Source organism: Equus asinus, chromosome 2 (genome assembly GCF_041296235.1).
Source record: "Equus asinus isolate D_3611 breed Donkey chromosome 2, EquAss-T2T_v2, whole genome shotgun sequence".
NCBI lineage: Eukaryota > Metazoa > Chordata > Mammalia > Perissodactyla > Equidae > Equus > Equus asinus.
Window position 1 is genome coordinate 36898314 of NC_091791.1, and position 113282 is coordinate 37011595.

Consider the following 113282-nt stretch of genomic DNA (forward strand, 5'->3'; position numbering starts at 1 on the left):
TGGTTACCAGGGTCTCGGGGAGGAGGGTTTGGGTGAGGGGGTGAGTGCTAATGGGATTTCTTTGGGGGATGATTAGAATGTTATAGAATTAGATAGTGGTGATGGTTGTGCAACCTTGTGAATATACTAGAAACCACCAAGTTGTACACTTCAAAATGGCAAATTTTATGGTATGTGAATTATATTGCAAGAAAAAGTTTCAGTGTTATTTTTGGTATTTGAAACAGAAGTAGTCTCACTATCTTCTCTCTGCAGTGATTAATTTTTAAATACAAAAAGTGCTTCTGGCAAAAGAATAACTCTAGACGCAGCCCTTATACACTTCACAAAAATTAACTTGAAATGGATCACAGACATAAATGTAAAACGCAAAACTATAAAACTCCTAGAAGATAACATAGGAGAAAATCTGGGTGATTTTGGATTTGGCAATTACTTTTTAGATACAACACCAAAGGCATGATCCATGAAAGAAATAATTGATAAGGTTTACTTCATTAAAATTAAAATTTTTTGCTCTGTGAAAGACACTGTCAAGAGAATGAAAAGATAAGCTATAGACTGGGAGAAAATATTTACAGAAGACATATCTGATAAAGGACTATTATCCAAAATATACAAAGAACATTTAAAACCACAGAAGCAGAGCGTGCTAACTTAACCACTCAGCCACAGGGCCAGCCCCAGGTTTAATGTTTTTATAGGTGTGCTCTGCTTCAGCAGCCCGGGGTTTTGCCAGTTCAGATCCTGGGCGTGGATATGGCACTGCTCATTAAGCCATGCTGAAGCGGCATCCCATGTGCCACAACTAGAAGGACCCACAACTAAAAATATACAACTATGTACCAGGGGGCTTTGGGGAGAAAAAGGAAAAATAAAATCTTTAAAAAAGAGAGATACCACTAAACATCTATTAGAATGGCCAAAATCTGGAACACTGACAACAACAAATGCTGACAAGGATGTGGAGCAACAGAAACTCTCATTCACTGCTGGTGGGAATGCAAAATGAAACAATTTGGAAGAGTTTGCTGGTTTCTTAAAAAACCAAACATATTGGGGTCAGCCCAGTGGCACAGCAGTTAAGTGCTCACGTTCCACTTTGGTGGCCCAGGGTTCACTGGTTTGGATCCCAGGTGTGGACATGGCACTGCTTGGCAAGCCATGCTGTGGCAGGCGTCCCACATATAAAGTGGAGGAAGATGGGTGCGGATGTGAGCTCAGGGCCAGTCTTCCTCAGCAAAAAGCAGAGGATTGGCAGCAGATGTTAGCTCAGGGCTAATCTTCCTCAAAAAAAGAAAAAAATCAAAACCCAAACATACTCCTAACATGCGATCCAGCTATCATGCTCCTTGGTGTATGCCCAAAGAAGTTGAAAACTTATGTCCACACAAAAACCTGCACATGGATGTTTACAGCAGCTTTATTCATAATTGCCAAAACTTGAAAGCTTCCAAGATGTCCTTCAGCAGGTGAATGGGTAAATAAACTGTGGTACATCCAGAGAATTGAATATTATTCAGCACTAAAAAGAAATGAGCTATCAAGCCATGAAAAGACATGGAGAAAACTTAAATGCATATTACTAAATGAAAACAGCCAATCTGACAAGGCTACATACTGTATGATTTCAACAATATGACGTTCTGGAAAAGGCGAAACTGTGGAGACAGCAAAAAGATCAGTGGTTGCCAGGGTTTAGAAGGGAAGGAGGGATGAATAGGCACACGGAGGGTTTTTAGGGCAGTGAATCGTATTTAATAGTATAATATATATATTATGCTATTATAGTATATAGTATATAATAGTATAATAATACTGTTATAATATAATATAATGGTGGATACATGTCATTATTCATTTGTCCAAGCCCATAGAATGTAAACAAGAGTGAACCCAAATGTAGACTATGGACGTTAGGTAGTAGCGATGTATCAATGTAGGTTCATCAACTGTAATAAATTTACCTCTCTTGTGGGGGTTGCTGATAATTGGGAAGGCTATGCATGTGTGGGGACAGGGAGTACCTGGGATATCTCTGTACCTTCCACTCAATTTTACTGTGAACCTAAAACTGCTCTTAAAAAAATAAAGTATTTAGGGCCACCCTGTGGCCTAGAGGTTAAATTCATCGCTCTCTACTTCAGTGACCCAGGTTCAGTTCCCAGATGAAGACTTACACCACTCTATTAGTGGCCATGCTGTGCTAGCAGCCCACATACTAAAACATAGAGGAAGATTGGCATGGATGTTAGCTCAGGGCAAATCTGCCTCAACAAAGAAAAGAAACATATTTAAAACTTTGAAAAAAAAATATGATTCTGGTTATTTCACATGGCTTTATTTCTACCTTGACAAACAAAAAAGCATTTTTTTTAAGATTTTATTTTTTTCCTTTTCTCCCCAAAGCCCCCCAGTACATAGCTGTATACTCTCCGTTGTGGGTCCCTCCAGTTGTGGCATGTGGGATGCTGCCCCAGGGTGGCCCGATGAGCAGTGCCATGTCCCTGCCCAGGACCCAAACCAACGAAACAGTGGGCCGCCTGCAGCCGAGCGCGCAAACCCAACCACTCGGCAACAGGGCCAGCCCCACAAAAAAGTATTTTTAATAGGCATCCTACTATCCTAGTGCAGAATTATATTGCATTGAAAGATAAATTCATGTTTTGTTCTCCCCCTATTTCCTTCCAGGCAGGTTGCTAGGCATTTTTGGAGAATAATTGAAGGATGACAAGTATTTGCTACTATCTTGGACTTCCTATTTAAAACCTTCCTAAGTTATTAGTAATCTGGAGAATTTAGTGTTTTATATAATCCACTAGCTCACCAACATTTGATTTTCCACAGTAATTAGTTTATACTCATGACTATTATTATGATTTTTATGTCCTTAAAACTTACCCTAATAACTATTATAGCAGATACGATTTTTCTACCACAATTTTGGGTGGTGTAAGAAATATCACATTACTTCATTTTATTTAAATTACATTAAATGTGACCCCAAGTTCCCCTTCCACCTGGAAACTTCAATCTTGATTATTATTGCAGATCCCGCCACACTCACAGTATGGGATACATAAAGGTCCATGGCTTTCACACAGAAAAACATGTGGGGAGAGCCCTCTAGGTTCTGATTCATGTGGGTTACTTTCGAGATGCCTATTGTGCAACTGCAAGTAGTAGCCCCTAAAGACTAGGAACTCTGCTTCTTTTGTGCCATCATTATGGGCATGTTTGCCCGGGAAGTTTGAAGACTCTGTTTTCTATGTTCTGGTGCTGCCAAGAAGTCCAAAGCCATTCTGATTCCTGATCATTGGTATGTGGCCTCTTTTTTCTCTCTCTGGAACCTTAAGCAATCTGCTCCTTCCCTTGTGTGTGCCGAAATTCTGCAATGACGTTCCTTAGCATGCGTCTATTTTCATCCACTGAGCTGAGCATTTGGTGAATCCTTTCAGTATGGAAACTCATTTCCTTCAGTTCTGGGAAACATTTTTGAATTATTCATTGAACATTTCTACTCGTTTTTTCTGTTCTTTCTTTCTGGAACTCTGATATGTGGATAATAGATTTCCACCATCGAGTGATTACTATTAATATTTTGATGTACTTTCCAGTTGTCTATATGTATATTTTTAATTATTGAAATCATAATTAAATATGTAGTTTTACATCCTGAACTTTTATTTAACATAACTTAAGCATTCTCCCAAGCCCTAAAAGTTTATATAAACATTTTTATTTGTTTGATCTTTTAAGGCTCTTGAGCAACCTCTAAGCACTTCTTTAGTAAATAGAGGAGTACTTGACTTTAGCTATCTTTTTCCATAGTTGCTAGAATCATGTTAGGTTCTATTGTTACACGTCTGCGGGTATGAACGCCAAAGAGAACAAATAGCAAGTATGTCTGCATTGTGCTTATAAAGTGAGTGAAAAACACAGTTCATGAAGTGGTCATAAACCTATACAGAAGAATCGCAAAGTAAGCATTGAGTTTCCCCAAATCCAAATTTTGGTTATCGTTTTTAGTGTTTCAATAGTAGAATCTCAGTAGCAAAGAATAGTTGGGAGAGAAAGGGAAAGAAGAGGTTTCCGGTTCTTTGGCAATCTGTCAAATCCCGGAACATGCCAGACTCTCCCTGCCCCAAACCTTTGTGATCGATGCTTCCACTGTCTGGAGTCTTTCCCTCACCTGTTCTTATAAATGGCTCCCTCTTACCTTTCAAGTCAAAACTTAAATGTCACTTCCTCAAAGAGACCTTCCCCAACCACTCCATCTGAAGCAGCCCCCAAACCCTCCCATGAAATTCATTTATTTAGAAGACGTTGAAATTTTACTCTCCAGGTTTTTCTTTCCTTGTCATATCTCCTGACCCTTTCCTAAAGACCGAAGGCATCCAGGAGAATTGGGGTCCTTCTAGCAGGAAAGCAACAAGAAAAAACAATATTCAGTGTTTGTAACTTTTAAACTAGGCTCTTAAGGGAAGAGAAGAGCCCTAAGGAAGACAGTGACAGGAGAAGCAGATGACTGGCCCTCCACGACGTTCAAACTCTGGTTGAGAAACTCCTGGCTGGGACATTGGATGGAGAGAAAGGATGTAGGAGGAAGAATCTGATGGAGGTCAGGGGCTATAAAAAGAAAGAAAGAAAGAAAAAAGATAGAGGGAGGGAAATCCCAGTAGGAGATCTGGTGGAGAGTTACTTCCTGAGAAGGGCCACAATAGCTGGCTCTCCATTGATGGCTGCCTATGAGCCCAAGCACTTAACCCTATGCTCTGAGCTTTTGCTCAGCTTCCACCTAAATGGTACCATCTGCACATTCCCGTTGTCAACAGCCCAGGACATCCATCAGCTCCCTTAAGACAGATGGTGAGATCTTTGCCACCTCCCCAACCCAGGGGGCAGTATTGATGATGGAGGAAAAGTCCCAGAACTGTTACTTGGGTGAAGCTGGACAGCAGGAAAATCTATCCTGGTTACCCTAATATTACTTAATCACATGTAATTACTTTATTTAAGTATTTTTTTTAAAGATTTTATTTATTTCCTTTTTCTCCCCAAAGCCCTTCAGTATATCATTGTATATTCTTAGTTGTGGGTCCTTCTAGTTGTGGCATGTGGGATGCCGCCTCAGCATGGCTTGATGAGCGGTGCCACGTCCGTGCCCAGGATCTGAACCGGCGAAACCCTGGGCTGTGGCAGCAGAGCACGTGAACTTAACCACTCAGCCACAGGGCTAGCCCTTATTTAAGTATTAATTTACTTGTTTCCCTCTCTCACTATAGTGTAAACCCCATAAGAATAGAAACCTGGTTGCTCTTTTTTCTCTGGTGTATCCTCAACATCTAAAGCAAGGCCTGGGCTCATATTTGTTGAATGGATAAATCAACAGTAGTCTTAACTGGGAAAAATATGAATTATAGATTTTTACATTAATATTTCAAGTACTGTCCATAAAGTGACTCAAATTTACCTTTAAGGACTAGCAAGTATGAGTCATTTAGGAAAACTCCTCACAAATTTATAATTAATAAATTACTTATCTATAAACATTTTTAAAAATTCATGTAGCTTTTAGGTATTTTATTACCATAGCACTATACTTAAAACCAATATACATTATAAAACTTTTTATCATGGAAAATTTCAAACATGTGCAAAAGCAAAGAGAATAGTATAATAAATCTCCCAGGCACCCATAATCCAGTTTCAATAATTATCAGTTCATGGCGAATATTGTTTTATCTATACTTCACCCTCTTGCCTCATCTTCCACTAAATTATTCTGAAACAAATCCCAGGCATCATATTATTTCAGTATATATCTCAAAGGACTAAAAAAAAAAAAAAAGCCACAACCACTAACATACCCCCAAAATAACATAATTACTTAATATTATCAAATATCTAGTCAGTGTTCTTACTTTTCTGATTGTCTCATAAGTGTTTCTTTTTCACATGCGTCCGTTCAAACCATGATTCAAACAACCAAACATCATTTGGATAATATATCTCTATCCTTTTTTTTTAATTCTTCTCCCCAAAGCCCCCCAGTACATAGTTGCAGATTCTCGCTGTGAGTGCCTCTGGTTGTGCTGTGTGGGACACTGCCTCAGTGTGGCCCAATGAGCAGTGCCATGTCCACACCCAGGATCCGAACCGGCGAAACCCTGGGCCACCAAAGTGGAGTGCGCAAACTCAACCACTCGGCCATGGGGCCGGCCCCGCTGTCTTTTATTATTTTGCATTTTTGAAGGTTATCTTTATTTGAAGATTTTCTTGAAGTATTGCAAACAAAAAGAAAAATAAGTATATAGTTTAATTCATTTTCAAAAACTGAACACACCCAAGTAAAACACACCCCACAAGCCCCCTTTATTCTTTCAGTCACTGCCACCCCCAGAGTAACCACTAACCAGACCTCTAATACTATAGATTAGTTTTGCCTGGTTTACTTTATATAAATGGACTCATCCAGTATATCCTCTTTTGGGTCTGGTTTCTTTCACCATGTTTGTGAGATTCATACATATTGTAGAGTATAATTTTTGTGGATTTTTCATTGCCACCTATTTCTCCAGCTTACTTTTCCTGTGCATTTTAGTGTTGATGGGCATTTGGATTGTTTTTGGTTTGGGACTATTAATTAATTGTGCTGCTGTGAACATTCTAGTACATGTATTTTCGTGGGTGTATGTTCACATTTCTGTTGGGCATATACTAGAAGTGGAATTTCTGGGTCATTGCATGTGCATATGTGCAGCTTTAATAGATACTACCAGTTTTCCATGGCTTGTTTGCTCTCATGCCATTATCATATTATCTCAATTACTATAGCTTAATAGTAGTTCTTAACATTTGGTGGTTTAAGTATTCCAGACTCTTCTTCAAGATTGGCTTGGGTCTTCCTGGACCTTTGCATTTTCATATAAAATGTTATAAACAGCTTGTCAAAGCTCATCAATTCTAAGACCCCTTTAATCCATAGGTTTCTCCTTCCTCTCCTTTATATTTTGCAACATATTTATCAAAGAAATAGGGTCATTTGTGCTGCAGTGTTCCAAATATTCTAAGTTTTGCTGATTGTATCCTTATGGTGTGATTCAACATGTTTGTCCCCTGTATTTCCTATAAATGGTAGGTACATCCAGAGGCTTAATCAGATTCAGCAAAACATGCATTCAGCAAAACATGCATTCAGCAAACAAGCATTAACTAAGCACTGTGCTTCCTGCCAGGCGAGATACAAGTATGACTAAGACGTCGTTCCTAATCTACTGCTTCTTTCAAGTATGGAAGGTTAAGGTTCAAATAAGTGCCTTTAGAGAGTGGCAAACTACTCTGGCAGCTCAGATCAGAGTGGCTACTTCCAATGGGGTATGTGAGGAATGGAAATGAAGGAAAGTTTTGTAAAGGCAATGCCCTCTCAACAGGGCTTGAAAGTCGCTAGGGCACTGGCAAGTTAGTATTATTCTAAGCATAAATTAGCTGTGACAGCTGTGTGGACTGGAGTTGGTGGAGGGCAGGGGTAGAGGCTAGAAAGCTGGGGTAGTGGGTTGAGTGGTGATCCTAAAACAGATATGTCTATATCCTAATCCCAGAAGCCTGTGTTACATTATTTGGAAACATGTCTTTGTAGATATAATTAAGTTAAGGATGAGATGAGATCATCTTGGATTACCTGGTTGTGCCCAAAATCCAATGACAAATGTCATTATAAAAGACAAAAGAAGAAAAGACAAAGGAGAAGGCAATGTGAAGATGGAGGCAGAGACTGGAGTGATGTGGCCACAGGCCAAGGAAGCTGGCGTCTAGCAAAAGCTGGAAGAGGCAAAGAACGGATTCTCCCCTAAGATCCTCTATAGGTAGTGCAGCCCTATTAACATCTTGATTTTGGGCTTCTGGCCTCCAGACTACAGGAGAATAAACTTCTGTTGTTTTAAGCCACTAAATTTGTGGTAATTTGTTATGGCAGCCGCAGGAAACTAATACAGGTGGGTTGGGGCTAGAATGTAATATGGCGGAATTTCACTTTACACTGCAGGAGACTCTGGTACCTCAGCTTTCATCCATTCCAGGTTTGCCTTTAGCTGAAACTGCATTGTAAAAAAGATCCCCGGTACCTCCTTGATGAAGGATCCACTTGATTAAGGGATTCTCCTCCTGAATTCCCATTTGAAGCAACAATAGGATTCAGAGCACTGTTTTCGGCTGCACTCTTCAGGCTGCCACATCAGAAACCTAAGAGCACTTAAGCTAGGGAGTCACTATCCCTAACTACACTCTAAGACCCCCAGTAAAATAATGCAAAGTCAGATCCATAACAATGAGGTTGTTCTTGGATGCAAAACACCATAAAGCCATAAATGAAAAAAGTCTTGGCTTACAAATGACTGAAGTACACTGACAATAGTAGTAGTACTACATACATGAGTGGTTTTCTTTCTTTTTTTTTAAAAAAAATATAGTAGTAGTAGTATAGAGTAGTAGTTGCTACTCTGGATTTGAACGTGCACGGAAGCCTAGTCTCGCTGTGGCCGCCTGTCCCATCTCCACCTTGCTCTTTGAAGGGTTGCTAGCTTCCCCAGGATGGAAACTGCCCCCGCCCCCGAGGCCGGCCTGCCTCTGATGGACCCCAGACGTCTGATCTCTCCCCCGCCCCCAGCCCCGCGTCCACGTCCCCACCACGCTCTAGAGGGAGCCCGCGGGCCGCGCGCCCGCCGCAGATCCGCTTACTGTGAGGGAGCCTCGTCTGCAGACCTTGTTTCGACACCTGCATGGCCAGGGGCGACAGCCAATGGGGGCACAAACATGGCCCCTGGTGCCCTCGCAGTATTCGTGAGTCCCCTGCCCGCCACATACACACAAACACACATCGCCGCCCTCACATGTGCGCCCGCTGTGACCCAGCCGGGACCCTCCCCGCCCGGGAAAGCCTGGTTGTTGGGCTCCCGCAGCTCCCCAGCCAGACTCCGTCCCCGCCTTGCTCAGGCCTGGGCCGCCAGCCGTCCCCGCCATATCCGGCTCCTGGCAAAACCCGGAGAGGCGGCCGCTCGGCGGCTCCCGGGAGGCGGCGCGGCGCGGCGGCCTGAGCATGCGCAGTGGGTAGGGCCGGCTCCCGGCGCAAGGAGGAAGCGTTCGCTGTGCTCCCGGCGGCTGCGCTGGGGTATGCGGTACCGGCTAGCGTGGCTGTTGCACCCGGCGCTGCCCAGCACCTTTCGCTCGGTCCTCGGCGCCCGCCTGCCGCCTCCAGAGCGCCTCTCTGGGTAAGTGGGGACGAGCGCCCGGGCCCTCGGGGCCCGCGGGTCACGGTGGTTTGGAGCTCGGGTTGCAAAGTGGTGATTCAGCACTTAGAGCCGCCGCCGCCGCTCCTGGAGCCGCCTGTCCCGCCGGCCTGGGGCCCGGACGGCCGCGCTGAGGCCGCCCCGGGGCCTGGAAGGGCGGCTCGCCCGGCGGGAGCCAGGGGCCTTGCCCGGAGAGGAGGACGTCCCTCGGGCCGGTGAGGGGGACGCAGGCTGTGACCCGGGGTCACGGGGCGTGTGTCACGAGTGCAGGGGGCGCGGGCGCGGACGGTGTCACCGCGGCCAGCTCCGGGCGCCGCGCCGCGCCGCGCTCGGGGGAGTCTGCCGGTGAGCGGCCGGGAAGCCGAGGCGGAGTGTCCCTTGCCATGGGGCAAAGGAATCCGAGTCCGGGGAGACCACTTCTCACCTTTCCTCTCCGCTCTGCTCTTTCCGGTGGGGACCCAGTTTCCACTACTATATGGAAATGCTTGCGTTGGGAACTGCAAAAGTTTGCCTGCCTCCGCCTTAGTGAGGAGATGAGTGTTGGGTTTCCTGTCGGGGGGAATTCGGGAGCCGGAAGATACCTTGGAATCCTTCACAGCTGCTCCCCTTGTTTTACACCTGAGACAACCGAGGCCCAGAGAGATCGTGTCATTTCCCCCCAGTTGCAGAGATTGTGGCAAAAAAAGCAGCATCGGGACGCAGGTTTTTTGCCATCCGATGGCGTGCTCTCTCCACTTCCCTGCTCTGTGTATACTGTCAATTTTCAGCCTCGTAGCGAACGATGAATACCCTTTACTGTGAATAGAAAGGAAGTGGCAAAGATGGGCAGTATTGTCTTGCCCTACTTAGATACGTCATTTGAACCCCTCTCGGGTTTTAAAAATATCTAGGACCTACTGAGTGCAGGGCACTGACCCTCTCTGTAAGGATGTGGTGTGCCTGCCAAGGAACTTTGACTTGGTTCGAGCGGATTGAGATGCCCTGAGAATAGAGCCAGCTGAAAAGGATGTGCTTGCCGAGGGTCAGAAGATAACGCAGTATGGGCAGTGTGTGCTTTAGGAGCACGCTTCGTGGCAGAGACAGAGGAAGGGGGTCTGGGCTGGCCTTTTGAAGGAAAGGCAGAAAGGGTGGAGGGTGGGAGGGAGTGGGTGTAATCCAGTTTAGGTGTGCAGGTTAGTCTCTCTGTCTTGGGGGGAAAGTGAGCAGATTAGTCTAGTTGGAGCTTTAGCGAATTTCCACGGGGGAATTAAGAGGAAACAAGTCCTGTGTTGTAAAAGTGGGATAATGCTAGCCTGGACTTTTTTTCGTTGGTCTTTTTCCAGTGAATAGTACGTAGGGAGCTCTTAAGAGTCTTTAGGTGGGGAGCGATCTAATGAAACTGGTGGTTGAAGAATTGAGTTTGGTGGCTGTGTGCACGATGTAAGGGAGCGTAGGGACTTGAGGCGGAGAAACTGGTTGGGACTTAGTCTTTACTGGCCGAACCAGGATGGTCGTAATGGTGCTAAGAAAACCTACTGCAAATGAAGAATTTGTGGAATTTGTTTACCCTTCTTTATTTCCCACTACAACATGCAAAAAGATCGCTGAGCTTAGAAGTGGTGGTGGTGAGTGTAGGCAGGGTACCTCCCTGGGCCTCCTTCAGGTCAGAACACTTTTCGTTCTTCAGTCTACAGAATTTGTGATTTTAAAGAAAGCATCAGTTTTAAATTCTATACAACTAAAAGGTTTGTCTGTTCTACTTAGGATTCGATTTTCTCTGTGGTTTTCTCTCACGGCTCTCCGCTTTGACTGAGGAAGTCTAGGCGTGGGTTGGACAAGCAGATCTTCAAGATAAGATTGTCCTCAGGGAATTTCAGGAGATTCAAAGCATAATGAATGAGCTCCACCATCTAGAAAGCTCTACACTAGAAATCAGTGGCCAAGGCTACTAAGGAAAATACAGGTCCAATCAGAGGGATCAAGGTGTCATTTTAGGAAGGAAAATACAGTCGGCCGCCTGCCATACCCGCGGGTTCCGCATCTGTGGATCCAATCCGTACTATGTTTACCATCCGCTGTTGCTTGACCCTGCGGATGCAGAAGCGCAGATACAGAGGGCAGCCGAATAAGGGACTTGGGCATCCGCGGATTTTGGTATTCTCGGCGCGGGGCCGGGGGAAGGGTCCTGGAACCAGCCCCCCGCGGACACCGAGGGATGACTGTACTACCATCTGAAGCTAAGACATATTCCAATCTTAAAGAAGGTAATCAACCCTACTGCACATAGTAGGAAGAATTTGTTAGAGATGGTCACATAGCTATTTACTGAAGAGCTGGGATCTAACCCCTGTCTGTCTGGCGCCAGAGCCTGAGCTCCTAACTTATGTTATCCTGCCTCTGCCAGTGTTTGGGCATTCATTTCCTGTTCTAACCTCTTGAGAAAGAGGTGGTCTTAAAGCATTTGTATGAGATCAGTTCATTTAAAAAGCAGCCTCATTGTCCTCTCTTCAGCCATATTGGATAATTTGGGGCTGTGTGGAGTAACATGAACTATCCGGAACGTAGAGGTAATAGCCCTGTCCCTGGCGGCCGCTTGAAACACCTGAGCGCCAGTCATCATCCTGTGCAGGCAGCTCTACTTTGCATTTCTCTATTTTACAGACTTGGGAAATAGTGGTATGCCAAGTGAGACTAACCATTAAGATTCAGGCTTTTAAACTGCTTTTAACCAGAAAAATGTCTTTAATAGTCTAAAAGGACACGATGCGCTTGAGTATCTTTAATTAGCATTAGCCCAGTCCACACACAGTACAAAGTGACATTCTGCCTGTCTGCCTTAAAGGTTAGGGTTGGGGATAGTCTCATCAGGGAGTGGTGTGAGGAGCAGAAGTTCAGTGTATGTTTTCACAAGAATTAGTTTCCTTTCTGTTTTTCTGCTGCTATTTTAGATCTCTTAAACAGGTACCCAGAGGACCAGCCTGCCTTTCAGCCAGGGTGACAAAGCTAAGCCACTCTCCTTCCACAGGTATCCTCTTCCTAGATCCTCTAGGTGTGTTGGGTTCTGGAGGCCAGGGCAGGGCATTCCTAATTGGCTTGTCTTCAGTCTGCCCTTCCTCCTTTCTATCCATTCAACCCTTATTTGAGTGTCTGTTCTGTAGCGATGCCTCACTGTGCTCAGCCCTGGGGGATGGGATGCAAAGACAGTCAGTGATGAGTTCAGTCCTCAGGGAGCCTTCAGTCAAAGAGTGAGTAGTCCCACTCCTTTGCCTCTTTTTACTAGTACCTCCTGTTGCTAAACATCTCCACTTTTGTGTTCTGTTGCTTCTTTCAATTTATTTTGAAAAGCATCTCAATATTTTTATCACAGTACTTTCTTCATATAAAAGTGTAACTTAGAAAATTCTTACAGAGTTAAAAACTATCAAAATTTTTATTTCTCCCCAAAAACTGAGTAGTTTCTCTTTGCCTATTAAAAGTATGTACTTTTAAGAAAAAAATAAAGTGGGACTCACAAGCTGCTCCCTGAGGGAAAGATATCACACTCTGCGTGACATATTTATCACAGGAATGAATGGTCTTCCTTCAAAGTTAGTTTTCTCTGTTGATTTTCCTAGTTTGGCATATGTTGGTGTTATCATTTTCTCAGTTTAGCTTGAAAATTGGAGTAATCTCTGAATCTCTGTCTTTTTCCCTGTCTATTCAGAAACCAAACTCTCTTGCATCTTTCCTCCAAAAGATTCTTGGAGTAAACTTCGTCTTCCATCACCATCCTAGTTCAGGTCATGATCATCTTCCGTGACTTCTCACATCTACAAGTTTTATAACTGAGTTTTCTAGTCTCCTGTCTCCCTATTAGTTGGTCCTCACATTAGATTAATCCGACTAATACTCTGTCACTTTCCCATGCCATTGTCTTTGCTTAGACACCACTAATGGTTCTGCACTATTTCAAGATCAAGTCCTAACTTCTTTACCCAGCATTTAGGCATCTTGTAGGCTGGCTCTAGCCCAGCTTTTCAACCTGACTTTCCTCTTCTGTAGTCAGACTCACGAGTTTACTGTCTCTTGTATATAATCTGTTCATTCTCAATTCTAGAGTATCCTTCCCTCTTTTCTTTATATGACTAAATCCATCCTTCTTTTTAGACATTATACAGGTCGCACAGTTTTCTTTTTCTGAACTTAGTGATTTAAAGACATTTGGAAACATCTCTTTGATATTTAACCATACACTGCCTCATATTGTTTTTTTACTCTTTTAATTATTTAGTATTGTACATGACAGAGTGTGTAGGACAAAGAAGAATAACAAAATGAACACCTGTGTACCCACCATCTGGTTTAGGAAAGAGAACAATTCTGGTAACTTTGAAGCCCTCTGCGCTTACCTTTCCAATTGCAACTTTCTCTTCCTCCACTGGAGAGATATGTTTTCCTATATTTGGATAGTAATTCCCTTGATTTTCTTTATAGCTTCATCAATCTGAATATATTCTTAAACAGTATATTATTTAGTGTTGTATGCTTTTGACCTTTATAGAAAATTTTCTTCTGAGTTATTTTTTTTAATTTAAAATTGTTTTTGAGATTCATTCACATAGATGCATGCATTTCCTGCCGAATGGCGGTCTTACATGAATATGCCTCTAATTATTTTTCTGGTCTGTTGTTGATGGAGATTTGGGTTGTTTCTTTCTTTCTTTTTTTTTTTTTTTTCCTATCACAAATAATCCATGTTGTTGACATGCCCCAGTACTAATCTTTGGACATCTTCTCTGCCTACTCTCACTCATTTAGGGTTCTCATCCAGTCACATTGCTTTAAATACTGTCTATATATGCTTTGTCCAATATGTAGCCACAAGCCACATGTGCTTATTTAAATGTAAATTAACTAAAGTTAAGAATTCAGTTCCTCAGTCACCTTAGCCACATTTCAAGTCACATGTGGCTACCATATGGGGCACTGTAGATATAGAACATACCCATCATCAGAGAAGTTTTATGAAACCGGCCTGATCTATGTTCTGACAATTCCCAAATATATATCTCTAGTCAGAACCTCTCCCTTGAATTTCACACTTAGGTAATAAACTTCCTACTCAACATTTTCCTTCAGATGTCTAATATATATCTTAAACTTATCATGTCCAAAACCCATCTCCAGATCTTCTCCCTAAAACCTGCTCCTCCCACAGTCCTCTCCCTCATCTCAGTTAATGACTTCTCTGTTCTTCGATTTGTTTAGGCTGAAAACTTGGAGTCATCCTTAACTCCTTTCTCGTTCTCATACCCCTCATCCAGAGAGCAAATACATCTAGATTCAGGCCACTTCTCACTTGCAGCCACCCTGGTTCTAATCATACCCTTTACCCAGATTACTATAATAGCTTCTTAACTAGTTTCCTTGCTTCTCCACTTGCCTCTCTACATATAGCATGTTCTTGTCACCACTAGCAGCATGATCTTTTTGAAATCGAAGTCATATGTATTTGCTAGGGAATGCTCAAAACCTTGCAATTGATCCCCATTTTGCTCAGATTTACAGACAAAGTCCTTGGAATGGCCAGGAAGGCTCTCTGGGATCTGGCCTCTCTCCAGCTCTCTGATCTTGTTTCCAAAATAGTCACTCTCTCCCCATTCCAGTCACACTGGTCTCCTTGCTTGACTCGCTCTTGCTCAGATTATTTGCACTGTGTTCCCTCTTCCCAGAATACTATTCTCCCAGTGAGATTAGGGAGAGCTTCACAAAGAATGTAGGATTTGAACAAATGTCTTTGAAGGAAATAGAAAATTTAGATGAAGAGAGAGAATATTTTAGATAGAAGGAATGGTATTGAGAAAGGCTCAGAAGTAGGAAAATTGACAATATAATCAATGGGCAGTGAGATTTTATCCTACAGGAAGTAGAGAGTCTCAGATACATTTGAGCAGTAGAGTGACATATGAAAGCTGTGTTTTTGGATCATTAATCTGGCTGTGTTTTGGAAGCACAGTTGAAATTCGGGCAGAGATTGACAAAGGATAAAGAAGTAGTGCAAATAAGGAAAAGAGTGTTTGCAGAAGTTATGTGTGAAAGAAGATTCAGCAGCTTTGATTGGGTGTGGGGGGAGATGGAGGAGTCAGAGGCCTAAGGTCTTGAGCCTGAGTCACTTTGAGATTGACGGGGAGATAAACCTAAACTAGGAGGGACCAGCAGGGTAGGGAAGGCTCTTGCGGGGAGATTCTGCTGCAGGCGGTGGGAAAAAGTCCAGCCAGCTGAGATGTCGCTCCTGCCTGGTGGGTGCCTGGTATTCTAAAGGCATGCTGAGAGAACAGGTTGGTCAGCTGCACCGGTGGGGCGTGGTGGTACACAGTGGTGCAGTCTTATAGGCACTTCAGAGCTAGCTGTTAACTGTCGGGAAGTTGGATGACTCGGGGCCCCTCAGGGCAGCAGACAAGACTGAGCAGTCCTTAAGTCTCCAGAAAGGGAACCAGAATGATGATCTAGTTTATAGACTGGTAGCTCAGGGAAGAGTTCACTTAGAAGATCAGGACCAGGTTGGTGAGTCCTGAATGAACTACTACTGGAGTTTCTTTTTTTTTAGAGCTTTACTGACTTTCTTTTTTTTAAAGATTTTATTTTTTTCCTTTTTCTCCCCAAAGCCCCCCGGGTACATAGTTGTATATTCTTCGTTGTGGGTCCTTCTAGTTGTGGCATGTGGGACGCTGCCTCAGCGTGGTTTAGATGAGCAGTGCCATGTCCGCGCCCAGGATTTGAACCAAAGAAACACTGGGCTGCCTGCAGCGGAGCGCGCGAACTTAACCACTCGGCCACAGGGTCAGCCCCTGGAGTTTCTTAAATTCTCTCTGCTTAAGGACAGGAAATGGGACCAGAGCCTAGAACAAGACTGAGCTGCGGTGGAGGCTAAGTAGACTGAGCTGTGAGGCTCTTCCTGCTGCTGCTAATGTCAACCATAAAAGGTTTAGTAGCTAATATTTATCAAATGCCTGTTATGCGTTTTGCATTGTATTAGGAGCTTTCCATATGTTGTCTTGTTTAATGGCCACAATAATTCTGTGAGAGTGGTACTGTGGTTATTTTCTTTTCAGTTAAGGAGATTGAGGCTCAAAGAGGTTAACTTGCTCAAGGATACACAGCTAGTAGATGACTTCGCCAAATATGAATTTAGGTGGGCTCACTCAAGAACCTCAGCGTTTGGCGGTTATATTATCTACCTCCTTAGAGGTAGCTTGGTATCTTTAGTGAGATGAGAAGTCAGAACAAGGAGATACTTTTGGAAGGGATAAACATGGTAGAAGTTGAGTTGGTGAAGCGGTTGCTGGATAGGCAAGGGGAGATTTGCAGGAGCCATTTGAAATATGGCTGGAACTTGATAAGAAGGTCTGAGCTGATTTCCTGCATGTGAGAGTTGAGTGTAGAGATGATGGCCAAAGACATTGGAGTGGATGGCTATATGGGAAGTATCTGCGTGGAGATTCAGAAGGCCCAAGTTAAACCCTGAGGGATGCTGGTATTTAGGGATAAGGAAGAAACTGAGTTGGAAAGGTTGGGGATTAAAGAGACTTAAGATGATATCAGAAGCAGAATGGTCAGAAGTGTCCAGCCAAGGAGGTTTTGAGGAGAGTGGGATCTTGGGAAAAGACCAAAGACCATTTCATTGGTAACTTGCAAATAGAGGGGAAAGGACAGAAGCCAAATTTCATGGGGCTCTACAGAGTGATTTTGAACAAATGAAGTATTGAATTTGGAGAAATTAGATAGCTGGGGAAGAGCAGGCTTGAGCAAAAGCACTGTAGGGAAATAGGAAGCTGGTACTGGTGGCTGAAAGGAAGAAGCTGGTGGAGGAAAACCATGCCTAAAGTGGATGCCTGGAGAAAGTGGATCTGAAGGTACAGGTGAAGAGGGTGGCTTTGGAAAAATAAAAATTTGTTCAAGATAGGTCTTCATTACAAGGGCAGTTACAAAGAATTAAAGTAAGTGACCTTTACTCTGGGCCTCAGTTTCCTCGTTTGAAGAAAAGATATTCTGGTTCTAAGTTTTGCCATTTTTATCCATGCTGTTAACACTAGCAGCTAAAAAAAAAGTCTAGATTTTTAGGAATGCTCCCAGGGTCCAGTAGAAAGTATGGGTTCCAGTTCAGTTAATATGGTGATCCTTGGCCCAACTTTACAGGCTACTTTATTTTAGGACATGAGAATTATATTTGGGGCCAGGAGCTCTGAAGGAGCAAGGGTACCCTGTAGTGGTGTCCCTGGCGCCTAGCACAGTGTTGGTACCATAGTGGGAGTTCAGTATTTGTTAGATGAATTTTTCCAGGGACGTGGGCTCCTGGAAGTAGGGAGCCCTAGTCATAAACAATTCAATTTTTGCTCACAATTTGCCGTTTCCATACTCTAAATGTCAGTGTAGCCAGTAGCTAGTATTTGTGTGTGTTTCCTATTATAAAGAAATTAGAAGTTGGAGTATAATTCCAAGATTTTTTGCAGTTCTGAGATATTCATAGGCACTAGGTTGGTTTGAAAAGAGATAGGACATGAGGGATAGGACACTGGTGGAAAAGAGCTCTACATACAAAAGCTCAATTCAACTGGATTCTAGTCTTGATTTTGCCATTGGCTTGGCTGTGTGGTTGTGGGTGCTGGGCCAGATCATCTTTAAAGTTCCTACTACCTCCATGAATCTGAGACCTTATGTTTTTGTGTGTGTATGTGTGTGAGGAAGATTGGCCCAAGGCTAACATCTGTTGCCAATCTTCCTCTTTTTGTTTGAAGAAGATTGTCGCTGAGCTAACATCTATGCCAATCTTCCTCTATTTTATGTGGGATGCTTCCAAAGCGTGGCTTGACGAGTGGTGCTAGATCCACTTCCGGATCCCAACCTACGAACCCTGAGCCGTATTAGCGGAGCGTGCGAACTTAACCACTACGCCAGCAGACTGCCCTGAGACCTTATGTTTTTAAAAACTCTACTCTCTGTTGGAACCTCAAAAGGAATTTTGCCTTGCTCTCTAGCTGTACTATGGCTCTGAGGATAGGCAGTTTCTTGTAATCAGTCATGATGTTAGTATAATTGAGTTTCTGGCAGTAGAGATTATATAATTGTTTTGTGAAGTGATATATAATAAAGAATATTCCTTTGACAGCTCACCTGATACATATCAATACTTAGAATCAGTTGGTGCTCTTACTAGTTTTTATTTTTTAAATAGCTCTAGTTTCCTTTGTGGTACATCAACAAAATCTCAGTCCAGATCAGTTTATGAGGAAGATAATACTGCTTATCATGGAACTTTTTGTCACAGAGAACCCAAGTTCTCTTGCAATAATAACTGGATAAAAAATAGCCAACAATTCAGTGACTGGCATAATGGGCCCTGCAATTCCTCATTTGTTTATTTTTCTCTCCACAAAAGAAAATGGCTTGTGGGGCAAACCTAATGCATATTTGACTTTCTTAATAAATGAGATTCTGAATTCAGTACTTGCACTGGTGATTGTTTTTTGAGAACACGTGAAATACCATATATACACTACAAATCAAACATCCTGTCCTTTAAGGAAAAACTTAAATACATCTATTTAATATATGGCTGATTTTTAAAATTAATTTTTGATGTTTATCAAAGTAGTACAGGCAGAGTTTTAAGAGTCAAATAACACTAAAAGATTTACAGCAAAAAACAGCAGTTCCCTGATCTTACCCCATCTCTCAGTTTCTGCTCCCCAGAGGCAACCACATTCAATTCTCTAAACTAGTATTTTATTTTGAAATTTATTTTAATATTTTCAAATAATAGGCTATACTGTTAATTCCTAAAATTAAGAAATCAAGAAATATCTGTTGATTTGTTTTTATGGTGGGTAAGGGTTTAACTCTTTCCTTATCCTTCCTTTTTGCCCCATTTTACCAAAATAGTTACATCATAGATTTTGGATACAGTAGTATTCAGTGTTTACATTATTATGACTTTATAAATATTGTTCACTGCCAGGCCGAATCGTGCAACCTCATTACATTCTTTTCTTTGTTTGTCTTTTTGTTTTTATCTTATTTTGTCGTTTTCTTAATTTTCTGTTCACTTATTTCTGGTTCTTCCCACTTGTTTCCACAGTCATTTAATACAATTTCCCACATGATCAAACCTGTTAAATACTCTATTGAGTCCCTATTTTTTCCTTAGAGACTTTCCTTCTGGACACTTTTCCCCCCAGCTGCAGTCTGGAGTAGTTTTCCTCCGGGCCTGCTGCAGAGTGGTTGCCCAGAATTTCCCTTCACTTCTCTCCTATAATGCATCCATTGCCTGGATCTCATCTTTTGGTCTATCTTGGTTTGCTCCTTCATTCAAGAGATACATGGTTTATTTGGAACATGTCTTCCAGTAGCTTCTTGAGAAAGAGCATGTGGGAGAGAACTTTTTAAAAGATCTTCTAGTGATTTCCTAAACACAGAAGTGTAGATCTAAGTTTTAGTGTGAATCAGCACATTTGTAGAATAAGTCTACAAAATTGGGAAGAGATGACCTGAATGGCTTCCACTCCTCTATCCTGCACTACAATTCTGGGATTCTAAATACTTGACAATTAAATGATTTTACAGATTATCTAGCAAATGGTTAAAGCAACAAACTTTCAAAGAGACCCTTTGGAGGACTTTGACAAAAAGAGAAAAGCAAAAGACTTGTCTTTTTTTCTTCTTTCCTTTTTTTTTTTTAAACTGGGGAAGATTGGTCTTGAGCCAACACCTGTTGCCAATCTTCCTCTTTTTGCTTGAGGAAGATGGTCCCTGAGCCGACATCCATGCCGGTTTTCCTCTACTCTGAATATGGGATGCCGCCACAACATGGCTTGACGAGCAGTGTGTAGGTCTGCGCCTGGGATCCAAACCTGTGAACCCCGGGCCACTGAAGTGGAGTGTGCAAACCCGACCACTACACCACCAGGCCAGCCACCTCCTTTATTTTTAATTGAACTTAAAGGTTTGCTCTTATGGAGCAGGTACATTTGAAATTTTGCTTTTCAAAGAAGAAAAAATGAAAACGAGTATTAGCTCTGTTTTTTCCTTTCTTTGGTTGGTGAAAGCTCCCACCTTCCCTTAGGCTACTCTGTGGTTTTTGTGTGCTCTGTTGATGGCCCGTACAAGTCACTGTGTACTAATCATTGGCCACCACTTGAAGAGGCGGGAGTATTGGGTACCATTTATTCTAGGGTAAAGTATCTCGAGCTCAGAGTCTGTTCTAGAAAGATATGAGTGAGCTTGACTCCTAGTTCTGAGTTTGTGCTGCAGACTGCCATCCAGTGACAAAATGTCTTATTCTTTCTATAATTCTGTTCCCTTGGGAGCCAGGATGGCGTAGTGGAAAAGTCACTTTGTCTGGTAGCCAGAAGACCTGAGTTAAAGCCCTTTTTGGCTCGGGTTTTGTTGTCTTGAACCAGTTACTTTGTGTCAGCCTGTTTTTACTAAGCCTCAGACTAAGTAGCTTCAAAATCCCTATTAGTCCTCATAAGTTTTGATTTCTGAACAACGTTGACGTCTACTGGTGTACAGTTCCTTTTCTTACTTTGTGCCAAAATGTTGCTACCCCCTCACTTTGTGTCGTTTTTGTTTCGGAGAGTTAGTCTGGCCAGCTATAAAGTAGGTGGCTGTGGACCAGTAGGCTGAGATGTGCCATGCAGATATGTTTTGCATTTTTAAAATGTGTATCAATACTTAAAAATCCTGAGAGTTCAATCTCTTTTGGGAAAATGGGGAGATCTGGTGACACTGGGCCCGCATTCCTACCTGGCAATTGGCCTGAGCTAAGTTTTACTTCCCTTTCGGATGGGTCATGCGTTCCTTCTCGATGCAGTTCCACCTCAGTCTGCATTGCTCATTTCCATTACCTTTTGGGCCTTGTAGGCATTTAAATTTGTGATCCTTGCTATAAAGTGATTGGAGCAAATCAGTCTTACTAGTTTTTAGTCATACTGGAGGTTTGGGTACTAGTAAAAATGAAACAAAATACACCTAAATTGCTCTGAAACTAAAGAAATGATTGTGTAGTCGGGACTACCCCCTGCCTTGTTTATGGTAACAAAGAATTGTCACATCATCTCATTTGATCCTTATGGCAACACTGTGTGGTTGATAGAGAAATATAAAGACCCACAGTTCTTAAGAAGTTTAATTCAGACAGCTCCACTGCCTCCGAATTCACCTTTTTGTGTAGAACCTGGATGAGGATGAAGGAGTGAAAGGGTGGGTGTAGAAGAGCATGTTAAGTTTGCTTCTAGTAAAGTAGGTAGAGCCGTCAGCCGGGCTGGGTGGGCATTCAGGAAAGGAGTAGCAAGTCACTTCTCCCAGTCTTTGAGGCATCTCTTGAGATGCCCATGAAGAAGAGAGCAGGAAAGGAGAACAAATTAGTGTACAGTATGTCAAGAAGATGTTGAGTATAAGGTAACAGGGTAGGGAAGACCACTAGAAGCAAGATGGCTACATTAGGGTCAGGTCACATAAATAAGGCAGATGAGAACACTGACGCTGAGAAGATACCACTTCTAGAAGCTGAGTAGACAAGACTGTCTGGCCAGTTAGATACATGGTTAGAACAGTAAACCTTTTTTTTAAGGTAAAAATGGATGTTTATTTGTACTTAAACTTGTAAATCAACCAGCCAAACTAGTGCTAATATTATCATGACTCAGCAAAATACAGAACATTTTCCTACAAATATTAGAGTAATGAACAAATTAGTGATTGCAGTAATGTATATATCATGAATGTTATATGTAAATATGTATATTTTTGTAGCAGCTTTATTGATACCGTACAATTCACCAATTTTAAAGTACACCATTCAGTGGTTTTTGGTGTATTCACAGAGTTGTTCAGCCATCACCACAATCCATGTTAAACATTTTTCTTCACCTCAGAAACAAACCCCCATCCTTTAACGGTGACTCCCTGTTCCCCTCTTCCTCCAGCCCCTGGCAAACATTAATCTACGTTCTGTCTCCATGGATTTGCCTATTCTGGATATTTCACATAAATGGAATGATACAATATGTGGTCTTTTGTGTCTGGCTTCTTTCACTTAGAAAAATGTTTTCAAAGTTTACCCATGTTGTAACATGTGTCAGTGCTTCATTCCTTTTTGTTGCTGACTAGTATTCTATTATATGGATATACCGTATTTTATTTATCCATCAGTTGATGGACATTTGGGTTGTTTCTATTCTTGGAATATTATGAATAATACTGCAATGAACATTCACGTGCAAGTTTTATGTGGAGATATGTTCTCATTTTTCTTGGGTGTATGTCAAGGAGTGGAATTGCTGGGTCACATAACTGTGTGTTTAACCTTTTGAGGAACTGCCAGACTGTTTTCCAAAGCAGCTGCACCATTTTACATTCCCACCAGCAATGTGTGAGAGTTCCATTTTCTTCATATCTTTGCCAACACTTGTTATTATATCTGTTTTTTGTTATAACCATCCTGTCATGTGTGAGGTGGTATGTCCTTGCAGTTTTGATTTGCATTTCTCTGATGGCTAATATATTGAGTATCTTTTCTTGTGCTTATTGGCCGTTTGTATATCTTCTTTGGAGAAACGTCTGCTCAGATCCTGTGCCTATTTTTAAACTGGGGTTGTGTTTTTATTGAGCTATAATAGTTCTTTATATATTCTAGATAGAAGTCCATTGTCAAATACATGATTTGCAAGTATTTTCTCCCATTCTGTAGGTTGTCTTTTTACTTTCTTGATGGTGTTCATGGAAGCACAAAGTTTTACATTCTGATCAAGTTTAATTTATCTTTTTTAAAATTGGTTGTGCTTTTGGTCTCATACCTGAGAAACCACTGCATAATTCAAGGTTGTAAAGATTTACCCTTATGTTTTCTTCTAAGAGTTTTCCTGTTTTAGCTCTTACATTTAGGTCTTTTATCTGTTTCAAGTTAATTTTTGTGTATGGTGTGAGGTAGGAGTCCAGCTTCGCCTTTTTGCATGTGGATATCTAGTTGTTCCAGCATCATTTGTTGAAAAGACAATTCTTTCCCCATTGAATTGTTTTGATATCCTTGTGGAAAATCAGTTGATCATAAAGGTGAGGGTTTACTCTGAACTTTCAATTCTGTTCCATTAATTTGTATGTCTATCCTTATCCTGTATCACACTATTTTGACTACTATAGCTTTATAGTAAGTTTTAAAAATCAGAAAGTGTGAGTCCTCCAACTTTGTTCTTTTTAAGATTGTTTTGACTATTCTGGGTCCCTTGAATTTCCATACAAATTTTGTGATAAGCTTGTCAGTTTCTACAAAGAAGCAGCCAGATGGGATTTTGATCTCTTTGGGGAATATTGCTATCTTAAAAATATTAAAGCTTCTTTTTTAAAAAAAGATTTTACTTTTCCTTTTTATTCCCAAAGCCCCCCAGTACATAGTGGTATGTATATTTTAATTGTGGGTCCTTCAGGTTGTGGTACATGGGACGCCGCCTCAGCGTGGCCTGATGAGCGATGCCATGTCCGCGCCCAGGATTCAAACCGGCGAAACCCTGGACCAGTGAAGTGGAGCGTGCAAATTTAACCACTTGGCCACAGGACTGGCCCCTAATCCATGAATATGGCATTCTTTCCATCTGTTTAGATCTTAGATTTCTTACAACAACATTGCAGGTTTCAGAGTGTAAGTTTTATACTTCTTTTGTTAAGTTTATTCCTAAGTATTTTATTTTTTGATGCTATTGTAAATGGAATTGTTTTCTTATTTACACTTTCAGTTTGTTCATTGCTACTGTGGAGAAATACAATTGATTTTTGTTTTTTATGTGCAAGATTGTATGTTCTGTGAATAGAGGTAATTTTATTTGTTCCTTTCAAATTTGGGTGCCTCTATTTCATTTTCTTGCCTAATTGCCCTGGCTAGAACCCTTAGTACAGTGTTGAATAGAAGTGGCAAGATTGGACATCCTTGTCTTGTTCTTCATCTTAGGATGAAAACATTCAGTCTTTTACCATTAATTATAATGCAAGCTGTGGTTTTTTCATAGATGCCCTTTATCAGACATCAGACTGAGGAAATTCCCTTCTAGTATGTTGAGTGTTTTTATCACGAATGGGTGTGGAGAGATGTATTTTTGAAATGGTCTCATACTGAAAAATTGCAAGTATAGTACAAAGAATTTTTTCCTGAACCATTTGACAGTAAGCTGCCCATTTCATGCCCTGTAAACCCCTAATTCTTTAGTGTGATTTCCTATAAACAAGGGCATTCTCCTATATAACCATAATACAACCTTCAAAATCAGAGAATTAACGTGGATACATTACACCATTTAAACCTCAGATCTCGTTCAGATTTCACCAGTTGTTCAGTTATAGTCTTTACTGAGGATATCTTAATGAAAGGATTCAGTTCAGAATTAGTGTTGTCTTTAGTTGCGTCTTTTCAGTCTTCTCAGACTGGAACAGTTCCACAGTCAAAGCCTTTCATGACCTTGACTCTTGAAATTTGCAGACCGGTTACTTTGTAGAATGTCCCTAATTTGGATTTTTCTGATCATTCCTCATGATTAAATCAGGGTACCCACCTTTGGCAGGAATATCACAGAAGTGATGCAATCTACTTTTTCGTTGCATCCTATCAGCTGACACTCAATTTCCATTTGTCCCTGATTGATTATATTTACTTTGATCACTTTAAGATAATTCCTGCCAATCTTCTCCACTGTAAACTTACCCTTTTACCTTTGTTATAGGTATCTTCAGGCGAGATACTTTAAGGCTATGTAAATATATTGTTCCTCATCAGACTTGCAACTTATTCATTTTTTTAATATTGGTTTGCATTTATGATGTCCTATTTTATTTAAAGGGTTTTGATCCATTACCATCATTATTTGATCTCATGCTCAAATTGTCCCAGGTATGGGCAGTGAAGGCCCTTTCAAGCTGCCTCCTGTATCCATTTAACATCCATCATTCTTTTATTGCTTTCTTATTTTTTTGGCACAAGATGTTCCAGGCTCATCTTGTACTTTCCTTGCCCCTGTCCTGGAATCAACTATTTCTCCAAGGAGCCCTGGTTCCTTTTAGTAGAGAATGAAATTTAGAAACGAAGTTCTAGGTGCTGGATGTACTCATTGCTGTTTGGGAGGAGGAGGAGAATCGCTGCACCCAGGCCCTCTTAGTAGACTTATATATAAAAAAGGTATTTTCTATATATGTATATGAATATTCTGTACAAACGCAGACACGTTTACGTCTATATTTATTTCTTTTTTTCTTAAAGACTTTTTTTTTTTCTGCTTTTTTCTCCCCAAGTGCCCCCGAGTACATAGTTGTATATTCTTTGTTGTGGGTCCTTCTAGTTGTGGCATGTGGGACGCTGCCTCAGCATGGCCTGATGAGCAGTGCCATGTCCGCTCCCAGGATCCGAACCGTCGAAACCCTGGGCCGCCAAAGCGGAGTGCATGAACTTAACCAGTCGGCGTGGGGCCAGCCCCTATATTTATTCTTATCTGCCTATATATTATTGAAAACCATGAGTCAAACAGATAACCTCCAATTACAATTCGAAACTACAAGGTTCATTTTAGCTTTTTTCCTTTCCATATTTGTAATTCGTTGCCCTGATAGTGAGGATCTTGGTTCTCATTCTCCTTAGTCAATATACTTATTTAATCCATCCCCTTAAATGTAACCAATATCTTATCACTGCTGCCACTCCCTTCCTTCTGAGGTGCTTTTTGGGCACTGTCACCTCATGTTGGACTGCCCCCGAGTGGTTGCCCTTTTTATTCTGTTTGATCTGTGACACCCCACTCGGGGCTTTTCCCTCAAAAATATGCCTCCTTGCCCTGCTCAGTCTTCAACTGCCGTGCTGGCCATCAAGGGGCAAGACCACTCTCCTCACCCCATTCAGGAATGGGGATATTTTTAAACTTCCATTAGCCTTTATTTTAAATACCCTAAAGTTTGTAAATAGAGGCAAGTACAAGGCCTAACTTTGTATGTTGTCTACAAAATCCAGGGAACAGAAAGTGATGGAAAAGGGAATGGGTCACCGTGTACTCAAAAATGCTATCTTGCCTTTTTCCACAAGGTTTTCTGATTGGTGACTGTAAAACAGATGCTGTGTTGAATAAAAAATCTTAAGTACAGAATGGGTTGTTGGACTTAAATTTGCAACCATTTATATGGTAAAAATATATAAGTACATATTCTAGAGGGAGATACATTAAGAATGTGTTTATCTTTACATGGTGGAATCTAGCTAATTTGTATTTCCTTACACTTAAAAAAAAACTTTACAGCAAGCATAGATAACTTTGTTTCATTATTAAATGAGTAATTATAAAATAAAATAAAATAAAATAAGTGCTTTAAATACCCGGGACTGAGAACTTTTGCTTGATGGTCCTGCGATAAGAGAAGAAGAAAAACTGAAAAAGCATATGCTCATATTCTTAGGAAAGCCTTTGATAACCATTTAGTCTTTTTCTCCCTTCAGACTTCTAGTAGCATAGAATCCTGGCTCTAACATCTCTAACGTAGCGTAGACATCCCTCTGCGTTAACTCTTTTTTCGGTGGGGACAGAGGTCTGGATGCAGATGTATTTGTAATTTTTTAAAAAACTCTTTATTCTGAACTAATTTTAGACTTACAGAAAAGTTAGAAAATAATACACTTCCTCTATACATAATCATAGTATAATTATCAAGAACAACAAAATTAATATCTTTAGCTTTGTAGCTGATAAATGTCTTGGGGGAGATACTTTGGAAACATGCCAATCCTTATTTCCATCTTTCCTTCTGTATTGATTGAAATTCTGTGAAGTAGAACTGTTTTTCTCCCTCATTTATTTACTTATTTATATCAGTATGGACTCACAGATAGTTATTTTCTTCTGTGAGTTAAAATTCAATGCTGTCATTATTTTGTTGCTCACATTATTCCAGCTTTGGCCATTTGGAGCCGTTTTGGGTTGGCTCCTGTGTACTTTTAATACACCCCTATCTTTTTTAGAGAATTTCTTTACTTCTGGCACTATAAGATGTTTAAGGCTCTTTGTGTATTTTCTTTGCCCTAGCCCTGGAATCAATCGTTTGATTCTTTTTATTGGAAAATGAGGTTTAGGGACCAAGGTCTGGGCACTAGTTGCACTCATTGTTACTGAGGTGTCATTGATTTTAGTGGACGGTCTAGCTACTCCCACACATACACATAGTTATATATCTATATCTGTGTGTATATATATATGCAAAGTCTTGAGTTTGTATTGATACTTCTGATTCCAATTTAGTATGTCTTTGCTCTTTCCTTATTTGTAGCTTCTTTCTGTAACAGTGAGTACACTGGCTTTCATTATCTACAATTTATTTATTTATTTGATCAATTCTGGTGTACATGTAAAATAGTTAGGTTCATTTGTTAGTATTTTTATTCTGTTTTGCACAGCCTGCATCCTGATTGATTTTGTTTATTTTTATTGTGGTGAAATATACATAATATAAAATTTACCGTTTTTACCATTTTATAGTATATAATTCAGTGGCACTAAGTACATCACATTGTTGTGCAACCATAACCACCATCCATCTCCAGAACTTTTTTCGTTTTCCCAAACTAAAGCTTTGTACTTGGCAAAATAACTCCCCATTCCCGCTTCCCCTCTGCCCCTGGCAACTACCGTTGCACTGTTTCTGCATTTGACTGCTCTGTATACCACATATAAGTGGAGTTGTACAGTCTTTTCCTTTTGTGACTGGCTTATTTCACTTATCATAGTGTCTTCAAAGTTCATCCATGTTGTAGCATACGTCAGAATTTCTTTCCTTTCTAAGGCTAAATATTATTCTATTGTGTGTGTACCACAGTTTGTTTATCCATTCATCCATCAAGGGACACTTAGGTTGTTTCCACCTTTTGGCTATTGTGAAGAATGCTCATATGACCATGGGTGTACAAGTATCTGTTCTAGTTCTTTCTTTCATTGCTTTTCATTTCCTTTCATTTCATTTTCATTTGATTCACTGTTTTACATTCTCACCAGCAGTGCACAAAGTTTCCAATTTTTCGACCTCCTGGCCAGCACTTGTTGTTTTCTGGTTTTCATTTTGTTTTAGATAATAGTCGTCCTGTGGTATCTCATTGTGGTTTTGATTTGTGTTTCTCTGAAGATGAGTGATCAATATCTGTATATCTTCTTTGGAGAAATGTCTGTTCAACTCCTTTGCCCATTTTAGAAGCAGGTTGTTTGGGTTTTTTGTTGTTGCATTTCAGGAGTTCTTTATTCTGGATATTAACCCTTATCAGCAATATGACTTGCAAATATTTTCTCCCATTCCACAGGTTGCGTTTTCACTCTGTTGATTGTCCTTTGATGCACAAAAATTTTTTCTTTTGATATAGTCCAATTAATTTTTTCTTTTGTTGCCTGTATGTTTGATGTCATATCCAAAAATAATTGCCAGATCTGAGGTCTTGAAGCTTTTGCTCTATGTTATCTTCTAAGAGTTTTATAATTTTAGCTCTTAGATTTTTAAATCTTTAATCCCTACCCCTGGCTTTTTTGAGTCAAAGTTAGAAAGCCTTTCCCTGTACCAAGGTTAAAGAGGAATTCCACCATCTTTTCTCCCAACACTTATGTAGTTTCATTTTTTACGTTTAGCTCCCTGATCCATTGGGAGTTTAATTTTGTGAATGGTGTTAGATATAGATCTCTTTTATCTTTTTCCCAAAGCCACTTAGTTGTCCAAACACCGTTTATTGAAAGGTCCATCTTTTACCCAGTGAGTTGAAATGCCACTTTTGTCAAATACTAAGTTTCTGTATGTGGAATTCTATTTCTGTTCTTTCTAGTCTTTTCTACTGATCTTTTTTTCTTTTGATGTGCCAGTACCACACTGTTTTCGTTTACAGAGACGTTATAGTATGTTTTGATGTCTGGTAAGGCTAGTCCTCCACTTAAAGTTTTTCTTTTTCATTGTTTTCCTAGCTATTCTTAGGTGTTTGTTTTTCCATATAAACTGTAATATCAGTTTGTCTAACTCCATAATACAGCATTTAGGAATTTTTATTGGGATTCTGTATTAATTTTTAAACTGTACTTGTCAGAGCCTTGGGAATTCTTGACAGTATCACTGCCAGTGAGGGGCTCAGGATGGTGGGGTGGGTCTCTGCTCCTCTTGTACTGGAGTAGGTTCGTATTATGAATTATACTTCTATAAGATGTCAGTAGAACAAAGCATATTTCCTTTTTTAAAAGTACTTTGAAAACCCCATCATGAATAGTATTCCAGCCTTTACTTGAATACTTGGTGGTGTGTGCTTCTGACACGACCTAGTCTATGAAGACTATTCTGACTGTTCATTGGGTACGTAAGCATCACTTGCTCTCCTTACACCTCCCACCATTAAACCTAGTCTTTGCCTGAGGAGGCAACACAAAGTGGGCTCACTCTTTTACCTAACAGTCTTGAATATGTGAACATTGCTTTTATGGATTGGTGGCAGTCCTGTGGAAGAGTCCCTTCTGATACAGATCCTTTGCGGGCTGCTTAAGAATCTCGATAATTATTCTTTGGCTTGCATTGCCCTTGGGATCCGGAGCCACAGTGCCTGGACTCTGCCACTTACCTCTGTATGACCTGGTACTTGTTACTTCCTCTTCAAGCCTGTTTCCTCATCAGCAAAATGGGGACAATAGGATCTACCTCACAGGTTAGTGGGGAGAATTAAATGAGGAAATACACGTAATGTGTATGTCTCCATCTTATAGTTAAGTATTCCATGAATATGGACTAATAACAAGAACAATGCCACCGTTGCTATGAAGAGAAGAAAGTGTTATGTATACATGTATTTCTGCACGCAACAGCAGGGGTATAATTTTGAAGTTGTAGGCAGCCAGCTAGAGGGGTTTGAGGGGTGGGTGAATTTTCTTAAATGGAAATCTTTATCTAAATAAAGCAACAGAATAACGTCTGTGGTTAAAAAAAAAGTCAACATCTAGGCTGTTACTTTTTAAGTTACCCGAAGTTCTTACCCTATGTGTAGAAAGAAACAAAATGAAGCCTAAAATTGACGGCAACAGTGGGCCAGACCACATTAGGTCAGCTATTGAGTGAGGAAGTAGGTTCTGGAATTAGGCTGTGGGTTCTGTTCTATTGTTTGCTTAAAGCTTTTACCTCACATCACAAACCGTTTGAAAAATTCTTTTGGAAATTGCCCCAACTGTGAGCAACAAACTAATTTTTTAAGGGAACTAAGTTGTCCCCCACAACAGTGGAAATGGAGTCCAGATTTTTCTTTATTAATTAGCCCTGTTAAATTGTGATGTGGCTGATCCAAGTTAACAACAACAAAAAAATAAGTTCATTTTGGCCTTATAAACTTAGTAAGCATAGCCTTGTACATTCAGGTGCATAAAGTTTTATCTTTTCAAAGATCACCTAATAGTCTGCTATCTATAGATAACCATACTCAACATTTCTGAGTGTTCGTCCAGAGATTTAGTCTCTGTACATAAGGTAAACTTTTTAATTTGACGGAGAGGTTAAGAGCATGGTGCTTTGTTGTCTAAGACTTGGTTTGAATCCTGGTTCTTTTATTTAATGCCTGTGTGGCCCTAGCCAGATAACTTTTATGAGGTTTAATTTCCCTATCCAGGAAAATTGGGAAAAATAGGATCTATCTAAGGGGTTCGTGGAAGCCATACTCCCTGTAAAGAGTCTGTGCTGTGTAAAATACTGACGCAGCGTTTAGTAAGGGGCCCAGGGCCCTGGCTGTGCTCCTTTCTGAGGCAGATGTCTTTACTTGTGCTCTAGACTGCTTACTCAGGACAGGGTTTCTGCAAACCTCTCCTTTCTCTTTCTCCTTCATTATCAGTTTTTCCTTTCTCTTCATGTAAGCATTTTCTAGTTCAGATTTTTAAAAATAAATAGATGGGAGTTTAATACATATAGCTTTCTGTGTTTTGGTGAGTCTGTCTCCTGGTTTTATTTTAAGTGGATTGAATTGGTTGTGGTGATTCTCATCCATTATTTTTGGATGGTAAAGTCAGAACGGTAAACTAGGATGTTTCATCCTTGGCACTATTGACATTTGGAGCCAGGTAATTCTTTGGTGTGGGGGCTATTCTGTGCATTGTAGGATGCTGAGCAGCATCTCTGGCCTCTGCTCACCAGTTGCCAATTGCACCCTTCGGTTATGACACTTCAGTTGTGACACATTGCCAAATGTCCCCTTGGGGAGCAAAATTGTCACCTATTGAGAATCACTGACTATAAACATTGGCTTGCCTATAGCAATTATAAGGGGATAATTGTTTACCTGTTTTTCTGATAGTCTTACCAAATACCGTCCTATTACCAGCATGTCCATGAATGTTTTTGACCTCTGGAGATGACAGTAGATGGCTGGAATCTGCATGAGTGTACGTTAAGAATGCTCGTAATAACATGGTTGCTATTGAGGTGGTCTATTTGGCTCTCACCACCCGAGGACCATAATAATAGTGATGATTACAGTATGAGGTTACCATTTGTACATGCTTGCTATGTACCAGACACTGTCCTGGTGAAGTTTATTTGTACCTGTTTTACAGGAGTAATGCTGTTCAGGCTGCCCAGGTCTGATGCAACTTTAGGAACCTCTGTCAATTTAATGGACCCATACGAACACTTCACGTGACTCTTGATTGGCAAAACTAGATGAGGCCCAAAAGTCCAGTTCGACCAGAAGAGTCCAGTAGTATCCAGGATCTGAGCAGCAAAGGGGTCATTTGATAAAGGTGGAGGTATATATGTAATTACTCAGCACTGGCTGGAAGTGGTCAGTGAGTCAGTCAGTGCTGGTGTGGAGAATCGTACTAAGGCCGAGTGCAAGTCAGGCTTCCTGAACCAGCGTTATCTGCAGAGGGCAGGATTCTCTTCCTGTCAGAGCCAGGGTGCACATGTGGGTGGAACTGAGCCCTCAAGTGGAGATCCAGTCTTCTGTACAGAATATGAGTGTTTACGGTTTGCTTTCCTTGGAGGGCTGTCTTGAGAGAATTAGTTACAGGTCAATAGCTCTTCCTCACCTGTGACTTAAATTAATCTTTAAAGACCATGACAGGGATCTTTGAGCTGTCCTTGCTGTTCTGGGATCAAGGAGAATCTATGAGGAAGATGACCCATATGTAAAAATTAATTCTGAGTTTGAAGAAATGTTAACTTTATATAGTATTGTTTTGTTTTGTTTTAAAATAAAGAAGCTGTTTAATTCAAGTCTTGGGTTAGAAGTTGTTTTTTGACGTAAATGTTGAAGATTGTTGAGAGGAGAATGTATTCAAAATTTAATCATTTTTCTTTGTTTGGATCACACTTACTGCTTATCAGTCTTAATTGGTTGCTGGGAGTGTCAAGTTTTATTTTTAAATCTTAACTGGGGTCTAAAGTAGGTAATTACTGAAAGCTAGTTTTCAAATCATGCATAATGAGTAAAGACTTGAGTTAAAAGATTCAACATACTTTGTTATTGACTTAGTTGACTCATGCGGTACTCACTTGTGCCTCCTATTTCTTGTGGCCGAGATGACATCAACAGAAATAATTGTCTCAGGACACACCTGAGAAGGTTTAGATAATTATCACGTTAATTGGACTGTTATTTCTTAGTGAGCCATCTCAGTTTAGCACCTGTTTGATATGGCTGGGCTGCTTCTCAGTGTCCAGGTGGTAGTATTTCCAGGATGACTTTTGGTGGATGATATTTATAGCCTTGAGTAATTCAAGTATCTCCTTTCCCCTTTTATTTTACTATGTTTTATGATATTTTCAAAAACTCTATTTTAAAAAGCTTTTAATTGGAATACAATATGTCCTGGGGCCAGCCTGGTGGCTCAGCGGTTAAGTGCACATGTTCTGCTTTGGCGGCCTGGGGTTCGTGGGTTCGGATCCCAGGTGCAGATATGGCACTGCTTGGCATGCCATGCTGTGGTAGGCATCCCGTGTATAAAGTGGAGGAAGATGGGCACGGATGTTAGCTCAGGGCCAGTCTTCCCCGGCAAAAAGAGGAGGTTTGGTAGCAGATGTTAGCTCAGGGCTAATCTTCCTCCACAAAAAAAAAAAGAAATGTAATATGTCCTAAGTGTTCAGCTTGATGAATATTCACAAACTAAACATACATATCTAACCAGCACATGACCAGCATCCTAGAAGCCCCACTTCATGCTTCCTTCTCATCAGTATGCCTACCCCAAGGGTAACCACTATTCCGACATAAAGGCATAGCTTGATTTTACCTGTTCTTGCATTTTATATAAATGGGAGGGTACAGTATTTACTCTTTTGCATTCAGCTTTTTTCAGCCAATCTTATGTTAGTGAGATTCATCCTTAATGTTGTGCTTTGTTGTAGATTATTCCTTTTTCGTTGCTGTATACTATTTCATTGTGTGAATATATCACAGTTTATCTTTTCACTGTTGATGAACATTTGATCATTTCTAGTTTTGGCTATTATGAATAGTATTGCTATGAACATATAGACACATTCATTTTGGGCATATGTCTAATACATGACTTGTTCAGTCATATTGTCAGCTTTGGTACACTGCCAGTTTTTGAAAATAGTTGTACCAATTTGCATTCCCATCAGCAGTATGTGAAAGTTTGAGTTTCCCTATAACTTCTCTATTACTTGGTACTTTTCATCTTTTTCATTTTAGCCATTCTGGTAGGCCTATCGTGGTATCTCAGAAAATCTCCTATGGCAAAGATCAGCTCTGAATTTGGAGCTTTAATCTCCCACACCAAGCTCATGCACCCACTGATGCCTCACTCGTTTCTCTTCCCTGAGTAGAGTCCTTCTGCTTGGGCCAAGCATGATCTTCAGTCTGCACCCAGAATTGGCAAATACGCCAGAGAAGAGAACAGGTGATGACTATCAGCTCCCCTCAGAGGCCGCTCCCCTCTCTGGAATTCCAGTTCATCCAGTCCTCATTGCTTCCACAACTCTACAGCATCTTTGAAAATATGATTTTGTAATTTATCATGGCGTTTTCTAGTTACTGAAGCTGAATCAGATTGCCATGACCTGTTATATCCTACCCAGAAATGAAAGTTGTCAATAGATTCTTGGGATTATCTAAGTACGCATTCATGTCACCTGTGAGTATTGTTAGGTTTTTGTGTGTGTGTGTGAGGAAGAGTGGCCCTGAGCTAACATCTTTGCCAGTCTTCCCTTATTTTATGTGGGATGCCACCGCAGTGTGACTTGATGAGTGGTGCTAGGTCCACCCCCGGGATCTGAAGCTGTGAACCCCCGGCCGAGAAGCAGAACACACAAACTTAACCACTACACCACCCGGCCAACCCCAATAATGTTAGATTTTTTCACCCCTCCTTTTTCATCTTTGTGTATTTTCTTTCTCTTCCGTTATTGGACTGGTCAGAATTACCAGTACAATGTTGAATAGAAGAGATAATAGTGGCATCCTGTTTGTGGGATGGAGGATGGGGGTGTTTGTATTATTTTACCATTGAGTATGATAATTGCTGTAGTTTTTGTAGATATTTTTTCACATGAAGGAATTTTCTCCCTTCTATTTCTAGTTTGCTGACTTTTTTTAAAAGACATGAATGGTTGTTGAATTTAGTTAAATACTTTTTCTGCATCTATCAAGATGATTGTATGATTTTTCTCCTTTTTTTCTGTTCTTGTGGCTTAATGTATGCTTCTGAAAAATAAATTACTCATAACCCTATCATGTTTACTGTAGTACTAATTATTTTCACATTCCCTTTCATGCACGAGACAATTCTGTAAACTCTTCTCTCTCTTTGAACTTGCTATACATTTAGTCCTGCCATACATTTTCCTTTGTATTTTTTCTTAGCAAGCTATCATGAGATAATTTGGTTCTCAGCTCAGGGACTCCTTTGACAGATTAGGAGTGTTCTCCTAGGCTCTTTCCACTACCTATCTCTGTTTTATATGGGGAGGAAGGAGTGAAAAACTGAAAGCCTCCCTTGGAGCATTTATTTTGACCTACTTTACTTTAAATTTCCTTGTTTTTGTTATTTGGGATTGTAAGGGAGGAGAATGGGGTCAGGGCAGGGCTATGGGAGGGGTAACTGGGAGCTGGGGAAGAAGCCCTGTGTGATTTCCTTAAGGACACACCTTCTGCTCCTCCCCTTCCCACGCTTCCTCTTTCTCCATGGTTCCTGCTGTGCCATCAGTCTATTGTGTGCATGCCCTTCAACAGCTGCTGTGCCCTGCTACTTAGGGAGAATGGCAGGATTCAGTGGCTGTTTAGAAAGCATATATAACACTTTAAAGATGGGAGCGATTGTTAGGCTTAGTTTTGTACAATGGCATCTATCTCATATTTTCTAACAACCTGAAGGCTACCTGTGGAAGAAGGATACCCTCGGTCCCCAAACTAAAACTATAAGAAACCTTATGTAGTTAACTGTGTGGCAAGAAGTATAAAATGGAGATTTTGTTCATTTGCTTAAAACCTTAAAAAGTCTTTATAAAATATTCCATGTTAAACTTATCACTTTGGGGATGGACAACCATTGATATGTATGCACCAAAACTAAAACAAAATTTGCAACAGCACTTATCTCTGAAATGGTACTGCTATAAATTCCTTTAAGTTGTAACCACCCTTATTCATTTCAGGGTTCGTGTTTTCACTGTAAACTCCTTTCTGGAAGGCGCAGAGTTAGAACTGCTGACATTCTGCCTGGCACAAAGGCAAAACTTCTCATCATGGGAAAATAAGATTTAATGGACAGGATTTAGTTTATACCCACTTTTATGATATTGCTGGTATATGCAGTGAGGTATACTGGTCCCAATAACCGAAGAGCCATGGGTAGAGGGTTCCCTGAGAAATGTCGCTATTTTTTAGGTCAAGTAACATGAATAGCATTTGGGAATTGTCTTATAGTGAGGCATCCGAGGGCTCATACCACCACTACGTTGACATTCTGTCTTCCTTACCTCTGTCTTCTATGGGAACTTACCTCTGCCTTCTACGGGAAAGAAAGCATGTTTGTGATGTGGTTCTGATTCCAGGCATTTTCTCTCTGGGCACCTCCTCCACATTCAGGAATGCTGTAGGGAAGCTCGACTTCCACCTGTGGTCTTTGGAATGGGTGGATGGGTTCCACAGAAAGGAGATTTTGATTTATAATTTGACTATTAGTATGATCACTCACTTATTCGGGTTTATAGGTCATCCATTTAGAAATTAGAAATGGATCAAGTCTTAACTTTAAATATGTCTTGGGCTGTTGTGGTGCGTAAGGAGCAAAAGGCAAAATAAAATTTCTCAATCTCCTATTAAAAAGGCTGTGAAACACTTAAAGAGACATGAGAAAAAAGACTATTAAAGGTCATCTGAATAAAAGATTGCATTAAAAATTTCCACTTGGTATGGGAATTTGGAAATGACCTATTTGAGAATTTGTTTTTGCAAACCTGCAATTTAGGCTTTTATGTGTCTAGATAAAAATCCATGATCTTTCGGTGGAGGTTCTGGGTGTAGCTCTGTTAATACGATGGTGTAGCATCTGCATCTTGATAGGCCCCCTTAAATGTTGTTTGGATGTGGGGGTTTGAGTGGACACAGGACTGGGAGTTAACAGCTGAGTTCTGCTTGTGACTTTGTGCTGTGTGATCTGGGACAAGTGATTTGAGCTCCCTGAGCTTCAGATTCTTTATAAGATGAGGGGACTAGTCTACTTGAGGATCTTGTTAAAAGGCAGATTCTGGCTCAGTAGGTCTCTGGTGGTTTCTGATATTTTGCATTTTTAACAAGCTCCCAGGAAGAGCTGGTGCTGCCAGTCCATAAACTACAAAGGACCAGGTAACATCTAATGGCTCTTCTAGCTGTTACTTTCTGGGATTTTAGTCATTGTTTTAAATTCTGAACAAAATTACAAAATATGCTGTAATTACTAAACATCTCTCCAGTTTTTCAGAATGCCGAACACTGACAATACTATGCCTTATTATGAAGTTTCCAATCTATGATAGTGTCCCTGAAATTGAAAGTAATTTTATTGCTCCCAAGATTTTGACTTTGACAGGTTAAAAATATCAAATGTCTGGGAAAGCGTTTGAGTTAGCTCTAGCTTGTCATCTAAAAGAATGCTTGCTTGCTTGCTCTTTGTCTGGTGCATATTGGAGAACATTTGCAATAAATAAAATTACTCTTGAAGGCTTTATGCTAATAAGGGAGCTGAGATGGATAGACATGTGATCTCATGAGTATAAATACAGAGACAGGCAAGCTGTTGATGAATTCGTCTTTAGAGGAGGAGTCGCTGATCATTTCCTTCAGTTCTCCAGAAGGTGAGAATCAAATTGTTGTAGGACGTGTTGATAGCTATGTTACAGGTAAAGCCAGACTATGTCTATTGAATATGGATGGCTGGGGATGGGTCTTGTTTGAAAATGTTGCTACTGTTTCTTTTGGCTTTTACTTCCTCAAGAAGTCGTGATTTATGATTTGGGAGCGTTGCCAGCTTGGAAATTTATAGCTGTCCTTGATCTCATGTACAAATGTCTAAATTTTTATGGTTGGCTTATAGAGTAAATCCATCTCTGTACTTTCAGCCACACCAGGGATATTAATCAGGCATATCTTCAGTGTTGAAGTGAGTTCTATACATGCCTGTGATGGACTCTGATCATATTTTTTTTCCTCTAAGAAAATGAAAATGTGGACAGGGGAAATTGAACTCTGGAAAACATACAGAATATAGCTTATAGTTGAGGGTAGTTAACTATAATGAATTTTTCACCTCCCACAGAGTAAGATAATTTGTCCTTCCAAAGTGAGCTGTATTTATCTCCTCACTACAGTTGTGGATTAGACGGAAGTTTTAGAGCATCATCGTCATTATCATCATTACATTTGAATCATTTGTAACTCTTGGTTCCCCTAAATCAAACTAGGTGGGGCAAGCACAGAGCAAGTTGGGTGTAAACAATGACGATGGAACCAAAATAAATAGCCTTTGGATTTTTCTCCCACTGAGTGGAATCCATCTCTAGAATTCCAGCCCCTCTCTTCCTCTAGTAGAGCCTTACAGGAAGGAGCTTAGGCATTCTCTGTGGTGCACACTGAGCCTTCTTACTGTCACCTTTTAAAGATTTTATTTTTTCCTTTTTCTCCCCAAAGCCCCATGGTACATAGTTGTGTATTCTTAGTTGTGGGTCCTTCTAGTTGTGGCATGTGGGATGCCGCCTCATCATGGCTTGATGAGCGGTGCCGTGTCCGCGCCCAGGATCCGAACTGGCAAAACCCTGGGCCACCAAAGCAGAGTGTGCCAACTTAACCACTCGGCCATGGGGCTGGCCCCATTACTGTCACCTTTTATTGTTGCCCTTCTTGCTGGGGGTCCTAGTGGAGGTTGACTCATGGCTTATTTAATCTTAATGTTGCTGCTAAGTTGGAACTCATTTTTTAAAAAAATTTTTTTTTCCTTTTTCTTTCCAAAGCCCCCTAGTACATAGTTGTATATTTTTAGTTGTGGTCCTTCTAGTTGTCGCATGTGGGATGCTGCCTCAGCATGGCTTGATGAGTGGTGCCATGTCCACACTCAGGATGTGAACCGGTGAAACCCTGGCCCGCTGAAGCAGAGCACACGAACCTAACCACTCGGCCACCGGGCCGGCCTCGGAACTCATTTTTTAAAATTGTAATTTACAGTGAACCCAAATTATAGTGTTTGAAACCAGTTATGTACTGAAGGCATTTGCTGCAGTCCAAACAGATTGTCCTTTGGGAAGTACCTTAACCAGGATTATTATTAATCTTGTGCCTGTCTTTAGAGGCTTAGGTAGACCATTTTGTGTTACCCTGGGAAATTTTTTTTAACCACAAAACACCATTTTTTAAGACTTTGCCCTTAGATATTTTCATTGTCTTTGACATTGAACTTGGCTTAGGAAGTAGAATTGTTAATAATGCTTTTTCACTTCCAAATTGCTTTTGAATTTTCCAATGGTGTCCTTACATCTAAAAAATGTCAGTATTAGATTTTATGCTTTGTTTTTCAAGAAATTATTTTTACTATAAATAGGGCAAGACTGTTAGCACTATCTGTGGAAAGTACTATGTAATTTTTAAAAACCATTGTTAGACATTTAGTATGACCTATACTGTTGAACTTTAAAATTCCAAATATTCTTGTTAAAAGAAGATCTAGGGGACAGTCTTACTAAGAGCAAACTTCTTTGGGTTATCACTTGTTACTCAGAAGAATAGTTCAATGATTTCAGAGAGGAGGGTATTCTGATAAAAGCAAACTGGACTTTTCCCTCAATCTCCAGATATTTTAACATGAAAGAATAAAGATTTTATCCCAAATAATTGTATGCCTGTTTATGCCCTCTAAATCTGGATGTCTATCAGTCTTTAAGGAGCAGTCAGATCCACTTTTGTCGTCCAGGTGAGAAGCGAACGTGCTAGCACAGGGTCATTTTTCGTCTGTAGTTTCAGATATGTTTTGGCTTTTATACTGATTAGTATATTGACCTCCAAATAATAGCAGGCTCAGTTTTTCTCTCTTAAGCAGTCCCCAAGATAGACAAAAATAGCATCCATTCTTAGTTTCAAAAACATACATACTCCAAACTCTGGAAAATCCCTTCACTGCACTAATACCAACCAACACTCCTCCAGGAGTCTGTATGCTGATAGTCCCTTCCCGTCAGTGTAATTCTACCCTTCCTAGGGAAGAAAGGAGAGGACTCGCAGAGCAAGGGAAGTCCTTTGTGAGAGAATTTACCTCATATTTCTGTTAAGATCACTGGACTGTTCCTGCTCTGACATTCAGCTCTTCACCAGCTTATGAAAAATTACTTGGAGTCCTTCCAACTTTTTGTTTGTTTGTTTTTATATCCTTACTTTTGCTGCCTTCTTAGGACAGCCTAGGTCTCTTATTTTGTATTAGGACTTCACAGGATTTTTTCTCATTGGGGGTTGTTCCCTGTGTTCTGAGCTTGTGCTTATCAGACCTATGAGTTCCAGGTCTGCCCTATCTTTGAATATCATCAGATTGAGCAATATTTTGGCTAATCCATTAATAATTCTCACACAGCCTCTCACCTTACTTACTCTGATACTTCTGAAATAGTAGATATTTTTGAAATAGGTGGGAAAGCAGTTGGTAATTGACAACTCTTCTAGGTCAGCACAACGACCAACTCATGGCCTAACCCATCTTATCTCAAATCACCCTCCATGTGCTCTCCTAGATAGAAATATGGCTCCCCCAAAAACAATAGTGTTAGCATTTCTCTGAAAGAATGAAGGGTCAGAGGGAGCAGAGGAATGATTGTACCCTGTAGATAGGCCATAAGAAATTTCCTCCAGGGGCCGACCCCGTGGCTGAGTGGTTAAAGTTCGCTGCTCTGCTTCCGTGGGCCAGGGTTTCACCAGTTCAAATCCTGGGCGCGGACGTGGCACTGCTCATCAAGCCATGCTGAGGTAGCATCCCACATGCCACAACTAGAAGGACCCACAACCAAAAATACACAACTATGTACCAGGGGCTTTGGGAGAAAAAGGAAAAATAAAATCTTAAAAAAAAAAATTTCCTCTACATACTTTTATTTCTGATGATGTATTATGTGGGTTTGCTTGATGTTACTCTTTGTTCTTTAAAAAGAAAGGCAGCTACAATCCAGCAATTAATAATTTTTTTCTTTTCAGTTTCCAAAAAAAGACTTACAGCAAAATGAATAATCCAGCTATCAAGAGACTAGGAAATCATATTATCAAATCTCCTGAAGATAAGCGAGAATATCGTGGGCTACAACTGGCCAATGGTATCAAAGTACTTCTCATCAGCGATCCCACCACGGATAAATCATCGGCAGCCCTTGATGTCCACATAGGTACAATTTAAAATGGTGAATTAAGCTTTGTTCAGTTTCATTGGCCTAATGTTGACATTTATTAGAACTCTTCATATTTGTGCAAATAAAGACCTGTAGTTACCAGTTTGATGTACGTTACTTTGCGCAGTAGCCCTGTACAGCTGTTGGTAATCTACGAGTGTCTAAGTCAAATAACCTTACATTTACCAAGGGTTATGTAAAGGTTACATACCAGCTGGGTTAGGTTGTTAGGTTCCCAGCTAAGGTGACCTAGCAGCAAGGAAATTCATCCCCATCCTTTACAGTAACAGTTCGAACGCTTTCACTTTCATTCACTTTTGGTGCACTAGGAAATGTCATATTTCCTAGATTCTTGTGTGCACATTTCTTCCACATTTAAGGCTGCTTTAATCAAGTTGCTTCTTATCTATATGTACTTTTAGTGAGGCATGTTTTTCCCCCTCCCTGAAAAGCTTTTATTTAAGTCCATGGCGTTTTAGAATTGAGGAAATAAGGTCATAACCATTATGTGTTGAACAAATAATTATTCCCAAGCACAACGCAGTGTGCCTTGCAAATATCATCTAATTTGTATTCATACAACTCTCTAAGTTAGGTAGATATAGAAAAAAGTGACTGAGGCAAGACAGATAAAGTATTGTGCTCACAGTTTCACGGGTAGTAGAGCTGCTAACCCCAAACCTATGCTCTGAGCACTACGCTGTATTCTCTCCTGCATAAAACAGTGAATTCAATGCTTTCTTTCCCTCAATTGTGATTTTTGAGAAAACTAGTGTCCAGAGAGGTTAAGTCATCTGCCCAAGATCATCAACTAATTAATGGCAAAAACTGGGGCTAGAATCTAAACAATACCATTCTACAGCAGCCTATGCTTAACTGTCTCTGATCATTCAGTTGGAATTGTCATGCTAATATAAGTTCCAAATCATCTGTAATTTATCTGTACTCATAGCTGTCAACATAAAAAATGATTATATGTATTTTTCTCTTCTCTTTCAGGTTCATTGTCAGATCCTCCAAATATCGCTGGCTTAAGTCATTTTTGTGAACATATGCTATTTTTGGGAACAAAGAAATACCCTAAAGAAAATGAATACAGCCAGTTTCTCAGTGAGCATGCAGGAAGTTCAAATGCCTTTACTAGTGGAGAGCATACCAATTACTATTTCGATGTTTCCCATGAACACCTAGAAGGTGCCCTAGACAGGTAATGCTGAATAGTCTACAAATGATCTAACTTGGCACACTTATCATGTTACTATTTTTATTTTTACAAAGATATTTTCACAGCTTTATAGCTTAACGAGAGGTATTTTAACAGGTATTTTTCCCCCCTGTATTTTATAAAACAGAAAAACATAATGAGTGATGTTATATATTTACTTTGTGGTAGAAAAATAATGGCATGACTTCAAACCAGGCTTCAGGCCCATGAAATATTTTATTGACTATATTTTATTGACTTATAAAATTCTCTCCGAGCCTTCCCATTCTAAGCGGTATTATACATGAAGCATGTGATGAAGAATGAACTGCAATAGTGGATCTCTTTTCAAACCTACTCCTGTTCCAGAACGTTAGAACTTGAATATCCTATTCAGGATATTTTGACCTCCTGTTTCAACCCTGGGGACATTTTGTGAAAGTGTTTTCTGGAGTGAGCTCCATGAGGCCCATTTAATGTCTTAGTCAGTTTATTTATACAGCTAACAATTTCTGATTTTTTTTTTTTGTATCAGTGATTTGATTCATTATTCAAAGTGTGATTTTTCCTTGGTGAAGTTTTATAGTTTTCTGTGTTACCAAGAAGGCCTACGTAGTTCTGCAGCTTTTAAAGGAGCTGTCTGAAGTCTGACTTTGTGGTTTTAGTAATTGCCAGCTTTATTTGCTTACTTATATTATTAATAGTCATTTTTTTTTCTTTTAGTTCAGGTGCTCTTTTTTTTTTTAATTAAGATTATGATAGATTACAACCTTGTGAGATTTCAGTTGTACATTATTGTTAGTCATGTTGTGGGTATACGACTTCACCCTTTGTGCCCTCCCAATAGTCATATTTTTTTAAAACCTAATAGTTTGAATTTATTCCTTAGTGCAGAGAACACTAAAAAGGCAAAGGCATGGGTTCAGAATACATGACTGGGTCAAAGTAGCCTGTTTCCTACTTATTTTAGCTTGTGTTTCAATCTTTAGGCACTGGCTTTGAGATGTAATCATCTTTTATACGTATTCCCAGAGGACTTCCATTAATGAGTTCCCTGGGATCATACACTGAATTTAATTTCCTGCTTTACAGATGCTATAGCAGATGTTCATATAATAGATCTCTCTGTGATGGGGGATGCCTGTTATTTGGCTCAGAGTGAAAAAACCACTTGTGTAAGAGCATCTTTTAAAAAAAATTGATTATACTGGGTCATAATCATGACCCTTTATATGGGCCTATCCAGCTATGGTATGTAGCTGTTAGGCACTTTCCCCAGCCTGAATGTATTGAGGTAGGTAAAAGAGGTTACATGTCCAGAAATACCTGTTTCCATATATCTTTGATTATAGACTCCAGATAGATGGAGTTTCTCTTTGGATTGGTATGTGTGAAGTGCTTAGCACGGTATTGTATTCACTATGTGCTTGAAATAAATATCAAGTGCGGCTGCAGGGGTTAAGTTCACACATTCCGCTTCGGGGGCCTGGGGTTCGCCTGTTCAGATCCCAGGTGTGGACCTACACACTGCTTATCAAGCCATGCTGTGGCAGGCTTCCCACATATAAAGTAGAGGAAGATGGGCATGGATGTTAGCTCAGGGCCAGCGTTCCTCAGCAAAAAGAGGAGGATTGGCAGCAGATGTTAGCTCAGGGCTAATCTTCCTCAAAAAAAAGAAAAATCAAGTAGTGATAACAGCCTCTTTGACAGGTGGACTGTGAGGTGCAGTTGCTGAGATGTTCATAAACCCAGAAGTCTCTTAGGCCCGCTGAATAGTAGTTCCATTCAGACAGAGCCTCTGCTCTTGGCTTCATCTGAATTCTGGATCTTGTTTTTATAAGATAGGGTCTAAAATTTCTTAAGAAGAACTACTATATGAAATCATGATTTAAATTGCAACCTGATATAGGAGAGTTAATTTATTAACTAAAGGTATCTTAGTTAAACTTTGGTACTATTGTTAAAGAATAACCTCAGGGAAGGCATATTGTTTACTTAAGTTAGAGACATGTGCCATGTTATTTGTTGAATCACTGCTTATTAAAATTTTTAAATTCTCTTAATATTTCTTAAAAGCCCATAATTATGTCTTAGTCAAACTACTGTGTCACAGGTTTTTCACTCCTTTATTTTCTTCCACTAATTAAGATAGGTAGGTTTGTTTTTCTCCATGAGAAGAAAAAAATATTCAAGTAGAGCCTTTTAAAAGTAGGTCACTTAGTTTGCCGTAAAATACCTGCGTCTTAGTGAAATTACACCTAAAACTGTAAATTTAAGATTTATTTGGCTAAGAACCATCACCTGCCTTTTCCTTTTTTTTCTTGTAAGATTGGCACCTGTGTTAACAACTGTTGCCAATCTTCTTGGTTTTTTGTTTTTTTAATTCTTCTCCCCAAATCCCCCCAGTACATAGTTATATATTCTAGTTGCGGGTCCTTCTAGTTGTACTATGTGGGACGCTGCCTTAGCATGGCCCGCTGGGCGGTGCCATGTCTGCGCCCAGGATCCGAGCCAGTGAAACCCTGGGCCGCTGAAGCGGAGCTCACGAACTTAACCACTCAGCCATGGGGCTGGCCCCTCCTTTTTTAAATTAACCATATATGACAAGGATTTTCGTAGACTTGACACGTTGCAAATCTTAAATAGATTGCTGCTGTCTCCATTAGTCTGTCTTGACTTTTTGGTGTTGTGATATTGTGATTTATAAGAAGAAATACATATTTGGTCTTTGTCCCTGGTTCTGGCCCATAGCTCCAAAACTTTTGAAATTTCTTAAGTGAGGGGTACAATAAAGGTGTCTTTGTTATGTTAATAAGGTGAGTTGGGGGAAAGCCCCTAGGTAACCTGAGGTTGGGGGCTGGTTGCCAGGGGAACCAGCCATGTGATTAGAGAGTGGGAACTTTCAGTTCCACCCCCAGACCTCTAAGGACGCTGGAGAGGGGCTGGAGATTGAGTCCTGTCACCAATGACCGATGATTTAGTCAATCATGCCTAGGTAATGAAGTCTCCCTAAAACCCGGAAGCTTGGAGATGGGGGAGTTGCCATGCTCAAAGCGCATAGAAGCTCCGTGCCTTTCCCCACACCTTGCCTTATGCATCTCTTCTATCTAGCTGTTCCTGAGTTACATTCTTTTATAATAAACTGGTAAATCTAGTAGGTAAAATGTTTCTCTGAGGCTGTGAACTGCTCCAGCAAATTAACTGAACCCAAGGAGGAGGTTGTGGAACTTCTGATCTACTGTTCAGAAAGTTGGTCAGAAGCCTAGGTGACAACCTGGACTTGCAATTGGCGTCTGAAGTTGGAGGGCAGGGGGTAGTCTTGTAAGACTGAGCCCTTAACCTGTGGGATCTGATGCTATTGCCCAGGTAGAGAGTGTCAGAATTGAGTTGAGTTGTAGGACATCTAGCTGGTGTCAGAGAATTGCTTGATGGTGTGGAAAAAACACCTGGGAATTGGTGTCATAATCAGAGGCATTAATCTTTTTATATTTTCACTAATTATCTAACATCTCTGGGGTAGATTGACTTCTCTGAATTTATGTATGTCCAGTGTTATATTTTTCTTCTGTTACTTAGAACATATGTTTTTTTTTTCTTAGTAGCAATGGTAGTTCTTTCTGATTCTGTAGAATTCGTATTTCCTGTCTGTTAAGTTTCAAACATATTTTTAAAAGGCCACTCTTAAAATAGCAGCTTTCAAATTGTTAATTATGTTTCACACCCTTAGGTTTGCACAATTTTTCCTGTGCCCCTTGTTTGATGAGAGTTGCAAAGACAGAGAGGTGAATGCAGTTGATTCAGAACATGAGAAGAATGTGATGAATGATGCTTGGAGACTCTTTCAGCTGGAAAAAGCTACCGGGAATCCCAAACACCCGTTCAGCAAATTTGGGACAGGTTTGTCAACGGCAGCTTCGTGCATTCGTTCTCCTTGACCTCATTTAAACCCAAGGCCCCTTTGCACAGTATTGTATTTTACAGTTCAGGATAGTAGATTTCAGAACTCCTCATTTCTGCCTGCCTTGTTTTTTTATAAACTCAGTCTGGAGCTGAGAAGTGGTTGTTACATCATTGTTACTCCCCACTGTTTCTTAAACCATGCCCTTGTCCTTATGGTATCTGCCTGGTTCCTATGTAGGCACCTCTATTTGTGACTCATGACCTGAGATGAGGCTGAAGCTTAGTGCACCTAATAGTAATAATAATAGTGACCAAGTATGAAGCAAGTTTGTTGGTAACAAGGTATAGAATTGAATTCAGAGTTTAGAAACAATAAGAATGAAGTAGTTGTACTCCCTTTAACAGATGACTAGCATTTTGGCTAGTGGTTCAAAAAGAAGGATGTTAAACAAGAGTTGAGCCCTTGGCATTGGACTTTATGCGTAATACTCAGGATGATATTCTCAAAATTGTAGTAATAGTGACCTAAGCAATTATTTGGCCTCTAGAAGGTTACTCTGGTCATTCCATTCAAATAGGGATCTAAATATTTAAGGAGCAGAGGAGTTAGAGCTGTGAATAGATAATAACCAGTATTTCAAAGGGAGAAGATAATAGATGCTTTTATTCTGAAGTCTACCTTCCAAATAGAAGAGTATCTCCAATGCTCACTTCAAGGCTTGTTGAATTCGCCTGCTCTCATCACCTCCACCTCTACTCATCCAGATGTACAGCATCTGCTTCGGAGATGCTATATAGGAAACAGAACACACAGGGTCCCTGCTCTCCAAGTGCCGCCGTCTCCTGGAAGGAGATTAGAGGTTAGAGGGCACAACAGGGAGTAGAATAAAATGTGGAGATTCTTGATTTCATAATTGTAACTTTTTCTTTATTCAATTTTTCATTAAAAAGTACATTTAATTTAAATATTTAAGCAGTACAAAAGTGTTTAAAGTAAAAAAAAAGCAAAAACAAGAAGTCTCCCTTTTCCTCATCTATTTCTGCTAGTCCCACACACCAGATGTAATCATTAACAGGTTGCTGTGATTTTAAAATCCTGCTTTGGGGATTATAAAATTACATGAAAATAATAGATCGTTTAGTACACTTACAACTTTTTGCTTATAAGTTAATTTGGGGGACTTACTTTTAAGACTGTAAAGATAGCTTTCTTTCATTTTGGATATCATTCTGATATATCCAACAGCAGCTAGGGAATTAACATAGCCTGACAGAATCAGAAAGAGTTTTTAAAAATTGCAGTTAGAAGCAGCAATATTGTATTCTTCAGACTCACAGTACTTGGCATTCAGTATCAGCATCATTTCTAAGATGATTACTGTGGTCCCTACAATATCTGTGTAATGCTGAGTTGTTTGAAAAGCGGCTTTCATAGAGAACATCAGCATATGTAGGATATCAAAAAGGGAACGTGAGGATTAGAAAGCAAATGTCAGAATCATTAGATCCACATGATTGTTGTCCTTTAAGGAGCCGCTTTGATAGGTTAGACGCCTGGGCCAGCACTGCTGCTGTTGTGCAGAGCGTGGTGGAGCGCCTCTTCAGGAGTTGCCCTCCTTTACACAGCCTCACTGGTGACAGGTCATGATCAGCATAATCAGGAAGCAGGCTCAAGTCTTCCAGAAATAAATCCAATGAATAACGTGAGTGATATTACTTCTGGTCACAAGTGAAGAATAATCTTAAAATGTCCTAGAAGAGGGTTTCAGGAGTGATGGGCAGAGAGAAACACTGAATGGTCAGGTATGTGTGAGTGGTATTTGAGGGCATGTTTGTTGTTATAACCACTGACGAGTCTAGGCAGTTAGTGAGCAAAGTATGAGGAAATATAAACAGCTCACAGATGAGTGAAAATATGATATGTATAAATAATGCAAATGTCAGGTTACCTTCTGATTTGGGGAATATAAACTAACGTTGAACTTTTTGGAGTAGAGGTCCTGTCCATTTTTAAGGTCACAGATACATTTGAAAATATGACAAAAGCTGCGTAGCCTAGCCCCAGATATTACACATACATAAAATTTTGCAGAAGTGATCCTTGAATCCTTGTCAGTAATTCATGCTTAATTTACATCTGTTATTTTTGAGTGACTTCAGATGTTTCTGTGAACATGGACCCTTTTGTCCATCAAGGGATTATGATTTATTATTTTAATATTAATATTTAAAATATTAAAATATTATTTAAGTAATAATATTTTGTTATAATTTATTATAATAATATTTAAATTTGCTATAATATTATTTAAATAATAATATCAGGAAAAGCTGGGTATTTTTAAATGAACAGAAAACAAGTGTTGTGTTATTTATTTTTGAGAAAACCTTAAGATGTTTGTCCTTTTCACTGGTTTTTCATGCTTCAAAAACAGTATAGAGGGGGGCAGCCTGGTGGTGCAGTGGTTAAGTTTGCACGTTCCACTTCAGTGGCCCAGGGCTCACTAGTTTGGATCCTGGGTGCCAGCCTATGCACTGCTTATCAAGCCATGCTGTGGCAGGTGCCCCACATGTAAAGTAGAGGAAGATGGGCATGGATGTTAGCTCAGGGCCAGTCTTCCTCAGCAAAAAGAGGAGGATTGGCAGCAGATGTTAGCTCAGGGCTAACCTTCCTAAAAATATATATATATATATATATATATATATATGTATATAGAAAATAGTACAGTGGCTTACAAACTTTTTTTATACAATCCAGTAAGAACCATATTTTACTTAGCAGCTCAGAGCACATATATGTGTGTTTGTGTAAACAGCTGAGACAAAAGTTTTACCAAACAATATCTATCTTACGTCTTGGTTTGTAGTCTGGTAACCTCTTGTTGTATTGTTTCTTTAAAAAAATTCTAGTCTGCCAATATATTAAATTTATTTCATTAAATCAAATGCATGGGTTCACAGTTTAAATAATGCCAAGTGATAAGCAGTCATTTCAGTAGAGTCAGAAAAACTTTTTTTGGTAAAACTCAAAGTTTTATTTGGTAAAACTCAGCACTCATTCATGAACAAAACAAAAAGCTCTTGAGCTGATAAAAACCTGTGTCAAACATGATGGTTAATGGTGAAGTTTCAAAAAGATTTCCACTGAAAGGCAAAAACAAAACTAGAATACCCTGTAATCACTTTTTTGGTCTGCCCTACTATATATATACTAATCATTGCAGTAAGTCAAGGAAAAAATGTAGTATGTAAGAGGTAGAAAGAAAGCAAAAGAACCTTTCTTATTTCCACATTGTATGATTGCGTAAAAATATTCAAGAAAATCTTCCAATCACCCATTAGAAATAAGATAATTCACCAAGGTTGCCAAAATAAGAGAAACTCACTAAAATTGCATTCTTGTATCAGTAGTAGTCAATTAGAAAAATGCTTCAGGAAAAATGATTTAATTCACAATATAAAAATAGCTATAAGGTATTGAGAAATGAATCTAACAAAAGAACAAGAAATACGTAATGGTTATAAAAGAATGCCTGAGTAAATGGGGAGATAAGTCATGTTCATGAATGGGTAAACTCAATATCACACAGGTAAATTCACCCCAAAGTGATCTAAATTCAATGCACTGCCAGTTGAAAGCCCTAGAAGTTTTTTTTTTAGGAACTTGATAATCTGATTATAAAATTAATAAGAAAGAGTAAAGGGCCAAGAATATCTAAGATAATTTTGAAGAACAACAAAACAGGGACAGCTTCTTTGAACTTAGAACTAAAGTTCTAGTTGTTACAGTAGTGGAATTGGTGCAAGGATACACAAAGATAACAGAACAGATTATAGATCCTAGAAACGTATCCACAAATATGTGGAAACTTGACATAAGCCAGAGAGGTACATTACAAATGAGTAAGGAAAGGATGGACTTTTCAATAACTGGTGCAGGGGCAATTAGGTATCCATGTAGAAATAAGAAAAATTAGATCTCATCTCACACTATGCACAAAAATAAATTTCAGGTCAATTAGACCTAATTATAAAAGAAAACTTTACAACATTTAGAAGAAGATATAGGAGAGGGTTTTCTATCTTAAGATAGGAAAACATTCTTAGGCACACAAAGCACAAATCATATCTTTTAGAGATAAAGACAAACCATAGGTTTAAAGATAAATTTGACTTCATTAAAATTTAAAATTTCTGTTCAATAGAGACACAAAAAAGACAAGCTGCATACCCAGTGAAGATATTTGCAAAGCATATAACAGATGAAAACTTCTACAAGTAAAAAACTAAAGGAAAAAGCTCACTAGAGAAATAGGCAAAGGATATGAATATGGAATTCATAGAAGAGGATATTTGAATGGCTAGTAAACATAGGAAAGATGCTCAACTTACTAGTAATCAGGGAAATACAAAATAAAACAATAATGAGATACCATTTCACACCTATCAGGTTGGCAACAGTTGAAAGTCAGACACAGCTAAGTATTGTGTTGGTGAGGATGTAGAAGAACAGAACCTCATACCCTGTTGGTGGGAAAATAAATTGGTTCATCTACCTTGTAAAGCAATTTGGCAATATCTCATAAAGTGATGCCTATGCCCTTTGACCCAGGGAATCCACTTCTTGACATAGACCCTAGAGAGAAACACCTCTAGCAGATGTGCATGAGAAACAGATAAAAAAATGTTCATGAAACATTTTTTGAACTAGTGAAAAATAGGAAATGACTTAAATGTCAACAGTTGAGTAAATTAAGTACATTTTTGTGTGTTCATACAGTGGAATATTCTTGAGCAGTTAAAATGAGCTAGAACTCATGTGTCAAACTAGATAAAGAGCAAAATATTTTGTGCAAAATATAGGTTGCAGAATATGTTTAGTATGATAGCTTTCTATAAAATTTGAAGACAGGCAAAACAGTACATATAGCATATTGTTAATGTCTATGTATGTATATAATATAGTATAAAATATGCACAAGAATGACTAAATTTTGATTAGTATCCTTGGGAAGAGAGACAGAGAGAGAGAAAGGGAAGAGACTTTAGCTCTGACCTTAATGTTTTATTACTGGGGGAGGGAATTTGTAACAAATATGGCAAAATGTGAAGAGTGAGGAGTGACATCAGCATCATGGCAGAGTGAGTTGTTCCATTTGTCTCTCCCCTCTAACTTACAACCAGTCAGACATCCATTGACCAACAAAGGGCTCCCTCAACAGCACACCAGAACGCCAGAGAGATCCCAATGGTGACGTCTGAGACTACAGTGACATCATAAGCAGCAAGACACCAGCAACGTCAGAGGCACAAGCAGCACAAGGAGGGCACTGATGACACCTCTAGCAGAGCCCAGTGAAGGGTGGAAAGTGCAGGCTCTCAAATACAACCAGAAGCAGCTCAGAACCAAAGTAAGCAAAGCTGTACCCAAATAAGAAAGGTGTTTACCACCACAAATGCGTCAGCAGAGGATCACCTCATCCAATACTGTGAAGAACTGCAGTAACACTGCAGAACAGAAAGAAAATGACAACTCTACAGAAACCAAACTTGAAGTCACAGAAGATTGCACTGTAACTGACAGAGAATTCAAAAATAGCTGTAATAAAGAAACTCAATGAATTACAAGAACACTCAGAGTTTTCATGAGTTCAATGAGCTCATGAATAAAATTAATGAACAGAAGGAGTACTTCACCAAAGAGATTGAAACTCTGAAAAAAAACCAAACTGGAGTTCTGGAGATGAACAACACAATGAGGTGAAAAATAAAGTAGAAAGCATTGAAAATAGAGCTGACCATATGGAAGAAAGAATTAATGAGCTCGAAGATAGAAATCTAGAACAGTTCAGGTGGGAGTGGAGAGAGAATTAAGATTTTTTTAAATGAAGAAATTCTATGAGAAATATCTGACTCAATTAGAAAAAGCAACATAATAGGTAGCCCAGAAGGAGAAGAGAGGGAAGGAACAGAGTGCCCATTCAAAGAAATAATAGCTGAGAACTCCGCAAACCTGGGGAAGGAACTGCATATACAAGTATATGAAGCTAATAGAACTCCTAATTATCTCAGTGCAAAAAGACCTTCTCCAAGGCATATAATATTAAAACTGTCAAAAGTCAATGACAAAGAAAGAATATAAGCGTGACCAGAGAGAAAACACCTTACAAAGGAACCCCCAGCAGGTTATCAGCAGATTTCTCAGCAGAAACTATACAGGCTAGGAGAAAGTAGAATGATAGTTTTGTCTTTCAATATTCAAACATATCAGCCAAGAATACTCTCCAGCAAAGTATCCTTCAGATATGAGGGAGAAATAAAAGCTTTGCAAGACAAACAAAAGCTGAGGGAGTTCATTGCCACTACCTGCCTTGTAAAAAATGTTAAAAGGAACCCCCCTACCTGAAACAAAAAGGCAAAGGTTTACAAAGCTTTGAGCAAGGAGATAAACAGAGTCAGAAAATTGCAACTCTACCAGAATAGGTTAGTAAACATTTAATTATAGCATAAAGACTAAAGGGAGAGAAAGGCATCCAAAATAATTATAACTACTTGAGTTTGGTCACAAGCTCACAACACAAAAAAGGATAATTTGTGGTAACAAAAACATAGAAAGGGAAAAGGAAGAGGACAGAACCTGCATAGGCTAATGGAGATAAGATGCTATCAGCAAAACAAGGACTGTCTCATCTGTGAGATCTTTTGTACAAACCTCATGGTAACCACTAAACAGAAAATCAGAGCAGAGTCACAAATCATAAACAGAGAAAACTGAGAAAAACGTCACAGAAAACCACCAAACTCCAATGGCAGACAAAAATACAAGAGAAAGAAACAGTGGAAAAATAGGACAAGCAGAAAACAAAAGATAAAATGGCAGTATTACCTGAAGAATCCACCAGAAAATGATTAGAGGGGCTGGCCCTATTGCCTAGTGGTTAAAACGTTCACACATTCCGCTTCGGCAGCCCAGGGTTTGCAGATTGGGATCCTGGGTGCAGCCTAGCACTGCTTGTCAAACCATGCTATGGTGGTATCCCATATGTAAAATAGAGCAAGATTGGCACAGATGCTAGCTCAGTGACAATCTTTCCCAAGCAAAAAGAGGAAGATTGGCAACAGATGTTAGCTTGGGGCCAATCTTCTTCACACACAAAAAATTTAAAAAATTAAAAATAATTAATGAATAAAGTTGCAGAGTAAAAAATCAACATACAAAAATCAGTTGCATGTCTATATACTAACAATGAGCTAGCAGAAAGAGAAATCAAGAATACAATCCTGTTTACAGTCACAACGAAAAGAATAAAATACCTAGGAATAAATTCAACCAAGGAAGTGAAAAACTATATACTGAAAACTATAAGACATTATTGAAAGAAATTGAAGAAGACATAAGGAAATGGAAAGATATTCTGTACTCATGGATTGGAAGAATAAACATAGTTAAAATGTCCATAATACCAAGCCAGCCCTGATGGCCTAGTGGTTAAAATTTAACACTGTCACCACTTTAGCGGCCCAGGATTGTTTTCCCTCTCATGGAACCACACCATCCATCTGTCAGTTGCCATGCTGTGGCGGTGGCTTGCCTAGAAGAAATAGAATGACTTACAGCCAGGATATACAACCATGTACTGGGGCTTTAGGGAGCGGGGGGAAAAGGAAGATTGGCAACAGATGTAAGCTCAGGGCAAATCCTTCCCAGTGGGGTGGGAGTGGGGGTCCATATTAGCGAAAGCAGTCTACAAATTCAATGCAATCCCAATCAGAATCCTAACATTTTTCACGGAACTAGAACAAAGAATCCTCAAACTTTTATGGAACAACAGAAGACCCTGAAGAGCCAAAGCAACCCTGAGAAAAAAGAACAAAGCTGGAGGCATCACAATCCCTGACTTCAAAATGTACTACAAAGCTATAGTAATCAAAACAGCATGGTACTGGCAGAAAAACAAACACACAGATCAATGGAACAGAATTGAGAGCCCAGAAATAAAACCATACATCCATGGACAGCTAATCTTCAACAAAGGAGCCAAGAACATACAATGGAGAAAGGAAAGTCTCTTCAGTAAATGGTATTGGGAAAACTGGACTACCACCCGTGAAAGAATGAAAGTAGACCATTGTCTTATACCATACACTAAAATTAACTCAAAATGGATTAAAGACAAATGTAAAACCTGAAACCATGAAACTCCTGGAAGAAAACATAGGCAGTACACTCTTTGACATCAGTCTTAGCAGCATATTTTGAATACCATGTCTCCTGAGGTGAGAGAAACAAAAGAAAAAATTAACAAATGGGACTATATTAAACTGAAAAGCTTCTACACAGCAAAGGAAACCATGAACAAAACGAAAAGACAGTCCACAAACTGGGAGAAAATATTTGCAAATCATATATTCAATAAGGGATTAATTTCCAAAATATATAAAGAAGTCATACAACTCACCACCAAAAAAACGAACAACCTGATCAAAAAACGGGCAGAGGATATGAACAGACATTTTTCCAAAAATATATGCAGATGGCCAAGAGACACTTGAAGAGATGTTCAACATCACTAATTATTAGGTAACTCCAAGTCAAAACTACAATGAAATATCACCTCACACTCATCAGAATGGCTATTATTAAAAAGACAAGAAATAACAAGTGTTAGAGAGGCTCTGGGGAAAAGGGAACCCTCACACACTGCTGGTGGGAATGCGAACTTGTGCAGCCACTATGGAAGACAGTATGGAGATTTCTCAAAAAATTAAAAATAGAAATACCATATGATCCAGCAATTCCACTTCTAGGTATTTATCCAAAGAACATGAAAATATTAATTCAAAAAGATATATGCAGTTCTTTGTTCATTGCAGCATTATTCACAATAGCCAAGACTTGGAAGCAACCTAGGTGCCCATCAACAGATGAATGGATAAAGAGTAATGATATGTATATATACAATGCAATACTACTCAGCCATAAAAAAGATAAATCCTGCCATTTGCAACAACATGGATGGACCTTGAGAGTATTATGCTAAGCGAAATAAGTCAGACAGAGAAAGACAAATATTGTATGATTTCACTGGCATGTGGAAGACAAACACACAGAGAAGGAGACTAGATTGGTGGTTACCAGGGGGAAAGGAGGTGGGGGGGAGGGTAAAAGGAGTAAAGGGGCGCATATGTGTGGCGACAGATGGAAACTAGACTTTTGGTGGTGAGCATGATGCAGTCTATACAGAAGCCTAAATATAATGATGTACACGTGAAATTTACACAATGTTATAAACCAGTGTGACCTCAATAAAATAATTAACAAAAAAACTGGGGGCTTGAAAGTTAAAAAACAATGTGAAGAGTGATAAAACTGGGTGGTTAGTAGATAAGTGTTAATTTTGTACTTCTGTATTAAAATATTTCACAATTTTAAAATTGAAAGAGAAATGTGAAATATTTCTTGTTCCTGCTTATCTAACAAAAATGGGAAAATGAAAGACTGAAAGGGTGACACTTTTCAAGATAAGCAAGAGAGAGCACACTTCTGTGTGTAAGTGAGGACTCTCTGTGTGTTTACTACTTAAGTATGTCTGTGTCAAAGAAACATGTAGGTTACCTGTCTTTTTCTATTAAACATTCGATTTTGCAAACCTTTGTCTGACAAAATGGGACAAGCCCTCAAATTGCTCTTCTTCCTCCTGTGTCTTGGGTTCCATCATCAGATCTCACATTCTCAAACTGACATCTGGCAATCGTTTTTTGTTTTGAGTCATTGACTTTGTTTGAAAGTTGTTTTCATAGATAGTCTGTGCTAAGGCTGTCTCCACACATATGTCTTCATTAAATCCTTGTATGATTCTCCTAGCCTCAGACTTCAACCAGGAATCCCACCTCCATTAGCATATTCCCAAGTGGTTTAAAATTTGGCCTCTAAAGTTGGACACTACTGGGTTTGACTGCTCTCCCAGTGGCCAGCTGAGAGACTCTGGGCAAGTTTCTCAACTTCTGTAAGCCTGTTTCCTCCCGTGTCAGGTTGATGTGAGAATTAAAGGAGGTTGTGCATGTGAAGTAGTTAGCAAAAAGTGTGGCCATAATAGTGCTCAATAACTGATAGTAGCCTTTATAATAACGATATAATAGCAGATTGGTAGCTGTGAAAGACATAGAAACTTTGAAAAGGTCCTTGTCATGAAGGGTGAGGTGGCCAGTCACAGGCTGCTTGAAGAGCCAGTGGGTTTGATGAACTGATTATGGGGCAGTATGTTATTAGAGAAGTGTCATTCTCTTCTTGAACTGAACCCATGGTTGGTGTCCACATTGGCTTTTTCCCTTCATGTATCATTCACATACACCTTTAGTTTTAGGTCCATAGTTCCTGATAATTTGGATGTCTTTTCTCTGCCCTGTTGCCTTTTTTTTTCCTTTGCCTTTACATGGAATAAAAACAGGAGCAATTGAATTTTTAAGGGTAGTTTGGAACAGGAAAGGATAAAACTTAATTCTCGTTATTCTTTAGTGATGTGTTTCTCGTGAACATAACCCCACAGTCACCATGGGAGCAACTGGGTTTAGTCAGCTGGGAAGGAAATAAAAGGAAGTCAAGATGTGGGTGAGGGAAACAGAACAGGTGGAATGAAAGGCGAAGTGGGAGGGCATGTGGAAATAGAGGGTGGTGCTGCATTTCAGATGTGGGTGACGTTTTTCTTACTTCATTGTTTACTCTAGGATGCTTTGTAGCATGGGCTGTAGGATTATAAGAGTCTGAGTAGGTTGTTATAAGTGAGGCCAAATGATCTCTCTTTCTCTCTCAATTGACAAGTATTTTTTTAAAGTCCCCCGACATGTAAAATGCCTTAGAAAATGTGAAGAAGTATAATCGATGTCTTTGCATTCAGGGTGCTTATAGTTTAGTTGGAGAGGCAAGGCAAACCCAGGATTTCGTTGAAGTATAATCTCAAGTTTGATTTTTCAGGATCTTTATCTCTTTCTCTTCCTCCTCCTTCTTGCTAATTTTTATTGAGTGCTGTGTTCAGCACTTTGCCAGGATTACTTAATTCTCACAATATCTCCAGTAGGTACGTGCTCTTATTATTTCCATCTTACAGATGAGTAAACTAAGGCTTAAGAGAAGGTAATTAAGTTGCTTGGGGTCACTCAGCTTTTAAGTGCTGGAGCCAGGATCTGAACCCAGATCTGGTGCTTTTAACCACTGTTCTATTCTGCCTGCTTTAGGGTTGCCAGAATTAAATTCTGTGGGATCTCAGAGGAGTTGCAAATTGAATTCTCCTGAAGGGTGGTTAGGATTTTCTTAAGCAGAAGGAAGAGCCAGATTGCATCTTTGGGAATGTAATTTAACATATTCCTCTGTCCTCTGTATCTCCACAAATTGGCAATTGGATATAGAGGCTTGATCATCAGATTCATGTTTGACTTTTCTTGGACAAGGCTTCATAGGTGCTCATGTGTTCTTCCATCAGGGGCGCATAATGTCTAGTTTTCTATTTATGATGTTGCAACCATTGATCTTCGATGCATCACCTGTCTAATTCTAATTCTGTTATTCCTTCTCATATTGATTAGCTTGACTACTGCTAAAAAAAGAAAATCTCTTCTACTATCTGGCTACCCAGTGGTACAGTTATTATAGGAAAGGCAGGACAAATGTTTGACTCATTCCCTTCATTTACCAGTTTTCAAAATATTGAGTTGGTTCCCTAGCATCCATGAATGATGACTAATTTTTTTTTTTAGTATCACGATCAACTCATGGATATAAAAATATTTAATGTTTCAGCCTACTTAGTCATTTATTATTCCCTAAACTTTTCCATGGATTTTGTTATTGTCTTTTTTGTTTTTTCTTTGCTAGGAAATGTGTCAATGGAAAACTAGAAATTTACTGAAAGCTAGAACTGGATTAATCAACTGTACATGCCTTATGGCATTTAAGAGGTTTTCACTTCAATTCCTTCTCTCTCATAACTCACATCTTGTACTTGCATGTACTTACCCAGCTGTAAAAGAGTTGTCCTTTCTAATTTTATAGGAAAATTCTTAATCTCAAAAAGCTTTAGTCTCTTCCAGGATTTTTAGAAGATTGATACAGTGAGAAGAAAGAGTTTTTTTTTTTTAAAAGAGCATTTTTTTTTTTAAATATTTTATTTTATTTTTTTCTTTTTCTCCCCAAAGCCCCCCGATACGTAGTTGTATATTCCTTGTTGGGGGTCCTTCTAGTTGTGGCATGTGGGATGCTGCCTCAGCGTGGTTTGATGAGCAGTGCCATGTCCGCGCGCAGGCTTCGAACCAACAAAACACTGGGCCACCTGCAGCAGAGAGCACGAACTTAACCACTCAGCCACGGGGCCAGCCCCAAGAAAGAGATTTTTTTTTAAAAAGTTCATAATAATTCCAAGTAACTAACCGCATATGTATTAATCTAACCTTAAGAATCTTGGGTTTTCAGAGAACGTTTAAGATTTTTCAGGGTTATGACTATCAAGTTGACTTTTCTCTGAGAACCTTATCGGACATGCAGTTGGAGACAGCTCTAGTTTCTTAAACAGATTTCTAAAACTTCACCCTCACTCCTTCCCACAGAGTGTAAGAAATATATAGCTGGCTTCAGAATTTTCCCAGAAAATAAATTCTATTTCCTTGAAAATTAGCATTCTTATACATTAGTATTGTTTGTAAATGTTTTTTAAAAAATAGAATTTAAAGTAGGTGTTAGTATGGAAATATAAAATAGCATTTACTGAACTTTACAATTTACAAAACCTTCCTCATATCCATTATCACTTTCGTAAGCTTCTCAACAACCCAAGTTCGTATTAAGTGCTTATTATCTGATAGATGCTGCACCGAGCCATAGCACAGATTATTCGTTTAATCCTCACAGTGGTCCTGTGAGTTGGTTCTCTTATTATTCTTATTTACAAATAAGGAAACTGGGGCTCGGAGAGGTGAAGAAGCTCGCCTGTGTCTCACAGCTAGGAAAGGAAGGGGTCAGGAGGTGAGCCCTTGCTCTGAACAACGGGGCGTGTATCCATATTACCCCTATTTTACAGATAAGATAAACGACCCCTTGGAGATATTTGGAGACTTTTCCAAGGTTGCGTGATAGAGTCAGGACAAGAAATCCTGAAACTCCCAACTGCCAAGCCACTGCTCTCTCTCTCTCTGCTCTTTCCCGGCAGGCCCAGAGTGGAAGGGCCCCAGCAGGCCAGCACCCCGACACCCTCAGTCTCCTGCTGGAGCTGACTCTAATGGTGACAGAGCCAGAAAGGCAGGATTCACGATTTTGGTAGCATTTTAATTTGTTGTAAATAATCCAGCTGAGTTAGAACTAAATTACGGCACTTAGGTGTCTAGAGACTACACTGGTGTTTGTTATCCCAGCCATATTCACATTTCCTCCACACGTGGATTCTTAGGCAGAGGAAAGTCACCTGGACCATTTACTGAGCTAGCTTTCCTACTTCAGCCCACAGTTTTTATGATACACTCAGAAGCCAGAAGTCCCTCCCACAATTCAAATCATAGCATTAGTAGCTGCTGTTTATTGTGTGTTTGTTTTCTGCGATATGTCAAGTATAGTGTTAAATACTTTAACATTTTTTATAAATTTATTATTTGTTGTCAAAGAGATAGGTAGAAAAGCATTTATCAGATCATTCTCTACACACTACTTGAAAAAACAGAACATTACAAATATAGTTTGAGCATCTGATGTAACTTCTCCAATTGCGTTTTCTTCCCTACCTGAGAGAGAACCACTATCTTCAGTTTGGTGATTATCGTTCCCATGCTGCTACTTTTTTTTGCTGAAGAAGATTAGCCCTGAGCTAACATCTGTGCCAGTCTTTCTCTACTTTATATGTCAGTTGCTGCTACAGCATGGCTGGTGAGTGGTGTAGGTCCACACCTGGGATCTGAACCCACAAACCCAGGCCACCAAAGCGGAGCATGCCAAACTTAACCACTACACCGCAGGGCCAGCCCCTCCATGCTTCTTTATAAAAGCATTGCTAGTCATGTATTTACCTCTAAGCAACATATTGTATCGTTTTTTAAGCTACATAAAAATGTATTTTATTGTGAGTGATCTCTGCCACTGGTAGCTTTTCCTTCAATGTTATGTTGTTTGTAAGAGTTATCCTTATTGGTGAGTGTACCTCTGATAAATTTTTTATTTTTATTTTTGCTGCTATTTGAAAACTTCATTGAATGCATGTACCATTATTTATCCATTTTCCTATTAAGGAAACAGTGCTGCTATCTGTGAGCATTCTCCTATGTGTTTCCTTGTACACAGAGTTCTCTAGGGTACTGGGAGTGGAATTCTAGGAGTGGAATTACTGAGTTATAGTAGGCTATGTACATCTTCAGATTCAGCAGATATGCCAGACTGTTTCCTCTGGTGGTTGGTTCAATAACACTCTCTCATGCAGCGTCTGAGTTCTCATTTCTCCACACCCTAAATAGCACTTGGTGTCATCAGACTTTCTGTTCTATTTATTGGATGCTAAATATTAGTCTTATGCGTTTTCAAGTGTATTTTTTTTCTCTAATTTGATGTGAGCCTACCACTGTCAAGGTAGGAGATTGAGCCTAAGAGAATTAGTAAAGTAACTTGTTCAAGGTCATGCCACCAGAAGATGGATAGCATGGATGGCTCTGCCAATACCAATGCCAGTGCCTGTTCCTCTGCACCTCCCTACCTGGGGATCCTGGCGCTGACAGTAACAGAGTCCACTCAGTAATTTAAGGACTGATTTTGGAATTCCGTGCTTTATGTCCTACTTTTCCTTTCATTTCCTCATCTAGCTGTTTCTTGAGAACTTCCACCAGCTAGCTTTCCTGTTTTTAGAAAACTCTTTTAAAGGATTTGTTATAAAAGGGTTAGTAAACTGAATAGCAAGCCTGACTCTTCTGCCCATTTGTATCTAGTATCCATGTTTCTCTGTCATGTATTGAGAGCTGACTATCCTGACTCAGGAGAGTCATAGGGGAGAACCTTTTTTTCTTTCTAATACAGGAGCTTCTAAGGATACGCAACTGCCATTCTTGGCTGTGTTCCCAAATGGACCACAGTTTCCTTCTGTCATCATGTATTAGAAAGACTGAAAACATCTAGGCAGCAAAGAAATGAATAGGTAGATTCATAGAATAGTATCTATTTGCGGCTATAAGCTACTTTCAGAACAAAAGTGATTGAGCCTCTGTTTAGCAGTTTGACCAGAGATCCAGTTTTGTAGCTTAGGTGAACCAGGTTGCTGTTGACGGTGGTTCTTTTAGCTCATTTCCTTTTAAGTTTTTGTTGAAGTATAGTAAATATATAGAAATGTGTGTGTGGCTTGTATAAATTGTTGTATAAATTGTTGTTTTTACTTTTCCTGCTATTTGAAGAATCAGCTGAATGAATGAATGAATGTATTTCTATTATTTATGTACGATTTTGAATTTTCAAAAACTGAGCACACCATGGAACCAGCACCAGGTCAAGAAATCAAACATTGCCAGCACCTCACTAGTCCTCTTTGTATCCCTTTGTAGTCACTATCCACCCAGCCAAGGGTAACCTCTGTTCTGACTTCTCATACCCAGATTAGTTTTGCCTGCTTTTATGCTTTATTAAATGAAATGATACAATGTATACTCTTTTTGTGTCTGTCTTCTCTCATTCAACCTTAAAGTTGTGAAGTTCATCCATACTATTGCATATAAACAGTGGATTATTCATTCTCTTTGCTGTGTAGTATTCTGTTGTAGTCCTTTGGCTCATTTTAATATAGTGTTGTCAGTATTTTGCCAGTGATCCATGTTTTAGTGTGTTTGGGGTCTGTCGCTGCCTTATCTCTGTGTTTTAAAATAGACCTAAAGATAAAGGGTAGGGATTAGAATGGTAAGGTATTCAGATATATTAAAATCAAAGCAGAATGAACTATGGCCGGTCAACCTGAAAGAATTTGAAGTTCTAGATGAAGGTCATAGTCTTGGTCTTTGTAAGTTTGGATTTGAGATTTTTGTTTAGCCAGAATATTGACCAGATTGTGAATAGGCAAATCAGGTCACATTTAGACTAAAAATCTCATTTCTATCTAACACATTTATAGTCTGTTGAAATCAAACTTAATTTCTCCACTTTGGTGTCCCGGTGTGTCGATCTTGGTTCACAAATTATAGGAATCGGAGCCTGTCAGTATAAATGACTAAGGAGGTGATGAAGACTAGTCCCTCTGAAACTGAGGCTTTTAGAATCTTCATTTAGTAGAAAAGGGAGGCACCATCAATATTCAGGTTTCACTTTAATATGAGATATGAGAGAACTTCAAATCATTACCCAGCAAAAAGCTGTTTTGTTTTTTTTTTTCCTGAGGAGCTGGGACTCTCGGTACCTTTAAGAGCACCTGAATCCCTCAGGTAGAGTGAGGGCATGTCTCAGGACCCCAGGTAGGGCAGATCTGGAATTTAACTGGATCTTTCATGAGAAACTGAGGACTAGTTAAGAACCTGGAAACTTGACTGACAGGCTAGTGCTAGTGAATATGAGTACATTTGATTGCTTTGTTACCAGGAAAAGGTTAATGAGTACTTGCTAGGCTTTTTTCTTGCACACACTCTCCACTAGACCTGTTGATTCAAACCTTCTGGGCCGTGAATGCTCAGGGTGCCATGCAGCTCTACAAGGCTGATGACTGGGTCTGAGAACGCCATCTGGTGCCTCTCTCTAGATAGCCAGTTTAGTGAAAGTGGCTCTCCCAGCGCCGGTTCATCGGCCATTATAATAACCCAAGGCGGAAAAAACCACATCAGGAGTATGTTCTGTCACAGTTTCATCTCTTCAGATGAAAGACAGGAGCCCACTTAGTAGTGTAAGCAGGAACAATAATTAAAGTTATATATACTAGGATTTTAGGGTATTTTTAGTCAAGATACCATTTTTGGAGAGACATCAATTATTGAAATTCCATCTCCCTGTCTGTAAATTGCAAGATCTTTATTAGAAAGGTAATACTTAGAGAGTTTGACTATTTGCGTTTGACATGCATATTTTTTCCTAATGGAATTAGTTATTAAATTTCATAAGAGATCTCTTAGTGGTATACTATATTCATCACTTGAGACTTATAAAAATAGCATTGCATCCTATTTTTACCAGTGTAGATCAAATCCATGAGAATTCACATCACAAATTTAATGCTTCAGCCAGGAATAGTACATTTCTTTCCACAAGTAACTTGGCAAGTTCCAAAAAGATCCCTCAGTGACTATGTTCAATTAATTATGGAGCACTTAGGGAATTGAAAATTAAAGTAAATGTGAATGGAGGCCATGTGGATCTCATTTTGTCTTGTAAGAGCTCATAATACCTATATCTTATAAGGATTTTAAGAAGTATAATGTTTATAAAGCAATCTGAGTTCCTGAGGGAGAACTCTCTAGTTTAAAATGTTACTAGTTTGTACTATACTGTCCTGTTTGTCCACCTTACATTCAGACATACTCCACTAGTCATTATGTGGGTTAGTTTGAACTCTGTTTTGTAAGTTCACCTTAGAGCAATGTCAGTAATAATTACAAACCTGTAAAGTCCACATAATTTGCTTCTTCTGAGAAATATTTTTCCTCTCTTTCAGGTAACAAATATACTCTAGAGACCAGACCAAACCAAGAAGGCATTGATGTAAGACAAGAGCTATTGAAATTCCATTCTACTTATTATTCATCCAACTTAATGGCTATTTGTGTTTTAGGTCGAGGTAAGAAACCTTAAAATTTTTTCATAGAATTAGATAATGTAAGTTTTCCGTTTTGGCTCTTTCAAAGTGTTGGAAGAAGGATATAAGATGGAGCCTTTTATCTGATCAGAGGCTTTTGAAAATGATCTCCTTACTGGAGAATATGTGGAGAGGTTTGTTTTTAACTCCCTGTGTTCTAAAAAGCTTAGGAGATTTTAAATGGAGACCTGAGGAAAATATAAATTAACAGTAGGTGCTCTAAGCTTGTAAAAATAAGGAAAGGAAGTATAAAGGGAAAGATTGACAGTTGTGACCTTAAAACAGTTCAAAAAGGAAAAAAATTAAACGGCAAATGATTAGCTGGGAAATCTCTTTGGAATATAAACAACAAGGTTTGATTTTTAAAATGCAAATTAACTAATGACAATATATTGTTTCCCCCTATTAAATAACCTTAATTTTGTTTTTGGTTTTAAGAAGTGCCCATTATGGAGGAGAGGTAGTCTTCTGTATTAGTGATGTATACAATTTACACAATTGGTCCATGCTTTCTGGAAGGCTATTTAACAAGATGCATCATCCTTAAAAAATACACTTTTAGTTCTAGAAATGCAGTCTAAGGAAGTAATCAGAGTGGTTCAAACAGGTGATGTACAAGGATGTTTCTGTCAGTGTAGTATTTATTAGTGAAAAGTTAGAAATAATCTAAATGTTCATTAATAGGAGATTAGTTAAATAGTGATGTTATAGTTATATAATAGAGTGTCTTATAGAAGATAACATCCCTTCTCCCTCTTTCTATTTTCCTATCTGCTTTATTTTTCTTTATAATATTTGTTACCACCTGAAATACTAAATATTTGTTTATCGTTGTCTGCTGTACCAGAATGTAAGTTACTTGAGAATAAAAGCTGTTTTGTTTACTTTTTTGTCCCTAGTGCCTGGGTTAGTGCTTCATACATCACAGGTACTTGGTAAATAAATATCGAATGAATAAACAATTTTATTAAATTATTATTTAATAGAAATTATTATTAAATAGAAAACAAGCACTCTATAAAAACACTATGTGCTATATGATCCCATTTGGGGATTTATAAAAAATTCTAATAGACATAAATGGGAGACATATGACAAAGTAGGAAAACATATACCAGAAATGTAATAATGTGGTACAGTAGTTAAGAACTCATGCTCTAGAGTTCCGACAGCTTGGGTTTGAATTCTTTTTTTTGAGGAAGATTAGCCCTGAGCTAACTACTGCCAGTCCTCCTCTTTTTGCTGTGGAAGCCTGGCCCTGAGCTAACAACCGTGCCCACCTTCCTCTACTTTATACGTGGGATGCCTACCACAGCATGGTGTGCCAAGCTGTGCCATGTCGGCACCCGGGATCCGAACCAGCGAACCCCGGGCTGCCAAGAAGCGGAATGTGCGAACTTAACCACTGCACCACCGGGCCAGCCCCGGGTTCAAATTCTAAATATACCACCTACTCAGTTGTGTGGCTGTGAGCTGATAACAAAGTTACTTCAGTTCTCTGAACTTCAGTTTTTGCATTTGTAAAATGGTCATGGTACCTCATACTTGTTGTGGGGTTTAATCGAGATAATGCAGAAAAAGTATTTAGCATAGTGCGTGGCATGTAGCAAATACTGCATGAATGGTAGCTACTCCTAGAATCTCATAATCATGGGTTTATGGACGACTTGTGTTTTCTTCTTTTTGCTTTTGTTTTCCTGTTTTCTGCTATTGGCAGATGTTACTTTTGTAGTTAGGAAATAAACAACTAAATATATTTTAACCTGGAATAGGAACCAGGATATAAGAGGGTAATGAAGAAAGTATACTCTGTAACCCAGTGTACCTTCCACAGGTAGACGGGTCCAGAGTGTTAAATATCTCTGATGTTTAGAGCCTAGTCCGCTTACACTCAAGTCTTTAATCCATCTCGAGTTGATTTTTGTGCATGGTGTAAGGGAATGGTCTACTTTCATTCTTTTGCATGTAGCTGTCCAGTTTTCCCAACACCGTTTATTGAAGAGACTCTCCTTTTGTTTTAATACACCTGAGACTTTTCAGGAGATCCTAAGGGTTTTTTTTTTTCCAGCTTTACTGAGATATAATTGGCAGCGTTGTGTAAGTTTAAGGTATACAATATGGTGATTTTATGTATGTATGTATGATCCTAAGGTTTTAAATACTACCCATTATATGTTATAATTAGTTTAAGTTCTGTATTCATTGTCTGTTTTCTTGTAGAATCTTTAGACGACCTGACTGATCTGGTGGTAAAGTTATTTTCTGAAGTAGAGAACAAAAATGTCCCATTGCCAGAATTTCCTGAACACCCTTTCCAAGAAGAACATCTTAAAGTAAGAGCATGTATTTCTAGTATTTTTTTTAAATTTATGGATATAATAGATGCTTAGTTTATCAAAAAGTAGATGAGGGCCAGCCTCAGTGGCACAGTAATTTGGCATACTCCACTTCAGCACCTCGGGTTTGATTCCTAGGTGCAGACCTGCACCACTCGTCTGTCAGTGGCCATGCTGTGGTGGCGGGTCACATAGGAAGATTGGCAGCAGATGTTAGCATAGGGTGAATCAGCCTCAGCCAAAACAAGTAGATGAAAAATTCTGGAGGTTTCATTATTTATATAGTTTTTAATATTTGTCTGGATAATTAAATAAATTTCACATTTATTAGGGCATGTATCACCAAAAAGATGTCAATATGTTCTGATTTTTGCATGCTAAAAGTAGTTTTAGTAGCTACAGCCTTGGCAGACTGTAGAAGCTATTTTACCCAGTGCCAGAAGGCAAGCCTCCAGAATTTTTAGCTGCATGGTCTGGGGACCAAACATGGACTGCATACCAACTGTAATGAAATTCCACTACGAGTGAGCCTGGTTCATTTCTTTCTTTGTGGTCAGTATGATTTTCTCTGGCAATTGATTCTCTCCTGAATTTGGGATTCTTCTGTGAAAATCTGTATCCTTCATAGTTTGTAAATATTTTATTCCGTAGGAGTGGTATATAGCTAATCTTTTGTGATTTGTTTGGTTTTTTTCCCCCAGCAACTTTACAAAATAGTACCCATTAAGGATATTAGGAATCTTTATGTGACATTTCCCATACCTGACCTTCAGAAATACTACAAATCAAATCCTGGTCATTATCTTGGTCATCTCATTGGGCACGAAGGTCCTGGGAGTCTGTTATCAGAACTTAAATCAAAGGGTAAGTCTGTTGGGCACCAGCTTCTGAGCGTAGTACTTCAGCATAACTTCTTACTCTGGCTCTCATTTTCTCCTAAATATTTTCCTGTGAAGGAACATTTTCAAATGTTTAGGATTTATGGGAGAGTGAGGCGGTAGTTGTTAGTGTGGCTTTGTTTTTCGCTTTAGGTTTTTTTTTTTCATAGTTTGCTTGACCCTTCAGTATTGAGAATTGAAGGTTAGATATTTCAAAAGATATTATGGTGTATGTTTTAAACAGGTTGAGATTAGAAAGTAAAAGCTTACATTGGGTATTCTTTACCGTCTCTGTGACATGTCTGCACATCAATTTGCCTGTTCGTACCTGCCAAACAAGAGGGTGTGTTAGATCAAACAGATGCTGTCCAAGGCCCCTCTCAACTCAGACCCTGCTGTTACATAACATGTAAGCACAGGACTCTACTCTTGATTTGGGAACTGATTTGAGGAGTCCCGAGGAGAGCTCCCAACCCAAAAAGTCCCTTGAATCTTCTTCAGTATCTGAAACTGCTTTTCCGAACTGATTTTTTTTGGTCTTTTCTGCAAGAGGTCCATTCTCATCTCTTGGGAACATATGGTATGAAGTTTTTTTAATTCCTTGTCTTAAAAGAAGCCACACGTGCAATCATGCTGGTTTCTTTTTAATGTTACAGGCTGGGTAAATACTCTTGTTGGTGGACAGAAGGAAGGAGCCCGAGGTTTTATGTTTTTTATCATTAATGTGGACTTGACTGAGGAAGGATTATGTAAGTATTGACTTTTTGGTTTTTGAATGAAAATTGACTTCTCCTTATTTACTTTTTTTAACTTCTATGTGCTGTGGATCTGTTTTATGTTGTAAAGCTATTAAACACTTTAATTCATACAATTTATTTGTTATTTTTTTCATGTGTAACTTGGCCTTCATTTCATGGATGATTTTCCCTCCTCAACAACTGATCCTTATGTTACACTTGTAAAATGTGTACTTGGCTTTTTATTTGCTCATTTACTCCCCAAAGCCCCTTCTGTCACATATCCCAGAACCTGGAGGGCCATGTGTGTGGGACCCTAAAACCAGTCTCAGGGAGATGAGAACTCCATTTCTAGGAGGGACCATCTTCTGCTTACCTGACTTTAGGAGCTAGGAGCGAGCTTTGAAGGATTCGAGGACTGAATGGTTTTTAAGTGTGCCCCTTTTTTCCAGTACACGTTGAAGATATAATTTTGCACATGTTTCAATACATTCAGAAGTTACGTGCAGAAGGACCTCAAGAATGGGTTTTCCAAGAGTGCAAGGTAATTTTGTTTCACCAAAATTTTTCTTAAGGAAATTTTTCAAACGATAAACATATGTGAATTAATTTAAATTTGAACCCCAGTGAAACTTTGCAAGTTTTTTTTCCTGATCTAAACTCTAAAATTTTGCAATGCATACTACCTTTAGTTAAGGGTTAGTTGTGCTAGTCTGATTGGCTCCCTGGGGCACAAGGAAGGGTTAAGGCATCACGTAGCCTTTTTTAGGAGGGAGAAGGGAAGAAATCGGATTGCTTTCTATGCCTCAGAAGAAAGCCAGCAGTTTCTGGAGTTTGTGTCTATCAGGGCTTACTTTACCCTCTGCCTGAAGCTGCTTGAGTTCTGTCATTTTCTGGTGATAAAAATTTGTAGTAAAACTACAAAAAAAATTTGTAGCAAACTCTCAAAGAAAATATGATTGTGTTCTTAAAAGTGATTTTATTGTTATGTGTAGAAAAGCCTGGCTCTCTCTCTCTCTTTTTTTTTTTGCATAGAGCAAAACATCTTTGTTTTCTAAAATTCTAAAGGCTTCTTTTAAAGGCTTTTTAAAAGTATGTACCTTTTATTTAAGGCCTATCGATATTCTGAAATGTATTTTAGGATGAGAGATCCTCTTTACCTAGATAAAAGTTTAAAGATGTAATCTCTGCTTGTGAAACTTATAGCAATAACTTCTAGTTTGGGTGCACTTCTCTGAATGGGTCAACAAAGTCATCATCTGTGCAACTGTTGGATCTCACAAGGTTCCTCTACAGTTTTCCTAATTCTTTGGCTACTAGTTTCAATAATTTAGGCTATAGAATTGTATTCTATATTTGTTATTTTCATTCATATTATATACATTTTTAAATCAAGCATAGCCATTTTTTCAGAAAGTGTGATAGTTAAATATGGAGTAGAAAGTCTATAGTGCAAAGCAAACACTAAAAAAATATAAACAATAGATAATTTTTATCTAATTGGATTAACTTTCCATTTTAGGACTTGAATGCTGTCGCTTTTAGGTTTAAAGATAAAGAGAGGCCAAGGGGCTATACTTCTAAGATTGCAGGAATATTGCATGTAAGTTTGTTGTTATTTTACTGTTTACGTTGGTGTATGAAGTATTTCAGTGATCTTGAATACATTATTTTCAGTACTACACAAATGATAAAAATTGAAGCTGCAGTATAAAATTTTAGACTTTGTAGCAACCAAATAAACTTTGATGTCAAGCTATGCTTAAAAAATCTTAATTTTCATCATCCTAAAAATTATCATCTGTAATATTTTTCATTACATGGGCATTTTGCTTACTAGCTTTAAATATTTTTCAATTCTACAATGTGTCAAGTGCTACTTATGTGAAAGCTATAGATCATCCACTTTTCTCCATTTCCATTGCTAACGCCCTACTATGAGCTGCCATCATTTCTTGCCTGGACTACCATCATAGTCTCTTACCTGGGTTCCCTGTTTTCCTTCTTGTCCCCCACTGTAGTTTATTCTTTCAGCTTCAGTGATCTTTTGAAAACCAAAATCAGATTGTTTCACTCCTCTGTGTCAAATGCTTCAATGGTTTCCCATCAGAGTTGGAATAAAATCCAGAATTTTGCCTTGGCCTACAAGGTGATCTGGCCCCAGCCTCTCTCTCATGTCTCTCTGACCATATTCCATACCACTCTCCAACCTCCCTCTCCCATTTCCATTCCCCTCCAGCAGTACTGGCTGTCTGCCTAGTCTTCAAGCATTGAATTTATTCTTCCCTCTCAGTCTCTGTTACATTTCCTGTTTTCTCTACCTGGAACACTCTCTGGTCTTTACATGGCCGGATTCTTCTTATCATTTGGGTATCCACTCAGATGTCTCTTCCTCAGAGAGACCTTCCCTGCCCTCCTGGTCATGCCTCTGCCCCTTTTTAATTTTCTTCATAGCACCTGTCACTGTGAAGATATTTGTTTATTGTCCGCCTCCCTCTCAATTAGGATGTGAGCTCCTTAGAGAGCAAGGACATCATCTGTCTTATCTTAGCAGCATCTAGAACACTGCCTGGCACAGGGTAGGTGTTCATTAAATAGTTGTTGAATGAATGAATCAGTCTGTCTCAGTGCATTGGAAGTTGCTCTTACTAAAAAGCGTCTTCTACATTATTTTTCTTCACTAGCCAAAAATGTCATTTTTTTCTCCACGACAGATTTCTAAATGCTTGTCTGATTTTATTCATAGATATTTGAGAAGAGATTCTGTTTGTAAAAGTGTGTGTACTTTATATGAAGAATTCTATAGGTGTCAGCATTTAACCATCAGATTTTTTTTGTTAACAAGTGCTTAGTTTTTAACTAGAAATATTGCTCACATTTTTCCCTGAAAAACTGTGATTTTGCTCTCTATAATGTAAGTGTATTTGGTGATTAACTGCAAAATCATCCCACAGTATGAAACTGCTTAAAGCATGGAGGAAAGAGAAAAGATTCAGAAATTTTTCCAGTGGGAAAAATTTCGAAGGGAAAGAGGAGGTGTAAAATAATGGATTTATGTGTCAGAGATCTGTTTGCTTTAATAAATTAGACTCTCTAGTAGCCTTGCACATTTTATTTATTTACTTATTTATTTTCCTTTTAAAAAGTATTATCCCCTAGAAGAAGTCCTCACAGCTGAGTATTTACTGGAAGAATTTAGACCCGATTTAATAGAGATGGTTCTCGATAAACTCAGACCAGAAAATGTCCGGTGAGTCACTCTACAGATTTTACTGTTATATACTAAAATTTTCAATAATGATTAGAATCTGAAAATTTGAAATTGTGAGTAAAATACTTTTAAACTTCTTATCAAGCATGATTACAGAAATAGAGAGGATAGTATAATGAAGCAATACCAAACTTCAACAGTCAGTACCTGACCAGGCTTTTTGATCTTTGCTCACCCTTCTTCACTTATCCTCTCTCCACTCTGAATTATTCTGAGGCAATATCTCTAAAACGTGAAGACTTTTTCTTTTATATTATAATTTCATTATCATGAATAAACTATAAAAATATATTATCTTAACTTTGCTTCATTCTTACTCAGATGCCCAAGGTATCAGCTCACCTATCTGGTTTTATAAGCAAGTGAGGACACTGCCTTTTTAATAAGTAGAAGAAAGGATTACGTCTCAGAATGCTTCTGACGGAGCAGTGGTTAACCAGGAGATAGGTCAAAAATTGGACGAGCTCTTACGGTAACAGAAGTATTCCTGTCAGAGAAGGGTCAGCCCTAAACAGCTTGTGAGCTACCACATGATATTTCTGCCTTAAAATTGAATTTCATCTATATTTTCTAAAGTTAAATAATAGAAGGAATATACTTTATTAGCACATATTCTGCTTTTTAAATTTTTCTCTGTCAAGCACATATTTCCAAAATTCTCCTGGGAACTTGGCAGTTGAGTAAATATGGTTTTGGAACAGTTGCTTTATGAATAAAATCAACAATCTGTAGGACTTTTTGAGGAAAAAAAATCCTTTTGACAGAACTGTTCTACCAAAGTCTTTTTCCTGGTTGTCATTGTTTGAACTTTTCCAGACATAAACTGGCAACAAACAATGGGAAGAGCAAATTAAAAGAAGTATTATTGGTGGCTACAAAAATCTATATGTGTGGTAAATCGACATATAACTATACTTACACATTGTACCAATGCCAATTTCCTAGTTTTGATATTGTACTATAATTACGTAAAATGTAACATTGAGGGAAACTGGATGAAGAGTACACAGGATCTCACTGTACTATTTTTGCAACTTCCTGTGAATTTATAATTATTTCAAATTTAAAATTTTTTTAATTATTTATAATAGCAACAAAAACATAAAATACTTAGGAATGAATTTAACCAGAGATAAAAAAGACCTGTAGACAAAAAACTACAAAACAGTGCCAAGAGAAATTAAAGACCTTGTTCATAGGTTAGGAAACTCAATATTATTAAGATGTCGGCTCTCTCCAGTGTGACTTACAGACTGAGTGTAATCACAGTCAAAATCCTGGTAGGCTGTTTTTTCTTTTAGAAATTGGTAAGCTGACTCCAAAATTCATATGGTTATACAAAGGACTTAAGACTAGCCAGAACAGTCTTACATAAAAAAAACAAAAGTTGAAGGACTTAAACTACCGGATCTTAGGACTTACTATAAAGCTACAGTAATTAAGACATTGCAGTATTGGCATAAGGAGAGACAAAAAAATCAGTAGAATAGATAAGAGTCCAGAAATAGGCCCACCACATATATGGTCAATTAATTCCTTTTTTTTTTTTTGGTAAAAAATGCATAACATAAAATTTACCATCTTAACCATTTTTAAGTGTACAATTCAGTAGTGTTAAGTGTATTTGTTTGTTGTGAGACAGATCTCCAGAACTTTTCATCTTGTAAAAATGAAACTATACCCATTAAACAACAACTCTTCCCAACTCCCTACCCCCCCGCCCCCCATCATCCCCTGGTAACCACCATTTTACTTTCTGTTTCTGTGAATTTGACTCCTGAGATACCTAATAGAAGTGGAATCGTACTTGTCTTTATTTCACTTAACATAATATCCTTAAGGTTCATCAATGTTGTAGCATGTGACAGAATTTCTTTCCTTCTTAGTGCTGAATGATACTCCATTGTGTGTATATACCACTTTTCTATATCCATTCATCCTTGGTCAACTGATTTTTTTGACAAAGGCACCAACATAATTATATTGGGAAAGGAAAGTCTTTCCAACAAATGGTGCTCTTCCACTAGCTGCATAGCCATATGGGAAAAGATGAAATTTGATCTTTACCTTACATCTTTCATGGAAATTAATTTGAGATAGATCATAGACCTAGGTGTAAAAGCTAAAACTGTAAAACTTGTAGAAGAAAACATAGGAAAATAAAAACCTTGAAATAGGCAAAGATTTTTTAGAACATAAAAAGCAGTAACTATTAAAGAAAAAACATTGATAAATTATACTTCATCAAGACTGAAAACTTCTGTTCATAAGGTGATTTGTGCATTTGCTTACATGATTAAGATATGTGGAAGAAAATTACTCAGAACACACAGTAAATCATTTTAGGCTTTTATATTCTGAAAAAAAATTGACCTAAATCCTGTTGAATTTTATTCTATCTCTTCTAAAAACAAAACCACCTATCAACACAAGGAGAAACAGCTTTAAACTTAATAATAGAACTCACTAGACAATTGTTAAGAGTCCTTCCAGTGACTAGTTATGTGTGGCTTTGTCACCTACTAGTCATGAGATCTTGGACAGATCGCTTTTTTCTTCAACCAGTGTTTATTGAATAACTAATGTGAAACCTCAGAATTCGTCACCCTGCAAAGGGGACATGTGAAAAGTTTTTATATAATGTCATGCACACTGCCTCTCATTTAATATTTCCTTGAAACTTGCCCATCTGCAATATGGTGATAGTACTTTATCTTTTTATCTGATGCAAAATGATTTAGCAAAATTGAAAAGTGTTGTACAAGTACAAGGTAATGCTATTTAAGATTATATCACATATTAAGGATAAGCTTTTTTGGTAAGAAAAGCGATGATTTAAATTATGTTCATACAATTCTTGCTGCCAGTGATTTGACCTAGCAACACTTTGTAGGAGTGAATTTGCAGGAGCATTCATTTTACTTTTGTTTAAATTGTCTGTTTCTAAATTTGATATCTTATGCAGTTAGAGTTGAGAACTTCTTTTTCTGTCTGCCCTCACCTTTAAAGAAGAAGTGCTGCTTCTCTGTAGGATTGGTCTCTGTGGCTGGTATAATTGTAACTGTGGCAGATCCGGTGATACAGTGCAGAACAGTCTGGGATCATAGTGCCAGCTACCAGGCCAGACTGGGGTTGCTCACGGATAAGAATACTTTCTTTGATACCTACTGAGACAAGTTTAACTTGCAACCAAGTAGGAAAATAAACAGGAAAATCCTTCAGGATGAGAGGAACCTTAAAGGTCATTTAATCCAACCTCTGTCAGGTATATATCCCTTCTGCAGTATCTCCAACAAGTAGTCACCAGCTTAAAGCCCTCCAAGGATGGGGAGCTCATTAAATGCATAGGTGGTCAGTTCCATTTTTGCCAGTCCTAATTGTTAGGAAGTTCTTTTGAATGTTGAGACTTAATTTACCTGTTACTACTCTGTCAGCAGCATCAACCTGCCTCCTTCGATCCTATCATTTGGTGCCCATTTCACCGTATTAAACCTACAAACACAGCTGTAGGTTGCCGCATGCCTTGCTTAAGTCATAAGTAAATCCATTCGTTTAGGAGGAGTTATTCTTGGTGAATCCATGCAGGTCCTAATGATAACTGTCTTCTTGTCTAAATGTTTGACAGTCTGACAGTCGACTGTAGAATTTTGTCAGGGGTCAAGGCCTAATCCACTGGTTCATCGTTTTTAGGTTATACTCCTTTCCCTTTCTGAAAATCAGAGCGATTGCCCATCTCCAGTCATCTAACTCTTCTGTCCTCCAGTAGTTCTAAAAGGTGACGGGCAGTGATCCTACTAGGACGTGTTAGTTGCCCAAGCATCAGAGAATGTTACTCATCTGTGTTGGAGTATGAGTTCATTTGAATCACTTGGCTGGCTCACTCACCCATCCTGGGCTTCAGTTCCCTTCTTTCGTTGTTTGGTCTACCTTTGCAGTTTAAAGACCTATGCCTCTGTCAAAGACAGTGTAAATTAGAGATCCGTAGTCCTGTCGTTTGCTGACTTGAGATGAGCATATCACATTTTGCTTTGGGTCATGTGTCGTATTGGATTCTGAGTTCCTCTGGGTAGGAACTGTTTTTATCTTTCCGAGAATTCAGGCTGGTAAGGGCTCAGTAAAAGTTGATTGAATACTGTAAGCTTTTAGCCTAAAATTTCTTGATTCCTTCTTACTTTAAGAAACCCTTCAAAAATAAACTTGAATTTCTTCAGCACTTTAGCTTTCCTATCACTGTTCTTTAAGCTTGATTTTGAGTCTCGTCAGTAGATTTTTTTGCATCTTCTTTCTTCTTTTGTGTGTATCTTTTAAAAATATGATTTAATATCATGATATTGTAGAATTCTACTAGTGGAAAGATAGAGTTCATCTAGTTTGAATCCCTATTTAAAAAGTAATGAAACTGAAGCCGAGAGACTTGCCTAATTTAGATCTTAACTGTGATTTTGGCCAGATCTCAAAGAAAGTGAGTCACAGTATCGACCAGAATCCAAGTGTCTGATGCCAGGTCTGTGCCCTGTCCACTAATTCTGTTTTAATTCATCACAATTACCAATGAAGCCTCTACTCATTCTTGGGCATCTTCCCCCTTTTCTCTCTCGGAGACTCTTTGCAAAAGTCTTGTAAGAATTCATTTCTTGGGAACCTCTTGCCTTTTAATGTCTGTAGTCAGTATACTTACTGTTTCTGAATGAATTCCATCCGGCTCCAACAGCTATTCATTCCCGTGAGCATTTCTCAATGGCTGACCTGAAGTCAACAGTCAGCATGCATCCTAACCCACAGTTTCTTTTTCTCACTGTTTTAAGTTTCAGTGTGAGAAAAAAAGTTCATTTTCTTTTATTTCTAAGGATCATGTCAGTACCATATCAGCAGCCAATTCTTTGTGGACAGAAAGTAAAGAATAGCATTGCCACATACGTACACATGTACACACACATTTAAGAAAAAACTCATCAAGACTACTTTTTTAGTATAATTAGATTTCCAGCTGATTGCCTAAGAGGCTATAATATCTGTGCCAGTTTCTTTCAACTGCCTGCAGTTAAATATGCTGCAGCTGTCTGTGGTGTGCTGCAATTATCGTGCCTTGTCTTTTCTTCTCTCCTAATTCAAGTGCTCTTGTGTTTCCCCATTCTGGTTCATAGATTTCTCCATAGGTTTGACATGTGTTTACTTTGTCTCTATTGTTATTCTCCTTCTCTACCTTTTATAATTTATTTTTTAATACATACTGTTCCATTGTATATTTCAATTTTGAATTCCTCAGTGTTACACTAACTCTTGGTCTCCAAAAGTCTCTCTTTTTGTTAGGCCAATATTTGATATTTCATAGTTTGAGGAGCTATGTTTATCTACTTCATATTTACTTCCTTATGATAACATTTCAGATGTTACCCATACACTTTACTTTGGTCTGTAACTATCTAAATCCCTTAGGATCGTACCTGACAATCTCCCTTCTTCCCCACCTTTTTAAACCGGAGCATTACTGGACAGCCTCCAGTGTCTGCTGCTTTCTGTCATATAGTGGTCCTCCAAAACATTTGTCACCTTTCCCTGAGATTTTTCACGTTCTCTCTCAGAATTCACTTTAAAATTTTCTTGTTTCAAAGCGCAAGTCCACTGCCAAATGAATGCTTCAGTCTTCACAAGTTGTAATCAGTCCCTTGCCCATTATTCTGATGCATGGGGTGTCATTCAGGTAAACCAAAGCCATCTATGTAACAGACTTTCCCAAAATCAAGTGTCTCATGGAAGACAAGGTGGGAATGCCGCCTCTCTACCAGGTTATTCCACTTCCTAACACATTTTTCAGAGGTCCCCTTGAGAATCAAGCTGTTCATTCTTTGAGAAGTCAGCAAGAGTGGAAGCAATTTCTAGGACTGAGTCTTAGCAGGCTCTGTCATGTATTGAATGAATGACCTTAAGAAACAACACATACCCTTCAGGTGGCCATGTGAGTTCTGTACACACTCTACACATATTTCTCAAAAGGGATTCTCAGACTGCCAACATGCATCACTTCTGGACATGATAACTGTTTCATCTGTTAAGCCCTGTGAGTCCTCTCTGTGTTTCTGTAGTACACATTCTTTTTTTTTTTGAGGAAGATTAGCCTTAAGCTAACATCTGCCGCCAATCCTTCTCTTTTTGCTGAGGGAGACTGGCCCTGAGCTAACATCCGTGCCCATCTTCCTCTACTTTATATGTGGGTTGCCTGCCATAGCATGGCTTGACAAGGAGTGCGTAGTTCCACACCCGAGATCTGAACCAGTGAACCCCGGGCTGCCAAAGCACAATGTGTGCACTTAACTGCTGCACCACCGGGCCGGCCCCTGTAGTACACATTCTTATTTAGCGTGTTTTCTAGAACTGGTAGTGGTCAGTGACAATTAGGCCAGAGCAGGAACACCTTGAGCTGGAAGGTTAGTCAGTCAAACTGATAGATGAGTCATATTGTTTATGATATCTACCCTAAAGCAGGTGATAACACCAAGTCCAGTTAGCCAGGTGGGATATTTTGTCTTGAATAAATAAGAAATAGACAGTGGTTCAGACAGTCAGGCATTGAAGTTGGGGAGGTCCACCGAGGAGCAGGCATTTGGAACACAGGGATTAGGATTCTGCAAATGGATGGGTGTTCAGTAGTGGGGAGTTTGGTTGCAAGTACTGGGCTTTCAGCTGTGAGGCCAACATTCAGAGGCTATAACCAAATCTCTGGGAGGACAGGTGAGAATAAGGAGGAAGAGACATGGACCTAGTTATTTGAATTGGGAGAAGTGAAGCCGTACAACGGGACTGACTTTATGGCAAGCTATCCAAGCTGTTGGCCTAGCACTCTACTATCCACAAGATTCAAAATGGAATTGGTCCCACCCTGTGGGCTTGAGTAGTCTGCTGATGGGAGTGTAATGATTCCAACTTTGATCATGAAAAGGCAGCAGCGGCAGAAATGTCCCTGACGATCCTCCACAGGGACAGGAGTTTCATTGGTGCAGAGCGTCTTTTGCTCCTCTACTTGTAATCTTTCGTTCACTTATCTTTTGACATCATTTTACCTCCCTTCCAATTTCTCTCCAGGGCTGTTTCTACTATGCCATCAAAGAAAGTTTTTAATGAACCAGAAGACAGAGAGCCCCCTCTTGGTCTTGCCCTCTTCTCTAGCAGCAGAAAGGCCAATGGACATGTAGTAGAGAGAGCTGATGGTAGTCTCTGGCAGGAAAAAAACAGAGCACAAACTTAGCAAGTAATAATATAAGTGTTTTTGGTTTTGGATCTCTGGATGAACCAACTAGTTTTCTTAGCCATTTGTGTTAACCCTGAGCCTGAGCGTTTCCTGGGAGGGAGTACTTTGTTTTGCCGTTTTAAGGACTATTTTTTCAACTGAACTTATTCCATTTTTTCCCTAGCTACTCTTCTTTTAAAATTTCAGTCAATAGCATACCCACAAGAGTCTTTCCTGCAAGCACTTTTTCACATTAAAAATGATGAGCTGTAACCAAAGGATAACAGAGACTCTGATCAGAAACCTCTATATATCCGTTGCCTGTTTCAGCTAACTTAAAGGACTTGCTGTATATTATAGGCCCAATTCATTCTTGGGTGTTGTTTACGTTTTCATGAGTAAGGTTCTATAAATTTATGTATACAACATGAGTTTATAGATTTTTGTTTGTTTGTTTTTTCCATCTATCTCTAGGGTTGCAGTAGTTTCCAAATCTTTTGAGGGAAAAACGGATTGCACGGAAGAGTGGTATGGAACCCAGTACAGACAAGAAGCTATACCAGATGAGGTCATTAAGGTAGAGTCAACGCATCTATGAATAAGCCTAATGTGTGAGGGACACAGAAGGACTCGAGCTCCCTAGATCAGCCCGCTCACAGCCCTGAGTGTGGAGGATGATGGCCCAGTGCTGTCTGTACCTTCCTGAGAGGAGTGAACAAGGAGATAGAGAGCTGGAGCTTAGGTTTATGCATGAAAAAATGCCACTGTGGCCACTTTCTCATGTTCTGTGATACCAGCAGGGCTGTAAAGCAGACTCCCATCCCCATGCAGTCAAAGATCATTAAAGTCCAAATACACGGAAGAGCAAAGGCACCGAGACAGGCAGGAGAGATGGGAGTAGACAGCATGAAAGCCTGATGCAGGGGCTCCAGAGAGCGCACAATCTTGCTGTGAACACAGGTGGGGAGAAGTCTCTGGAATTCCATACTGTCTTCACTTTAGGAAGCGCTGTATTTTATGCCTCATATTGTATCATTGTTCTTTTTGTCAACACAGGGGAATTAGGATTTGTTTCAAAACGAATATGTTTAAGGATTGGCACCTGGGCTAACAACTGTTGCCAATCTTTTTTTTTTTTTTTCTGCTATATCTCCCCAAAGCCCCCCTGTACACAGTCGTATATCTTAGTTGCAGGTCCTTCTAGTTGTGGGATGTGGGATGCCGCCTCAGCGTGGCCTGATGAGCCGTGCCATGTCCGTGCCCAGGATCCGAACCCTGGGCCACCGCAGTGGAGTGCGCAAACTTAACCACTCGGCCATGGAGCCGGCCCCACGAATATCTTTAGATAGTGTTACTCCATTCATCAGTAGTCAAGATTTTGTTTGTGAGTCTTATCTACTTGTTTAGCACTTTTTCTTTTTTGGTTCTCATTGGCTGTGTAGCTTTGAGATTGTGTCGTTTATTCATGAGAAGACACCAGAAAGCCTTGCTCTGACTAGATTCTAGTTAAACTCAAGTAATGGACATTTCTTAAGTGTACTTGTGTTATCACAAAACAGAAAAAAAAAAAGAAATAGTTTAAGAAAGAAAATCATTACTGATACTTCTGACATACACAGCACAGAAGGAGATCACTGGAACCCTTTAGCCTGTGAAAATATCCATCTTGCTAAACTGTGACGAAAGCTCATCTCCCATGAATTAGTGCTGGGTCTGAACTAATCCTAAAACAAGAGAGAACCCCTGTTCACCAAACTCTGACCATGACACACCTGCCCTGGTGGGAATTTTTTAAAAACAAATTTGTCTGGGAGCTCAGCAGTGAAATTACTTACTAAGTGTTTACCAGTCTCTACTATTCAGCCATTATGGAGACTTAAGTTGCTGCTTATAAATAATATGGCCAAGATCCCCACCATCCCACTGCCAAAGGACACAAAGGCAGGGACGAAAATAGAACAGAAGCTAGAAAGCTGTGCCACATCATCTGGAGACCAAATTACTGAACCTCAGATTACTGGCAGACATTTGCTTTTATTTTTTTTTAAATAATGAAAAGTCTTATAAATTAAAATTCAACAATCAATGGCTTGTGGTCTGTCCCGCTTAGCTTTTGGAACGAGGCCACGGAACAGATCCAGCCTGCAGGTTGTCTCAACCCTGTCTCACAATCCAGACTTAAGTTTCAACTTTGTCCTTAACCTTGTGCTCGAATTACTGGTTCACTTGAGAGTTCACGTGGTCATCTGGGAGAGGTGTGGGCCAGGCCTGAAGAAGAAATACTGAAGTGAAAGAAGCCCCCTTTAGCCTAGCTTTCAGGCTACATGCTAGTAACGCAATATAGCTGGAAGCTCAGCTCATATAAATGACCTGTAGTTTAGCAGTTGTGGGAATGTGTCCCTGTACAGATTATTCTCCACCTTTAAAGAGCTAGAGGGAACATGATCTTCATACGGACCTGTTAGCCTCTCAGTGTCCTACAGTCTCAGATTGTTCCTTCACCTCAGCTGGTCACTTTGGAGATGTGTAAAGAGGAAAGATAGATAAGTAAAAAAACTTGATTCGTACTAGAGACTCCAACTCAAGTTTCATGAAAAGTCATCAATAGATCTTGGGAGTAGCCTCTTTATATATGATGGAAAAGAATGCTGTGTGACATTTATCCCCTTAATATTTGCCTGGATAGTAAGCAGAGTGACTATTTTAAACTCTTGAATCAAACTCTAATTGCTTTTGTGTGTGTGTTTCTTATTATTTATCCAGAAATGGCAAAATGCTGACCTGAATGGGAAATTTAAACTTCCAACAAAGAATGAATTTATCCCTACGAATTTTGAGATTTTATCATTAGAAAAAGAAGCGACACCATACCCTTCTCTTATTAAGGTAACTTGTTAGAATCGGTGATTTTAAGTTTAGGGGACAGACCTGTTACATGGAAGGGACCAGAGAGATGATTTCTTACATTTGGTACTATATTGATTTGAGGGGCTCACATCCTAAGAGGTGACGAAAGTTGCGGGGAGAATAGCTATAGAAATATTAGAAGGCTATAAATGTTAAAGCAAACAAACAAACAAAACTACTGTAAACAATGTAGAATCTAGGGAATTATTTTCTTTGCAGAAAAAAAATAGTAAGTCTGGACTGTAACCACAAATCTATTAAGATAGTGGCCTCTTTTCCATATTCACTGAAGACCCAGTAAGGAAGTAATTTTATGCAGCATCATGAAAGGTAGAGATAAGAAAGAATCTCTAAAGCCTGGAAGAGAGCATATCCAATGAAAGCTGTTGGATTTCTTGCCTTTAAAAACAATTCTCGTTTTGACAGGGTGATTATATGAAGTTAATGGAGTTATAAGCCAGTGAGAAGATGATTGAAAAGTGTTTTTTTGCTTTTCCCTTTGTCATAATGTTCTTTTCATGTCATTATTTCACATCTTGGGTAAATTGTGTACAAAAATGAGTCAAATTATTACAGCATATCCTCTTTTTAAACTCTAAAAGTAACTCTTTCCAAACTCTTCACCATACGTTTACATCTTTCTTGCTTTTTATTTTCTTCAAATGACCTAACATTCAGATTAACTCAATGAGACAAGAATTGGTGTTTAGGAACATGAAATTTAATTTATCTAAAGCAACTAATTATTAATGAGACAACCATTTTTCTTTAAAAATGATATTTTAACAAGTTACAGGTTTGGTTATTCAAAGAGAAAGATTTTTACCTCTCTTACTGTGTGTTTGTTGATTGTTTTAAATAGGCTTCCTCAGAATAAGCTAAGGAGAACATTAAACCATTGATATCTCTTGTCAGAGTTTCAGGTGGTTTCAAGTGAACATCTAAGGCTATTTTAATATAGTAGGAGTGAAGTGGAGAGACAAGGTAGTGACTTATTTGTTCATCCTTGACTGTCTTAGTTGTCCATTGCTGTGTAAAAAATTACTCCAAAATCTAGCAGCTTAAGACTACAAACATTTGTTTTATCTCTCACAATTTCTGAGGGTTGGGAATCTGAGAGTGGCTTAGTTGGGTTGTTCTGGCTCAGGGTCTTTCATGAGGTTACAGTCAAGCTGTTGGCTGGGGCTTCGGTCATCTGAAGGCTCATCTGGGGCTGGAGGACTCTTTCAAGTTCAGTTGCATAGTTGTTGGCAGGCCGTGGTTCTTCACCACGTAGGCCTCTCCTTAGATTTGCTTTGGCGTCACAGATGGCTTCCCTCAAAGTGAGTGATCCGAGAGAGAAAGTGAGTCATCAAGATGGAAGCCACAGTCTTTTATTATCTAATCTCCAAGGTATCATACCATCACTTCTGTCATATTCTGTTGGTGTTAGATAGACCAACCCTGGTCCATTGTGGGAGAGAGGACTACACAAGGGTGTGAATTCCAACAGGCAGGATTGTTGCTGCCCACCTTGGAGGCTGGCTGCCACACACCCCCAAGGACTCCTGCATCTGCCTCCTAGTGTCCAGAAGGAGAGGGACAAGACAGTTGGTATTGGTTCTCCAATCTGTCTCTTCCTCCACTGTGTCACCAGCTCCCTAACCCAGGGAAGACAGAAGAGTAATTTATCTCTGCTGCTGAAATCGGCAGTCTTCTGTCTTCAGCTTCTCCCCAAGCATACGCCTGCCCCTCTGAGTGTGCTTCAAGGCCATGAGACGGCAGCTTCTCCAGAACAAAACTCTGAACTATTGCCTCTGTCCTACTCTTCTTGAAGAGTGGTTTGATTAAACTTTTTTGTTGAATATGCCCATATTTCCCTAACCAAATTGTTTCTCTATCACAGGATACAGCTATGAGCAAACTCTGGTTCAAACAAGATGATAAGTTTTTCTTACCGAAGGCTTGTCTCAACTTTGAATTTTTCAGGTATGTAAAATGAATCCAGCTACAAAGTTTCTTATAAAAATCAACAATTAAATTTCTAGAAGTTATCTTTGCTTCCTTGAGGACCCATGTCTAGAAATAAAAGGAATTAGCATTATTTAGCCTGGACAGGGGAAGGCTGCTGGGGTTCAGGACTGTTGTAAGAACTGAGATTATTAATTCTTCCTTCTCATTGATGAGTACACCCTTTAACTGAAATGATTTATGTTAGCTATTAGGAGGACCTTCCTAACCTTCAGGATGGTGGAATCTGGGGAGGCTATAGACTCACCCAGAAGTTTCACTGAAGAAAGATTAGATAATTCTGGGTCTTTTTTTGTTGTGACTTTGGTTTTATATTCTTGGAATTTGCCCAGGAGAAGCAGTAATAGTTCCTGAATAGTAGTTCCTTGGGTCGCTTCTACCCCTTTAATTGTCTGGAGCCCTGGGATATTGCTTTCCCCATTCATGGCTTGGTTACTTAAAAGTGATTTAATAAAAAGGAATAAGATGTTTAGTAAAAATCTATGAATAGTGGTACGTTGCAATGATTTCTCAATATAAATCTTCAGTTCATCTCTGTCTCTTATTTATTTATGTGGGAAAGTATATCACCCAGTTCAAATTTTACTCTGAGTTTACACTTTATAATTTTATATTTCTAAAATTCAATTTATGTGTTTATGAAATAAACCTATCATCCTGTAATAATGTGAATATGATGATCAGCTTTTTCACTAATTTTTATTCAATTGACTTGACATGAAATTAAAGCTAGATATGTTTTGGAAAAGGGAAAAAGAATCTCTAAATAGGAAGTTAATATTTCACCAACAAGTATCAAGATTGTAGGAATATAAACATTGTGTTTTTATAGCATGAGAGTCAAATTGTCTAGAGCTGTGCTGAGGTTATTTTTTTACACCAGACGTGGGTTGTCCGGGTATGGCTTATTGTTGGTAGAGAGGATCACAAAGCTGGTTTTACTTTTTGATCATTCAGAGTGATATTTTTAACCCTCTAAGCAGCTTGTCACCACTGTCCCATTTGGCCTCTGTGATTAAGACTTTCCTCACAGCACCTTTTGAGAGACTATTTGACATTTTTGACTTCTCTAAACTGCCCGGCACAGTTTTTATAATTAAAACTGTCTGCTTCCCACCACTCCCTCTCTCATGTCCTGTGTTCCTAGAGATGAACACTGTTAGGTTTCTTATGCATTCTTATGGAAGTGTTCTGTGTGTGTATATCCTTTTAATCTTTTCAGAAATAGGATTATATTGTGCATACTTAGTTAGGGTTTTTAAAACTCCATGATCCTTATTTAAGCAGATGGCACCTGAATACAAAATAGTATTTTTTAAATTAACAAATGAACCAGAATTTAAGCATTCTGGTTGAACCACATCCTCTTTTAAAAGTTAGTTTAGGACCCTCTCCAATTCACCAGCACAGCTGAATGCATGTGGCATTTTAGGACACTTTTTGGAATTGCATTCTGAACTTGAGCCTTGTGGCATTGAGCTCCCAGATGTGGCTTTTTCTGGCTTGTCGCTGCCACCTAAGAAAAGTGTGTCGGTGCCTGTGGGGCTCAGCCCTTTCTCAGACTGTCCTTCGTTTGGATGATTTTGCTTTTTGTGAGCTGTGCCGTTAAGTTTCTGCGCCACTGTTTGCCTGAAGAAGGAAGTCGGTCGTCATGCATAACACTTTAAAAGATTCGGTGACAGAGCATTCATTTAGATTTTCCAGGTGGAAGATGTTTGTGTCGCTGTAGAATTTTCTCTTTGATTTTAATTCTCTAAGTGGCTAAGCATTTTACCCGTTTTTGCTTCATTATCAGCTTTGATAAAATTGTTGGCTTTGCTATCAGTACACTGGTTATATTTACCGTGCTACAGATAGAGTGAAACTTTTAATTGGCTGCCAAACAAACCAAGCAGGCACCTGCCTTAGGTCCCTTGCACTAGTTGTTTCCTCAGCCTGGAAGGTTCTCCGCCCCACCCACATATCCCCAGGGCTGGGTCCTTTGCTTCCTTCAGTTCTGGGACCGATGTCATCTTATCAGAGAGGCCTTGATTCACCATCTTATGGAAACTGGCAATCTTCCTGTCCTGCCACCACTGCTCGTCACTCCTATTCCCTTTACCCTGCTTGTTTTTCTCTGTAGCACTATCACCACCTGATATTTCATCTTTAAATTGATGATTTCTCTCCTCCAACCGGACTGTAAACTCTGTGAGGTCAGGGACTTTGTCTGATTTTCTTCTTTATTCCCAGTACCTAGAGAAGAGCCTAGCACTGTGGTAAACATGTAATACATATTTGTTGAATGAATGAGTCTTTTTCTTGCTTCTCATAAAGGTAAGCAGTGTCGTGTAGTCAAATGAGTGGGTCATTTGACTTGCATTTAAATCCTAACTCTGCTGCTACCAGCCCGTGTGACATGAGGAAAATTCCATTTCTTATTTGGGAATGAAGATTTAAATTAGGTGATCTCTGTGGTCCTCGTTAGCTCTTGCACTCTGTAATTGTTTCCTCTCTTGTTGCTCTTTCTCACTTAAGATTTTCCTATTTTAATATTTTTTCCTAGTTCTGGCTGCAGTTACATGGTAGAAATTGTCAATCATTTTACTGACAGGGCTCTGGCTTTATTGGTTTTGGGGGAAACCCAGAGATAAGCTAACATTTTCACAGGTCTCAATTTTTTGTTCATGTAATCACAGTACACAAACTGCTCAATCTCATACTCCTGTCCACCAAGGGTGTGGCATGCTTACGGGGAGAAAGAGGGCATGCAATGCTATATCAGCTCTGTCAGCCGTGCCTTCTCCTACTAGCCTAAATGTAAGCAAGTGTTTTGGCCTGCTCCCTCTGCTTACCTGCCCTGTGTTTCTAACTTGTCAGCTCTGCCACACCAGCCGGGGTAAGCAATTCCTTCTCCCTCTTCACCACCACCAGCACACATGGCGTATTTCAGGCTTCTTTCTCAGACTCTTTATTATTTGCCTCATGAGAAGAAGAGACAGACTCAAGAATTCAAAGCATATCTTCAGGAAATGATATTAATCAGTGTTGAGTTTCTTGATCCATCTCGAAAGGCCACATCACATTGGGAAGTAATAAATCAGCTATTTTACTGTCAACATTTTCTTCCAGCCCATTTGCTTATGTGGACCCCTTGCACTGTAACATGGCCTATTTGTACCTTGAGCTCCTCAAAGACTCACTCAACGAGTATGCATATGCAGCAGAGCTAGCAGGCTTGAGCTATGACCTCCAAAATACCATCTATGGGATGTATGTAAGTACCCACGCCTTAGAGCCTTCCACTCATCAACATTTTTTTGTATTGATTTGATGGAAGCATTTTTGATTGAGGGTATGAGTTTAATTTCTTTTTAAAAAATCTTTATGGCTAATCATATTTTCTCATCATTTAATTTTTAAGTTAGCTCTTATTCTGAGTACTCAGCAGTATACCATTCATATTATGCAAATTTTCCTTGATTTCTTTTTTTTTTTTAACATCTTTCATCAGATTGTCATATTTTTCTCCTCAAACAAAATTGAACCCTGATTTAGGTTTAGATCTCACCCATTCTATATCTGAAGTCTTGCTCTTTGACAACAGAGAATGGAGTCTTGCTGCCATTGTAAAGCATAAGGTTGGCTATACTGTTTCCCCAGAAATTCAGATCACGAGGCTGCATATCCATACTCTTCGGTCATGTTTCTTCATTACCATGCCACTGCTTGAGGTATCAAAGCATTTCTTTTGTTTTTCTTTTTGTTAGTCGCTACATTTATGCTGATCCTCTCCATTGCAACATGACATACCTGTTTATCAGGTTATTGAAGGATGATTTAAAAGAGTATACATATGCAGCACGCCTCTCAGGTTTGAGCTATGGCATTGCATCAGGGATGAATGCAATACTTGTAAGTAAAATGAAAACCAAAGAAAAGGCACCACACTGTTTAAGCATTATGTTGAGCTTGGGAAAACTATTAACTTCTGCATTTTTAAACAAGAAGATTGATGGTTTTTTCCTTGCACCCTTTTAATGATTCAAGAACCCAAATTAGTATTAGTTCCACTAATGAATGATTTAGTAGCATCTAGTGCATCTTGTGAACATGTATGTGTGCTACGTTTACTTGCATGTTCTGCTTGAAATGTTTAACATGTTAATCCTGAAAGCGTGTTGTTCTTTCCATGTATTTGGGTATATTAACAGCTGTAAGTGAAAGATACCCATAGTTATTGTGGTGCTTGAATTTTACTTATATATAAGCTTCCTTTATTTCTGCTGACAGGAGTAGAAAGTTCCTGTGTCCAAATACATCTGACATTTTCATTTAATTTATTTCGTAGCATGCATCATTAACTACTTTTAAGTGTTTTAAAATAAGCATTATTAAAACTATCCTAAGAAATAACTAGATCCTTTCTCTTGAAACTGTTTCTGATATGTTTTCAAACTGATATCTCATTCCCAAATTAACATCCCTTTTATGGCACACATTCATCTTCACTTTTCTTGAAAATATTGTATGTTTTAGTAACAACTAAAATGAGAACATGTGCTGTGTACTCCTCTTTATAAATTCTTATAGAAAAGATTTTAGGGTTTTTAAGCTTTGTTTATTTTGCAATGACTTTTTGTCTTCACAGAAGTAAATTTTCTGGTAGCTTTTGTTTAATGTATAAGAGTCTGTACAACCTAACCATTCTCATGGTCCATGGAAGTTTGAAGTTCAGAAATCAAAATAAACTCCAAATAGAAAAGTAGTAATCTGTTGTTTATTTTTCGCTATTGAGTTTTAGTAGAATATTACAATTAAAATAAATAATTTTTATTTGTGACAAAATGGCCTTTCTGCTAGTTGTCAGTCCAGTTCCCATGGTATGTGATGTGCTCTCTGTGGCCAGTGACCTTCCCTCCTGCTGAGGTTCTTGCCTGTCAGTTTTTATAAGGTAGAGGCTTTCCTAGACATTCTAGTTAAAGTGTGTCCTCTACTGCTGTGGGTGCCACCATGTGGAAATAGAATAATAGGCATCCCCCACTTTTCAAAAATGTTACACTTTCAGGGACTATTAAAGTAAATTATCCAAAGACAAAATCCTGATGGTACAGACAGTGTGTCCTCACTACACATCTGTTTTGCCATTGGCTTTTGGTCCATCAGCCGAACTCATCAAATAAGCAAGTAGTGAGACGTATGGAGCAAGTGGTGAGACATATGGATGCTTACTGCGCAACATTGAATGACAAAAGTGGCAAAATGCTGTATAATAAAAAACTAGGGCTGCCTAATTTCTCCAAAGATGATTTTTTAAATATAAACAACTTTGGGACTTATCCAATAGTTTTCTAGATGTTACTCCCCTGTGATTTTTATGTTATTACTGCACCTATAAAAACCTTAAGCCTGCCATTCCTTAGAAACTCTTTTTGAAGATTAAACTTAAAAAACACATTCTGTAATTAATTTTGATTTTAATGAGAGTTTGAATTTTGATGGTGTTGTGTCTGCTGCCATAGTTTGGCATCAGGTGAGTTACTGTTGATTTTGTTTAGGAAAAGCAAAATCATACTTTTGGTTATTAGTAAATAAAGAGGGTTAATGTTATCTTCCTAAGTATTAAACTAAATTTATCAGAAGGTAAATTAATTGAAGTTTTTGTTGCATTTTTATTTTAATACACCTGGTTTTTGGACTTTCTAAGTGTTTAAAAATCAAGCTTAAGGTTTTTATTTGGAAGTTGTTTCATGATATTTTTAGACATTTAATACTCTGAATTCTTTTTGTAGCTCTCAGTGAAAGGTTACAATGACAAGCAGCCAATTTTGCTAAAGAAGATTATTGAGAAAATGGCTACCTTTGAGATTGATGAAAAAAGATTTGAAATTATCAAAGAGGCAGTAAGTTTTCTGAACTCATTTTTGTAATTTTTTTATTCATAAGGTAATATTGCCATATTATGAACATTTTTGAAAAAGAGGAGAGAAGGAAAAGAAACCTTCATAACCCTGTGGCAGTTATCTCATCCTGTCTTTGCTAAATCCTATACTTCACCCAGAAAGCAAGCTTGGGAGACTGGTGGACACCTGACCCCTTCTCCCTCCGCCCTGAAGAGCTAGGAAGTTTGCAGCACTGACTCTCAGAGAGAAGCCTGAGGTAGACCTAGTGGCTTTCAGGGACTCTTGGAGGGTTTCATCCAACCTCCACTGCAGAGGAACACACAATTCTGCGTGCTGAGATCTGCCTGCCACTAGCCTTGTCGCGTTAGGGCAGACTATTGAGGCTTGATGTATCTTCCACTTAAATTCAACTCACAGGTGGCCAGTAATGGAAATATGAAATGGGTGGCTACTTTAATAGCCAAACTGTGACCTTCATTGTACACCAAAAGAAATTACCATCAGTTTTCAAATAAAGATCCGATATTTTTTATATATGTAAATGTACTTATTGCTTGCTTGTAGAGACTTTTGGAATGGCCTTCTGGTGTAGAAACAAAGGATGCCAAGAGGTGGAGGCCCTGAAAACTGGGGATAACTTACTGAGGGATGAAAGATGTCCCATCATGAAGGCACTTAAGACTACAAGGCAGATGCTAGAGATAAAGCCTGGAAGAAGAACAAGCACGCTCTTTAGTTTAAGGCTCAGAGAGGAGTCAGCCCCATTCCAAGTTATCCAACTTCAAAAAGGAGAAAGAAGCAAACCATCCCAGTAACACACGATTTATGCAAAATGAAGTTTGATTATAGTTGATCTTCTGACATGATTTTAAAAGGATTTATAAAATTAATGAGCCCGTGTCTCCCTTCACCAGTATATGCGATCTCTGAACAATTTCCGAGCTGAGCAGCCTCACCAGCATGCCATGTACTACCTCCGCTTGCTGATGACTGAAGTGGCCTGGACGAAAGATGAATTAAAGGAAGCCCTGGATGGTGAGACTCTTTCTACTTATAACCTAATGCTTTCTTCATTTCTCTCCAAAATCATTTCGGTTTATCCTGATATCTGGTGTTCATCCTTTCTAATAACTCGTAGTTCTATTAAAGCCAGCTGTGCAAACTCTTTATAAAAACAGTGGTGGCCTTTGAAGTGGCTTTTGTATTCAGGCAGTTGAGCCACACTGGCTGTTTTCAACCTACACCCACAGCAGTTATTACTGTTCACAGATTTCTGTAGATGACTAAATGTTTTGACCCAAGCACTTACCTCATTAATATTGAAGCTTTCAAAAGAGGAAAAAAGGGTTGAGCTTAAAAGTCATATCACACAGAAAGAGTGCTCAGGTGTCTTTAGATCTGTTCAGTTCAGTTCAAACCTAGAAAATGTGTGAAGCCTAAAGTTTAGTCAGTTTTTGTTACTTTTTTCCTAAAATCTGGTTTTCAGAAGTTTTGCTCTAAGTCCTAAATTCCTTGAAGGTAATGATTATGCCTTCCTTTTATCCTCTTTATTTAGTATCTAGTACAATATTTTGTCTTCAGTTTGTGTTTGATGAACGACTATTGAATGGAATGAAATTACTTTCAGAGTTGTTTTATTGGAAAGACTGTAGACTGATATCACCCTTTATTATTGTTTTATTTTTTTCACTTGTCAGCATTACTTTATCAATTAGTCTTTCTTCCTGCATGCCTAGCAATAAGAAAAAAGAATACTGTTGAATTTTTAGTAATCTTTTGATAAGTGCTTACTTATTATGTAACACTGTGCTTTTGATCTTCAGTGACTAATCAAGAGCGAAGTATTGAAAGTAATTATTTTATTGGTTGCTTCAGGCATTGGGTAGGCATATAGATTACAAAATTCATTGACTAGAACAAAGCATTTTTAATCTGGACAGTTAATATACCTTTCTTTGCAAAATTCTTGTGAGTCACATCCAGTTAATAGCAAGAATTTTACCTTTTTAAAAAAATACCATGTAATTGATTTTAAATATATTTTCAAGAAACTGCACTTGCATTCAGCATAATCAAAAAACAGAGGTTTGGGGGGTTTTTCCCCCTTTTGTTAGATTCTGGTCCGATGGTATGTGCGTTTTAAGCAGAATAAGCTCTAAGGTATCTCTTAGGCATGTGAAGCTTTCCTCAAATGTGTTTTATAAAGAGAAAGTCAGCACTTTCCTGGTTGAAATTCTCTGCTGTAATAAATAAACATTCTGTTTTGATATATATACTCATACAGTAATCTAGTAATGCCAGCATGGCTTAATCTGGAGACAATCCACTGTGAGAGGCTGGTTTCCCATGGTTCTAAGTCAGTCACCCATCCAGGTGCAGGGTTGTAGGAACCTCAGAGTTCACTGTGGTCCGACAGCATTTACTGGCTGCCTGCTGTGTACCAGGCCCTAGACTCCAGGTACTTGAGATAAAAAAGATCAGTCAGATGGGGTTTCTTGGGTCAAGGAGCTCCAGTCCAGTAGCAAAGCATAAATGTAAACAGATCATTTCATGTAGAGGCTAAGAGAGTAAATGTTGTGCTAGAGGCCTGCAGAAAGTGCTGAGGGGGGCTAGCAAAGGAGGCTGCTAGGAGTGCAGTGGTGTGGAACAAGTATGCACTTCGGAATGCCAGACCCAAGATCAAATGCCACCTCTGCAACTTACTAGCTTGATGACTCTGGCCAGGGAACTGAAATTTTCTTAACTTCAGCTTTCTCAACTTTAAAATGGGAATAATAGTACATACTTTATAGTTATGTTATAACTTATAACATCGTATAAGTTATAAGGTAACATCTATAAAATGCCAGACCCGTAGTAAGCATTTGTTAATTCCCTTCCCATTGTCTCTCTTTAAATTTTAGTCACTTATTCCATCCATTGTAGCAATTATTAGCATGGTGTCCTAATGGAGAAAGGACAACTCTTCCTTATTGACGAATTAAATCAATACTTGTAAAAGAAACGAGGGGACTAGAAAATCATATTAGGATGCCATAATAATAATTGATACAGGGAATATCCACCATTGAATGCTAAAATTAGTGGGTAAAAGTTAACGGAAAAAGGCTATTTGTATAGTCCCAAAGTGTTTCCCACAAAATAAATATTTATTAATTACAATGGGAATTGTAATTGGGAATTACATTGGGAAAAGTGGACATTGATGGGCAGGTGACTTTTCCTAATTTCTTGTAGAACATGCATGAGTTACTCAATTTTAATCAAAAGATTAAAACAGTCCACTCACAGCAAAAACATCTGGCAGACACTACCTTAACCAAGTGATCGGCGTCACCAGTCCTACACCACATCTCCATCAGGTCCCTCTGATGTGATGCACAGGGAGAGGCACATTACCTCTGTGGTGTTCTTCCTAGTAATACATAAGCTCACTTTAATCAGGAGAAAACACTAGACAAACACAAATAAAGAGCATTTTATAAAATAGCTGAACAGTACTCTTCAAAAATCTTGGGGTCCTGAAAGCCAAGGAAAGCCAAGGAACTGTGACAGATTGGAGGACACTGTGGGGACATATGACAACTAAATGCAAGGTGGAGTTGTGGATTAGATCCTGGAACAGAAAATGAATTTTAATGGAAACACTGAAATCCAAATAAAGGGTGTGTTTTAGTTAATAGCATTGTACCAGTATTAATTTCTTAGTTTTGATCATTGTACTATCGTTATGAAAGACAGTAACGTCAGGGAAAACTGAGTGAAGTATATACAGGAACTCTGTACTATTTTTGCAACTCTTTTATAAGTCTCAAATTATCTCAGAGTTTTTTTAAAAAGCTCGTAGGTAGAGCTTATTATTTCTTACACCTTTACAGATGTCACCCTTCCTCGCCTTAAGGCCTTCATACCTCAGCTCCTGTCACGGCTGCACATTGAAGCCCTTCTCCATGGAAACATAACAAAGCAGGTGGGTGGGTGAGCTTTTAGCAGTCTTTTATGGATCAATACAGAGATTTTTTACCCTAGTCTGTCTAAGACTATTAACCACTCTGGTGTGCTTATAAGCACATTGGTGTTGACTCAACCTTCCCTGCTCTGTGCAGGAAGGTAGGAGAGGGGATGCGAGGAGTACAGTGATCATGGTTACCTGTGAACCTACTTTCGTGGCTGCCTCCTCTGCTCTTGCCTGTCTTGTGTAGTCATAGGAGGAAATGGGAATAATTATCCCCGCTCTGTGTAGGACAGCAGGACTGTGCAGTGGATAAGAGCACATGGTCTGCAATCCCACAGCCTGGGTTCATATCCTGACTCTGCCACATACTAGATAGGTAATCTTCTGAAAATGTGTTGACCTCTCTGTGGTCAGTTTCCTTATCTGTAAAATTAGAGTTATAAGGGTTAAATTAAATAGTACAAGCTAAGCGTTTAGCACGTGGAAGGCGCTCCGGGATTCCCATGGCACTCTGTCTCAAGAGCCCACAGTCTCTGCCCCTCTCCTATACTGCTTCCGAAACAATATGCCTGAGGTCAGATGCTAATAAGTGGCAGAGACAGGATTCTGACCAAAGTCAGTTTTATTCAGAGTAAAGCCTTATGCTCACTTACCTCCTTTGCTTTCCTATAACCCTGGTGTGTGTGGTCAGACTCATTTGCTTGGGGTCAACTTTCCATCACCAACACCTCTCCAGCTTTGGCAGTACCTTTTTCCCAGCATCGAGATCAGTGTTGATGATTGCCTGGGTCTATGTTTCTCTTCACTACTACCATATTGATGATATTGCATTTTGACAAATTCAATTTTTATCCATTTGAATAAGATCAAATGTATTTAAGATTTAAAAATCCATTGTTATGATGAATTAGACTAGTTTATTTCACAAGCATGTTGTTTTCATATTGCATGGTTGTCATCCAGTATACTATTTTTATTTTCACAGACAAGATGCATCTGTGTTTTTGTAATGTGCCGTGGCCTGTCTTTTTCCACAGGCTGCATTAGGAATTATGCAGATGGTTGAAGATACTCTTATTGAACATGCTCATACGAAACCTCTCCTTCCAAGTCAGCTCGTTCGGTATAGAGAAGTTCAGCTCCCTGACAGTAAGTTGACATGTTATAACTTTGGTAATGGACTACTTTGACATAATATTGTGGGTGATTGATTATAGGTAGGTTAAATTCACTTGGGTGATAATGTATAGTTCTATGGTAAAGATCTACTGAGATCCCCTGCTATTTATAGAGTACAGTTAAAGATAGATAATCCTGCCAGAAAATTCTGCATAGGAGGACCAAAGAGGTGAAAGTGGAGGCAGGCAATTATTTTGAAGAGAATGATACTGGACTTGACTGGTAATTGAGTGTAGAGGAGTTAGGAAGTACAAAACTCACAAATCTAAAGAAATGTTGACTGTGAAGCATGAAATAAAATGTATTTATGAAAAATGGAAACTAGGATCATAATACCTAATTGGAAGCCTATAGGAGTTTTTGGCAGAAATGGTTTTAGGAAACTCACAGGTACAGATAACAACGTGTATTCATTATATGCATATTTTATAAGGAATTAACATAAAGAATGAATATAATTAATATATTGGAGTTTGCAACGTTGCCTTACTTTTACATTAACAATGGTTTCTTTTGATATAAAACTTATTAAGCATTATTTTCAATATTGTTCGAAATTGTATAGTGGGAAGTATATTAGATCAGGGATGAGAAGCACTGTTTTTTTAGCCAAACTCAACTGATGGCTATTCCCCGTGCATGGTCTATACTTTTTTTCCAGTTATTTTGTCTTCCTGAAATAGTTCTTCCTTCCCACCCACCCCTTTGTCCTGGACCTATGTTACACCCTATTCATCCCTCTAGGCCCGTCATAAACCACCTATTCCGCTCAGCTTTTTCTAAAACTCCCAGCTAGGAGTAACCATGTCCTCTTCTGCCTTCCCAATGCAGGTTTTCTGAACCTTCCTTATTCAAGCTACTCAGCTCTTCTCTTGCATTGGGATTGAAGGGCATCTCCATCTCCCCTGTTAGACTATACATTTCTTAAAGCCAGAGTTTATTTCTGGCTCATTTGAGTAGCTACTCAAGCAACTCAAACATAGTATTGCCTCAGGATATCTTTGTTGAACGCTCAAAGGTACCTTGAGCTCAGCTCTGCCATTCTGCATGGCCAGTCGTCACAGACCTGGTAATGGTTCATTTCAGACTTGTGCTAGTTTGTTCCTCAGTCACTGTGGCGTGGTGGAGAGGAAGAATCAGAACCTGCTGTTCAATAACCAGAGCGCTTGGTCATCAGGCAAAGTGAGGCCAGTCTAGAAACAGAATATCAAAGCGAGATCTCTGTCTCACACCTCTTTTTGCCACACTTCCTGCTTTCTGTCTCCTCTCCTAGGCACTGTCTCTTTTCTCTCACATTGCTCTCACAAATTGCCCCGTGCTCAAAAATAACTCAGTTCACGGCCTGTTCTCCAAATGCGAGGTGTTAGGAAATCATTTTAATTTAGCCAACTGATCAGATGTGAGTATCTTAAATAGTCCTTCACTTACCTCTCCATGGACCAATGTTTACAGCTTTAAAAGAAAAATTTCAGGCATTGTGAAGGAGGAGACATTTTGGGATATGTATGAAAAGGCTGCAAATGTGTGAGGCCAGGAGGCAGACTTTCAGCCTGTGTTCGCCTCCTCTTCTGAGAAGGGAGAACTTAGTGCTGCCAGAGTATGATCAGAAAGTTTGACTTGTTGGTCAAACGTGGAGCTGATCAAAAAAGTGAAATACAGGGGCTGGCCCCGTGGCCGAGTGGTTAAGTTCGCGCGCTCCGCTGCAGGCGGCCCAGTGTTTCGTTGGTTCGAATCCTGGGCGTGCACATGGCACTACTCATCAAACCACACTGAGGCAGCGTCCCACATGCCACAACTAGAAGGACCCACAACGATGATTCTACAACTATGTACCGGGGGGGCTTTGGGGAGAAAAAAGGAAAAAAATAAAATCTTTAAAAAAAAAAAGAAAGAAAAGTGAAATACAACTTCGAGCATCTCTGCCTCCCTTTATTGTTGATGTCTGAATTACCATCCATAAAAGTGAGCAAACGTATCATTACTAATATGTCTGAGAAATCTCATTTGTGAGTCTTACACAGTACTAAATACTAAACACTATGTATTTGCTTAGTCACATTTATTGCTCATGAAATAAAGTTATCAGATCATAAAACATGATCATCTATTCATAAGTTTGATGAAATATTTGATCAACGTATCTGAGTTTTAGTCTTAGCTCACCACCATCCAACGTTGTGTCCTTGGACAAGTAGCCCCACTTCTCAGGGTCTTAGTTTCCTCATCTCTCAAGTGAGTTGTTAGGCTCTGTTATCTCGAAGCATTGCACACATTTGTGTAAATTTGTGAAGTGACCTTTATATGGGTGTTGGTATACAGTTTTGGGAGTAGCATGCTGAATAGAAATACAAGATAAAAGCACAGCTGGTAATTTTTAAAAATTGTTTTGTATGGCTATGGAAGCATCGGTGTTATTTCTGTTGAGGTTCTTACATGTATTAGATAGTTCTAATCTAGTAGATATACTACGTTGTACATTTTATTAACTATGGATCTCTTTTATCATTAATACTTAGTCATAAAATGGGTCTTTTTAAGTTCTTTCTCCTTTAAGTTCACTAAGTATTTATTGAGGGCCCACCAAGTGCAAATCACCGTGTTAGGATTCTCCCAGGTAAGAGTTTCACATTCTCGGTAAATTAACTGCATTTGGAATTGTCAAAAAACACCAACCAAACTGAACAACTTTAAAAAGCCTAACAAAAACTAGACTTTATTAAGCCCTAAATAAGTTTTTGAACCTCTTGCTCTCTTTTTGAAACCTTTTAGGAGGATGGTTTGTTTACCAGCAGAGGAATGAAGTTCACAATAACTGTGGCATCGAGATCTACTACCAAACAGACATGCAGAGCACCTCGGAGAATATGTTTCTAGAGCTCTTCTGTCAGATCATCTCAGAGCCTTGCTTCAACACTCTGCGCACCAAGGAGCAGCTGGGTGAGAGGGAAGCGGGGGTAGCAGGGTGTCCTAGACCTTGAGGAGCAGCCACTGTTCTGAGAAGGCATTCTTCACGGACACGGTCCTCTAGCATGGTGCTTCAGAAAGACTTGTGAAGACCTGGTTTGTGGGGAAGCCACTTGTAAATGATAAGCAATTAATATCTTATGGACATTAAAGCAATTCTTAAGGAGATAACACTGTATTTACGTTACATACATGACATTTTGTGTAGGGAGGGAGAAGATGCTAAGGGCAGACTATTTATTATGGGTGGCGAGGTGGAAAGCAAGCTGTTTAGAGAAGCTTAGACTCCCTGAACTTTCGGTTTCCTGAGGATAGGTACTGTCTCTTATTCGTGTTTTTTTTTTCCTTTTCTTTTCTTTTTTTGAGGAAGATTAGTCCTGAGCTAACTGCTGCCAATCCTCCTCTTTTTGCTGAGGAAGACTGGCCCTGAGCTAACATCCACGCCTATCTTCCTCTACTTTATATGTGGGACGCCTACCATAGCATGGCGTGCTAAGCGGTGCCACATCCGAACCCGGGATCCGAACTGGTGAACCCTGGGCTGCCGCAGCGGAATGTGCGCACTTAACTGCTGTGCCATCAGGCCAGCCCCTCTTATTCATCTTTGTATCCCAAGCCTGGGGGACACCAAACGTACTCAGTGAATGTGTATTGAGGAAGTGTTTCAGGCAGAGTTGTAGGCCCTGTTAAAAGTCTTGGAGATCGTGGCATGTTTGATCAATGAGAAAAGACGGAAGCCCCAGTAATGACTGGGAAGAACCAGTGAAAAAGGATTTGGATGAGTCTCTCGAATACCTATCATCCCTCCAAATACCTGTCATTTTTCAAACAATCTCCATGCTAGATGCTGGACATCAAAAATGAGTAAGTTACAGATATTCCTTCCCTTCAAGGAGCTCACAATCGAATCAAGAAGGCAGACCCGTAAAGGAATAATTACAATACAGTGTAGTAAATGCTCCTAAGAGTGTTCAAACTCCAAAGGCTATGCTGAAGATAATGACTTCCTCAGAAGTGGGACCCAGAGATACCCCAGGTGTGAGAGGTGTGGTTCAGGGCAGAGCTGCTGAAGGAGGCGAGTCATGAGCTCAGTTTAGAAAAGATGTTAAAGGGAGGTAGTGCATGAGCTCACAAGATGGCAGTGGAAGTATGACCTTCAATTGCTTGCTCTCTAGAGATTTCCAGTCTGCATAGAGCTGGTCCAGGAATGGATTATCTAACGAGACATGCAACAGTAGAGGCAAGCTCGCATAAGGAACTTTTTTTTTTTTAATATTTTTTTTTCTGCGTTCTCTCCTCAAATCCCCCAGTACATTACTTGCATATTTTAGTTGTGGATCCTTCTAGTTGTGGCATGTGGAACACTGCCTCGACATGACCTGATGAGCGGTGCCATGTGCGTGCCCAGGATCAGAACCGGTGAAACCCTGGGCCGCCGGAGCGGAGTGTGCGAACTTAACCACTCGGCCACGGGGCCGGGCCGGCCCCCACATAAGGAACTTTGATGTGAAAGGAAACAGCTAGGACAATGATTAAGGGATGAAAATGAGCCCAGCATTTCATCGGGGTGGGAATAACTTTAACATAGATTGGAGGAGATTAACTAGCAGGCAGTTAGGAGTCACGGGATGTGAGTTTGAATGGTGAATAGGATGTCTTTTTTTGAGAAGAGTTATCTCCAACTTTCTACCTATTCTTCAGAGAGCTCTTTTGCTGTGTCTTTAGGAACTGAGCATATCTTAATTGCTCACATTGTGAATAGCATAAAGCCCTAAAGTAGATTTCTTTGCTCTGGCAGGATAATTTTTGAAAGATTGAAAGACCTGAGTCTCAAATGCCAGGACCCTGACCGTCTGGTGTTTGTGTTCCAGGCTATATTGTCTTCAGCGGGCCACGGCGAGCCAACGGCATCCAGGGTTTACGGTTTATTATCCAGTCAGAAAAGCCGCCTCACTACCTGGAAAGCCGAGTGGAAGCTTTCTTAATCACCATGGAAAAGTCCATAGAGGACATGACAGAAGAGGCCTTCCAGAAACACATTCAGGCGTTAGCGATTCGTCGACTAGACAAACCAAAGAAACTCTCTGCAGAGTGTGCTAAATATTGGGGGGAAATCATCTCCCAGCAATACAATTTCGACAGAGGTAAGGCAGTGTTCAGGCCCCAGTGTTTATGACTTGTGAGTGTAACATTTGAGGACCCCAAGGCCGTTCTGCAAGATGGTGCTCGCTCTATAGGTGATGTTCCAGTATTGACTTGGGAGGGTGGTGGGAGCAGCACTTCTAAAGAACCATCATGTCACTTAACAATTTCCTATGAGAAACTTTGTCCTTTTTTCTTCTCAAAAATGAACTGGGTCGACCTGTATCTCATCATAATGTACTACTAATAAATCTGATTTCACTTTTTATGTTCAATCAGTGTGCCCCCGAGGCTCTGAGCACAGATATGTATGTATCTATTTCCCATGACAGTAGAAAAAATGGAAAATTTGCAGATGGAACTCTGTTGAGGCAAGTCCTGCCCTGCAGGCCCAGGGGTTCAAACTTTTGCCTTTAGGGACCCCCAAAACTGTAACAGTGGTTTTAGATTTGGGAGAGCTGTGCTCCCTGAGTCGCCTGCTTATCAGCTTCCTTTCACTTTCTTCTAGAGCGGAGATCAACAGTGGAGTACACTAAGTCACACTAGAAGTCGGGGGCGTAGGGTGGTGTTCTCATTCTGACACCAACAAGCTAAAGATCTTGGCCAAGTCACCTTTTATGGGTCTCAGTTTCCTGACCTATAATTTTTCCAGCACTTGGATTCAATCTTAATGATAACCATACCTACCATTTATTGAACATTTACCATGTGCCTGCATCGTGTTATTGTCATACAGTTAGGTATCACTTAATGACGGGAATACGTTCTGAGAAATGTGATGCTAGGCGATTTTGTCATTGTGCGGACATTGTAGGGTGCACTTCCACAAACCTAGATGGTAGAGCCTGTACACACCTAGGCTGTATGGTACTAATCTCATGGGACCGCCATCATTTTTGCACTCCATCATTGACCAAAGCATCGTTATGTGGCACATGACTGTATATCATTTTCCTTTGTTCTCACTACAGCCCCATTAAGTAGTTATTATTCCCAATTTCCAGATGAGGAAACTGAGGCTCGAAAAAGTTGAAGGGACTACCCCAAGATGCAACAACTCCTAAGTAAAGAGCCAGGATATAAACCCAGACTAGCCTGGCTACAGGGCCACGGCTCTTATCCATTGCACTACATCCCCTTGCCTTTACTTGAAATGTGTTCCCTTACTGCTTACAGGAGCAGATGATCCCTTAAAGATATGGATACTTCAGAGTGTTGGAGTGAAGTATATTGTCATTTGGTGTAGTATTGTAGGCTACTTAAAATGGAAATATTAGTAAATTATTGTTTGATTTCTTTTTTAGATAATACAGAAGTTGCATATTTAAAGACACTTACCAAGGAAGATATCATCAAGTTCTATAAGGTAAGTTGAATTTCTATATTTAGATTTTGACCAGTAAGGAAATACTGTCTTTGCTGTGTTGTTGCCTCTTTGAACCCATTGAGGCAGGATTTATGAAGGCATTTTTATGGATTTAAGTATTTTTGACACATATTACTGTTAGAAAAATTAGAGACAATTCATATGTATCAGAACCCAGTACTGTGCTCCCCTCCCTCTGGACCACGGACTGTTCTGGCCCTTCCAAATCTGCCCATTTAGGCTCCCCTTTGTTTTTTTTCTCTCTGTTCCCCCTACCCCCCAACCCACCAAGAACATTGCTGAGCTTGTTTGCTGGGAAGGAAGATCGAAGGAAATGAATAGAACTTAAGAATTAGATTATTTTCCAGTCTCTGACAACTATAAATTGTCTTCACCCATGTAGGTGCCACTGCGGCTGCTTTTTTAGATAAATGATTACTCGCATTTGAACTGTGTTCAGAGAACCTATGAGTTTTGAATGCCTGTGGTCACTGAGAAAGTTTATCAGGAGCAAAGAAAGGCACCACCATTAAAGTTCTCCTAGTACAGCTTTGAGAGGTTTGCATCATGTAAATTTTCCCCACCTGTAACAAAATTCTAAGAAGGGTAGTAAAAATTTTAAGTGTGTGTATAATGTGTAATAAACATGGTGAGTGCAGAAATTAAAAATTTATGCTGCAATAGAGTTGTACTTAAAGTGTTATGTGTATTCTTTGTAATATATTGGGGCTTCTAATTTGAGTAAAGTACTTTTATGCCTATTTTGCAGGACAAGGAGCAAAATTATGCTCCATATAGTGCCTTAGAATTATACCCTGTCTAGTGTTCTAGCCACTTCTCCTGGTTCATCTCTGATTTATGATGTGCCGTTTCTTTGGTCAGAAACCCAGTCCTGCCCTGTGCTGACGTCTCTTTGGGAGAGATCTCATCTACTTTACAGTGGCATTTTTCAGGGCTATATTATAGCTGCCAACACAAGAGTTCTCATTAGAATGATTTTGTGAAATTAGTTGTACAGTGAAGGCTAATGACATTTTTCTTCTGTATTAGAGTTTCTAATGCCCGTTTAATTCACCGCTGTCGGGATGTGTGGGAGAGTAAGGAAAAGGAAATAGTCCCTGACTGAAGGTGCTGATGGTATCCTAGGGGACAAATAGTGACCTTGCACTATCTCCGAGTTACTTACACCTCTTCCCCTCAAATCCTCTGCAAGACGACAGGGCTGCTGTTCTCTCTGTGTGCAAACAGGTATCACTATAGCTGGTAACACCTCAGCACATAGGAAAGGAAGACAATAACGGTTTTAGTTTCAAATTTTGACAGTGGAAGCCAATATTTTGAATGCCCCTTTTCAGCAATGAGGTTTGAGACATTTTGGCTGTAGAAACAGATGGCTGGACAGGTTATTTTATTTACCTCTTTGCATTGTGCAGAGGAAGACAAGAGTGTCATCTCAACTACTCTTGTTCTTTTGTAGTAATAGTCCTTAAAAATATGTATATTTTGATAAGGGAGAGGCTATGAATGTGTGGAGGTCAGGGCTATATGAGAAATCTCTGTACCTTCCACTCAATTTTGCTGTGAACCTAAAACTGCTTTAAAGAATAATATCTATTGAAATATATATGTGTGTGTAAAGAAATATATATTTTTTAATAAAAAATATATAAAACAAAATTCTGACCTGAAATATAACCCCAGGTAGACTTTGTGTACATGAAGAGAGAGCTACAATAGGCCTGTGAGGGGCAGAGTCAGGTATAGGAGCAATGCTCGGGACATCGTCCGCGCCCAGTGCTCAGTTGTCTAGAGAGCCCTGCGTAGAGCTGCCAACCTCAGCGATCTCAGCCTCTCAGGAGATTCTTTCACCTGTGGGTATAAGCAGGAGCGATGTGGCCTCTCACTACAGAGCGGAGCACAGCCGGTCAGCAACTAGCTAGCTCTGTGACCTCAGCCAAGTTACTTAAGCTTCTGAGCCTCACTTTTCTTATTTACAAAATAAAGAGAAATTGGTATATTAATAGAAATGAGATGTGTAAAGTGATTGGCACCTAGTAGCATTTAAGAAATAGTCTCTATTGTTGTTAACACTTTATTAGTCATACTCAGTCCCAGGGTTTTTAAATGTTTTCATCAGAATGCTTTAAATCAGAATATGTTTTCCTCCTTGATGTTATAAAATGTTTTGGTTTTGTTTATGTACTGCTTGAGACTGTTTCGCTTTGCAAGGTTAGGTGCGAGTTCTCAATTGCCTACCAAAGACGGTGATCATGCTCAGCTCCTTCTGGTTCCTAAGACATTCGTTTTAAGGCATTATTAGTTATATGTGTTCAAAGAGAATGATGCCCTAATATAACTTAACTATATTGTTTCGAGAAGAAATGAAGATTTGTCTTTCTTTCCACAAATTCTGTATTCAGTTGAAATTAGAAATAGTACCTGATTATTGAATTTGTGAAAATAGTAGTTATGACTGAATCTTTCTTGTCTTAAAAAATGGGAGTATTTATTACTGAGCCTAAGATAACTCTAGAACAGCATTTCCCCAGCTGTGTTCCATGGTACACAAGTGTTCTACAAGATATTAATAGGGGTACTAAAAAAAAGGTTTCATGACCATATAAGTTTGGGAATGTGTACGCTCTTTATTCCCGTTCTTGGAGAATCACAGAGTGTGTTAGCATTTTAAAAGTTCTAAGAAGCCCCACGGTAAAGCCTTCTTTAGTCCAGCATTTGTTTAATTTTGATTAACCAAACAGTTCCTAAACTGATTTCACCATGGACCCTTTTTTTTGCACAGAATACCAGTAAATATCTCCTGGGACTCCAGTGTTCCTTAGAATGCAGTTTGCAAGAAAATGCAGTTTGTTGGTTGGTTCGTTGGTTTTCAGGAAAATGGGGATTGTCCAGAGTTGGTCGGGAAATTGAGAACAGTCTGAAACTGAAGAGAGTGTTCTGCTGTGTACTGATACTGGTTGATATGAGGGCAATGAAGATTTGGGTGAAAGGGATCAAGAATAGATCTTTGGAAGCAAATCTTTTTTTACTCTGTTAGGTAGGATGCTCTCAATGAGGTACTCCATGTTACTGGAGGCAGACATGGGCTGAGCTCCTGAAAGAGGCTGGAGAGGCCAGAGTAGACCTGTAGGAGAGTGTGGGCTATCCTGCCAGCTGGAGGGAGCCATGGGCAAGTTTGCTGTGTGACATCAGGAGGGCTTCCCCAGCAGCTGCTCTGGACCAGGCTTAAAATAACTGCTCCGTAAATACTGTTGAGTTGATTTGGCTTCTCTGGTGATCTCTCCCTCCGAGGATACGAAACATTACTTCTGGCTGACACATCAGGGGAAGCTTCATCACATCCTGTGTTTTCCCTTTGGAAAAGACAGAGGTCCAGCATTAAGGACAAGTTGATCCCCACAGGATCTTTCTGCCAACCAACCGCTCCTGGTATTCATGGTAGTGCCTAAGGGGGATCCCTCAGAGCAGCATGGTGGAGCGGAGAGAACAAGCAGACCTCCCTTGTGACACCATCCCTTACGAGCTGTGTGACTCCAGCAAGTCATTATACCTCTCTGTATTATAGAGTCTGTCTCTCTAAAGTAGCAATCGTCATGATGCTTAGCTTACAGAGAATCGAGTGAGCTAACACAGGAGAGTGTCCGGTATAAGGCAGGACTCAGTAAAGGTTAGTTTCCTTCTGTTTGGGTAGATGAGGAGCCACAGCAGTGCCCTGGTGCAGAATCTCCGAAGGTTCTTAGAGGAGCAGGCCTTGTGGTCATCCCTTGACTGAGCTCAGGCCGCATCTCTGCAGACACTGAGGGTCGCTAGGTGCAGCCCAGCCTCACACCCCAATGAATGCTAAACTAGGCGTCTAATCCCAGACCAGGGACTTATTAGCTGTAGGAATTTGAGCACGTCACTTAATCTCCTTGGGCTCAGTTTTCCATCTGTAAAATGGGGTTTAAGAGTAATTCTTGCCTACCTTACCTAATCTTTGTAGAGATTAAATGAAATACTGTAAGTGAGGGCAGAGAAAGGGGGCATCTTTTCTGTTTCTGGCTATATGAGAGCTGATTCTTCATAGTCGTAAGAGACCACCTCAGTTTAAGTTCCTTAGTGGGACAAAAGGGTGACCTTGCTATTCTCTCTGCCCAGGAAATGTTGGCAGTAGATGCCCCAAGGAGACATAAGGTATCCGTCCATGTTCTTGCGAGAGAAATGGATTCTTGTAAGTATTGAATATCAACTTTTTTTTAAGTATATTTTTAAGCACACGATAGCTGTCCCTTGCCATAGCCACATCCCTAATAGGGCACCAGAAAGTAAAGGGGTGCAGAAGGAGAACTAATTGGAGGGAAAGTCTGCTCTGTTGAGCAAAAATAAGAGGAAAAGGGAAATGAGGCAGCGAAGGAGAAAGGCAACACCAGATGGCACAGTGCCAGGCTGGTCACCGCTCCATAAGAAAACACAGCCAGTTGCCGGTAGGACATCTCCAGAGAAGCTGTCTGCAACCACTGCATGCGAGGAGGAAGGGCAAGCAATTGACCTGCTCGATGCTTCCTGTCTCCTGTCTCTGACTGGCCGAGGTCTGGCCCACAACCGTGAACTCCCCAGCCTTCTGGGTGGTTTAGTGGGTCCTTCCAAGTGGCCAGAGCCTCGGGGTCCAGTGAGGTCACACCTGGCTCTAAAGCTGCTGCAGCCACGGTCTTATAACCATGGTAGCACTGCACCATGAAGCGTCACTGGGGCCACTCGGAGTAGGAGGCAGGACAGGCAGTCAAGGCCTCGGGGAGCAGGCAGCCTGAGAGGACCTGAGAAGTCTGTGAACCGGGCCTGGTACAGGTTTTTAGTGAACTGGGCCTGGTTATGATTTTTCTTTTTTTTTTAATGAAAGTTTCCTTTGTGTGCTAGTGTCAATGAGCACAAAGCATTAAACCTTTCATTTTCTTATAGGTCCTGTGGTTGGAGAGTTCCCATGTCAGAATGATATTAATTTGTCACAAGCACCAGGCTTGCCACAAGTAAGAAATGTAAATGTTATGTTAGATTGCACTGTTCGAGACTTCCTCCTTAAAAGGAACTTTTTTATCAGGACACGTGAGACCTAGAGGTTTGGGTCACCAGGTATTCGAGCCTCGACTTTAGGTCTCCCTGAAAGGCCAGGTCGCCGTTCTTTCTGACAGCTCCCAGTGGTCAGAGGCTAAGCCTCAGCCCTCATCTGCCCTTGTCTTTAGCTTGAACAGCTGTGTTACTCAGCAAAGACTCATCTCTAGCCACCTTTGTCCCCAGCCCCTTCCAGAGTACCTGCATATTTTAATCATCTGGCAGGGCTGGCATTTACTCGCAGGAGGAGGAAACTGGCAGTGTGACTAGGCCCTTGCTGGGTGGGCACACCAGCCTCTGCCACCCTTGCTGCTGAGCCCTTGGTGTGCCAGCCTGTGTGCCCAGGAGAAAGCCAAGAGTCTTCCTTCTGGCCCACTGTCCTGCTGGGGACACTCACCAGAGGTTTGCATAGACCTGCTGGCCTGGTTCAGGCAGAAAGCTCAGCATGCTGATCATAATGAATGGTGTAGAAACTGGTATATGTGCAAAAAAAGAAAAAGCGTTGATGTCCGTTCAGTCTGCTTTTTAGGTTAAACGTACTAAGACAAAACTTTTTTTCTTTGCAGCCTGAAGTGATTCAGAACATGACCGAGTTCAAGCGTGGTTTGCCACTGTTTCCCCTTGTGAAACCGCACATTAACTTCATGGCTGCAAAGCTCTGAAGATTCTCCATGGGTGGCAAAGTGCAAGTGGATGCATTCCTGAGTCTTCCAGGGGCTGGGAAAACAACCTCGGCCACTTCAGTAGTTTCTCGTTCACTATTAGAGAGACAAACAGAAAAAAAGAAGTTTGTCAAATGTCACTATGTAGAAATACTAAAAATCCAAAGTGATTAAATTACAGAATCTTATAGATGTAGAATATTTTTAAAATACATGCCTCTTAAATATTTTAAAAAGTTTTCTTTTCATTATTGAGAGAAATTTCCCTTATGTAGCGGTACTGAAAATGATGACTGATGATCCTATAGAGCCTGCCTTCCTTGTTCTGTAAAATAGTCAGTTGTCAGAAGAAAATATGTTAGCTTTTTTCTAAAAGCCTCCTAGGTTGACAGAAAAGGCTTCAAAACATTTAGAAAGGTGATACCTTTTTAAAAATCGATCCTCAAACTTGCTTTCTACTTGGTGGTTTCATGTAAATCAATGGAGAACATTACATTTGGCAGATAATGAACAAAGTAATGTAATTTTCTTTTATTGGTGAAATTGCTGATTATATAAGGCATGGTTTTAATCTTTTTATAAAATTTGAACATTTTTTATTCGAACTAGTAAAATGCTGGAAAACCCCAGAACACCCTACTTATTTACAGTGCTAGAAATACAGACTTAACTTTACATCAATTTTGTCCCAAACTGAATTCTCAGGATTTCTGTGATTTGTTTCTTTCTGATTGAATTATATTGACATTCTTGTTCATAGTTGGTTTGCAGTGTCCCATCGCTTTTCCTTTTTCCCATCGACATGTTGCTGTATTTATTTAATGAGTACAAATAGGGTCAACTTAGACCCCACTGAGTGTGTGACATGCCTTTCTGACATCAGCTATTATAAACACCGGGATCTTTCTACTGCTGTGAAATTGCAGTCAGTATATGAATCAAAATGTTTGCCCCGTTACAAATTTAAAAGACAACAAGTACAAAGTCACCTTTTGGAGGTATGAAAAATAAAGCCTTGGATTCCTAAATAGTGTGATCTCCATAAGACTCTCAAATCCTTTTTGCTACCACTCTAATATTGCCTTAAGTGTTAAGTTATTTTTTGAATAGATAAATATAAACATACAAACACACAGATGATGACTGGAGTAGACTTTTAAAAAATATTTTTTTCATGAAATACTATTTTGGGAGAAATTGTTACTATGGATTTAACAGCTGTTTTGAAATATTTTCTGTTACTAAAACTTCAAGAGAAATTGTGAATATGCTTCCACATCCAGGCACCAGGAACAGTGAGTGGCCCTGTCGTCCCCTAACTCAGGCAGAGTAAAGAATGGCATTTTCAAATGACGTTTTACGTCCATTTGGGTTGTTTTGCCAGGACTTCTTTCTGTGTAGAGTCACATCTTTTCACATCTTAAGTTTTCACATTTGCCACTTTTCAGATAATCTCAATTTGGGGCAAGAATGATCTAATCACAGCTGTGGAGGCTGCTTTCGAAAGCGGGGCTCCGTTTCTACCATCAGATAAATGTGGTGCTGTAACCGTCCTTCCATCCCTTCCTTCCAGAGCTTCCTTATGTGAAGCCCGCTCTGTCCCTCAGAGGTGCGTGAGTCATCACTTCCTTCTGGTTTTATGCATTTGTAGACTATGCAGCTTTTCATCAGACTGCAAATATATCCAAGAGGGATGTAAAATTACTCCTGAGTGTTGAAATCCACCACTGTAAGAGTAAATAATCCACCTACCTTTTCTGTGGAAAATTAAGTGCTATTGAGTAACTTTTAGCTCTTTTTTAAAAATGGGTGAAATTGAACAGTGTCCTTTTTATGAGAAAGTCACATGAAGAAATCCGAAAGGAATCGCACGTGGTCTTCCAGGACGCTGTGCTGGCTGTCCAGTGTGCTCCAGCTCTGTCTGGTTTCCTCATTGGATGGAGAGCTCCTGTGGGGTCACTCAGGCACACTAAGGGTTCGTTCCCACGGGTCCAAACTGCAGTCCATGAGCAATAACAGATTACCCCGGACACTGCTGTCTACTCAATGCTTAGGAAATGAGATTCGTGCAACAAACTAAGTTTTTAGTTACTGTAACTTTTTAAAAAAATCTTCTTTTTGACTAGTTGATGTGGAAGAGAGAGCATGTGACACAGCCAGTATGGTGGAGCGCTAGGGTAATCCTGTTTACAATAAATCGCCTGAATTTAACCTCTGGAGTTTGCATTTGTATTATTTTCACAGTATCACTGGCCAATCCTTAGCCTACCTCTCGACATCCCATTTGACAATATTTCTTGTCTTCATTGTTCCTAATGCAAAAAGCAATGAATTATTTTTTTTAAGTGTATCTAGGTAACAGTGATTTAGTCAAATAAATGAGTCACTTTCACACTCTTAAGAGTAGGTCACTTTCGTGAAACAGGAATCTTGGTGTGAGAGGCTGAACTCCTTGCTGTCAGTATTGTCACTAACCCCAAACCCAGAAAGATTTGTCTCTGGCATTACAGGGAGGAAAATACGAAGGATAGAAAAACAAAAGATTCCTCTCCTCTACGGCTAGTCTGTGCATCTTCTTGCCCCATCTCCAGCAGTAGGCTAGGCAGACAGTTTGTTCAGTCCCTGGCTTCTGACTCCCTATCGAGATAATCTTTCTACTCATGTGATCGCCAGCTGGCTCAGACAGGCATTTCAAGAGGAAATCTGCTCGTCCCTCAATTTCCAGCCTAGGACAAAGGTCCAACCCGCACAGTCAACACTGTGCTCAGGAGTGAGCAGCCCTCTGCAGAGGCGCAGAGCAACCCCAGCTTTATGGCTCGGGGTTGTTTTCCCCTCTGTCACAGTGCGTGGAGGGAATCATCTGGTCCCCTTCTTGTGCCCTCTAACACAGCTTCTCAGAATGTTTATGGTGCAAACCAAGGATTCTCACAGACTTACCTCCTTTTTGTAAGGGTGGTCCCTGCCCTCCTAATCCTTCACTGGCAGGGCCTCTGACCAGTTGGCTCCTGGGTCCCTCGTACTCTGTGCTGCCTGTCTAATGAAGTTCTTCCGTTGTCCTTGTCAGCTTGACCATCGCACCCCCTGGTTTCTTGTGGCAGAGCTCATTGGTGGTACTGCATTGCTGCTCTTCTCACCCCAGTCCAGCTCTTCGCAGATACTACAGCATTTTGGACAGCTCATGCCCTAAATTAACATAAACTAACATTATAAAGCTCTTTACAGACCACCCTCACAGACATCGTCCACAATAATCTTTTGACACGGGAGGACGAAGATTCAAATTATCATCATCCTCCCAGGTTTTCGCGGGTGGAAGTAGGCTCAGAGAGGCTAAACAGTTTGCCAGGATCATGCAGGAAGCACAGACTCAAACCTCCACTCACATCTTTAAACCCTACATCTCATTGTTCCATGTGGATTTCCTGTAATAATAGCTACCGACTCCATAATGTGGTTTGGAACAAACTAGAAAGAGTGTTGCTTTTAGATTTGTGCGAAACTTGACCTTTTTCACATGCACCATCTTGCTGAATCTCCCAGCCTTTGCCTGTTTGGAGGGAGGGAGATGAGATCTTGGAGTCAATGCACATCTCCAGTACGCTGTTGTTTCCACTCTGCTGGGCTATCTTGTGGACACCTATCACCGCTGCCTGCAGGATCTCCCTCCACTGGGCTTAATCCGACCCATGCCTCCTGGCCTGCTAAACGCCTAAATCCGTGCAAGCTCTTTTTCCTGTTGCCCCTGGAGTGATAGATTGTCTGGAATCCTTCAAGAAGTTTGGAAGAGGAATGTGAAGAAGAGTGAAGTTCATCTGGGACCCCACCACTCCAAGACAACCACATATGCATTATGTTTTTGCAGTCTTTGTCCTGTGCATATAGAACGGGGTCATAGATTCAGTGTTGCAACTTGTTCCTTCAATAGTCTATACTGAGAATGTTCCACATGGATGCTCTTGAAAAAAATGTGATTTGTTGTTGTTGTTGTTCTTGTTGTGTGTTTGATGTCATACTGTGGTTTGTTTTCGAATCCTCTTTGTGGGATGTTTAGGATGTTTTCAAACTTCTATCCGTGATAAAACTCCTTGTGCAGAGTATGTGTGTGATTTTCTGATTATTTCTTTAAATTGTGGGGTTATGAAATGTATCATTTAACTTTTTATTCTGAAAAATTTTAAATCTACAGAAAAGTTGTAAAAATAGTACAGTGAATTCCCATATACCCTTCACCTTGTATTCACCAGTTTAATAATGTTTGCTACACATTGCTCCCTCCGTCTGTCTCAGTAGGTTGCAGATGTCATGACTGCTTACCCCTAAGTAGTTTATCAAGTATCTCCAATAACAAGGTCAATGTGTAGTAAGGAATTGGGCCTCACCCACAGGGAGGTCTTGCCTTTGTCCTTTTTGTCTTTGTTTAGACACTGATACCAGTAAATTTGAGAACTTAGATGAACTGGATAAATTTCTTGAAAGACGCAAATTACCAAAATAGGCATGAAAAGAAACAGAAAGTTTGAATATTCCCTTATCTATTTAAGAAATTGAATTACTAGCCTTCCCACAAAGAGAATTTCAAGCCCCTGTGGCTTCACTGGTGAAGTTTATCAAACATTTAAGGATGAAATTATGCCAATCTTACATAATACTTTAGAAAACAGAGTAGGGAGCCCTATTTATGAGGCCAGCATTTCACTTTTACCAAAATCAGACAAGGATGTTTTGAGTAAAGAAAGCTCCAAACCCAATTACCCTTTAACAAGTCCCGAAAGTCTTTAACAAAATATTAGCAATTTGAATCCAACGATGTATAAAGAGGAATTTTTTATACAGTTGATTTTCAAATATACCAACCTTAACGTGATGACAAAGTGAAATTTCCCCAGGAATGTAAGGTTGGTACAATATTTGCAAATCAATTAGGGTTATTTATCATAGTAACAGAACTAAGGAGGAAAAAAATCATCATTTCAGTAGATACAGTAAAAGCATCTTACAAAGTTCATAATAAAAGCTCTCAGCAAACAAGGAGTAGAAGGGAACTTCCTCAGCCTAATAAAGGGAATTTATAAAATACCTACTGGTAACATCATATTTAATGATAAAATTTGAACGCTTTCCCCCTAAGATCTGCACCAAAACAAGGATATATGTTCTCGCTACTTACATTCACACTTGTATCTGAGGTCCTGGTTGATGTGGTCAAGATTGGGAAGGATGAAGTAAAACTTTATTCACAGACGACGTGAGCACATACCAAAAAATTCTAAGGAGTACAAAAATATTACTACTAAGAACTGAATTAACAAGGTTGCAGGAGGTAAATCAACGTTAACAAAGCAATTGTATATCTGTGTCAACAAAATTCAAATGTAATTTTTAATAGCACCCAAAAATTAAGTTTTTTAAAATGTGAAAACTTCAAAACATTACTAAAGGAAATTTTTTTAAACCCTAAGTAAAAGGATATATGCATCCTATTCACAGATTGGAAGACTATTTTTAAGATACCCGTTCTCGTTGTTCTATAGATTCTAAATAATGCCTATCAAAATCCCAGGAGGCTTATTGGGCAGGCATTTACAAGCTGATTTTAACGTTTACATGGACTTGTAAAGAATCTCAATTAGCTAAAATAATGCTGAAAAAGAAGATCAAAGTTATCCTTCCTGATAGCAAGGCTTATATAAAACTATAGTAATCAAGATAGTGTGGTATTGGCCTAAGGATAGACATATAGATCAATGGAAGAGAACAGAGAGTCCAGAAATAGATCCCCATGTTGATTTCAATTGATTTTTGACAAAAGTGTCATGATAATTCAATGGGGGAGAAAATAGTCTTTCCAACGAAGGTTCAAGAACAACTGGATATCCTTATGGAAAAAAAGTTGAACCTTAAACATGACTTCACGGTATATACAAAATTTTAAGAGACTGCAGATTTAAATGTAAAAACTAAAACTATGAAACTTCTACAGGGAAACAGAAAAAAATCTTTTCTAAGTTTGATAGGCAAAAATTTCTTAGGATGCCAAAGTCGCTAAGCATCAATGAAAACAGTGGGCAGGGCCTGGCCCCGTGGCTGAGTGGTTAAGTTCGTGCGCTCCACTGTGGCGGCCCAGGGTTTCAGTGGTTCAAATCCTGGGTGTGGACATGGCACAACTCGTCAGGCCACGCTGAGGCAGCGTCCCACATGCCACAACTAGAAGGACTCACAACTAAGAATATACAACTATGTACCGGGAGGGCTTTGGGGAGAAAAAGGAAGAAAAAAGTGGGCAAATTAAAGTCTTTTAAGTTTAAAAATGTGTTCTCCAAAATATACCATTAAGAAAAAGGCAAGCTGCTGACTTGGAGGAAATATTTGAGGTACATAAATCAGACAAAGGACTTATAAGAAACTCCTAGGGGGCTGGCCCCGTGGCCGAGTGGTTGGGTTCGCATGCTCCACTTCAGCGGTCCAGGGTTTCGCCAGTTCCAATCCTGGGCGCAGACACGGCACCACTCATCAGGCCATGCTGAGGCGGCATCCCACATGCCACAACTAGAAGGACCCACAACTAAAAATACACAACTATGTACCGGGGGCGGGGTGGGGGGTGGCTTTGGGGAGAAAA

At 39.5% G+C, this 113282-nt stretch overlaps 1 protein-coding gene across 3 annotated transcripts; it reads left to right on the top strand.

Annotated features, from left to right (window-relative positions):
* Positions 1-9078: 9078 nt before the first annotated feature.
* IDE (insulin degrading enzyme) lies at positions 9079-110758 on the top strand. 3 transcript variants are annotated; one of them, XM_014862941.3, is made up of 25 exons: positions 9079-9266; positions 40975-41159; positions 42162-42369; positions 46094-46263; positions 63906-64028; positions 66267-66379; positions 67084-67246; positions 67917-68009; positions 68450-68541; positions 69520-69600; positions 71144-71247; positions 78968-79070; positions 81257-81379; positions 83286-83368; positions 87160-87304; positions 89182-89292; positions 90207-90327; positions 93171-93262; positions 94285-94396; positions 97196-97363; positions 99262-99534; positions 100837-100898; positions 105054-105126; positions 105852-105919; positions 106568-110758. In XM_014862941.3, the coding sequence occupies exons 1-25, from the start codon at positions 9169-9171 to the stop codon at positions 106661-106663; spliced, it is 3060 nt and encodes a 1019-aa protein (XP_014718427.1). In that variant the 5' UTR covers positions 9079-9168; the 3' UTR covers positions 106664-110758. The 3 variants fall into 3 exon arrangements, with proteins under 3 accessions (XP_014718427.1, XP_044610068.1, XP_014718426.1); XM_014862940.3 differs by lacking the exon at positions 87160-87304 and adding an exon at positions 86522-86666 and having other exon boundaries at positions 9080-9266; XM_044754133.2 differs by lacking the exons at positions 87160-87304; positions 105054-105126; positions 105852-105919; positions 106568-110758 and adding exons at positions 86522-86666; positions 101949-102146.
* The last annotated feature ends 2524 nt before the right edge of the window (positions 110759-113282 follow it).

What these genes read in the sequence shown, in the direction of transcription:
- IDE (XM_014862941.3), top strand. Translation starts at nt 9,169, where the DNA reads ATGCGGTACCGGCTAGCGTGGCTGTTGCACCCGGCGCTGCCCAGCACC. An exon ending in TACCAGATGAGGTCATTAAG is followed by an intron (nt 79,071 to 81,256) that starts GTAGAGTCAACG and finishes TTATTTATCCAG; the next exon opens with AAATGGCAAAATGCTGACCT. An exon ending in ATTAAAGGAAGCCCTGGATG is followed by an intron (nt 90,328 to 93,170) that starts GTGAGACTCTTT and finishes ACACCTTTACAG; the next exon opens with ATGTCACCCTTCCTCGCCTT.